The 123,801-nt window shown below is 36.6% G+C and overlaps 2 protein-coding genes across 5 annotated transcripts; one reads left to right on the top strand and one right to left on the bottom strand.

Moving 5' to 3' along the window:
* Positions 1-3,041: 3,041 nt before the first annotated feature.
* LOC144453418 (thyrostimulin alpha-2 subunit-like) lies at positions 3,042-27,925 on the bottom strand. 4 transcript variants are annotated; one of them, XM_078144705.1, is made up of 5 exons: positions 27,853-27,925; positions 27,416-27,667; positions 6,992-7,169; positions 4,810-4,988; positions 3,042-4,450 (listed from the first exon to the last, which is right to left on the bottom strand). In XM_078144705.1, the coding sequence occupies exons 3-5, from the start codon at positions 7,110-7,112 to the stop codon at positions 4,355-4,357; spliced, it is 396 nt and encodes a 131-aa protein (XP_078000831.1). In that variant the 5' UTR covers positions 7,113-7,169; positions 27,416-27,667; positions 27,853-27,925; the 3' UTR covers positions 3,042-4,354. The 4 variants fall into 4 exon arrangements, with proteins under 4 accessions (XP_078000831.1, XP_078000833.1, XP_078000835.1 ...); XM_078144707.1 differs by having other exon boundaries at positions 6,992-7,166; XM_078144709.1 differs by lacking the exons at positions 27,416-27,667; positions 27,853-27,925 and adding an exon at positions 8,040-8,140.
* Positions 27,926-36,251: 8,326 nt separating this feature from the next.
* LOC144449359 (serine/threonine-protein phosphatase 4 regulatory subunit 4-like) lies at positions 36,252-94,317 on the top strand. Its single transcript, XM_078139889.1, has 27 exons — positions 36,252-36,508; positions 36,635-36,708; positions 59,152-59,254; positions 60,455-60,606; positions 62,679-62,710; positions 63,799-63,872; positions 64,917-65,023; positions 65,646-65,753; positions 66,582-66,703; positions 68,974-69,096; positions 70,246-70,346; positions 72,845-72,922; positions 73,787-73,906; positions 74,586-74,663; positions 75,303-75,386; positions 75,852-75,893; positions 79,412-79,594; positions 80,453-80,558; positions 81,343-81,635; positions 82,037-82,078; positions 82,423-82,606; positions 83,040-83,147; positions 84,306-84,405; positions 85,597-85,656; positions 91,095-91,180; positions 91,502-91,592; positions 92,029-94,317. Exons 1-27 carry the CDS (start codon positions 36,425-36,427, stop codon positions 92,048-92,050), a joined length of 2,757 nt encoding a protein of 918 aa, XP_077996015.1. The 5' UTR covers positions 36,252-36,424; the 3' UTR covers positions 92,051-94,317.
* The last annotated feature ends 29,484 nt before the right edge of the window (positions 94,318-123,801 follow it).

Below are 123,801 nucleotides of genomic sequence, written 5' to 3'. Positions count from 1 at the left end.
TTGATTTTATAACTCACGTAAGCGTGTATATGAATACTACCCTGGGATAACGTTTCGTAAGTTCAATATAAGTCATTCATTTTACAACTCTCATTGGGCAAAGACTAATTTCTCCGACGATTTCGAACTTTCCTTGACCTTTTACCTCAACCCAATTTTCTTGTATAAAATTGTAAAGAAATAGAGCACGATTGTAAACAATGTTTGACTATAAAACAAGTCGTCGTAAAAACCACAGCCTCTTTTACGGCACCATCCAAGACGCGCCGCCAGAGTTATTTCGCAGTGTCGCGGAAGAAATAAGAGCTCTTTTGTCTTTTCTGGTTTGAGGGAATGATAAAACCAGTATCTTATTCAGTCAAGGTTCACTTTCTAACAAAGTTCTCTGGATGTGCGGTGTACGCAGACATATTCATAATGTATAGGGTAAAATTAACACTGATGAAATGTCACGAGGCTAAAATAAAAGTGGTTCGGGAAGCTGAGTTTTAATTTTTTTTTACTCGGATCGAAGTAGTTTCAAGAACTGTCCATTAAACTATCCCGGTATAGTGTCAATGTTGATACCAATCTGATTAAAATCTGATGTGGTGAAAGCGGCTCTAGATGTCTTCATTTATCTCTATTTCCATGTGGAAATGCGGCGATCATCCGGAACAAAACAAATGACACAAAACGATGGAAATAGAGGTAAATAAAGGCATCTAGCCGCTTTCACCACATCAGATTTTAATCAGATTGTGTTGATGCTCGCTGTCATATCATTTAACCTCGTCTTCTGGCGTTATAACCACGATATATAGAATGCGTAGACTTTCGCAATTGTACCATCGAGTCGTTTGCGTTATGCCTGAATAAAGTAATGGAGTGGTGGGAGTTCTGTCATTTGCAAATGACGGCTAGGCACGCTTCAGTAAACTAGATCATAGACTGTCTATGTAACTTTTACTACGCAGCAAAATTAAGCATTACCCCCTCCCCTGTATAAAGTCAGCTTACGTCCCTTGAAATAAATAATCAATATATCATAAGCTGATTCTTTAATCCCCGGCGTATTCAAATATTCATATAAATCTTTCATTTTTTTTCAAATACTGTGTCTCAGTCTTTACAAGTTGAAACTTTTAAATGTTTAAGTCGTCAGCAGACCTTGAGGTGCACAGTGAAAAATTTATGGCTCTTGCAGCGAAGTCTAAAAGTGTAAAGTTTATGCTGCAGCCATTATTGAAAAAAAGTACCTATATGAATGATAAATAACATTCGTAGAGTGCTTTGTACATCATAGCATATATACTTCACTTCGTCTAATTTGTTTCACTTGTCCCAGCCGTGCTACTTACGAAAGTGATTCCTCCTGAAGCCAGATACGAAGCCTAACGAAGATAAAAGAAAGATTCCGTGTTTCTATGCATCAAAAAGGCACGCCGTACTAGTAGCAGGTATGTCGATACCTTGAGAATGACGTCATAACCTGATGCGTGATGTAACTGAGGTAAATTAGATTACCAGCATTGTGTGTCTACACCGTTTTGACCAATAGACCCAAATCCAATTTACATGCGAGCTGATGAGTCGGCTGGGTGCTCTCTCCATTGATTGAACGCCCCCAACATGTATCGAGTAACTGTCAATTAGGGGTAAATTTTCATCACGCACTTTCTAAACACGCTTTAGACCTCAGAACATTCCATCATTTGACATTTTGAACCTATTTGTTTGATTAAATGTATATTCCAGGACCCTGTAATTTATGACAAACTTATTTAGAAATACTAAATGACATGGCGGCGAGCATTTAGACCTTTAACGTATTTTCAAATATACAGTCGTTTTCTGAGTGACTATGTATACATATGTATCCCGGATGTGCTTGTCTGTGTTTTTTGTTTGTTTGTTTGTTTGTTTGTTTGTTTGTTTGTTTGTTTGTTTGTGTTTGTGTTTGTGTCGGTGTGTTGTGTCCGTATGTTTGTGTGTCCGTGTATTTGACGTGTGTCCGTGTATTTGTGTGCGTGTCAGTCTCTGTGTTTTGAGCAGTCAATATTATGAAACTGATTCCTCGCATCAGTCAGTTTGTAATTCCTCTTAGCTAGCTAACCGTTTCAATACGTTCTTCTTTTGTCCAAAAGCGAATACTCCATTACCGCCACACACACTTCTTTACTATTATATACGTATTTACACACTCCCTCAATCATCGATCGAAGTCGTTGAACGAATACACCCCCAAGTATGCATTTGTATAAACAACCAATTATTAGTAGCTTATTGCTGTTATAGACAATACCTTAAGGATATTTTGGCCTTATCTGTTTATCTGTTTCCATAATCATAATGGAAAATGATATAGAAAATTGACACCCCAATTTCAAATCAAGAATACAATGTACTATGATTCATTCATTCATTTTGATATTGGTCTTGAATCATGCACAGCAGGTCAAAAGTCAAATATGAATATAAGGTCAATGCCCAGCGGTAAACGAAACAGTCATCATTTTCTTTACATTGAATCCATTAGGAGCCATCGTGAGAGCAGTATCAGGTTTGGATGCGACTTTCTTTCTGTTTGTAATACATGTGCAATACCAACGGTACTCATGTGAATAATATGCCCTAGAGACCGATATCCATAAAAGTCAAAAAGACGTCGAGGCCCTTGTGACATGATATAATTGAGATCAAATTATATGTCCAAACCAATGGGTTTTAGTATATAATTTCCATATCACATCACTATATCAATAAAGATCACTCCCACTTTGGCAGAAAACATAAATGGATTTTTAGATAGTTGTGTTGTCTAGAAACATTTCACAGAGAATTGTTTTTGTTGTAAAGACGTTGTTTTTTTTATTTATCAACACAAATCCTAAGGGCCTTTCATTGGGAGTTATACAGTTGAAAATATATGCTCTTCATACCGACACTTCATCGCATTGCCAAAAAAGAACTCATAAACGACAAAACTGAAGTCGTGACCACATGTTTTATGAGAGAAACACTTTATTACAATAATGTACAATGTAACAGTGGGGATGTGACATGAACTAGGAGCACATATAAATAACTCTATTATCTATCTGACTAAAAAAATGACGACTTATAAGATTAGCTTAATCTATCACGATGTTATTGGAATTTGTATGAAAAAATGTGAGCGTGGTTGTATTTACTGAAAGTGGCTACTGCTTGACTGAGCACATATACAGCATATCACTGAATTGATGATTACAAAAAAAATAGGACGACACTACAATATGGGCCGTAAACGTCAAGAAAATAAGTAAAATATTATTCACCACTATTTTTCTCAGTTCGGCCAAGGAAAATATGAGTGGCCTAAGGGGCCTTGTCAATACGAGTCGCTAGACGAATAGTGACAAACCATTACGTCACGAGTATCTTCTGGCTGGATGAAAAAAAAATTGGGGAATAATATATTTAGACCTCCTCAAAGCACAATGTAAGAAACATCCGGTAAAATAATGGTCATATTTCCAGCACCGCAGAACCAGTGACGTAGACACGGGTTGTTGTGACGTAGAACGACCAGGGTGTATCCATACTTGCTGGATGATAACTAGGCTTGTGTACATCGTATAATAATTCGTCATATTTGATTCATGATCGTTTACACTGTTTTCATTCGGTTAGTGACACTCCAAGGGAGGTTTCCTATCTATCGAATGTTGGAAATTAATCATTTTTTTCTACTTCAGGAGGGGCCTGTGAACATGGGGATATTGCAAGGACATGATGCCGAGGGAAACATAGTTTTGAAAAGTATATTTAAAATATATACCCGTGGGCATATATATATATATAGAGAGAGAGAGAGAGAGAACATAAGATGTGCTTAATAAATAAGATAATAAGTAAGAAAGGACATTCTGCAATGAGTTTGCAGACTTGTCTCATTACTTTAGCATAGCTACTCTACTATAGTTGTCATTTTAAAAATGTCAGCTTTCTACTTGTCGGGTTTTTTTGTGTTTTTTTAAATCTCTAAACGAGGAATCGAATTAAACTATAAATTGAAAGAATTATATGGTGTGGTAGTTGCAATATTGGAAAAAAGACTAGAGCACCCAGATCGAAGTCTGTATATCATTAAATAACATAGAGTTGTGATTGTGAAGAGCGATGAATATAGTATATATATATACAGTCTTAAGAAAGCTTTTTATCAAATCTGCTGGGCGACGTCCACCTCTTGAATTCAGTGCTATCCGATGGGACTGTGTGATAGATCTGAGTGCTCTGTCTAAAGCCCGTGCTGACTACAATATGTACAAGACTTTCCCTATTCAACAAAATCAACGCATTCAGTTTAAAGCATACTTTACAAATACATTTAATCTCTATCACAAAGTCCACAAGCACAGGTCTTGGCCGACTTATAGACATCCTCATATTCTAGTCCATTTTCACATTCCAATGTAACTTGGATCTTGAGAAGAGGGAAAAAGAAGAAAGAGAAGAAAAAAATACATTAGAACGGGAATATCCTGATTGAAATGTGTGACGTAGTTTCAGGTGATTTACTTAAGTATACTAAAACGGGGACTCTTTTAGAAACGCCGGTCGAGGTGACTATCAAATAGTCGTATCTTTGTCGGAAGAGACCGCCAAATCTGTTGACGCCACACAGGGAAGTCCAATTTATATGTTAACAATTAGGATGAAAAATTCCTTACAAGGATAGTCAAATGAAATGGAAACCTGTGCAGGAGTTGACAATATCAGAGCCTCCGCGTTGAAAGCACAATATAACTTAACAAGGTCCCATTAGTTTAGAAGGCAACTTACATCGTGGGTTTTCTCTATACTACAGCACGATCCCTTGGATGTAAACACATGAGTTCCTCCGGAGGCTTCAAGAGTAGCTGGAGCTGATAAGTATGAATACGACCTACAATAACCCCGACAGGCATTCATTCGTACTTCTTGTTCACGGCATCCCGGTATTTTCATTTTTTTTATATAGCCTGCAAATCAAGAACATGACAGTGAAGTGCCATTACCATTGACATGTTTCAACAAAGGCTGCTTAGTAGAAAAAACTCTTTACTCTCGGTCAAAGGCATGTAAAGAGTCAATAGGCACAGGGTCAGTGACTCGTAGAAATAACCTAACCTTCTGCTCGAAGTATATACTTTGTGTTGTAAGCGTCAACCTGTTCTCTGTGAATTTTCTGCACTGCGACATCCCATGTCACTGTTTACCATTACACCCTAATCATCAAACTTTCCAATAAACCAACTTTTCTTGCTAGTGTGAGTTTTTTTTTGCAATTGTAGAATAATGTATTTTCTATACACAGGGAATTTTGTTTATCCTAGCACTAAGATCTGCACACCGTGGTGCTAGGATGTGGTCGCATCCTGGTGCTATAAAGAGGAGCACGGCCATGTACCAACTATGTGCCTCACAGCCACGTTACGGGTATATTTTTTCTACAACCCTGCTACCTAACTGTGAACAGTATGCCTTTTACATAGATGTGCATGTCACCTCTGTGCCTTGACTGTTCTGTGCATTCCCTGTACCATAGATCTGCTCAGCACACCTAGTACATAATTTTGCATATCCATGTACCAACTATATTGAAACCATACACTGTAGCAACCATTTTGTTCACATTTCATCAACATTGCTCACATGGGTGTTGCTTGTACGTGGCTGTGGGAAATACCTCTGTTACAGTATTGCTCACATGACTAGCGGTACATGGCTCATGGTTTTTTGAGGAAAAAGCTGTAAGACTTGTACATATTATTCAGGGTTGTTGTAAAAACCTATGCTACATTTATATTTCTCACATACATCTCACATGGATGTTGGCATATACCAGTTGCACACCTGTCACATCTAGCTGTGTGCTGGCCAGAGCTGTTACCTGGATATTTGACACATAGTTGGTATAGCCCCCGTGGCTCTATAGAACTTGTACAGCTATGTGCACAACCCTTCACCCGATATGTGGTTGTTACAGACATGTGGGAGTTTCCCTGGGTATGTTACCCGCCACATTGAAATACAACCATATAACCATTGTTGAATATAATTGGTTGTGATCGCAATGTCGTTTTATCAGTGGTGGACAAGTACTGAAAACTGGCTTTGAAGGTGCCGGAGAATCTCCTCCGCATCACATATGAATTCTCTTACATGTACATTTAAATGATCAATGCACACAGCAGGATGCAATCCATAATTAAAAATAAGAAGTTCTTCAAGCCATCAGTATGAGTGAGTTGTGTCCTGCTTGTGTTGGCCATGGATATTTCAGTTTCAGTCGCGAACATGTAATGACAATATTGCCCTATGTCGTTGCAGTAGGTCCGTATAGCAAATGATTTGGCAGCATTGCTTTTTGTACCAAATGGGACATATCTACAGCGTTTTCCTATAACCAGTTCATCCACCCTCAGTGAAAGTAGTATAACGTAATGACCATTTAGAAACTTAACGGGCGTTGATAACTTAAATTACTTCTTGCCTCTTAATGGAGATAATATCCGGCTAATTAAACTATAAAGGTACACACACCCAGTCATCTTGTATTCATACTTGCATACTGAAGCACTAAAACTACGTTTTTTTATGTCCAATGTTTAGTATTTTCATGAACTCATCAAGTCGTTTTTTTGTTGCGTCGTGTCGAAAATGAGAAGTCCTCGCTACTTGCACAAAGTATAGAAGCGCATTCCCCCATTATCAAACTATATATATAAACAGACTGGAAGCATTGAAACTATCAATCGCCTTGAGATTTGTGATAATGGCTGTATGTAGTGTACTAATGCACGTGTATTAACACTTCAATTATACCCCGGGTCAACATTGTCCACTTAACCATAATTGCCACTTTTATTGTCAACTGATTTGTTCAGTGAAATGTCTGTTTTTATCAGATACTTAAACACGAGATAGAAAGTTAGACTCACAGCTATTACCGTGTCTTATTTTTTGTGCAATGCTAACTCACCTACTATATGGCATCCAGGTTGTTGCCAGTAAGGTTCATTTCGCGTTCGGCCTTCTATCCTCCAAATTAGTACAGATAAAACAACGATTATCGCTAAACCAACGATTTCTTGAAATTTCATTCTAGTAAGATCTACCTAAGTTAAGACACCAGTCGTCGCCACCTTTTGTCCTCTCTTCTGAAAAAATATCATTAAAAAAAATAGGTTAGCATTAACTTAAAATATACGAAAATAAAGATTTGAACACACGTGCACACACACACACACACACACACACACACATACATACACATAAATACATACACACACAAATATATATATATATATATATTAATACATACTTTACCAAGTTGAAACGATTTTGGTAAATGTTGAATTCGTCGTCAGAGTGCAATTTTCTCTCTGAAGATAGTATTTGAAGTTTCTACCTATTCTTTCTCAGTGAAACAAATGCGTCGAGTGGCCAACTATATCTCAACTATATCGTGATTTTACGAATTCATTTTGAATTTTCCTTGATTAAAATGGACTGTTCAAAGGAACTTGTGGTAGCCCCATGGAAACGTCTGTGTTTTTTTGTAATTAGAGAGGAAAAATTGTATGCTTGCAACTCTGTGTAAAGCCTTAGACGTGAATGTCAGAGGTGCCTTTCTTTTTCTCGCTGCAATTGTACCTAGCAAGGTATGACGTACAACCATGAAATACCATGAGAAGAGAAATAACAACCAATTGATGCCAATGTTCAGCATTGTTTCGAAATACGTACAGATCATTTCATCATCATCATCATCATCATCACCATCATCGTGTATCGGTAGGACCATGGACCCTTTCGTGTAGAACTACAAGTTTTGCTGATGCAATAATCACGTGAATGGGTTTAGATGGATATTACATGACGTCAGTAACCATGTGACGCAAAAAAAGAATGTAGAATGATGCAATGTATAGCTACATGGTTTCCACGGGTATCCCTTAAAGAAATGAATCAATTGGTATACATCTTTGACACATCGAACCTATTGTAACCACGACCAACAAACTTACGTGCTCTGGATAAATCTGTCCTCCGGTCTTGGTTCATTCACTAATGCCTCTCGTCAAAAATACTCGCACCAGATGCTATGTGGATATGTAATATATTAACACGAACCCACCTACGCAATCCTGAGAATATCTGCATTTAAGACAAAACCAACACAGTTCCTTTTTCCACATGCGTCACTCTTGAATGACAGCGTAGATACATAAATCTACCCGATCACTTCGCAGAGAAATATGGCCAGAGAGAGACAATGTGGCGGAGTGGGCCAATTTGTACCTTTACCAACTACCATTGCTATCCATCATCCCCAACTTCCTACAATCAACTTCCTACAATATATTTTACTCTCTTTTTTATCTTGGTGATCCTTAGAATTTGCTAAAATACAATTTAAATAACTCTGCATACAAACACACAAAGTCCCTTGCTACTATTTGCAGGATGTTATATATTCCTCGTCTGACCAAAGTTCATGAAAAATTCAGACCCAATTCCATGGAAAGTATCAACCAGATCATATGTCGGACTAAATTTTATGGAAAAGGAACATCTCAATATGTTTTCCCTAAATTGACTTCTCAGAGATAATCTGTAAATCGAACAATGATCGATCAAATCTATGGTATCACGTGCTACACCCACGATCTTTGCAATGCTTTTGTCCGACGAAATTGAAATGGAAAACGAAGATTTAGTATTTGAAAATTAGCTTTGATTCAATAACCACCAGTGTAGTGTTGTCTATAGTGATGATAGCGTGATGATCAGGAGAGACAAAGCTTTGTGTAACGATATTAGAGGTTTTACGTCGTACTTGAAACACTACTGGCGGGTTAAGCTTGTTAGATTCAGCTAGGGAGTTCTTTTATATTGCCATCATTGAGACAGGCCAAATGTCAAAGGCTGGCGTGATTCGATCTGTTCTATCACTAATCATTGTGAAATATGGCATTAAAATAAGCCTATACAATTTAGATAACTCTGCAAATTTAAATCTCGGATTACTGTTGATTGACTCAAATGCAAAGAAAAAAAATGAATGCAAATTCTATCGTCATCCTTCAAACACACTCGCGTGAGACGCGCAAGACCACCATCTCAACGTAATGTGTCGTGAACAATAAGCCGAAAGCATTGGCATTTACTGCAGCTTGGATATTTTTACCAAGTAATTTTAGATGTTTTTTTTAAGTCAAACTGACTGTTCGGTGGAAAATTACTTCTTAGCGAACAGTTTGTTTGAAATTGGCAGATACTTAAATAAGTGAAAGGGTTGGCATTCATTTTGAGTAGGTACCACTGCATTATTCCCTAAATGTCAAATGTAGTGTTGTGATACATATAACTGCCTAGACTGTCTACAACCATGCTTTGTATTGTTTTTAATTACGAAGAGACAGCTGGTAATAACGTACACATGCTGAGGACATACGACTGTACAAGACTACTGTATCATCAGAGGCGTGCGCATGTTATAAAGAGACATTGATAGCAACCACTGAACCACAATCTCAATCCCCTACTCGCCTGGCAGTGTCAATGAAAACTCTGACAAAGATAACAGTCTCCGTGTGTTTTAATACCCATTCACTACAATTGCCCGAGGCGCTCATGCTGTCAACATTTCCACATCAATCAGTACTTTCACGCCTTCCAAGACCATTATAATGAATTACACTTCCTTACAAGCAAGAGATTAAGCTGCCAGGGCGTCTGTCGACAGACATTAAAGCAATCAACCAATTCTACGGTGTGTTTAACATGTGCTTGAAAAGTTTATAAGATAAACAGTCGTATATAGTGAAAAGTTGTCTGTAAGCATTCAAGTTAGAACACGGGGATTTGGCCATTTTACACGATTTACGAGTCTGAAAAATATTGATGAAGCCGACGTGATATTCAAACAGTTGTTCAGAGTGGCTTGCGCCATCGAAAAGAAGTTTGTTGAATATTGTAGTGGGTTGTTGTAGTTGTAGATATTATTATTATTGTTGTTGTTGTTGTTGTTGTTGTTGTTGTTGTTGTTGTTGTTGTTGTGCATGTGATGTTGTTTTCTTATCTTGTTCTGATATATGATTGGTCACATATATAACAAAGTAGTTGTTGTTATCATCGATATCAACCACCTGTTACTATGGGGATCTACCTTGTCACTCTCACATGTATTAATTAAGAGTTTCAAATGCTACAAGCTATTGAGAGAGAGAGGGAGAGTGAGAGAGTGAGAGAGAGAGCGCGCGCGTATGTGTGTGTGTGTGTGTGTGTGTGTGTGTGTGTGTGTGTGTGTGTGTGTGTGTGTGTGTGTGTGTGTGTGTGAGGGATATTAAGTAGGCATTTGAAATGTCTAGCTTCAATAATATCATTATCCGTGTGAACGTTTGAACTACTTTTAAGCGTGAAATACGTCCTGGGTAAGGAGAATGAGATGACATTTTGTGAAAGCCTACATTGAAGAAAAGTGTTTTACTTGCGGGAAGGATTTGTATATGAAAATTTCAGCTTTATTGGTATCAATAAAATACATTCGACAAGAATTAAGTTCGATATTATCAGCATAAGTATTAGTGTGCATGTGGTGCACGTGACATAACGTGCCATCTTGCAAGATAGTGTACTATATTACACATGATTTCTGCACGTGGTACATGTCTCGTGACATGACATACTATCTTGCACGATAGTACTTAATTACAAATACATGTGTGTGGTGCGTGTGACTTGCATACTGGTACTGGTATATTTATATTTCTGATGCCGTCAACTAGTAAAGTAATTATGACCAATATCTGTGGAACTTTGAAATCGACTCCTCCCAACATTCTCCCTACGTTTAACATTTGTCTGTATTGTAAACCCTCGTGCATTGTTATTGATTCTAAATGCTCAGATAAGCATTCAGATCTAAAAAAATACCAATGTATTCCACACTACGTGTACATTCTTCGGTCATCATAGTCTTCGACAGTGTTGAAAACGTTTCCTCACAGCGATGTGTCCCTCCCTGTGCTGTGAACGTTTCCTCACAGAGATCTACTCTATCTATTGCTGTGAACGTTTCCTTACAGCTGATATATCGATATCCCCTTCGTCTAAAACGACACTAAGGAATACCCGAGGAGGTTAGAGGAAAGACTTGCTGACGTCATCATTTTTATGACTTGGTACAGACACATACACAGCTATATATTACCCGGTGTTCACATCTTATGCTCGTTAATGGTGTTGTATAAATCTTAAAACACACAAGCGAGCACTTTAAAGCAATTACGTACACATCATTTTAAGTGCCTATTTTAGTAACGTTTTTTCCCTTCAAGACAACTTTCCCAAATGTTCAATAACAGCTACTTCAGTTTTACGGCTTTTTAAGGGTTGAACGGCTTCTACTTCAAACCGACGCCGTCTTTAGTTATCATTTATGACCGTAAGAATCCCTGCATCTTACAGAGGTCTAGCCACACACAAAAAACAACAACCTAATCCAGTTTCATCATTCGAACTAAACACAAATAATACATTAATGTACATTGTACATATATTAAATTGTTTTGATTATTGATTGACCAATTGAATGATTATGTCTAAGTTTTTCCCCCATCGACCATATCTCTATAACCGATAACTCAACAAATATATAAACACATCATTCTGTGTAATCGTAACCTCAGCTGACAAGCATGGCCTGGAAGTGCCGACTACTCCGTGTTAATGGACAACCGGTATCATCTAGGGTTTCTTTTCACGTACAATAGCCGACTGTCGCCGTTTAAAGATAATATTCAAGATCCAAAATGACATATGATATTCAGTAAATCCTTTAAAAGCGTACTTTCGTTGGAAAAGTTGGTGACAAATATATTTTTTATTACAATTTATGAGCCTTACTTTGATCAGTTATATTCTTAGCCCTTTTCGCTACTAATTCAATTGAGTCATATTCATTCCGCCATAATATAAAGAGACTTGCAGTAAATAGCATCCGTACTATCACGTACTGGGGTCTACATTGCGTCCTACATATCATGGGAAGAATCTGAGTTGAGAGTTCTAGCATATAGACATTATATCGAACACTGAATTCTAGAATCGCAGGAAATTCTAGAATATTTATGATCTGTCATGAGGGAGGAGGTCAATAAGCTATCCTGCCATCACGTGACTATCTATCTATCAATGCTATATATTAGACAGGTCTAGAATCTTTCCTTTCTTTTTGTTGGGGGGGGGGGGGGTTTGCAGGATATAATTTCCTTATCAGATTGAAAGTTCTATAATATGTAATTTTATCAAGCGAATAGAGTACATATTCTGAAAGGTATAGGGTTCTAGAATCAAGAATCAATACATTTCATAATATACAGATTTCCTGCTATTAAACACTTTCCTGTCATGTGGAGAATTCTAGAATATGTCTATTCACTCGGTTTTACAGTAGGGGTTCTAAAATGTACGCCATCATGCCATTAGTTGTTAATTATCGAGTCGTCCCCGGCTCCCTGGAGAGTACACATGCCTTTAAGCGTGGAGGGTGAAATCAACCAGATAACACTCTCGTCCTATCAGGTCCCCATTTTTTATGATTACGTAAACCGAAACACAAAAGTCTTTGAACCCTTAAACCGTGGACTTGGGTCAATGGCTGAGGTGAGTATTTAATCAGTAATGTGGAATGTGTTGATTACGAGCAAGCTATCCGAAAAAACTCGACCACCCCAACCTTAATATTAACTGTATCAAACACCTCACAGTTGGGATTCTTTTTGTGTCGAATTGTTTCCTAAGTAATTACATGTACTCTGACACATTGCGTTTAATCTCCCAACGAATGATTTCCTGACGATCAAATCCCTCCCCGTGTCTTCTCCGTGCTAGAGCTCGACCTCATAACTCACCATCGGTGGTCTCAATACAATATAACGGTTATTATTAGATAACCAGTGAACATTAAAATTGATCAAATTACATTTCAATGTTGTGTGTATATATATACATACATGACAACAATTGATTTCCATGGCTTGAAATATTAATGTTTATTTTTATCTGGGTTTTTTTTTACATGTACCTGCTCAATGGGTCAATTGGCATGCATACGATGTAAGATAATTTATCAAGTCCAATAAACGTTTCCTTAGGGATCTACATTATATCTCTATTTCAAAGAAGGTTAACCTTGTTGTTGACAGCTTTGTGATAACAAATTGGATGAGAGAAGTGTGTTGGATATCCTTTATAATGGCTTGCTCTCACTATAGCTGGTTTTTAACGTTGTTATAGGACTCTAACATGATTTTCCCCAACTACATCTTCATTGCTGTGTGACATTTAATTTCTGTGCTAATTCTTAGCCGTTGGTCTGGTGATGTTTTAGCAAACAGCTTAATTGTGCCTGAAGGGAATGCACCAGGGTGACAATCTTGATATAAGTTAGTAATAAGGTCACTGACAAGATAGTAAGCAAATATATCATCCAACAAAGCACAGAACACCTATCAGTGACATTGTTAATTAATGAATGGTCGATTCAATCTATTACGGTAGGGTTACTTTTTAACCTTTCCTTGCAGCTATTTCCTGGCTTTCACGGCTAATTCTCTTCTTGGTTGCAAATTGTCGACGAGAAGAGAGGGTTTCGTTAATATTCTGAAGACTTACTGTTAAAGCTCGAAGCGAAAAAACTTTTGGCAATGTTGTCGGGCAAAGTTCCCTTTAATACATGGCGAGGTCAGTTATTTCACAAAGCTGGATATTGTAGACGAAGTATATATTTCAGTCACATATGCAAATCTGCAGCTGAAAATCGCATTCATAATCCTCGCATCGTATCATGTATCACCAAAGAAACGTCGAACTGGAATCTGTGCGTTAACAGAGAAGCTTGCAATGCTTGAACACAATTGTAGATTATGGATAGCAGAACTAATTGATATGAGCTGTTATCAATCAATGGTCTGTAAAGACGTGATTTCATCAAATTTTTAACACTACGAGATACATCATATAGAGGCTTAATAAGATTGCATGGGACTTAGATATCTAATTTGACCAATTTCATGAAATTGTCAATATCTCCTCCACTAACTGTCATATGCATCTAATACCACAAAGATATTAAGATATATTCCAATTTTCATATTCAAAAGCATGCACAATTATATTGTCAATCATCATTAAACAAGGTATGCAACAGAATAATTAGAACCTTGAGAATTATTAATTTCTTTTGCAACTTATTTTTAAAATATCAAAATGGTTGTCAAATTAGATCATATATATTGTACGAGGATTATTGCAATACTTTTCGAAATTTTTGCACCCGATCAGGCATCTTTCTGAAAACTGTCAGATTTTGTAACGGTAGTTCAGTACTGAAAGGGACGTCGGCGTCTATAGTATTACATACATAGTTATCTCGCCAAAGGATGCACACTTATTTGCAATACACAGTATAGTAGTCAAATTATCTAAAGTTTGTGAACATTTAGAAATATGCATTGACAAAAGTTTCGAATTGGTGGTAGATGCTAAATTTGAAATCTTCCAATCGCCAAATTTGTGACATCAATGAAGAACATAGTATGTATGCATTCACAAGTGCAAAACATCGCAGTGGCAGAGAATATGATAGATACTGCGTAACTTTGCTGATCACGGAATATTTCGATTGTTTTCTTTAACTGAGAAAGTCCAATACTACATCAGTGCATTCAGTGTCAGTTCATTTTCAACGTCATTTTGGTATGATGCATAGCTATTCTGGCTTATGTCTTGTTTTCACGTGTTTACTCAGATGCCAAATGTAAACCCTGTTATTACATTCCTTAGATAATGTGGTATCATAACTCCTTCAAATTTCTATCTCACGTGCCGCACTGCGTCTTAAGTTGAAACAATTGCCACTGGAGCTTCGACGGACACCCACAGTCAATGCCTTCAGAAAGAACCTTAAAACATACTTATTCGCGAAAGTTTTCAATATATTAGTGTACAGCGTCTCTGAACTTTACCTCGTATTGGATACAGGCGCTCTATACATGTTCTGATTGATTGATTGATTGATTGATTGATTGATTGATTGATTGATTGATTGATTGATTGATTGATTGATTGATTGATTGATTGATTGATTGATTGATTGATTGATTGATTGATTGATTGATTGATTGATTGATTGATTGATTGATTGATTGATTGAAATGACACCACATGATACTGTCCACATGACCCTGAGGTCTTCCTTGCTTCTTCTTGTTTCATATTGAAAGTTAGTTTATTGTTTTTTACCTTACCCAAGCAGAGTGAAAAGCTCACAGTCCCCTTTAGACGAATTGTACAACACTGAAAATCAACAACCTCATATTCTTCTGAATTGCAAATAAACCGTGTGTCATTATGTATAACAACGATCGCAAATACCTACCACTGCCACAATTAACCGTGACTCTATAGACTCGCTACATAGAAGACAGAATGCAGACTACAAATTCAGAATACAAAACAAAACATCCGAGGAAGAAAGTTTCCACTGAACAACACATCAACACCCACATTGTCAAACTGTCTGTGCGTCGATTCTGGAGATTGTCACTTTGACTGTAATATCAGTATATATTAAGCACGTTATAGCGATTACATAAAGATAGTATTTAGACAAGAACACATATGTGGCCTACAAACTAATAAAAAAAATTTAATGAAGCTTTGAAGATAATAATTTAATAACATCACAACTCGTATTTTATCACAGACTTCAAGGCTCGTGCGTGGCTTTTTTCCTTAATGACTTAACATTTAATAAAACCATCGTAACATGTACATAAAGACGTTTATAATCTTGACGGTTACTAATAAGTAAACGCGTGAACGACGATGTATTGTGTGTCATTGCTTCGTAGGGAGGGCCGTTATCAACGCCCACTGAGAACAGCAGGGCTCGACAAATGGTTTCGCATGTCCTCTCAACTGCTCCATGTGATTTCTCAGACCGCCAACTTTTTTTTCATTTCGATTAATTTCGTAAAATTCGAAGCCTGGTAATTGCATTACTCTTTTGTTGCCGTCTAAATGCACTTAAAAGATCGCCAAGGAAATGGAACGTGACTGCGTAAGATAAAGAGGATCGAGTGGCAAGTAATGAAAGGTTAATACCAAAAATATGACTCTCTTACCGGATTGTAATATTTTCCTTATCATTATCAACTAATTTTTTTTTAACCTTGCAAAGATGAACGGAGGCGTGTTGAGTTAGATTTCTGTTATTAGATACCGTAGATCCACAATATCGATGCTTAACTACTTCAAACTGATCCTATTTGACAAGCGAATGATGCTAAGTTCGGTTGCCAGATAATATCATACAGCTAAAGGCCAGTTGGATATAAATGACTATTTATTGACTACAAGCCCATTTAGACACCTGCTCTGTTTTGAGGCTAGTCAAAAGCATTGTATGTTCGCTAGATTAATCGAAATCAAATATTCCATAAAGTAGCTTCTTTGGAAATCATTAAACACCCGTACATTGTCAAAGTTTATCAACCGGGATACATTTATCATCTTCGAATTAAAATGGATGATCCTCATTGTGTAAGTTCATAAAAAATTGAATATGATGGAATGACTACTTGCAAAAAGTAGTGAAGGAAGATTTTCATTGCATATTCCCGTGTGACTTTATTTCCGTTTTCTTGGAGTTTTTTTTTTTTACAAAGGTTGCGATAAAGCTTTGATTTCTGTGTATAACAAACATAATTAATGAGTATGGACTCAATGTGAAAGTCATTTCTATTAATAACTTTAAATTGCTATGAATAATGACTTTTTTTCTCTTCCGTTGATGGTTTTGAAACACTTACACTGTGATCATAAATTAGAGGTAATATATGCACCATTTTCACATAGTCTCTTTGTACCACTGTCTTAATAATATTTCTATAACAAAAATTGCAACGTGATTTCTAATACCCCGATGCGTTGCCAAGACAATTGTGTTTTATTTTAGTGTAAATGAAAAGAATGAAGAAACGTAATGTAACACTAGAAAGACGTGGCATGTACGCCTTCCTGTATTCTTGATCCTGCCCAGCATACAATAGCAATCGATCTCATACACATTGAAATGGTTCAATTGGATACGTTTTAAGGTCATTTTTAAAACAAACAAATTTAAGGGTTTTTTTGATGGAGTCTTCGATTAGAATTCCCCTGACATTTAAACATAATAGCTCATAAGGTCGCTGTCTCCCTAATAATTATTAATGCAAATGTTTACGATGTTTAAGACAGCGAATAAACTACTCACAATCTTCGATTTTGTAAGAATACGGAATCACATGCTTCGTATATGATTGCCTATTCAGTCAATTGCCTTCTTAAAAGTTGTTTTTATAGTTTACGTAGTAGCAAACCAATTCTGCGGGGAAGAGAATACGTGTAGGCAAATAGGACCATTGTGTGAAACATAATTCTAAACAAGCCTCATCTTGGGACCCGTATTAGACAGTAATCACACTTCATTTGGATCTTCCATTGGACGATGATAAACCTCACTGGGGTCTTGTATGGAACTGTTATAAACCTCACCAGGGTCTAGTATGGGACGATAATAAACCTCACTGGAGTCTTGTATGGAACTGTTATAAACCTCACCAGGGTCTAGTATGGGACGATGATAAACCTCAATTGGGTCCTGTATGGGACAGTGATAAACCTCAATTGGGTCCTGTATGAGGCAATGATAAACCTCGATTGGGTCCTGTATGGGAACATGATAAACCTCAATTGGGTCCTGTATGGGGCAATGATAGACCTCAATTGGGTCCTGTATGGGAAAATGATAAACCTCAATTGGGTCCTGTATGGGAAAATGATAAACCTCAATTGGGTCCTGTATGGGAAAATGATAAACCTCAATTGGGTCCTGTATGGGAAAATGATAAACCTCAATTGGGTCCTGTATGGGACAGTGATAAACCTCAATTGGGTCCTGTATGAGGCAATGATAAACCTCAATTGGGTCCTGTATGGGAACATGATAAACCTCTATTGGGTCCTGTATGGGGCAATGATAGACCTCAATTGGGTCCTGTATGGGAAAATGATAAACCTCAATTGGGTCCTGTATGGGAAAATGATAAACCTCAATTGGGTCCTGTATGGGAAAATGATAAACCTCAATTGGGTCCTGTATGGGAACATGATAAACCTCAATTGGGTCCTGTATGGGGCAATGATAGACCTCAATTGGGTCCTGTATGGGAAAATGATAAACCTCAATTGGGTCCTGTATGGAACAGTGATAAACCTCAATTGGGTCCTGTATGAGACAGTGATAAACCTCAATTGGGTCCTGTATGAGGCAATGATAAACCTCAATTGGGTCCTGTATGGGAACATGATAAACCTCAATTGGGTCCTGTATGGGAAAATGATAAACCTCAATTGGGTCCTGTATGGGAACATGATAAACCTCAATTGGGTCCTGTATGGGGCAATGATAGACCTCAATTGGGTCCTGTATGGGAAAATGATAAACCTCAATTGGGTCCTGTATGGAACAGTGATAAACCTCAATTGGGTCCTGTATGAGACAGTGATAAACCTCAATTGGGTCCTGTATGAGGCAATGATAAACCTCAATTGGGTCCTGTATGGGAACATGATAAACCTCAATTGGGTCCTGTATGGGGCAATGATAGACCTCAATTGGGTCCTGTATGGGAAAATGATAAACCTCAATTGGGTCCTGTATGGGACAGTGATAAACCTCAATTGGGTCCTGTATGGAACAGTCATAAACCTCAATTGGGTCCTGCATGGAACAGTGATAAACCTCAATTGGGTCCTGTATGGGACAGTGATAAACCTCGATTGGGTCCTGTATGGGACAGTGATAAACCTCGATTGGGTCCTGTATGGGACAGTGATAAACCTCAATTGGGTCCTGTATGGGACAGTGATAAACCTCAATTGGGTCCTGTATGGGACAGTGATAAACCTCAATTGGGTCCTGTATGGGACAGTGATAAACCTCAATTGGGTCCTGTATGGGACAGTGATAAACCTCAAATGGGTCCTGTATGGAACAGTGATAAACCTCAATTGGGTCCTGTATGGGACAGTGATAAAACCTCAATTGGATCCTGCCCGGACCCATGATAAACCTCAACTTGGTCATGTATGGATAAATAGTAAACCTCAGTTTGGTCGTGTATGGGAGCCAGGGAATATCTCTACAAAACTATACTATTAAAATCTATCCTGAGTCTTATATGGGTTATACACTTCGCCCGAGGAGAGGATTTTCTATTTTATTTTATTTTTTGAATTATTAATATGGAGATAAGAATATCCGTCAATTCAGGAAGTCACTTACGGCACTCTCCGTTCACCAAACCTAGTTACCGTCAATGGCTGACATTATTAATGTAAATCCCCATAGACTACGCTGTCCGGTCTGTAGTCTGTGAAACTGACATCTGTAGTATATGCATTTAGTATGACGTAATCATCTGGACACATATATTCATTTGTTAGTGTGTTGAGACTAGTATTTGATTAGATATGTTATCAAATAAAGAAGATTTCAAATCTTGGTTACACCACAGAATAGCTCCCAAAACAAACGTGTGGTCTTATTACTATCGTGGTTTGAATAGCTAGAGAGGGTATAAGACCACAACAATGTTGGGGTTAACCACTGAAGCAGCAGGTGTCGTTCCCAGCAGCCGAACCCGTTCTCTATTTTACCTTCTTCCATCTCTGGTCAACTCTGGATATGTTGGGAGTTAGCATTTGAGAACCATTCTGAACGTATTTCAACGGATTTGCATATACTGACCATGATCAGTTCATTTTATTTTATTTTGTGAAACCTCAGACATCAGAACTCTCAGTCCTCGTTGTCCTAGATGAACTATATCAAATATAACTCCGGGACTTTTTTCGATAAAGGTGACCTTACTGGCGTCCTACTTCGCATTGGTTCACAACTAGGTTTTGACGACCATAAGGGTTCAATTTCACTACTACCACATTATCCTTCTTTTTTTCTGTCTTTTTTCTTTTGCACACTTACTAGTGGGATTTACAGCAAGGGTCCTTAAAACGCAATGTAATTGAACATTTCTCCCTACATTGTGCATTTAACCAGAAAAGATGTGATGTTTTTTGTGCCTGGTTTAGGAGTCTTATTTTCTCATAAGATTCACTAATAGTGATGATGAGTACACACTAGTGTAAGCTGGAGAGTAGTTTTAGAGCCATCCTCTCGGCAATCCATGAATTTACACAACGATAAGTACGCCATATTATATTAGACTTTTCTTGGAAGGATATGTAAACATCTTGGTTTGTCAAATGTCAAAGCGCCATAAGTATTAGCTGTTTTCTCATTTACTTCTTAAAAAGACCGGCGGACTATTAACAGACTACATGGATGAGTGCTCGACATTTTCTCTTGGCAAGCGATCTGGTTGCTGATATTAATAATAATGCACATCCAATGTGTGTGCAAGGTGTTGATTATATTGATCTAGTTTCATCATGACAGTGTAAAGATTGACTTAAATACAATGCAGATTTGGTAGATATTTGCATTTACTGCAAGATGATACTGCCAAGACATGCATGTGGGCGCATCATGAATTTAAATTTTTTGTAATGATGATATGTGACATCAGATCTAAACTAGGCACTCGGGTCCAATTTCGTATGAACTTGTATCAGGTCGTCTCCGCAATAATTTAGCCTAGAGACTTGACAATTATGTTCACGATAATCCAGCGTGTCGAATCAGACACCCAAGTATTATTTCAGCCGTAATTTGACGTCCCCTTTAGAATTAATAGTCTCCTTTCCTTTCTAACACCAGAAAGAGTTGAAGCGACTTGGGATAGACACTTCCAGGAACGTTCACAAACAGTTTGATGCCCTGTGAATGAATTTTCCTTCTAGATTGATGATGACATAACAGTTCAAATTAAGGTTACATGTACTTCGAAACTCTTAACAAACCAAGACAATTTGTGTTTTAATGAAACTTACAGTAAGTCCAACTTTAGTTAATCCGTTAAAATGAATATCAATGACTACATGCGTAGACGAGATGAACCCTCTTATCGTTCAGACCGTCAATGTCTTTCTACAAGCACTAACTAATCCTTCTACAATGAAGCGGAAATGACGAGGGAGTGGTATTACAGAGAGGGACAGGAGAGAGTCTGTATGATGACTTGCAAGAACAGGTACAATAGAAACCATCGACTTTGATTGACATGATAGGAAATGTTTTATCTGTTTAAAACTGTCATACATTGGACAGTGAATGACTATTTGAACTTTGAACTTTATAGATAACCATCGAGACTACCTTAACAGGTGGGTGGTGATATCTTGCCTCGGTTTGTAAGAGGAAATTGTTTTATTGATCCCCCAATTTGGGCGGACTCTTGACGTAACAGCACACTTAATCATCGGGCATTTTATGCTTTATACACTGAGATTTGAAATATTACATGTCATGCTGAAATGGATGAAACCAATTGATGTATTTACCGTGTGTGTGATCGCGTTTAGTAAAGAACTCTCACACTCAGAGAATGTCGAATTTCATTGATGGAGTGTTGTGTCAATTTCACCGACCTAGTGGAATCAACAAGGGTTGATTTATATATATATATATATATATATATATATATATATATATATATATATATATATATATATATATATATATATATATATATATACATGCGATTATAGGCTCCCTCAAACAAAAGGAAAACGAAAGAGTAACAGTTCAGTCAAATGATGTGCTCTTAAAGTAGAGAGTGTACATCCTTTGGTAATTGTAAAAGTGTTGCGCCTATCTGGGCATCATCCTAATACAACACCTATTCAGTGGACTAGTATGTAATGATAGCCCTCGCTCCTCCTTCGGCTGGCTTTAAATCTGTGCTTTAAGAAATATGTCCTGAAAGATAGCTTTTTGTCAGAAACAACGATCACCAAGAGGTCGTACATGACGTAGGTTATCTTGTATGAATCAAACCTTCCCATGATATCCTAATTTCAAGATAGAGTTTATCTCCCGAGTTGTCTAACATGTCCAAAAAATAATTAGTTTTTAAAAAAAAAAGAATTTAGTTGGATTTCTTGTTTAATCCGGGGCTTAAAGTGAGCTGCTCTTGCTGATAGTAGTAAATGATATCAGCTACGCAATAGTTTAGATTATATAGATTTCTAGAAACTGAATACACGTGTGTAACTTTCTGACTTTTAATGAGGGCAGTCACATGACTCCGCGGTCGCTTTATATCTTTACACATTTTCCCTTTTAAATACTTGTGGTTAGGATTACAAGGCGGTCTGAACAGGTTTTCAAAAAGAGAATAAGTTTTGCAGATAAATCAATGGACAAAAAGGTCAAAAGATTGAAATTCCCAGTGACATTACCTTTCATGTTATTTTCGAGGTGTATGGTATTAAAGTTTAATCGATTCCCTGATCTAATTTCAGCTATTCAGGCATTGACTTTTATTCGCCAAGCGCCAGGTGTATTCCATCTCTGCACCGTGTACATCAATATTGAACGTAGGTGCGTTTCAATCTCCCTCACATAAACACTGAAATTAGCCTTCCATTGTTTGGTCGATATCCCCAAATATTCAACGATAACGAGATGGCAACGAGGGAAATCAAGCAGTCCACTGCAGTCAAGTGTTCATAAGTTATTACCAAACAAAATGGTAAATGGAAAATAATGATAGCAGATGTAAAGACGGTTTGTGTGCGTGGGCGATCATTTCACATCACATTTATTCACAATATGCAGGTTGCAATAAATTTTGTCCGACGTAGACGCAAAAACTCCTGATTAAAATAATGCAGGAAGGTGATTTGTTTGGCATAAAATGGTCTCGTTTACATCACCATTACAATTCATAGTTTCAATTAGTTTAGACTGTCGGTACGATGCCATGGGATGTGAACTCTGCTAAAATTAACTCGAAATAAATGAATGGTTGCCCGCCGGGTGGCGGAGTACACTGTGGCGTTTCCCCGGTGTATTTCATATTTGTGTGCATATCTTTCGTCATAAAAACATATTAGCCTTATTCTAGTCGTGATACAAGAAGGGAGTTCGGCCTCGGGGTAAAAAACGCACGTCTCTTAGTATCTCCTACTTTGACAATGGTTGCTGGCGGATTACCACTACACTAGCATCTTGAGAGGCCGATATATAAAGACACATAATGAAGAGCGTGTACAGTCTTACCTGACTGGTAATCCTATGTATAGATAAAAGCATTACTCATACAGTCCCTCGGCCTTCATTTTTAATGATCTATACCAAAGGCTTCTTGTTTACTGAAGGTAAATCTTAGTGTTGGTTATAGGGTCACTTACGATATATCTTTTGGGGGGTGTCATAAAAAATTCAAAAGTGAAAAAAAAACTAGAAACATCGTCGAGTTGATTTAATTTGATATTCTCTGCTATAATTATATTAGGGTCCCATCGTGTATTGTTATCGAGAGTATTATACTTTGAAAGATTTATGGTGATGGCCTTGGAGACTACGTGATACCGAGGAAAAATGATAGATGGATATAATTGTTCCATATGACTAGTATATCGCTAAAGAATGGCAGTAATCTGTTGAATAGATGTTATAATATCTACGTCATATCAGAAGTGATTTCACTTCATAGGACCACTGCACTGCAAATGCAGTCTTCCCAGAAAGTCAATTAGCATATCATTAACATGCAATGATTGACAGGTGCAATTACACAGGCCGTACTCAAACAGTATGTCTTCCAACACACTATGTCAATGGTTTAGTCTAAGTTTATTCATAATTATCGATCATGGAATAATGTATTTAATCTAAAATTTTAATGGGAACAGCGACATTGGGTTAAACATATTTGCAATTTACACGTCGATTTCTGGAGGTCAATTTCAAGTAATAACGCCTGTTTCAGTTGTAATGAACAAACCAAAAAACTGTTAATAAATCCACCATTAATAGGGAAATCACTTAGAAGCAAATTAAGTTGTGTCACATTTCATCATGGTGATCAATACGATTTTTACCACGTTTATCATCAATTTACAAGTAATTACACGTGACATGCTATTTTTCATATATCCCAAATTTATTATATGAAATATATATATATTAGACCGAACAAGATAACCCCCAGTTAGTAAACTAATTGAAAAGCTTCTATCAGCTAATTGCTGGACCAGGTATAAATCATAATTGGTTAGACGGAGGTGATTTATTTCAATATACCAGTGTTGTTCCCTTTTTCCAACTCTCTTTTCTGTATTAAAGTTTGTCAATGGCACAAATGCAGTGTGTTTCCGGTATCCCAATAGCCCAGACAGTTGGCAATCTTGCTCGAAAATGGCGTTCGCCAGAATACCGTTGAGCCAGATAGCCAATTCTCTGGGATAGTTTCAGAGTAATCCGTGACTCAGGTGTTCGAATAATAAGTGTGTAACCTGTACTTTCAACCATCAGGCGATATTTTGATGCCAACATTAGCCGTATTGTTGTCACTTTGACATGACAAATCTTTTATAAAAATGTCTAGAATCCCACACACTTTTAGAACTGTCTTGCTTTTCAAATTCAACCTATTAACCTTTCCCCCAGTAGCGATGATATTACATTTTGGGTGTATGCCCCTTAGTCATGGTTACATATCTTTAGGTTTACACTGACAGCTTTTGTAAGCTCACTGTCGTTTCATAGTAGTGTACAGTGCCAGTAGAATATTTGATAAAACCCCGCCGTGCCATTAAATACGGACCTAAGGGGTTTTATTCGAAAAGCGTACATTGATTCCTTCCTAATAGTACACTGGTTTTAATGTAATATGACACGGCTAAGGGGGGGGGGGGTATTACCCCCCCCCCCACACACACACACACACACACGCACCTTAAACGATACATTCACTAATACGATGGTGCTAAGGAGACAATATTCACGATATTCCGGAAAACTACATGGATTACTCTCCATCTCGGCTTAGTCTGAGCAGGAAGTTACCTTCGGCGCTCATAACATGATAACACGATTATGTCATATCTTTTTATTTCCTGATCTCATTCTCAGATCCTACGCATATTTCAAATCCGATTTCCCCATATGCACAAAGGTGATTTCTATGGTGATAACTTTTAAGTTTGACAAATGGTCTCACTCAGCCAGTGGTCTGAATGACGAACCTGTGACGTGCAACGAACACGTGTAATTGATGTGACTGAGACAAATCCCGTATTACTACGTGTCGACAACATCGACTTATCGTGTCTAAGTAAGTTTGGAGATGAACTGTGTAATTTAACACTATCTATCGACAGCGATCATACATAGACTTTAAATCCAGACATGCATGGCAAAACACTAATCATCCTCTCTCATTTCTTACCCGAATAAATTATGTAAGAATACACTTTACACAACATGTATAGAAGTAGACGGGGTCTTCCATCCATTAGTGGGAGATTCATGTGCATGTGTGTATTGGTCACTGAATAAAACATAACGTTATACGTCTGTCGAATTTAGCCTCAAACTGATCTTGGCGCATGTCACAGTATATTCATCTGCATTATCCACGAGAGAGTTCAGTGTCATCAGTTCATGAAATTATACTTTTATTGGTAAAAGTAAAGCATTATTTTGCACAGTCTGATGATAGCCAACTCATCCGCTTTTCCCTTTCCAGATTCGCTACTAAATTGGTAACCATAGCAACCATGGCAGCGATACCAAACAAATGAAGTGAATAAAACATGCACGTGATTTTGGTATCTCAGTTTGATGCGTGTCATACGATGCAACCAGGAAATACATGTATAGTGATCCGTGTGATCCGAGATGTTGGGGTGCCTACTAATCTGGTCAGCATAACGTGATCTGCAGCTTTGAGAAGACTGCAAAAGCTAATATTACTCAGCCAAGGACCGTGACTATTATCATTTGATATAGTTCACATCTTTTGAGAGTGCTTGGTCGCAGAGACACAGATCGTTAAATGAATCACAGAGAGAGGAAGCGTTGAATGAACATTGCAAATACTGCGTTAATTGCCAATGTCTGTTACTCTGACGTGCATTATCTACAATTTTAGAATTCGTAATGGAAACGATCCAAACTACATTGTCTGCATCCATATCCAGACGCAAACTATACAAAACTTCTTTCGAGTGTCTCACCTTTACAAAGTCACAATGCAATAGAAATACACTTGCAACTGTTTACATTATGGCCTATACAGTTGGATATTGCGATGTAAGTACGCAAATGTTACATGACATTCGCAATAGTGTGCACTTGGGTACAGGCACGGACGGACACACACACACACAGACAGACAGACAGACAGACAGACAGACAGACAGACAGACAGACAGACAGACAGACAGACAGACAGACAGACAAGAGCACCCTACCTATCTACCTACCTCCACCAACACATACATACATACATACATACATACATACATACATACATACATACATACATACATACATACATACATACATACATACATACATACATACAATTAGCTAATTAATTCTAGTAAGTGTGATTTCAATTGAGAATTCAATAAGATACGGCGCGTTATCATACTTTATAAAGACAGTAAGGAGAATAGGGAGGGACAAACTGACACATTTGCGTGCGTGTTTGTGCAGTGTGTCATGGCAAAGAAAAAAGGTCATTGCAAAAAAATGCATCTGTAAATATGAACAAAATCCATTTAGACTTAAATTAGCAAACAAGCATGATGATGACGACAATAACTTGTGTGTTCACGTCACAATTAAGTAGTCGAGAACGTAGCGTGTCAACTCGATAAGATCGACACTGAGACAACGCTAAATCCCTACTATGAAGTGTACAAAATGAAAAACTCAACGGAGAATATTAAAAACCTCACCCGTTGTCAACTACAGAATGAATGAGTATTTGTAGATAGGGCAGAATGAAGTGTGTAAGTGAACACATTTGTCGTACCGTGTAATTGGGCTAACAACGTACTACAGTACGTACAAACATTGCACTGTTATATACCGCACTCTAAAATGCCACCTTAGCATGCAAGGCAGATAAAGGTGTTGACCGTGGTAAATGTTTCTTTCTGAAATATACCCTATTTATGTATGTTGTCATCAAGTGATTGATTCGTGTGAGAGAGAGAAACTCAAGTCGCCTAGTTACTGTCCTATCTGCTAAATGTCTACAAGTAAAAAAGGCTCGAGGTTGCATGTGTACGGCGTATTAGTGATGTATAATGAATGTCTCCAACAATATAAATAATGCAAACCGTAGCGGGAATAAAAGCTTACCTGTTTTTATTACACTTCTTCGTCTACTTTGCCTTGCTCCTGATCTGTCAACCAAGTTTTCTCCAGTTACGAATGGTCGTGATTTCGGTAAACTACACGGTTTCAGTTACTCTTTCCTTAACTCCCACCGTAACAGGAAGCTCGTCTGGGGCACGGAAACGAACGGCTTTTGCATGAAAGGGGTAACCGAATCCCGCTCGGACGTCACTGACTGATTAATAGGTGAAGGCAACGTCACACTCACCACCTCACCTATCAGCACGTGAAGACAACAAAAGTCCTGTGTCAATATTAGTCTTACATATTAACCAAAGTCTCAACCGTAAAGTTAAAAAGTGGCCGATTAAGTGCCACACCTTGGAAAGACAAAAAAAAGAAAAAAAATACAGAGAACAATTATAGTAAAATACTAAATATTTGTAAGTGTGTCAGCTCACCTGTTGTTTAGATAGAATATAAAGAAATACACGTTAGGATACCCTACGCTATGGTTTCTTTCATACTTCACCACATGACCACATTACAGTTTAAATGCAGAAAAGTATTATTTTGTAATTTCTTCCCTGTTTAACATTTTTTGAGTAATATTGAAATCAATGTTCATACCCAGGCAAGACTGAGCTGTGTCAAGTGACGGTCGTCAGGTGGCGCACTACTTGATTTACGGTACAGGTTCTCTCCAGTGTCATGTTTTATGCCATACATAGCCACTGACTGTGATTTAATGATTTTGAGGTTGTGTCTTTTTATATGCCAGCTACTACATCAATTTGGTATGCCTCTCACTAGAAATTCGAAACAGATTTATAAATAATATCCAATGACACAATTATTTGATTTAAAAAAAAAAAATCTTTTTAAAAAATTACTATAGATTCGGCCACCGTCTTTGTGAATTTACCACTTACCTCTTTCACGCTGTGTCGACTCTGATTTGGTTATTGATAAATATACGGCATATAACTTAAGTGGGTTTTTTGCACTCTGACTTAGCCTATAAAGAGACAGTTACACGTTTCCCATGCTTCCTAAGTCAGTAAAGATAGTAAATGTGCACCAGTTCTACTGCAGTACAACAATAAAGTCTCGATGACGTCACAGGCATAGAAATAAGAATTTAAGAAAGTATGAAAAATGTGGACATCAAAGGTCGGATTGTCTTACAATTCACTCCCTACATGAATGCCCACCACGTAATATCATAATACGTTCTCACTGTAGCATTGTATACGAGCATTGGCGATAATTAGATGTTATTCCCCAATATTTTTCTTCGTTCAGCCTGCAAAGGAAATACGAGTGACCTAAGGGGTCTTTGTCACCACGGGTCGCTAGACGAGTTAGTGACAACCATTAGGTCACGAGTGAATGAAGATTTTTTTTTGGAGAATAACATAATTATACCAGCGCCAGTAATATCAAAGAAGAATCGGGGAAAGTAATGACAATTCTGAACGGTTTGACTCATATTGCAAGTACAGCAGAAACCAGTGACGTATACACTCGTTGTCGTGATATAGACGTGATGACGTAAAACGAGTAGGGTTTATATTCCATAATCTGTGTTGAACCTGGCTCGTGCATGGTATATATAGGACGCCCTAAAGCATAACTAAATATGAACCCCCTCTAAATCTAGCACGAAATGTAACAAATTATCACAAATTCCCACACTGAAATTGATATATCTTGCTGTCCTTCTAATGTTTAATATTATAATTATACCGACTTAGCATTAGGAGTACTACTACCATGGTAAATTAGTCAGTCTAGTTTTCAGCTGTTAGCTTAAATACGCTTTTGAACTACATATAACCAGATTATATTACAGCTTTTCAAGCAAATCTGACTAAATTACATCCTTTTTTCGATTATCTCTTTCCTTTCTGAGTATGCTAAGACGTGTTGGCGACTTAAGTTTGTTTTGCAGATTTCCAGCTGACGGTATTAAAGCTATTAACATTCATTTGATACAGTGTAACTTACATCTCACAGAAACATGAGAGAGGGAGGGAGAGAGAGAGAGAGAGAGAGAGAGAGAGAGAGAGAGAGAGAGAGAGAGAGAGAGAGAGAGAGAGAGAGAGAGAGAGAGAGAGAGACAGACAGACAGACAGACAGACAGACAGACAGACAGACAGACAGACAGACAGACAGACAGACAGACAGACAGACAGACAGACAGACAGACAGACAGACAAAGGTAGGCAGAGAGAGAGAGAGAGAGAGAGATAAATTAATCCTGAGACTCTCGGTCTTCGTTAGTGGTCTGAGCAGCTACATAGAGACGGAAAGAGGTACTCGGCCAGGAGATGAATAGACAAATAGACTAAAATAGTGGGATATAGAATGGAAAAAGAAAGGAAGCCTGGAGATGGTGAAAAATATATAGACGAGTAGTAATGTGACAGTGAAATATGTCTAAGCCAGAGGTAGTATGACATACAAACGGAGATGGGGACAAAAAGAAACAGATTAAGACAGAGTCCAAAGAATATACAATGACTGGCAAGATTGTGACGTCATATACATCACAGTACAGACCAGCCCATATGATCAGTGAACTTCACAAATAAAACAGAGCCATGCCATCAAGGGCGCCCTCATGACAACTTTGTTCTGAAAATCGTGTTACCTTACAAACAATGCCATTGTGTTCCTAAAACTGCATTGGCCATAATCGCCGCCATAACATAACGGCTTTTGCACTTTGGAAAGTCGAAAATCAACAGGTGGCATGAAGAGATAATCTTACGTGACGGTTATTAAAATACCGGTCTTGAATGTTTTCTTCTCCGTAGTATTATTCAAAATCGACCTAAATGTCTTCAAGTTACTATCTAATACCCCAGCTTTTAATATATTAATTCCTCAGTTCATTTATTTCGTTATTTGAATACACATAGACGGAAACAGGGGTAAGCTTTAAAGCACATGATTAAAAAAATAGTATTTTGATAAAAGGGACCACAAAATTGACAATTCTGCTCAGTTCGAAATTTTGATGAAATCGTTACACCATTTTAAAGTTTTCCCTAAATAGTAATAGACTGGGTTCACAGTTATACGATGTTTGAACCCTGACCCCAACAACAGCATAGTAGAAGAGGTCAAGGTCAATATTCGAGTACGTTTATACGATTGTACTTGACGCTTTATCCAAGAATAGATATTTATACTAGATGCTTGAACAAAATTTCTGCTATTTTCCGCAGGTTCTGTAATACTCGCTAGAACTACCATGAGTTTGAAAGTCAACTTGCATAAGTAAGGTCAAGGAACGGTCAAATTGAATTATGCTTGATTTACAACACCAAGATTGCCCATTTGGGATCAATAATCCAACTTATATGTCGGATCTTCTCACTGTCGTCAGGCCAGAAAGATTAACACGTTCTGCAGTCGTGACAGAACTTTTTTGAACCACGCTATGTCCAGGAGCATTATGGCAAACACTTTTTCAGTCGCTGCTCCCAGGCTGTGGAACTCTCTGGATTCGTCTATTCGCAATGCAGCTTCTCTGTCTTCTTTCAAAGCACAAGTTAAAACACACCTCTTTCGAAAAGCATATTTCTCCAGCATGGCTCAATGAAAGTATTTTATTCATGGTTGACACAATGTGTCAGTTTTATTAAACCGTTTTTATAGTTTATTTATTTTTTTATTCTCCGATCATATAATGCGTATTTTTATCATGTGAAGCGCATTGAGATTTTTATGCAATTATGTAATAATGCGCTATATAAGAAATAAATAGTATTATTATTATCAATAAAGTTATTGAATTGAATTGAATTGGTTGCATAGATGCGATACTTGCATTGGGTTTCTATATACAATTCTTGAGACTCAGTATTGACTGACATAATGGTTTCTAACAATAAATGAACAAACGATCACAACACAGGTACACACCACTCATCATAAAAAAATGAAACTGGCTGATGCACTTGAGGTCTTTTTGTCGTGTAGGGATAGCAATATTTGTGATGGAAGTGCAAAATTCAAATATAGGCTAGGTCAATGCGAATCAGTCTGAGATCATATTAAACCTTTGCATGCAACTTTAGGATTTCGTCTAAGCGTTGGGGATCGAGCATTTTTAACTGTGCGTCAGATCACAATACTTTTAACACATTTTTGGAAGTCAGGAGATCAAATCATATAACTTTACACACATCTTTGGGACGTCTTTGGAAGTCAGAGGGTCAAATGACAGGACTTTACACACATCTTTGGAAGTCAGGGGGTCAAATCACAGAAATTTTATCTTTGAGACGTCGTGATTATTAGCGGGTCAAATCATAGACGAATATTGGAGCCGTTTTTGCACACATTTAAAGCTGATAAATCACAAGACTTTGCACGCTATCTTTTGGACGTCTTAGAAGATCGGGGTTCAAATCCTAAAACTTTGCAAACATTTTTTGGACGCCTTGGAAGCCTGGACAAATATAAAAACTTTACTCGCTTCTTGAAGAAGTCTAGTCTTGGAAGTTGAATAAAGATTCAAATCATAAAAAATTTGCTCCCACTTTTGCTGAGACGTCTAGAGCGTAGGGATTCACACGATACACATGTGAAACTTTCCAAGCATAGTATAGTATGTTGGATGCATTTAGTGCTTTGGGTCAAATCACGGGATTTCTAGGGACGTCTTAGAAGTTGAACAGGGGAAGAAACTTTACAAGCAGCTTCGGATGTCTTGAGGGTCAAGTAGGTAAATGAACTTGCATGTATTTTGTGGCATTTTGAGTGTCTAGAGGTAAATCATATACCTGTACAATGTCGTTGGGGCATTTTAGAGTCGAAGTTAGGTGTCGTGTCAGTCACAGCACTTAAATTTACAATTTACACGCATGTTTAGGACGTTTTACTAGAAAGTTAAGGGTCAATCATATCACTATGCATCCATCTTTAGCACTTTTTGTAGTTTACGAAAATAAAGAGGTGTTCTTCTTTCGGACCCTCAATGTGGGCTGTCTTATTGATAGCTGTTCCTTATCGTTTTGCGATATGACTTCCTTACTATCTCTTTCTTACCGACAGCAAGGCTTTCTGCGACCCCGAGTGTATACCTGATATCATGCAATTTATATGTCTTCCTCAGTAGGATTGTGTAGGGCATGCAAGTTCACTCTTTCGCCTGTAGAACATGAGAGTGTGGATGCCAGTATACCTGAATGGTTTGATCGCATTCTCAGCTTTATGACTTTTTAACTATGAACAGGTCGTCGACCTACAACATACATATAAGATGATGATGATGATGATGATGATGATGATGATGACGATGACATCTTAGTATCTCTAAAGCCTTCAACTCTTACAGTGATATCAAACAAGCATCTCAGATCGTAATACTAAACTACGTAATATTGTAATAGTTTCTTACGTATGTTGTAGTCTGATCAGATCTTCTTCACTTTGGTGATTTCGTCTTTTACTATCAAACCAGAAAGGCTATAGAGTTTCAATTAGGCGGCACGGTGTTTTTTACATCTCACACGAGGTTTTGTTACGAATTTACACCAACAAAATACAGGCACTGATAGCGCGACACGCCTAAGAAATGATAAATTTATCACACTGCGAAGACAAATAAACTGATCTGTGTTTGAATCTTCCTTTTTTCATATGACATTGATGTTTATTTGTGTTCACAATGAGATAAAATGTGTCATTTCATGTGCATGCACCAATCAGTGTCTGTATTTAAAAAAATGTAATTCGTAACAAAAAACTTGTGGAAAAAACATCATGCCACCTAATAATTGAAACTCTATAGTCTCTCTGGCTTGGTAGTAGTTTCGTGAGTATACCTAATTAGTCATCATAGCTCTGATAAAGCGGAAACTAAGTACGATGTTGAATGGAAGAATTCTTTGCGTGGGATAGGGAGATTTCCCGTAACTCTTGAACTTGACTCCCCCGACCTAGTTTTTACCTCTCGTAAGGGAATGTTATGTTATACTGTCTGTCTGTCTGTCTGTCTGTCTGTCTGTCTGTCTGTCTGTCTGTCTGTCTATCTGTCTGTCTGTCTGTCTGTCTGTCTGTCTGTCTGTCTGTCTGTCTGTCTGTCTGGCTGGCTGTCTGGCTGTCTGTCTGGCTGGCTGTCTGTCTGTGGACACGGTATTTCAAAACCACTGCATCGATTCTAATGGAACTTGCTACTTCCATATGGTAATGACAAGAACTGATTAGATTTTGGTAAACATCCGATGAATATCAATTAGTCATTTGCATAATTTATGGGTTTTTTTTAGTAATTAGGCTATATCTTAAGAATACTTTAAATTCAATATAATTTAGTACATATGTTAACCATAACAAAGGGCATATGTCCCATAGTTATGTAGATTAATGGTTAATGATCTTCAGTAGGTAAGCTATGTCTAAAGAATTCATGCTTCAAATTCAATATAATTACCATAACAAAGCACACATATCATATATATATATATATATATATATATATATATATATATATATATATATATATATATATATATATATATATATATATTGGCACAGTTTTTAGTTTTAATGGGTACTTTGCATAATTAATGATTGTAATTAGGGTATATCTTAAGAATGCAAGCTTCAATTTCATATAATTTGGCACATACATCAACTATAACAAATCACACATATCCTATAAAGCCTATTGGCACAATTTTTAGTTTTAATGAGTAATTTGCATAATAAAGGATTGTCGGTAATTAGGCTATATCTTAAGAATGCAAGCTTCAATTTCAATATAATTTGGCACATATATCAACCATAATAAAACGAACATGTCCTGCGAAGTTTGTTTACATAGCTTTTAAGTTTAATAAATCCTTTGCATAAATTAATTATATGCGGCAATTAGGCTGTGTCTTAAGAATGTAAGCTTCAAATCTCATATCATTTGGTGTATTCTTTGATAATAACAAAGTGCACATTTGTTATAGGTTTTGATAGAAATAAGTAATTTGCATAATTAATGACATGTGACAATTAGACCATATCTTAGAATACAAGCTTCATATTTCATATATTTTGTTATAATATACCTAGTGATAATGCTGTGCCATGATTCGCTAGAATCAGTCACGTGATAGGAAAATAGAATGACTACTTCCCTTGGGGAAATAGTCCCATCAATTTTTACATGGTCACGTGACCACCGCGCGTTCACAGCAGGTCAAAATGGGAGCTTCTGACGATGTCGTCTGCCACCGCGAGTTCACAGCATGAGGTATATTATAAAACACATATTGCCTGGCCTATATTCGGGCTATAGCACCCGTTCATTACCCCCTCGTGACTGTGAGTTACCAGAATCACATGCTATTTCCCTCGGCCTTTGGCCTCGGGAAATAGCATGTGATTCTGGTAACTCACAGTCCCTCGGGTGTAATAAACGGGTGCTATAGCCCTCATGGCCAGGCAATATGTGTTCAGTACATCATACGTGAAACATGATATAGCTTTTCGTGTTAATGATAAATTTGCATAATTAACGATTTTCGGTAATTAGGCTACATCTTAAAAATGCTTCATTTGAAATCGTCAAAGTTCATATCATTGTTATACATATATCAACAAAGCACGTGTTTGATGTAGTTTTTTAAATGTAATTTGCATAAATAAGGCAATATCTTTAGAATTCAAGCTTTAAATTTCAGATAGTTTAGTATATGCATTGATGGTTGAAGCTTGTTGATGTAGCTTATAATCTTAATGGTTAATTTGCATAATCAATGATTTTTCGATAATTAGGCAATATGTTAACTATGCAAGCTTCAAATGCCATGTAGTTTCATTTATTATTATTTTTTTTCAGTTAAGGGGTACATCATGTATAAAAGCTGTATCTCAGAATTTTGCATTCCAAGAATGTGTGTAATAACAAACATCTCATTTATAGCACTAGACTCCCGAGGTGGCGTCCCCTTGTGAGTGGTATTATGTGTGTGGATGGGATGGAGTGTAGGTAGCAACTTTTTAAACTTGAAAGCCGCCATGCATTTTTGCTGATATTTTATTTTTTGAAAAATTTACATGTGGCGATGTGCAATAGCTGTTTTATTTATCCAGACGTTACTTATGCAGGATTAAGTCCACTCACGTCGTTTTCTAAAAATAGACACTATAAAAGCATATTATACAGTAAAGAGAAATATTGGGAATAAATTCAAGGGAATCTCTTCGACTTGAGTAAGTCTACTCGCTACCGCATTAAATTTATATTCTGTCAACATGGAATATATATTGTATGGTCGTAGTTCGTTTCATACTTTAACACCACATAAATATTGCAATGTCTGGCCCTAATGTAAAGCCTGGCTGCAGATGGCCACAGTTTGAGATTTTGCTATTATAGTGAAAATGCCCTAGCAAATACCCTAGACAAACCTGTGATGAGTATGCCGTAAACCTTTCAAATATTTATATAAACATGGTAAACGTAATTTGACACGTTTGTGATCTTTTCTCGATAAATTTATGACTTCTTAGCATGTATTGATCTTGTTACTACTAGGCTGAAAAATTTCCCGAGGTCGATACAACTGGTACGAGGGTCGGTTCGGTTGCCGAGTGAATATAAACACTCAACACGGTAGGGCCTCGGTATGTTTCTCTTGGTAACATCTCTCTAATAAAATAAAATGCTCGATGGTCAAGGATGTTGTCAATATAGTACACTTCACCTGTACCGTGCTTGGTAACTCGTCCCACGCGTGACCTCGCCCAACTACAGCAAGCCTCGTCTATCTTGCCTGTCGTGATGTCGCGGTGCACGATGGTAGTTCCCGTGACGTAACATATAGCAGGAATGGCGGCGTGTTGTTTGTGTACTGCTGCGTACTATTGAAATCGGAAAATGTAACCATTACCTGTAAATGCCGTTCGTTTACCATGACACCGCCGATTGCATAGTTTCTCCTCTTATTTCAAATTTACATTTTTTATTGATAAACAACATATCACGTATATGGGACGAGTGGGAGAATAGAATGCACGATGGACTGGTCGGAAGGAGCTGACAAACTTACGGAGAGTTTTGCAGAGCTGAGTTTGGAAAGAACCATAACGAAAGGGCTCAAGGTTTGTACCGTTACCGTTAAACTTTACGACAATCAGAACCATGTTCTGGATCAAAATTAAACTGTGAGATTTGACTAGTTCGTGAATGTTAACGGCGATCTGAGATGTCTTATAATTTTATTGCAGTCTGCAGAGGAAATCGATAGATTAACTGTTGACGAGAAGCTCACGGACATTGAACGCGCGGTCTACCTGCTCAGGTAAGCCTATACACTATGGAGATCGCCATTGCGATGCCCTAAATACATGTTTTCTTTTCTTTTGCAACCACTTGGGGTAAAAAAAATCGGGTGGAGCTTGTTCTTAAATTCGCGTCATGGATTATTAAAGCATTTTTTGAGAACCAGTTATTCAGTGATATAATTATAAGTTCGCATTCCATCCCCTCCAAAAAAAAATTGATCAATATGATTATTTAGTTGTTAAGTAAATGTTATCGTATCATCCAAAGTTTTGTTGGTGACGACACTCGACTCGTCGACCACGTCAGTGATTTATCATATATATCTGTAGGTTACGTAGTCGAAGCTCAACGACTTACAAGAAAATTGAAATGTCAGTACATGTATGTAAAAATTGTGTCAACCAGCAAAAGTAGAGAGTTATGGCATAACAGTGACAACAATAAATATCAACTGAATATTAAATTAATATTCATGACGGTTTATATTTTTCTAATCAACATCACAATGCTTGTATTATTGTTTAGCTCATTAACAAAGTACTTCACTGACAAATTTGGTCTGGCCATAAAAATTAAAAAAATAATTTGGGTGTTATCATGTGTAGTTGGTGTACAGAACTCAAGTTTCAAAATCATGGTGGGAGGAGGGGTCAGTTTACTTAGATTTAATTCTGATGGCACCTATGCTGGAAAGGAAAGGCTTTTTATAATACCAGCTGTACACCTGATGTTTCATCAAGTTCAACATCACGATAAAATGTGTTAAGATAGGAATCGGGTGATTGAACTTGAGTAAAATTAAATTGCTAACATCTTTAAGAATTCTGTACCATCTGTTTTAGAATGTACAGAAGCTGAACACACCAGAGTTTGCTCTGTAATGATGGTAGTTAGTCTTATTAATAGTATCCTTATTATTTTAATGTATTTGTAAAATTGATAATAACTAGTATTTATATTCAGACTACCACTCTACTCCTACTAAGATAACACTGCATTGCATTTAGATACATTCACAAATACCATGTGCAGAGAATGTATTTGTAAACTAGATTAAGTATATTACCAGTCTAAGATTCCAAATTCTTTGAAATTTACAAATACTGACAAAATGTTGCCCAGCCAGCCAGCAAGGCAGAGTTCTGTTAAATAGATTACTATAGTATTTGACTTCTATGAAGTCTTTCAAGGACAGTTCACTGAAAGTTTATGTGTAACCATATCACGATGTGTACATGATTGATGAGTTGGTCACTCTGTCAGTGTTGAAAATGGATATGTTTGCCTTCTCAGGTAGTGTTGTCATGGATTTGGACCTATGGTGCATGTGCAGTGTACTATGAGTATAAGAAGGGATGAGCTTAGATTTTGAAAAGCTAAAATCATTGTAAAGAAATCATTGCATCGTTACATTTGCTAATGTCAGTGAAATATAGAATAATCAAGATATTGCAGCAATGCTATTTTCATATTTTTCAAAATATTCAAGTATCATGTAGTGTATGAGATTTTTCCCAAAGTAGTGTGTATGTCCTGGAGACATGTTTTATTATGTTTTTGCGTGTCCTTCCATTCATGATTATTTGATCAGAGGTGTTTTGACTAACAACTTCGATGATTACTCAGGTCATGTTCACTAAAACAGATATCTGGCTTCTTCAGAAATTTGGATTGGTTTGCTTGTCTGTGGTTGCATTGTCAAAGATATCAAAATTATAGTCCCTGGTGCCTGGTGATAGCTATCAAATGTGAAATACATGATATGTATGACGCTGTAGCCTTTGTGTGAGATTTGTATGCCTAGAAAAGAGGGAAGCCATATTGTGACCATTGCTTAATACACTGTACTGTTGAAATGTCAAAAGTAGCTATAAGCTCTGTGTTTCATATTTATTGACTTTATCGAGGGAATTTAGTGGCATGTTGGAGGTACATGTAGTTTTTGTGACACTGACAGTGTGAATGTACTATTGGTGACGTGTTGACAGATATGACTTGCTAATACTTAGGAGACTGTGCTTGCTATAAAGCATTATACAATACAGTCCACTATACAGCAGTACAGAGTGAATGAATCCAGTATGTCCAGTATCAAAGTCCACATATGTCATTTTATTTGCACTCTGTTTGCAGCATAGCTACATTGTCATAACACTTTTAAAATGGTTGTGACAGACATTCATGTAAAATCTAGGTCAAATGGACACTGGTGAAATGTAAGAGGTTTATTTTGTGTATTGCCTCGACTACAATGGTTAAGGTTTCAACAAATATCTTCTGTTGACTGTAACAATATCCTGTTTGGCCAGGACTGAAGGTCCTGTGATAATTCATCCTGACTGTTTATAATGGGTGATTTATTGCTGATTATTGCGTATGGGTTGTGTAATAGTTTACATGTTCACCAGGTGTGATTAGGATTTTTAAGAAGTTCTGTGTTTTGGCTAGAACTATGATAGGATAGTGGTTGTAAGTATGTGCTAAACTGTCTTGGAAACATAGTGTCATTTACATAACGATTATAACAGTTTTATGCAAATATACAAAGGTCAGGCCAGCATCACAACCCCCCCCCCCCCCTTCCCTTTACCACCATGTGTCACAGTATATGTATGTATTATTTATAAACTTTTTGATATCACAGTTTTACTACATATGAAATGTGAATTTTTTAATTCAAATTTGATTGTTGGAAGTGCGACTGATTTAATAATACAATATTTATGTGCAGTACATGTGTCTTAATATAGAATTTGACAGAACTTGTAGCAACTTAAAGACCTAAGATGTAATTCCAGGTTCTTACATTTGTATTAATCTTATCTTATCAGTAGAGCCATAAGGATTACATAGGATAATTCTTTTGTGTAGGACCAACATATATAGTCCTGTGAGACAACTGCATATCTCACTCAGTTTTAATTCCTTTCTGATCTAGGCTGTTAAATTCACATTGTGACCATGAGTAAGTATTCCCCTCACTACAGAGAAAATATGGTGCTAACACTGCCCTTGCCACCCACCCAGACTGTCATGCTTGGTAGGTTTCTGCCATTCTTCAAAAGTGTTCTATCTATTAACCATCCTTGAGCTTTAGTAAAAGTTTGAATGACAATATTATAATAATAACATGAAGAGAAATAGCTGATCCCAAAGTGCATGCATACATGTGTGTTACATTATAAACATGTCAGAGTATGCTTCAATGTTGACGACATGCATATCATATGCTAATCATTATGCATAATATTAGTATGCAAATTACCATATTATTGGTATGTAAACAGTTATGCAAATTAGTTGCCATCCTCGCAATCCAGAACACTGTCAGTAGCACGGATTGATAGAATGACAGTTCAAATAGGTAACTACAAATTAAACTATAAGATAGCAAATACACCACTATACTAAGTAGATTGTACTTGTATGGGTTTCCAAAATGATTGCCGTTATCAATTGGTTACAGCTTAGAGTAGCAGATAGTAACTGTAACCAGTTACGTGGAAATAGACACGATTTCCAACTCACCATGTTTGGATAAGGTTATCGATATCGTAATTTAGTCGCCATGAAGACCAGTGCTGTCATCAATCAAACTGGTTATCTATAAATTATTGCTTGCTGTAACACAGACTGTCATATGCTTGGTTATTGATAATATTTTCTGTATATTTGTGTTGATTTCTTAGGCTTGTCAGTAATCCTGGTAAAATGTGTACAAAAGCAGTGCATAGTCTAGAGTTAGAGGCATATGATGTGTAACCCTACTTGATTGATGTACAAAGACCACATCTCGGTCAGTGTCACAGTGTCATGTAAGACATTGAAATGACAACATGCTAAATATTGGTGTCATCAAATATGGGAGTTTGAGGCATATAATTTGTTATCAAAAAACCTTTTTCCAGAAAATGTAAATGGTAATTTCCCACATGTGTTAGATTGCGATGCCTAGATAATATTGTAAATTCACTTTAATTGTGACCCTCAGATACATACATGTATGCATATGTATTGACATGGTCATGCTAGGGATACATCATGGGTCTGTTTCCATGTTGGACTGTGTGCATCACTCCACAGTCTGTTTTCCAAGGGCAGACGAGTGTTGGGATAATTTACAGGCCCAAAGGAATTTGACATGTGATGTTGCCTGAATATTAGGCATGTGGTGTGCAACACATGAATTGGGCAATCCATTGCGTGACAGCTGATTTATTTTTAAAGTCAGATTTCAGACTTCTCCATGTTAAGATTAGGTGTGTAGACTGGACAAAGTTCTGTAAACGTTGGATTTTGTCACCATTTGCAGTGACACTGATAGATAGATAAAAAAGAACTAAAGCACAAAGTCCTACATGCATGGTCACTGTGTATGTATGTATAAATCTAGTGTAGCTTGTTGATCACTCTCTGCTGTGACAGACAAAATTGGAGCACAAGGCTCTAGGTTTACTGTTAGTACTGTGATTTGGTAAACCAGGCATGGCGGCAATCCACTTGTTTCAAGTAAAGTACTGCATTTTGTCATTGTGTATTATACTCATTTCATCAGTGTATTTGCAGCTTACATGTAGATAAAGTAGAAACCTGGCTGTGATGTTATGCATCCTATCAAGACTCCTACCATTGGCTGTCTGATCCTGCAGTGATGACTTGCAAAATACTTTCCTGGTCTCCTTCCAATGCCATAGACACCAACTCCATACATACATATATGTACGTACGTACGTACGTACGTACGTACGTACGTACTTACGTACGTATGTATGTACGAATGTGCATGTGTGCGTGCATGCATGCATGCATACCTACACACACATACATGCATACATACATACATATACATACATATACATACATACATACATACATACATACATACATACATACATTGTACATACATACATACATACATACATACATACATACATACACATACATATACACACAAACACACACACATACATACATACATACATACATACATACATACATACATACATACATACATACACACGTATGATGTACGTACGTACGTACATACATACATGTACATACATACATACATACATACATACACACAGACACACACACACACATACCAAAGTGACCCACATTTGAACCATACGACATAGCAAATAACATTGTTATGAACTAATAAATATTATAGTTATAAATTTAACATTTTTAGAATTATAAACATATTGACTAAAATACATATATGTATATTACATTTGATATACAAAGTGGTCCCAAGGCAGATTTGTAATCAAAAAATCTACACTAGCAAGACATGTCTTAAAACTGCTAAATTGATGTTCCAACTGTACATGACCCTATACATGGCACATGACCAAAGTGCACACAATATAGTCATTCAATAGTGTTAAAATATTCAATTGAAAAAAAAGGGCCATTTGACCTTTCATTGGTGTTACTGTAGAGCATTATGAAGGTTGTGAGTCAAGCTAAGTAGGAGAGAGGCTGTGATGTATGTGTAGGGGTGGGGGCTGTCTAATAGGGTTCCTGATGTGTAAAGTATGTTGTTAAAGAACTGAAAGGGTTGTTTAGTGTTTTAATAAAATGAATTATTGCTTTTTTAAGAAAAGAGTTGTGATATTGTATGGCAACATATCAAGAATGCTGTTTAAATACATGTAGTTTGAACTATTCAAGTTAGAGTCATTTCTTAGCAACAGTATGTTGACCTTGTAAGATACACACATGTGTAGCACAGACAAAACCATTCGGTAGTGATGATAAAAAACATGATATATGTAGTCTGGCAATGACTAAAGTTATTTCTAGCTTGGTAAATTGTCTTGACCTGAAAATACTTTATAGATAACCCAAATCATTCATGACATAGTTGAGATGTTTTCTGTTTAAAATTGTATATAGTTGAGATGTTTTCTGTTTAAAATTGTATTATGTTTCCATCTTGATACTGTTTCTAGGCTGGAAGCATGACCTTTGACCTTAGTGGTTGAGTAATTATGTAATATGCCTAAACCATGCAGCCATCGTTACATGTATCATCAGTACTGTACAGTTATATTTTATGGATTGGAAATACTGATGAATGGCATTCAACAACAATGCTCACCAGTCTCTCCTGTTTTTTTTAACAATTACATGTAATAGAAAGGTTTAGATCAGTTTACTGTGGCTCACAGCATTGCTTGAAACTGACTATTTCCCTTTGTTTTGTGTCTTGTAAGATAATGTACATTGTCTACTGGCATACAACACATTGTTCTTAGTATGCATTACAGGGTACTTGAATGTCATCACACATGAAGAGAACAGTTGTCCTACTATCTTCTGGGCAGCCTTGGGATATATTCAAATATGTGTGGTCATGACAAGCCATTTGTTTGGGTTCGTAATTCTTTTAAGTTTGCACCCCAGATAATAGTTAAAATGCTAACCATGGTGTAAAGAGAGATATTGAGATCTCATACCACAGATAGTACTGAGACTTACCCTTGTAATGACTATTAATGTATAAAATACATTAAATTACACAACTCCATGTTACAGTGTATTTCACTGCACCTTGTATCAGAGCATAGTGAGAATATTATTTCAATCATGACAGACAAAACTTACTAAAATTTAAATTTGGTGTGTCACTCCTACATTGACTACACAGGGTTTTGTATTAGGCATTATCGGGACATAGCAAAAATATGTTTGTTAGGACTCGGAGTAAGCAATATGTTTGATGGGTATGACAGTGCATTAATTTATGAATTATCTGCCATTCATGTCAAGTCAGCTTATTTATAGTTTGTTTTCCTAAGTTGTCACTGTAGTCAAAGTGTTCCAATAAAGATCATATGGAGAAAACATGTAAAGGAGACAATGTCTGTAACTTCAATGATAAAATTTGATTACTTTGTCTGGAAATTTTGGAAGCAAATTTATTTGAAGGAATAGGTATTATCTGGACAGTGTACGTTGAAAGTATTGTGTCACCAAAAATGATAATACATAAAGACACATATACAGGTAGTGTGGAGTAGTGGGAATAAGGTGTATCCCCAGCCATGCACCTGTCATATGTTAACTTTTCTGTATGTGTGAAAATATAATGTACCCTTCATACATTACTGATTGTTCTAAATTGAAACAGAATATAATGATCATAATGGAGACAAAAGAAGCAGGTAGGTAGGTAGTGCATATTCAATGTTTGGAATTCAAAATTGAGGAATGAATATTTGGATACTGGTGATATGTTGATGGTATAAATTGTCCTACCATATGACAAAGTGAGATAGGAAATATGTACATGTATAGGGGAATACATATTTTAGATTTGGGAATACTGTACAGCCTCCGTAGGGACGATCGCGCAATGTTACACAGCTCAATAAACGAACTTAGTTCATTTAGGGGGGAGGGGGTCTGGCTTCGATGCGATTGCTGAACTTCATTTTCTCACTTCTGACCAAATTTTGACGGAAAACTTTCACTCCTTCAATGATAACAGCCTTTGTATTTACAACAGAGATGTCGATAAGTTGATAGATTTACTTATAATGTGAGATATGGTGCTGGTTTTCTGGTAGTATTTTAATGTGTTTACAATCATGTTTTTACATTACATCAATCATAGTGGTGTGACTACTACAGTTTTGATCAGTTTACATCATATAAAAATGTTTGGTGTTGTCCTTGTGAGTGTTCGTTTAGGGGGAGGGGGTTTTGACTTTGTGCTACTTTGTGCAATCTGTCCCTTAATAGATGTTTAGGTTCAAGGGTTGTTTGTTTGACCTATCTAGGTGTTTTTTTAGCCAGGAATTCATGCGGATGAGGGTTTTGAATTCGAGATGTTGAAATCAAAATTGAAAATACCCAATCGCTTGGATTCTAGGCGAAATGTTTTAAAAACAAGGTAACCGGGAATACAAAAAAGAATGAGTGTGTATTTACAGGGACAAATGTCAGTGATCACATACATAGGGAACAATTGTTATAGAGTGGGCCAGTTACAGTTGTTATAGGCACTGTTTGTGTTCTGACTTCACATAACTGTTATGAAAAGACTAGACTTGGCCAGACTCAACAGTTCTCTGTTCTGGGTCAGTAGGCATCTATTTAACCAATGTTGATCTTTTTAAAGCAACGATTCTGATTGTCACTCCAACTAGACATCGCTATTGTGTGCGAAAGCACTGTAAATCGTTTCCCCTTTTGAAGGAACCAATTGATCAGTTTTGATACTGCCTTTGTGTGTATTCTCATACGTTGTTGTTTATGATTTGAGAAACCCCCCCCCCCCCTATTTTGTGAGTGTTGGGGGATTGACATAAATATAGTCATAGATTCAGTGCATGTAATGACGTCAGTGTAAACCCACCAAGGTTGCTTACATGGACAAAGTCCAAATCCTGACAAGTGACAACTAGAATTATCCATAATGATATATTTGACAATAAGAATCAACTCTGGCTTGTATTTCACTTATGATTAAATCAATTCTAATAGTAAAACTATTTTGTGTTTTGTGCTCGCCTCAGGAAAAATCACTTTTTGTATAGTTTATTAAATTTATATATCATATGTGTGGATTGGCACACAATAGACACTATCCAATATGCAGGCTTTGCTTAAACATTTTTGGTTTTTAACAAAATGCTGTCTCAACCAGTGATTATTGCTGTATGTATTATTGAGTAGGTAAATTCAATATTGGTGATTTGTTTGACTGTGATATTAATAACCACCATTGTGGTAGCAAGAAGGAACAAGGAAATTAGATCAAATACTCACAGTAATCTCATGTGTCTGAGTGGTATAGAATTAAAATTTTAGTATTTTTGTTCAAAAGTAGTAACATATCCCCCTGGCTTTCCATGACATTGTACTTATTTTACTGGTTATCCATAACGGTACACAGGACTATGTAAATTGTAACATTTTGTCTCTACTGTTTCCGGATTCTATGAACCATAGTAAAAAAAAAAACCCACTAAAATTGCATATATTAGTTTGCTATTTGTGGTTTTGGATTGATCCAAAGTAAATTGGTTCAGAACTGATGTAAAAAGCAAAATTGAATTCATTGAAATCCGATTGCTCAGTTTTCTTGTGGGGACAGAAACCGGTTTGAACCAGTCTAACTGAATCTATAGGTAGGGGGTCGGGTTTGAATTGATTCAAGTGGGGACAAGGCTGTAGACTTGGGGAGAGAAAAAAGTGTTTGGACATTGATATGATATTTGACAGTGTATTAGTTACTGGTCTGCAGTGTCATTAGTCTGGATGCCAACGTGATATCAAATCATCTCTAACCTAACCTAAAGAGACATCTTAAGATTCAATGAAGGCTAGCTCTACACTATAGTGCCATGGGGCTCGCTATTGATATCAAAACACTGTGTGCAAGTCTCGCTAACCAAACCATTTCAAAATAACAAAAAAGCATAACGAAAGAGTAATAATTAGGTTCTGAATAGAATGATGAATAGCAAGGTGAACAAGTTCAACCAGGGTATGTCTTGTAGATAGATCTAAACATTGATGTCACAGTGGCACTTAGTCAAAAAGAAAGTACTCCACCCATTTCGACAATAGTGTGTTGAAATATTTTAACCATTTTAAGTGGATATTCAGGATCACATTGTGATGTGTAGTAACAATGTTTCTCTGGCATTTTGTCGGGATAGTGACAAACTCGCAGATTCCATATACTCCATCCCTATTTCTACCATGGATACCTTTAGTATGATGTGTGTGTGACCAAAGGTGTTAACATTCTCTTTCCGTGAGAAAATTGCATTGCAAAAAAGTATAGATGATGAATCCATATTCAGTGTTTCTGTTGATATAAGTAGATACAGAAGTTGGAATATGCTATTTGAGATCTTTTCAGGATATGTAGGGAAGTACATGTTTACAATGACATGGTGTTTACCAAAGGTTCATTTGATGGTCAGAAAATGAATTATTTTCCAAGCTTTTGGCAAAAGACCAGATACAAAGGGGTTACACAAGTGTTTATAGTTATCACCACAAAGACTAGGGTGTTTCCCCTCTAACTATTAGAGGAAGGCAGAATGTGATTTTTAGTAAAGCAATTAATAGCTCAGCTTTTGGGAATCGATCAGTCCAGGTGTAATAAATGACATTGCAATGTCACATGGATACTAAGGGTGATAGCATTGCAGCGCCAAATATGTGAACATCACCACCACCCCAAATTGCTGCAAAATCATTAACTAAAATTAACAAGTAATTAATTATTGAAACATTCACACAAGGTAGATGTATTCATGACCCTTTGAAGGCATTGATGAGTGTTAGGGTAAGATAACAATTGAGGAGATTGATCTACTCCTGTGAAACAATAGATGTGAAATACCTCTTCAGTGCATTCATTGTCAAGTACTATCTGTTTGTTGATCACAGGGAAATTCTGTGTCTGATTACAGTTCATTCCGTAGAATGGGATCTTTTATGTTAAAAGAGTCTCACGTTTTGACTGACATCCCCTTTATGTATTACTACATGTATAGCTATTATGGCTACAGTTAATGGAAATCTACTTTGTGATGTGCCACAAGCATCCTAAATGACATCCATCCATTCAGTGGTTGGTACCCAAATCTAAAAACAAAAACAAAAACAATTCACATTAGCATTGTTAAAGGTGAAAGGTTATTTACCGTTTCTCTTAGTCATTTCACCCTGAATCATCTACTGTGTACTACCAGGGTTGATGGTTGACCTGGTTTTTTGAAGTTCATGCCAAGATTTTTTTTGACATCGCAGTTGTTTCATCGGTCTTTGCTATTCAGATAAAAAAAAATATCTGAAATAGACAAGTGTGCATTATAGTTTAATACCAGCATCTGTCATACAGATAATGAATGTATCAAGTAGTAAATAGATGTAGTCATAGTAACAGAAGGAGATTGCTGAATATTTCTGTTGGCTAATTACTAACATATGAAAACAGATTTTACTAGTAGAATAAGAAAATTGTAAAAATCCAAATGTTCTTTTTCACATATTTATAAGAGGGTAAGTTTGCAGTGTTCTCCTGAGGCATTTCCCTTCAACAGGAGGGCTAATTTCCCCCTCCTATAGAATACAAATTTACATAATAACATACTGTATTGTTTTGTAAATTAGCTTGGATGGTTTTCACCACAAAATTATGGCATCATATTGACTGCCATACTGAAATGGTCCTGTGGAGCACACTATTGATTATGTTCACGAAAGTATATATGTGACACCATTGTTAAAAGGAGTTCAAACTCAAATCGAAAACATTGTCACTGTACACTTCAGGCTTCATAGTCTGGACTTGTCTTTGTTTAACAAAAACTTATCTTGACTTGAGTAAGCTGCAGCTGTACACTGCTTGTATAGTTTATTTACAATGAAAACTTCTAGTATTGCATAGGCATTGTAAGACTTAGTGGTAGCATTCAGTCTTTTTGGATAGCCATAGCAAACATTCTTACTAGGATTGGCTGACTGACCTTTGATTGTGACTAACTTTACAATAATCCAAAGCAATTCGCAAACAAAGAAACCATGCAAGTCATACGGCACCCATCTGTATGCTTCAACATGTCGTAATCCATGAAAACTATTAACCATACAAATGTACCTTATTTGTGTGTGCTTATTCAACCATTTACAGGCATAAGAAGACATTTGCCACAGTTTTGTGTTTCAGAAGCACAAGTCATGTGTCCCCTGGAATCCAAGGTTGGTTAGCCATGCATTCTGAAAATCAAGTGTATACCCAAGAATGCAATGGTGTTCAACCATAGTTTGTTTGAATCATGTGCCTAAGACCGTAGGGTTGGCCAACTTATGTCTACTGGTACTAGAACCCACTGTAGCACATGTTGGTCAACCATGTCTACTGGTACTAGAACCCACTATAGCAAAGGTTGGCCAACCATGTATGCTGGTACTAGAACCCACTGTAGCACATGTTGGCCAACCATGTCTACTGGTACTAGAACCCACTGTAGCAAAGGTTGGCCAACCATGTATGCTGGTACTAGAACCCACTATAGCAAAGGTTGGTCAACCATGTCTACTGGTACTAAAACCTACTACAAATGTATAGCAAAGGTTGGCCAACCATGTATACTGTTGACTTAATATAGCAAAGGTTGGTCAGCCATCTGTTGTATAAAAAACTATAACACAATAAAGCAAAGTTTGGTCAACCATCATTCTATAAACCCAGTATAGTAAAGTTTGGCCAACCATCTGTACTAGAATTTAGAAACCAAGGTTAGTAAATGTTGGCCAACCGTATATTCTATGACTTAGTATAGCAAAGGTTGGCAACCATGTCGTGATGTGTTCTATAAACCCAGTACAGAGCAGCTTTCCAACCATCATTCTGACAAGCCAGTGTATCAAAGGTTGGCCAACCATCATTCTGTAAACCACTATTGCTATGGTTGGCCAACCATCAATTCTGTAAACCCAGTATAACAAAAGTTTTCCAGCCATCTATCCTGTAAATCTGGTGTGGCCAAGGTTGGCCAATTATCAGTTATATAAACCCAGTATAGCAAAGGTTGGCCAATTGTTATTCTGTAAACCGAACACAGCAAAGGTTGGCCTGGCCAATCATGTATGATATAAAGTCAGTGAAGCCTAGGTTGGCCAACCATCTGCTCTATAAACCCAGTATAGTGAAGGTGAGATCAGGTGATCTGATGTAGTTATGGTTTTGTCAGGTGTTGTACATCCGTAAGTAGTAGTACTGTGGTCAGTGTTTTTGTTTAGGTTTGGAATCCCCAGTAACAGAGGATTTGAAATCAGGTAAAGGTTGCATAAAGGATACCTTGTTTAATGTTACCATAATTTTGATGGGGAACCGTGGCAATATACACCTGATGAGGAATGCAGAGTAGATCATAATAAAAATACCGTCTTCTGGTTATCTCACAGAATGGTGGTTTCATAAGATGATTTCATCAGACACTAACTTGTAGTGCATTTCTACAACATACATACATGTATAGAATTCATTCAGGTGTTATACTAGTGTGTGGGCCATCTGTGGCTTTCAATTCTTCTGTATGTATTTGGTAAAAAAAAAAATCAGCAAGTGCTATTTAATACATCTTAGGCACATATTTGCAGAGATTGGAGGGACACTGTAAGTATGAAAACAACAACGAAGATGTTATAAACCACTGAACCATACAATGAATGTAGAAAATGGCACTAGATGTATTTTCACTAGAGTTGGTACAAGGAGATACATGTCACAGCGCTGGCCATAAAGCTGTTAGATGTGTAGAGTGTAGGCACTGTAAATCATTCTCTTGTATGTACACTTCGACATGTGTGACCGCTTGTTGACCCCCTGAATATAGTAACTGAACTCAACTAGCATCAATAGGAGTATGTGTTGGCATTCTGACATCCACCCTGTGTTTGCTGCCGTTGAAAAACTACCTTTTGTCGTGACTGATCAACATTCTTGAATGGTTTGCGCAAAGCCTAGTAATATGTACACTGTATTCTGTATACGTGGTGCATACTGACGTTATCCCCGTTTTAATCTGCCTTCGATCTAATCACAGTTTCTATGCTATCATAATTCAATTAATTTAGTTACATGCAAGCAAAACAGAATTAGTAATGACATTAATTTGTATTCACTCCGAGATTTCATATTTTGAACATCCATTTAAAAAGTCCATATTATAGCCATGAATAAAATGTATCCATGGAAATTAATTAGGCAGTCGAACATTGTGGCGTAAACAGGGTATTTTGCCATATTATAAATGGTTTTGGAAATAGTCTCCAGCATGCGATATAAGAAGATTATTTGTGAATATTGTCTTCTTGAATCTTTTTTGAATTAAGAGTTGTACACAACACATGTATGTTGTGTGAATTCTTTATTATTGAAAACAACTCATCAAACACAGAAAAATCTCCAATAACACAAAATGTTTGAAGAAAATGGCAATAAAACTGTGATCAGTGATGTGTTTTATTAGTCTACATGACCTCACCTCAGCATGATTTCCTGTTTAGAACTGTTTGTCTTGAAAAAATATGGGCCAGATGAAACAAATATTGTTGATTTCTTTCTCAATTATTTCTCAAAAGTAAGATGGGTCGGTGTTTTAATTCGTGGTAGTCTAGTTCCTATACAGGTATCGTTACCATCCACATATCTCCACTCACACGTTGATATCCAGACTAAATTTGTAGGGGTTGCGACCTCTCTTTCTCAAGTTAGATATTTGATTTTCACTCTGCTTTTCATGATGTTTTTGTCAAACTAAAATGTTATGAGTCAGCAGGGGATAAACAAAGTAGGATACTAGAGTACTTGGATCTGTTCCATTTTTAATTAGCCTTATTAGTGCTGTTGACAGTTGAGATTTCATCTCCAATCTGTATCTGTGGACTAAAGTGAAAGGAAGCAGTAATCCAGTGTATTGTCAACAATCTTTTTAATTACAAATATATATTTAGACAAGCTGGATTTTTCACAGACACTTTTCATTTCTTGCTTCTTCTTTTTTAAGTTGATAAACAAGATGTGGTTTTTGTTTGAGTATTATTGTCTTTGTGTGAAAACTTTGTGGTGAAATTGTGGCATCATATTAATTGGCTTCCTGTCTGTAAATACAATTGCCTGTAGCTTGACCACATCTGTTGTCATAATAAAGCCAAGCAAATAACAATGATTGAGAACTACTGCTTTTGTTTGAGTAACAGCTTTCACCTTGTAAGAAGAGTTGACCATTGGGGATTTTAGACTTCTCATTTCAAATTCATCACAGGTACTCAAAACTACAGAGGAATGTAGTCTGATGTCATTAATCAATTGGGGCTCCTAAAACAGTCTTCAAACTGTCACTAAAATTTCAGTAAACACGACATGTTGAAATGGTATAACAAAGGTTCTTGTTTTAATCCTAAAACCTGATTGGGGGAAAAATATGGACAGTGGAGGGGAAACTGTCTATGGAAAAAAGTAACACAATAACAAGTAAGGGACACAGTGTCACACAAGCTCAATATACACACTTTGTTTGTTTAAGCCAAACCTCCCCTCCCCTCCCCCTCCTTCTGAATGAACTTTCACACAAGTGCAACATCAACACGTTAAACTTCATATATGATGTCACCATGATGAAAATTGTAGCAATCATATCACTATGATCGATGCAATGTATAAGTATAGTAAATACTCCAATGTTAGCAGAAACCCAGCATAGTACATCACATTAGCAGTAAATTTTAATTAATACAAATAATAATTCTTGATAATATATTAGTAACTGTTATCATTGACGGTGTGAACGTTTTTCTAAATTTGGGTAGAAGTGCGAAAAAGAAGTTCAGGAATTGCATATGCTGCCGGACCCCCACCCCCAAATGATGAAGTTTGTTTATTGAGCTTGTATGACACCATGTGATGTCCCTAAAGTAAAGGTGTCATTATTTGTATTATTATGCAGTCATCTGAGAAGTAGATTATGGTATTACCTAACTTTTGACATCTTTCTGTGAAATGCCGTGAAGAGCATGAACCCTTGTGATCGCTGTTAAACTCTGGTATTTGAAAATATGCTGATGATATGACATGAAGAATTTGTTTATCTACATCGGTGTTTCCTGTATTGAAAGACTAAAGTCTTTGTTTGTTCTCAAAATGTTGTAAACTAGGTTGTCCTGCATATCACTACATAGTAAGACATAGGTGAAGTTTGGAAACACCACATTTTGGTTCTTTGCAATGAATCGATGAGCATCAGTGACATGTCAAATTGGCTTAGAGTGCATATTGTGTACATTTATGTAATATCAATAGAAAACCCCTATATTCAGCCGTTTATGTGTCTACTTTGCCCTTCTACAGACTACCCTCAAAGATTATAGGATATCACACACTTGAAAATTTCTTGAGAATGATAACGACAAATTACAGATGATGTGGCCAAGACACATGTATACCTAGATACGTTGTGACGTTCCACCGTCACCGGCCTCCTCTCACCTGGGAGGGGTTGGCCGATGTGTGAGGGCACCCCGTCACGACGTACCTTACAGACTAATGTATACCTAGTAATTGGGAGAAGCTTAGGCTACATGATTTTACCAGATGTCTTTTCCAGTGATACCAGTTCTGTAGTCTTACCGAAAAATATACTGCATTTCATGCTTGAAAATGCTCCGTGATACCAGGCTCTCCAGCTGTAGCAAAAATATTGGATCACGCATTTCAAAGTACTCAGAATTACCAGCTTCTCCAGCTGTTGCCGAAAAAAGAAAGAAAAAAGGGATCACGCACTTGTCTTGAAAATTTCATGAGAATGATAAATGAAAGATGTTGTGGCCAAGATATAGTAGTTGGGGAAAAGGAGAACTAACATAGATACATCTAGCAATTGTTACCTTTGATCTTTATGTAGGATTTACATTGACACTGTTCTTTATAAATTGATGCTTCGTGCAGTTTCATTCTCAGTTGTCACCCAACTGTCTATCTATCAGTGCAGAGAGATGTCACTGTAAACAAGTCTAAATCATGTCGGAGATAACAAACTGGGTAGTTTTACCATGGTAAAGTGATCCTGGTGTTATTGTAGATCCGTTTAGAGATGGTGTAAAGTGTTTATGATTGCACAGCAGTGGAGAGATAACTTGAATTTATCTCATAACTTGTTGAACACATAGCTGTTACATGAGTCCTGCCTGCAGGCCTGTGTATAAATGGTCACTTGGTGTTCAATTATGTTTGGCTTGTGAAATCATATATCACTAATAATCAAGGTAATGAGTAATTAGTTCTGTCAACTAAGTATTACATTTCCAACTGAGTGAGTAGTTAGGCATGCAGAGCCAGCTACATGTGTGTTCATGTTTTTTTGTTTTTTTGTACAATCCCGCAGGATGCGGCAATTGTTCCAGCTTGATGATATACCCTACAGCCATTTTGAATCACTAGTCTAGTATTAAAATGAGTAACGATTACATAAACAAATGTCAGAACTATAAACGACTTGTTGATCTGTGATATATAATAATATGAAAAAAATACTTACAAATGTCAATTTTAAAATTGTCATGACATTAATAAAACAGCCCCTGGCCCTTAAGAGCTCATTGTCAATGAATAAAGTAAACAACATTTACAAATGTTACCAGGGTTTTAGTAAATGCTAGTCTAAAATTAGCATTGACGTTGGCAGTGAAGTGGTATGATGAATTGATAGGCAAAATAATGCTTGATAACTGTAAGGTCACTGTATATCAGTTAGAATGGATTTTTTAATACCAATCACAGCAATCATCCTATGATCTGCACATCTGAAGGGATTAAACACTACAACAGCAGTCATTTAATTAACTAGTTTAGAAAATCCAAGATTGTGAATTACCAAACAGTATTAAATTATCAGTACTGGCGTAGACTGGATAGTGTGATTGTCAGTTGTTAGTTACCAAGGCCCCCCTCAAGTAGTGACTGTCATCTCATGTGATAAACCTGTCTCTGTACTGTAATAAGCCTGACTGTGTTGTTCATGCTAACTTCCCCTCAGTTGCTATTGGTAGCACCCAAGAGAGTCCAGAAAAATATTCAGTTCTTTCTTTGTCACTCATATCGAGAATTTTATAAAAGGGTGCCCTGGGTTTGAGCATATTATTTTTAAGGTGTTCTATTGAATTTAAATATGTCGATATCAAGATTAAGTAAATTTTTCTGACAAATCTAGATAATATTTTCCTTTCCGGTGAAAAGTTCTTGTTTATATATAAATATATTGACCTGTGCATTCATCTTCCTGAAGCCATTTGTAGCATGTTATATTTAAAGAACAGCATAATACTATTACATACAATGGAGATGTGGTTACCATGCCAACAGTGCATTTGCTGAGATATCTTTCATCTGTGCATCTGTACCACATCATTTCTCACATATGCAATATCTGATTTCTGCAAACCTGGCACAAAGGTGACATAATGGATGTATGTACATCACTTTGCTTTGTGACATAATGATATGCAAATTTGACCGAATGGCAGCAAAATTTGCAATTTAAAATCAATATTTACTTCATAATTTCAAAAACTATAATACACAGAGATTCCACTAGGCAACTTCCATTTCAATGACAATGTTATTAAACAGAACTAATGATAACAATAACTATAACTGTAGAACTACTAGAAGCTGTTGACATTTATAGAAGTTGCCACTTATATGTCACTTTTGCCTAAGTTCAGATCAGTGTCAAGTCCATACTGAAACCGATGTATTTTATCACATTTAACTTTCAAGTTTTTATTAAACAATGTGAAATCACAAGATATCCATCCTCTTTGAGACTGCTGTAACATATTGGGAAACCAGACAATATAAGGCCAGATCAATAAGTACAGTGAACGTATAAAGAGGGGGTGTATCAAAGTAGAAGTGATGATTCTGTCACGCATCTGTGCTTGGCAGTGGTTATAGTTAATACATCATGTACCTTGTTGAAATGATGGCAAGTAGTAAAGTAACCTTCTAGTTGATAAAGTCTAACGAAGGAAATCACCCAGTACGTCTTGTCAACAGACACGTTTACTACAATAAACATTGAAGTCCGAATGTAATTGCATTAATAGATCAGTCCCAGTTGATTTGGTGGAGAGAGGCGCTTCCACGGCTGACCTTTGCTGACCCTCTCTGGAGACTTTGGTCATTCATTACTGTCGGCATTGTAAATTGCCAACAATGGAGCATACAGAGGAAGGCAGCAATTTAATTTGTGTGCGCAGCATCAGTGTAAATCATATTATGGAAATATAAAGAGTCTCTTTTCAGAGTAGCTGGGTGTGTCCTATTTTTAGACATCTCAGGATTGTGGTTTGAAAGAAAAAGCGACCTAAATCAGTGAATGCTATTCAAAGATTTCTCAAATATAGTAACATTGGGAGACGGATCATAGCAATGCTGTCAGATGCTAAAAATAAACCTTCTCTTCGCTCACTCCAAAATGTGCTTCAAATCAGTTGATTCACCTATCTCTGCTTTCAAATGAATTGCATCTTGTCGTGCGCAACACAATGTAGTAGCTTGTATGCATTTTTTTTATGTACAGAAAAAGATATGTCTTTTTACAGCTTTACATGCATATGTCTGACTATGAGAAGAAGCCATTTGAAAAAAAAATTCACTTTGTGCTAAATAAAATGCTATCATGGTCTTGAGCAGCAACCATTCAGCAACTCGAACACAACATACATGTAGCCTAGAGACTTGGCTATCCAACTTGATATAGTGCCGAACAGACCAAGTCTCTGGTTGAAATGCAACAATACCAAAGTGTCTGTACCTACACTATCCTTAATATTCAAATTGATATTGATCTTACTAATACAATAACAATGAGCCTTGTTTTCATCTGAATCAGTTCTGAACCGACTCAAAACTGAACGAATTCAGTTTCTGAAACGATTCAAACTGAGTTTCAGAGCCAATTTCAACTGAACCAATTCAGTTTCGGAACTGATTCAAACTGACACAATTCAGTTCATCCGGTTCAAAATTGTATTAAATTATAACATTAAAATATACTTAGATTTTGTTTTCTTCTTATAGCCAAGAAAAATATAAATGACATAAGGGTTCTTGTTACTACGATATGAAGACGACTACTGACAAACCCATATATCATGAGAATTTTCCAGCTGAATGAAGAAAAATCTATGAAAATAATATGATTCTATTTGCACAAACTTCATTTTCGTAAAAATTGGAAAATATTTTGAATCTGACTGTTTTGAATTGATATTTTGAGCACATGTATATATATATTAATCGTGTATTTTCTCGTCAAACTTGTATAATTGGGATTCCATGTGTTATAAGAAGAATACATTCCAGTTATTGCCATATTAAGCACATTGTAATACATAACTTTGAATAGGTATATTTGAATGCTTTTCATCATCAATATCAAATATGACAAGTGACAAGTGTCAATCATATGACTTAGACATTTTAATCATATGACTTAGTAATTTGATGACTTCGAAATCTAATCAATTACAGAAATTTAATCTGACTTAGAAATCCGATATGAGTTAGAAATCTAATCAATCCCAGCAATTTAACCATACGACTTTGAAATTTGATGACTTAGAAATCTAATCAATGACTTAGAAATTTAATCAGATGACGTAGAAATTTGATATGACATACATTTGATCATACAACGTAGAAATTTAATCGTGATATGACTTAGAAATCCAGTTTGTATGTACAGTACATAACAGTCAGTGTAATTGCCTATTAAATTAGGATGTGATGTGATATATAGACTGGGGAATCATTCAGTGAAGAATACAACACTTCATATGTGTGACGGTAATGATTACCATTCTTTATCCACAAGGCCGTTAGTTGGCCCAAACCTTTTATACCCCTCACTACCCAATGTGAAATCGTGAATTGACCCGATAGCCCCCTTTTGTAGGCATGTTTAAAAGAACCAATGTCAGGCATTTTAGCTTGTAGTACTCAGTGCGGCATTGTTAGCAGGGTGTGTCATGTTCCTGAACATTAATCTAACAAATTCTGAGAAACTTTCAAAAAAAAATTCTTAACTGTTGTTCTTATATCATGAGAGTGAAGTTTTAATTAAGCCATTTAACACATTATGTCAATGTCAGTGTCATAGTCAATCATCAAATAATTTAGTTATTATCAAATTCAACAACTGCAATATTTAGTTTCAAAACATGTATATTTATTACAAGTAGTACTAAAGTGTCTGTGCTGCCAGGTTTCGGTGTATCTTTTTTTGATCTGCTCATTTTCAATAAATGACACCCATGTGAAAATGAAAAACCATCAGAAGTAGACGTTTAATATATGATTGAGGTCAGTGTGCTTACCAAGGTTTTAGAACCCAGGTAACAAAGAAGGGGGATCTATTAGTATTAGAAGTAGAATTTAGTTGCTCTAACCCAGGTGGAAAGCTATTTTTGATAGGTACACGACATGTAGGTGTACCGGTACATGGTAGCTTTGGAGGTGAACCCTTCACGGCGTGTATGGACTATGTAGAACTCTGGTAGCTTGTACATGGACCAACTCATCATTCTCAATTGAAAAGTTTTTTGAAAGTGTGTTGTTAAATATAACAACTTACACAATGTTTTTGCTAAGGTTGGGGAACCCTGGTAACAGAAAGGGAGAAAGGGGTAAAAATGGCAGTGTTTCCCCATTTTGAGTCTATGGTAATTTTGTTTGGGAACCCAGGTAAAAATGACATGGTAGATTTTACCTGCTTATCACCCTTAGCAAAAACACTGTTATTTACCAAGATGGCAAGGACATGCTTTCTCTAAAGTGAGAGGGAGAACACTGAACTATAAAACTTCAGTAGAAGTTATCATTATGAACATAAGGACTGACATGACTTGCGTTTAGCCATGAATGGTTACTCTAATGATGAAATAAGTTGTAGGTAAATGGCAAACCGACTGAGTAATGATTAGATTTCACTAAATTGACTGAACATTATTTCTTCATAAGTCAAGTCACCCCCAAGTGTCCTATGCAATTTTCATATTGATTTCCCAACAGACAGTTGTTACAATAAGGATAATTTGACAGTAAAATTATGTTGACGATAATTTTCAAATTTGAAAGTGATGGATAATGACATAGTACTAGCAGTAATATCGAGTACCTAATTACGGGGGTTATGAAAAGAATAGAGCCATCACTTAAGTCTTTCGCCACAACAGTAATGAAATACAATATAATAATACCAATACATGTCCTTGGCATATGTGTACACAGCAACAGTTGTTATGGTTCAGGTGCCAGGACTCTGTTGCCCGTGACCGAGCCATGCACTTTAAATTAAGTAGAGGCACCGGCTTTAGTGATAAAAAGATTTGTTAATAATTATGATCACATCATACTTGTGTAGGGTCAACACAGCCCTACAGTGTACTCTGTGTTCCTGGCACTGTTCTATGAAATATAAGTCGGTGTGAAGAATGTGCAAACATTCATGAAAATTAAACAGATCAACTAATATGAACATAGAGCTGCAGCAAAAGGGGCATTTATATATTGCTTGTCGTAGGGTACATAGCTGCATTGTACCAATTATGGTGACGGCCAATGAATTCTTGTTATTTTGTTAATTGAAACTAGTAAGACTTTTTGGAGTTGGTGGACCATAGTTCATACAGTCTTGTCATTTGCCTAATTGAAACTAGCAGGAGTTATCGTAAAGGATGGCCCATGATTTCTTGTCATTTGCTTAATTGAAACTAGCAGTATTTATTGCTGCTGATGGCCCCATGAATTCTTGTTATTTGCTAATTGAAGCTAACAGGAGTTAGGAGAGAGTGTAGACAAAATGGCAGGTATTGATAGCAGTATATGTGATTGTTTTTCTTGGTTGTCGTTACACAGCTCTGGCCAAGAAGTACAGAGAATAAGTGTGATCAAGAGTCTTCCACAGCTACTTAGAGATCATAGTGCAGATTGCATGAAAAGAGTTGTTCCCAAAGTCAAGGTAAGTCACGTTTTTTTTTATTAAGTGAACATTGTTGTGAGTGTATTTTGCGATTTGTCAGTCTTCAGTCTTCAGCTAGTTCTCAAAGACTAATTTTCACTAATTACGAGACTTGTATTGTGTTCATGTACAAGAAAGTATTTTTAGTCACTACATGCGTTTTTAGTTTCCCAGCGAAATAATCGGAAATAAGTTTTTAGTGAAAATTTTCAAAGTTTACAATAATCAGTCTGCCTATAGTGCCAAAGTACAGCAAGCTCATCTAGTTCCTTCTTGCTAACATTCACAAATGGGGATAGTTGGAAAGGAAGTATGTAGAACTTGAACTCACATGACAAGATTTAAATGATATTGTCAACAAAGCAATGACATCATCAGGTATGTAAATGATGACTAATGTCATTCATTCCGGTCTTGGTGGGTGGTAAAGAGATGACATCGTAAACAAGGAAGTGTGCAAAAAAGTAGGCTGGCAAGACTTGATGTAAAAACAAATCATGAGTTTGATTATGGAATTGACATTCAAATGAACTGATGCCGTAAGCAAGAAATAAATCACTGCAAGTAACCTATATAAGAAACATCAAGATGTTTTTCTGAAATTGCAAGTATTAGCTTATGTAAAATCATGAAACGACTCTCCAGAACCCAGAGTTTATGAAAATGACTTTATTTCCTGGAGTGGTGTTCTGCTTTGAGTACTAATTGGTGACAAATATATGTTTATGAATTCAGTAATGTTCAACTTGTGTCATTTTTTTCAATTAAATAAATAGTTTTCTACTGTGGAAATGCAACATTTATTGAAAATGAATAGTATCTTTATAGAAGTCCCATTGCTTACAACATTTCACAATACAGTGTACCAAGAATTTGTTTTGTTTATAACATACAAAAAAAACAAACAAAGAAACAAACCAAACCAAACAAACAAAGAGAGACAATTCATATATACAAGAAATGAAAATAAATACCAAAAGAATGCATACTAATTAAATATGCTTCTCTGATATATCAAGTGTGTGTATGACTAGTGATGGTGTCTGGAAGGTAGCTTTTGTAAAGGTAATAGCTCTCCAGCTGCCATGTAATGATATATATCATAGATATGCTTTGAATGAAATATTACATGTTTTATATTTGTAGACTGACGTATGGCATCTGTAACACTGTCTGTATGTCATGTTTTTTGTACCATAGGAAGTACTACATGTAGCAAGTACAGATGTTCAGATTGCAGCAACACAAGCTTTCCTCAACATACTAGAAAATCAAATTGTAAGCCACCAAATCTTTGCCCAGACATTTCTGCTAAGTATGCTGCAGAGTATAGACAATCGCGATCCAGGTATGTGGTTTCTTCTGGTTGTTGATTTGTTGTGTTTTCAGTGTCAGAGCTAGTCAAGGGGCTTGGTTTGAATCTGATGGGTAGAGAGATCTTGAGATTCCAACCCAATTACAGGTAAAACAGGCAGTGTTTGTTAGAATAACATACATGTACACTTAGGGATGATCGCACAGCTCAACAAACGAACATCGTTCATTTAGGTCAAAAACCCCTCCCCCTAAAACGAATGTTCACATGTGCAACATCTAACGTTTATATATGATGTAAACTATGATGAAAACTGTAGCGGTCACATTAGTACAATTGCTGTAATGTAAAAACATGATTGTAAACACTTTTAAAATACTACCAGAAAGCCAGCACCATATCTCACATTAGAGGTCATTTTTATCAACTTATCAACATCTCAGTAGTAAATACAAAAGCTGTTATCATTGAAGGAGTGAAAGCTTTCTGTCATAATTTGGTTAGAAGTGCGAAAATGAAGTTCAGCAATCACATTGACGAAAGAGCCCCTCCACCCCTAAACGAATGAAGTTTGCTTATTGAGCTTGTGTGACATTGTGTGATCGTCCCTTAGTTGAATTACATTCAAAGTCAAACATTTTGCAAGTTCAGGTTGTTGTTTTACTTGATAGATAACTCTTTTACTACTGAACACAGCATGGTTGTTATTGAAGAAAGTTTAATAAGCTGAATGAACATAAACAAAACTCTCTCTTCAATCGCAATCGTGCTGTGTTCAGTAATAAATGTGCTCTTGTCTAGTGAGTAAAACAGTAACCTAATCTTTCCAATTGATCAACTTTGATCAATAAATGTATATCTTATATACAGTCTTCTGGCGAACACTCCCAGTTTTAGCTGTAGATAGCAGTGTATGTCTAAGGATTGTGAATGAAATGACCAATATGTCAATGTAATTCCAAAATAGGATATCCCATGGATAGCAAAATTTATGATACCGATATTTCTGTTACATCCGAATTTGTACAGTTTGGGTTTGGTTCTGGTAACCCTACCCAACCTAGTTTTTCAATGCCAACCCTAAACATTTTTCAAGGTAATTAAAAAAAAATTTGAAGATGTCATCGCCTCATGTGATCAAAACAACGTGGTGGAATACAGAATACCCCATGATGTTGTCTATGTATCATACAGAAAGTGCAGCCACTTCAATGATTTAAAAAAAAAAAAACCTACCAACCCTATTTTGAAATTGGGTGCTATTGGAACAACCAAATTTTTTTATTTGGCCGTGGCTGTTTTCGTAAAGTATTAAGTTCAAAATTTGATTTGAAATACAGGTAGCTTTGAATACATCCCTAGAATCCTTAGAAAGACTTTGTTTTAACTGTACAGGTAACTTTACAAATTGGTCAATTTATTGAATAATTCCAGTCAACTGTGCATCAATAGTAAATAATTAAAATCTTTATACTTTAGAAATCAATTTTTTGTAAGAGAAGAGTAGCTGTTTAACGTAAACGGAAGCAGTGAACTGTTGTGTAAAATGTTGATGTTATAGAACAGGAAATGATCCATTTTGATGGTTTATATTATGAAAATATTAAAGTTCATGTACAGTACAGTTATACATGATAAAGTTCAAATAATCTGTAAACGTAATTAAGGTAACATCCTGTGGTCTATTTTAAGACATTTTCTCTTTTGAGCAAATATTTTTCGGTCTCTTAAGATTATTCTTCACCATATCCTGTATGTTGATGAAGGAAACTCATATTGAAAACTGAAAAACATCGTCAAACAATACCTGTATTGAGAAGCGCAAAGTACTCTTTTCAGTAACACCTGGTATTAACGTAGAAATGTTTACAGTGAAACACATGCACGTCAAAATTTTGTGATTGTAATGGTAGAATTTCCTGCGTTATTATTGCATGTAGATAGAAGTAGGAGACATCTGTCAAAAACTGTTCAAATCTGTCATTATAATGGTCCCTATATTCTGCAAATGTTTCCGTATTATTTGGTCAGATGAATTGGCGAGTGTATTGTGTAATTCAAGTGAAATCAATTGATGATGATTCTAGCTCCCTTTTCTTGAACAGTTAGACCTATTAAAGCAAAAGAGAAAGAACTGGAAGGTGGGACACCATGTCATTTGTGTGTGTGTGTGATAAAACCATTTCAGGATGACAACCCCCAGGTGTTCCGATTTTGATGTCATTCCAGCATGTATTACTAAACCATTACTACAACCTTTGTACATGCGAATGATTTACATGTCTCCATGCATGTCTGAGTGCTTTGAGAATGTTATATCAGGACCGATACATTCCATAGCATGATCAAAGTGTTTTCTTGTTATGATTGGTGGTTTTTGGACTTGTGAATTTATGGATGTTGTATGATATGTGATATTGTTGTAAAACACACAACTACAAGTGCATGAATTGGTTACGCATTGAGACAGGTCCTATGTCATACAGTTATTACCATATGATTGCTTACTTACAATACTTTACAACATTTACTGTTTACTAGTAAAGTTATTTAGAGACACAATTGTATATTTGTAAACCACTCAGATAGGGAGCAAACCTATATCTATTAATTCATCCATCCACCCATCCGTCTGTCCATCTGTTCGTCCATCCATCCATCCATCCAGCCATCCATCCAACCTTGCCTCCACCCACACCCATCATGCCACCTACTCATCCATCCATCTGTCCATTGTTCCATCCATCCATCCATCCATTCATCCTTCTATCCATTCATCCATCCATCCATCCATCCAACCAATCGTCCACCCAAACCCACTGTCCCACCTACCGGTCCATTTCATGAGTCCATCCGGTCTGTCTGTCCCTCCGTCCATCCATCCATTCATTCATTCATCCATCCATCCATCCATCTATCCATCCATCTGTCCATCCATTCATCCATCCATCCATCCATCCATCCATCCAATCCACCCATTCATCCATGCATCCATCCATCCACCCATCTATCCATCTATCCATCAAAACTCATTGTCCCACCTACCCTCCCTCCCTCCCCTTCCTAGCTCCCTAGCAAGATTTACAAATGAGAAACATAGGGTGTTCATTTGAGATGAATGTTCAATCAACTGTCTGGTGTACTTTAAGTACTTGTACATGTAATGTGAAGATATTACAGCATGTATATTTGTCATCACATTAATGTAATGTTATTTTCTGACTTACAGTAATTGCACACTCATGGCTGGAGACTTTACTGCATGTCATAACCCTCCTACCCAAGGAAATCCTTAAAAAAGATGTAAGTATAGAATTTGAATATTTATGTCATTTCAACATACAATTACCAGGAGAGGGTATTACATGTACATTAGCCACTAGAAACTTTGCTGTGGCAAATATGGTTAGTACAAGTTTGAGCTATTAGCTACCGGTAACTTAACTCTGGTGAATATGGCCTCTTCAAGTCGGAGGTGGTCACCACTGAAAACTTCAGTATAGCAAATATGGCCTGTATATGTAAGTGATATCAGCCTCTGGAACTTCAGTATGGCAAATATGGCCATAGTCTGTAAGATAAGATATTCATGCCGCACTATCAGCCAGCACTCACAATATATGCCTGATAGGGCTGAACAACACAACATGTTTCACAGTCTAATATGGCAAGTACAAGTTAGTGATAGTAGCCTCTGGAACTCCCCTAGGCTATGGCAAATATTGCTAGCGCAAGTTGGAGATTTTAGGCTCAAAGACTTTACCATATGCCATTAGCTACTGGAAACTTTACTGTGACAAATGTGGCCAAAGAAAGTTAAGAGATATTCGGCACTGAAAACTTCACTATGGCAAGCATAGTCATTGCAAGTAGTGATGTTATATACCAGAAGTTTCATTTTGGCAAATATGGCCAGTAGTGTTGTTAGACACTGAAAACTTTATAACTATGACAAAGATGTCCAGTTCAGTTTGAGGTGTTAGCCACTGGAAACTTAACTGCACTGTTGAAGGTAACAATATAAGTATAGAGAACAGAAACTCTCGATGGTGTATGGTGGTGGTTGATACTATAAGCTACTAAATGCAACAAGCGATGACAGAGATAAATAGTTATAAGTTACAGTTTGACGTTTTGTAAAAGAAAGTACTGTTAACCAAACAGACACTGCCAGGCAAATGAAGTCTGTATCAACTATGTCTTACCTTGGATACTTAGATATGCTGTACATGTATATGTCATACCTGTTGTTGTTATAACATACAAACATCGACTTTTTGTGATCTCCCCAGTATCATTTCATTTAGACTGTTTTATACATGGTGTTGCTTTAATTTTTTGTTGCAGCTACTCACGATAGCTACTAGTAAAGGACAATTGTCGCAGTCCGTCCACTCCAGGCTTGCCAGCTGTAAAATACTGGGCAAAATTGCCACAAAGTTTGATTCCTTTATGTGAGTACTATACCACAGTTTGACCTTTGACCTTAGTTTTGTCTAGACATGTAGTAACTTTATAGCCTGCAATGAAAGGATTTATTGTGAGCTGCATTGAAAAAATACAGCAGTGGTGGGATTGACAGAAAATAAAACCTTTTGTATCCGAGATGCGTTATGCTACAAAAATGTACTCCGTATGGAATAATAATTGTGGTTGGGAAATTAGATCTGCAGTAAGAGAATTTTATATTTGAAAGTGAAGATGATTTAGATGATGGCAAATCTTGTAAAGAAATTACAAACATGAGAGATGAAGCGATGTATTGTACACAATGGACATGATTGATTTTTGTCGGCAGAGATAAGCTAATGGAGAAATGAGTTGAAATTCCCATGATGTCATCAATTTACTATGTAACTATGGCGACATACTGAAATGTGGAACGAAAACATTAAGTCATCAATATTGTTATTTTAACAATGTAAATGCTCTGGGACGTAACTAAAACCGAGGTCGATTTCTGACTCGTATACCAAAATATTGATGTAATAAAAAACTATTTGAACTATTTGGGATTGAGAGGCTAACAAGAGATTTTATCAGTAAATCTGACTGTCTTTGTTGTTGATATCTTAGGATCAAGAAGGAAATCTTGCCTCTAGTAACATCTCTGTGTCAAGATGTAGATTATGAGGTCAGAGGTTGTATGTGTCGACAACTAGATGCAGTAGCCAGAGGACTAGGGTAAGTGTTAGTTGTGGGGTGTCTAGAAAACTTTGCAGACCATACACAAAACTTACAGCAGAGTCATTGGTCACTAGAGTATACTATCTGACAATGTTATATCAATTACAATTGTAAACCAGTTTATGAACAAATTGTGATAACTACACAAAGGACCAGAGAGATGCTTAGAATTCAAAAAGGATAACTAGTTCAGTCAACCACACTGAACTTAGATGTGAACATAAAAGACCACTTTTCATAATCCCTTGCATGACCCCCCCAAATCTTACACCTGTGTGTTGTCATTGTGCAAGGGATATCAGAATAAGAATTAATAGCTTAGCCTTAGACCACAAAACAATTGATGGTCTGAGGCTTAGCTTGACTTGACAACTAATACAAATGTAGTTCTTTGGTCTTGGAAGAGATACAGGACTTTGGAGTTGAATAAAGTGGAGGTTTCAAACTTACAAATATTACTAATTTGCAAGATAGTCATACGGGAGCTAGCACACCTGAAGAAACACTTGACCTAGTCTTCAAGTGATTATAATTTTGACACCAACCAAAGCCCACTGATAAACATTCTATCAACTTCATTTCTGTATTATTTCCTGAGGCAAGTATTGTGTCATAAATCAGAAGATACTTGAACACTGAGGGCGCTACATTTCATATCACTATCTAGTTCTTGATCAAAATAAAATGTTATAACATCCAAGCATATTTCAAATGCCTACATGGGTTGGCTATACCGTTATGTTGTGTATCTTTGGAAGGAGTCCTGTAGCTTGCTAGTGCTTTCAGTATTATCACTAATAATCTGTTCTTTTTCCTGTTTTACAGTCTTGAGTCGACTAAAAGTGCAATATTACCTGAACTAGTTGAACTTAGCAATGATGAGGAAAGCTATGTGCGACTAGCGGCGCTGGAAACTGTGGTCAGCTTACTTAGTTTATTAGATGATGGTGAGTACAAGTATACACAGTTGCTATGGTGACAGCAAACATGTGTCTGGGGCTGTGTTTCAGATCTCTATGTCAACAAAAATGAAGAAATAAGTAATTAAAATAGTCGGCATTAGTATTACATATGTGATTGTAAACACATACTCATTTCACCAGGTGTTCATGTCATTAGCCTACTTGTGAACATCTGTGTTTACTGTAGGTGTCAATGATTTATACCTGTTATTAGAATAACAAGGAAATGATTTAAATTTACTGTACATAGAATGTCATGGTATCAACATTCCATATCATGACCACCAGATCAGAAACAGGGCCCACCAGACAGAACACAACCAGATTATCATAAATGTTATCAACATTTGAGCCAAATTACAACTGCTGTGACAACAGACTGTGGACAAACTGAAGCTGTTACAAACAGGGAAAGTAAACAAATGCATTGGATTATTAACACTTTGCACAGCCTGTTGGAACAGCAGATGCTTGTATTACATTCGTCATTTGATAAGAACAGTTTTATGGCCACTTTAGGTAATAGTTCACAGGTCATAAACAAATTTCAGTTTTATGGCCTTTTACATGTACATCAATTGCCAGGGGAACTGGAAATTTGTTTGTCACCCTGGTGAACTATTATGTAAAGTGGCCATAAAAACTGTCCTTACCAAATGATGGAATGTAATACAAGTCTCTGCGCTTCCAAAATGCTGTGTCAAGTGTTATTAATCAAATGCATTTGTTTAGTTTCCCTGTTTGTAACAGATTCTGTTCCACGGTCTGATGTCAGCAGTTGTATTTGTAAAGCTTTGAATGAAACTTTACCCATGCTTGAATTCTTGTTTTCATTCAAATACAAAAATGGATATCCATCAGCTTTGATCTTTGTGTAAACTTTCATGTGCAAAGTTGATTAATTTTTAGCACAACTGAACTGAGGTTCAGTAGTGCTATAGGGATCGCCCGGCATCTGTCTGTCTGTCTGTCTGTGTGTGTGTGGATGTGTGTGTGTGTGTAAACAACTTAAAGTCAAAAACCGCTGAACCAATTGCCACGATATTTGGTGGGTCCATTACCTTGGGTGTCTAGTTGGGAAATTGTTCAAATCAAAATGATCGCATCACAGGTGTGTGATTTGGGTCAAAAAATGTGATTTTTGGTCAAAAAACTTAAACTCAGAAACTACTGGGCAGATTGGTGCGAAATTTGGTGGGAACATTCTTAAGGGGGTGTAAAGTAAGATTTGTTCATGACGAGATGATTCCATCAGTGATATGCAAATTATGGCTAAAAATGTGTCTTTTTGGTTAAAAATCTATAATTCCAAAACTACTGAGCAGATTGGGCTGAAATTTAATGGGAATGTATCTAGGGATGTATGGACAAAGAAATATTAAGCATACCATGATTCCATGAGTGATATGCAAATTAGGTGTAAAAATGTTCATTTTTGGTCAAAGACTTATATCTCAAAAAGTACTTGGTCACTGAGTCTGAAACTTGGTGAGAGGTTTCTGAGTGTTATTCTTCAAAACATTTTGACAAAATTGGCCCTAGCGACCATGACCATGCCCTTAGCAACAACCAAATGGCAGTATATTTTGGTCAAATAACAACATCATATGGTAGGCAAATCAGTAAACATTCAAAAAATGTATGCAAATACCATAGCAACCATGACCACGCCCATAGCAACAGCCAAACGGTCGTATATTTCACAAAGATAACGACAGGGATTAATAGACAATTGAATAAACGTTCAAAAAATGTATGTAAATTTGCCTAGCAACAAGACCACGCCCATAGCAACAGCCAAATAATCACATATATTGCAAAGATAACAAAAGGAATAGAAGACAAATGAATAAACATTCAAAAAATGTGTGTAAGTGTGCCTAGCAACAAGACCACGCCCATAGCAACAGCCAAATGATCACATATATTGCGAAGATAACAATGGGGATTAATAGACAATTGCATAAACATTCAAAAAATGTACGTAAATATGCCTAGCAACAAGACCACGTCCATAGCAACAGCCAAATGATAGCATATATCGTAAAGATAGCAACATGGTTGGATAGGCAACTAGATAGTCATTCACCAAATGAACACCTATTGTTAGCATGTTAGCATTTTTAAAAACTGTACAGTTGTGCTACAACGCCATTGGCGTTTTTTTTTAATTATTTAATATTTACAGCAATCAGTCCAGAGATACTGCCATGAAAGAATAAAAATAAACTGAATATATTGTTTCACTTTTTCAGAAACTTGTGTGAACACCATTATCCCATTAATGTGTAGGTTTTGTGAGAATGCCTTACAAAATGAAGATTCAACACTTCCCAGTGTGGCATTCCAGTTTGGAAAGTTATGTCATGGATTATCAGGTAAGACTCTCGGATTGTGTCATCTAGAAAAATTGAGTGTGTACGTATGTGTGTGTGTGTGGGGGGGGGGGGGTGTTCAAATATATGGGATATAAATGAGTGCGTAATGATAGAATAGGTACATGGTATAGCAGCTGGACGAAACTACCCGGTACTCTTTGTGTATGTGTTACTATGTCTGCAATCCACGCGAATTGAGATTTTGAATTTTGATTGTTATGGGGGAAATAACAAAATCATTTACCCAGGGACAGGTTGTTATGGGGGAAATAACAAAATCAAAACCCCTATTTGCATGGATTCCAGACTATGTGTTACTTACTATCCTATAGTGAACATAAGTTGAAGAAGTGAAGGGAAGCCATTACAGTTAAATATATGTTAAAAATGAAAACTAATTAATTACTAATATGTGTAAGGTGAAAACTGATTGAATTAAAAATTAAGTTTTTATAATACTTTCAACTTTGAGAATGTTGTATTTACCATATAACCAAGTATTTCTCAAGACTTACGATTTCATGGGATTGTAATCATAGTTATACTAGTGTCATACACAAGCCAAGTTATTGTCTTTGAACAAAAAATATGGATTATACACCCTAGTTGATCTACGTCACGACAACCTGTGTCTACATCACTGGTTTTATGGTACTCGATATATGGGTCAAATATTCCATTACTTTTCCTCATTTTTCATAAACTTTGCATGAGGAGGTATATCTATATTATTCCCCAATGGTTTACTTCATTCAGCCTGAAAATAGTCATAACCTAGGGTAGTTTGTCACTTCGAATCACTAGACGAGTAGTGACACGGCGGCCATCTTTAGGTCGTCTTGGCTGAATGAAGACAAATATTGGAAAATAAAGTCTAATTGTTGTAGTCTTTGAAAGCAGTTTGACAAATGGTCATTAGTTTCTTTTAAAACAAAGATTGTGATAAAAGTCTGAAGATCCACTTGGGAGATCAAAAAAAATTGTAGATACAGATAAATACACATTTATTTTAATGATGATACATCAAATACAAATATATATAATACATGGACTATTTACCTCTTGTCTCTAGTGTGTCATTACTTCCATCCCTGTAACCATAGAAACCAGCCATATAATCACCATATCCATCATTTTGTTCTCTTTCAGTTAATCTCAATGAGGATCAAAAACTTTGGTTTTTAAGTTTTTATAGGAAGATGTGTGTTTTAGGTTTAAATGATAGTAAATCAAGAAGTACTGAAAGAATGGTAAGTTTAGTAGGTGTTTTTGTTTTTTTAATCTCACAGTGGCTTGATTATGTGAGTCTTATTCAATGCACTCACACATAGCCATTTGATGTTGTTAGGTATCTTTAAGATGTAATTGTGACCTGATTCTATCTATGTCAATAGCTTTCTCGTAAGTGCAAAGTCAGCCAACTGTGAGTGTCACTTATCTCACAGTACATAAACCATTTAGCTGTGGATGGATGGATGGATGGATGGATTCCTTGATGCTGTTTGAAGAGCCCAGCTTTCTTGCCAGGGTATCTGTAGTGTAATAATTTAAGTGTTGATGGGTAACATATACACACGACAACAGGCAGGGACAAATGAACAGACTGGTACATTTCAAAAGGGACAGACAGACTGCTACATTTATCCAGGGACTGACAGGTAGACTGCTCCATTTGCCCATGGACAGATAGACAGACTGACTGACTGACTGACTGACTGACTGACTGCTACATTTACCCAGAGACTGACAGACAGATTGCTACATTTACCCAGGGACAGATAGACATACTACATTTACCCAGGGACAGACAGACAGACAGACTGCTACATTTACCCAGGGACAGCTAGACAGACTATATTTACCAAGGGACTGACAGACAGACTACTACATTTACCCAGGGACAGACAGACAGACTGCTACATTTACCCAGGGACCGACAGACTGCTACATTTACCAAGAGACAGACAGACAGACTACTACATTTACCCAGGGACAGCTAGACAGACTATATTTACCAAGGGACTGACAGACAGACTACTACATTTACCCAGGGACAGACAGACAGACTGCTACATTTACCCAGGAACAGATAGACAGACTACTACATTTACCCAGGGACAGCTAGACAGACTATATTTACCAAGGGACTGACAGACAGACTACTACATTTACCCAGGGACAGACAGACAGACTGCTACATTTACCCAGGGACTGACAGACTGCTACATTTACCTAGAGACAGACAGACAGACTGCTACATTTACCCAGGGACTGACAGACAGACTACTACATTTACCCAGGGATAGACAGACAGACTGCTACATTTACCCAAGGACTGACAGACAGACTACTACATTTACCCAGGGATAGACAGACAGACTGCTACATTTACCCAGGGACTGACAGACAGACTACTACATTTACCAAGGGACTGACAGACAGACTGCTACATTTACCCAGGGACTGACAGACAGACTACTACATTTACCAAGGGACTGACAGACAGACTGCTACATTTACCCAGGGACTGACAGACAGACTACTACATTTACCCAGGGATAGACAGACAGACTGCTACATTTACCAAGGGACTGACAGACAGACTGCTACATTTACCCAGGGACTGACAGACAGACTGCTACATTTACCCAGAGACTGACAGACAGACTACTACATTTACCAAGGGACTGACAGACAGACTACTACATTTAGCAAGGGACTGACAGACAGACTGCTACATTTACCCAGGGATAGACAGACAGACTACTACATTTACCCAGGGACTGACAGACAGACTACTACATTTACCAAGGGACTGACAGACAGACTGCTACATTTACCCAGGGATAGACAGACAGACTACTACATTTACCCAGGGACTGACAGACAGACTACTACATTTACCAAGGGACTGACAGACAGACTGCTACATTTACCCAGGGACTGACAGACAGACTACTACATTTACCCAGGGATAGACAGACAGACTGCTACATTTACCCAGAGACTGACAGACAGACTGCTACATTTACCCAGAGACTGACAGACAGACTGCTACATTTACCCAGGGACAGACAGACAGACAGACTGCTACATTTACCCAGGGACAGATAGACAGACTACTACATTTACCCAGGGACTGACAGACAGACTGCTACATTTACCCAGAGACTGACAGACAGACTGCTACATTTACCCAGGGACAGACAGACAGGCTGCTACATTTACCCAGGGACAGATAGACAGGCTGCTACATTTACCCAGGGATAGATACACAGACTACTACATTTACCCAGGGATAGATAGACAGACTACTACATTTACCCAGGGACAGATAGACAGACTGCTACATTTACCCAGGGATAGATAGACAGGCTACTACATTTACCCAGGGATAGACAAAGGCTGGAAATCCAACTAGATAAGTAGTGACTTGGATGTGACTCTTCTCATTCATCTTTCTGTGCCATGATATCTACTGACAGTCCATTCATTTTGACTATCATTAAGTCAAATCATCAAGTATATATAAGCTATAAATACCAAAGATCTTTCTTATCAGTGAATTCCAGACATATCTCTAGTGTTAATAAAATATAATATTACGCTTCTATATGAATGGATTGCACTCTACAGTTAAGTGATATAATATCTTGTGCTTCCTATAGACACGTAAAACATGTAATATATACAATTAGCAGGTGAACAGACCATGTTCTGTATTTGATGGTTTCTTCTTCTCTTGCAGACACCTAATGTACTTAATATATTTGAGGAGGATGACAGCTATGCTGAGTGTAGACAATGTGCTGCCTACAACTTTCCAGTAAGTGTACATCTCATGCATCATCTTATCTGTTGGATGTATGCTGTAATGACAGCTGTTAAGATTGAGTAGGGATTTCCATTACCCACTAGTACAATATTGTTACATTATCTCATTTATTACAGTGTACAGTATATATCATGTAGGGGGGGGGGGGGGCAGAGTGTCTGCAAACATAGAGGTCACAGTATATAGATGGCATTATAGTAAACCTGTGTTGATAGTTTTCATGCCCTTTTTTCAAGGTTTTAGTGAATTCTGTTCTTACAACGCAACATATGGCCAGCTGGCATGTTGACAAGACTGTTCATCTGATCTACAACCAGTTACAAACTGAATGTGTTACAAACAGGGAGAGTCAATAAATAACACTTGCCACATGCATTTTACACAGCATGTTGGAGCCACAGAGACTTGTATTACATTCCATCATTTGATGACTCATGTTCACAAACAAATTTCAAGTTCCCCTGGCATTTAATGTACCCGTGAAGAAGCCATAAAACTGTTCATATCAAAACATGAAATGTAACACCAGTCTCTGTAGTTCCTATGTGCTAATTCGTTTATATTTACTTTCCCTGTTTGTAACAAGATCTGCTTGTAAGTGCTTGCCTGTCACTGGTTGTTCCACTCGTTGTGCTTATGTTGTTTGTTCCATGGTAACGTAACATCCACTTACATGACTTTGAAGTATGTGCACATATCCAGCCATTCAAACATCGCTGTATGTAGTAGTATGCCGACTCCCTACATGGATTTCAGATTTTGTGACATTTGACTCTTAGTTATTGCACAGGTTAGATTCTCTGCGATTCATCTTTTGAAAGGATAAACTCCATTTCTCTTTTCTTTACCCAACAGTGTATGGTGTTATTTGCTGGTCCTCGTAACTTCAAAACTGAACTTTATAGTACATTTTCTAGTTTATGTGACGATCCACATAAACTTGTACGAAGAACAGTTTCTTGTGGATTTCATGAGGTAAATAGCAGTCAATTTTTTTTTTTTTTTTTTTTTTTTTTTTTTTTTTTTTTTTTTACAAATTTGTTAAAACCAGTTACAAAGATAATAAGAGAACCATAAAACTGAATTTTATTGAATTTACAATAAGAACAATGTAATCAGTCAAACTCACATAAACCATTACTTGTAGGCCATGTGTCAGATTTGATTATTACTCTGGCAATTCAACCTTTTGTTTTCTAAGATAGACACAAACTAAAAGTATTGTGGCAATATTTTGATACAACAGTGATAAGATATTGAATGGACGTTGGTTTAATTATAGTCTCAGTAGAGAGGCGTCCACAGACTGAAACAACGTAGAACGTGTCATTGTTTGTAACTCAGTACATTGCAAACAGCTAAAACATGTATAATAAGTTTGTTATTGTACGTACAATAACAAACATTTTACATACACTTATCAGTCTTTTGCCATTTATTGAGTTACAAACAAGGACTTGGCATGTTGATTTTTCAAGTATGAGGCCATGATAAAATTGTTTTATAAGTTAAATTCCAAAATAAATATCCCATCCTCATCCATATGACCACTTTAATGCTATCAGTCTTCGCTAAATTGTCTGAAGTTACTTATCTGATATTGTGATTGTTTTACAAAGATGGTGACTTAATTGTATTGGTTTTTGTCACACAGGTTGCCAAGATGTTAGGTTCCAGTGTTGTCATTTTACAACAGGAATTGATTTGTTTACTTAAAGATGATGCACCAGAAGTAAGTCAGACAGACATCGAGACTGCCATAACGATGTATAAATATCGTGATCAGTTAGAATATGTGATTTGTATCATGACACAGAATAGAAATCAGATATCTTGCAATGATATTCCTGATAATACCATCAGAGCTGTTTTTGTTTCACTTTTGAACCCTTTTCCCCAAATTTTTAGCATGGTAGTTGATGATGTATGGTTTGTGAGTAGAACTTACTGTATCTGTCATTTCATTTGTAGTGACATGAGTTTGGGAATAAGTTGCATTATTATTTGGGAGGAAATATTTTGGCTGTGAGTGAGTGAGTGAGTGAGTGAGTGAGTGAGCGAGCGAGAGACTGAGTATGTGTGTTGTGTTTTTGAGCACATGTTTGTGTGTGCACATGCATGCATGTGTTTGTAAATGTGTGTGTGTGTGTGTGTGTGCATCATTGATACTATATAAGACCATCCATCCATTTATACAAGTTTTATTAATCTGTAGGCCTGACACGATAGCCTATACTAGTATTTGATATCATTGACAAAACTGATGCTAGTAGTAATAGTAGTGCACAGTTGTTTTGACAGCCAACATTTGTTGTCTGTACATGCTACCTATGTGATTGTGTTTTTCTTCATGTCCTCTACTCTATTCCAGGTCCTAGAAGGTGTCATACCTCATTTACCAGATACCCTACAGATGTTTGCCAAAGGAGGTGGTAATGTGGTAACTGAATCTAAGGTACTTGTAACTCAATCCTTTCTATGTTTTATCTCAACACTACTTGTAAACATCTGAAACACAAGTACAATAAATAGGAAAAGTAGGACGATAGTATAAAAACAAAAGAATGTACAGAAAAGCATATAGAGGGCACTGTTGTCAGGCAATGAAAGCAAGATGGGTTTACTGTAATATGTTGCATGCAGTGTTGTAGCAATTAAGTACAATAACAGTGCATAATTTGTAAAGTTTAAGAGTTCATAGAATGTGTGTAGATTTATTATTCACAAAACTGACAGTGGTAGAGCTTGGGTACAGAGAGGACTTATGATTTGTGTTCACCCCTTCCTTCATCCGTACACATTTTAGCCCGGATTAGGACTAAACATAAATTACAGATAGGTGCTAGCTAGTTCTGCTTGTTCTTAATTTCTCTCCTCCCCTCTCCCATTTCACCTGTTTTATTTTCTATCCCCAACTCAGATCAGTGGATTTGGTTTTGACAATCTGATACTATGTAAAAGGGTAAGCAGTCCAACATAACGACCCCCCAATCCTTATTGACAATGCACATTTAGTATAATAATATGCTCCTTCTTCTTGTCCTGTGGAAAAAAACAGCTGTCTTGCACCTCTTATATACTGAAAAAGTTTTGCCGCTGCTTCAATTACACATGCAACTTAGTTGTTCCCAAGAAACTCTACTAAACTCACTAGACTAAACTCCTAGAAATTAACACCATGTATGTACAACAACATACTTCATGTAGACCTAAATGGATAAGTCTCATCATTTACTAAAAAAATTTTTGCATGTACGATATTCGGGAATTATATTATCAGTTTTCCAAAGATTTAGTTAGTCATTGGTAGAATAATTTTAATCTCTTTTAAGGTGTAGATTATCTTCATCTGGCATGAAGCATGATTTGTAGTTAGTAACTTACCGTCTCCCCAATCTCTGCGTACCCCCTGTGATGTCATCACTGGAGTCAAGGTCAAGGTCAGCAAGTGATGTCAGAAGTTAAAACATACTGTCTATGAAAACAGTACAAAAAAGTTTCAGTTTTAAGTCAGTATTTTGTTAACTGTTAGTAGTGTATGATAACATAGATATTCAATCATATTGACTTCATCTGATATCTGAATACTAATCATATAGTATACTAGTATTCATTTCCACCCACATGCACTGTATTACATTACTTCAGTTTTAGAACCATTAGCATGTTTAGTACCTTGAGTATTACCTGTAGTACATAGATAATTTTTTTTTTACTTCAATGACTTTCGAGATGCAAAGTTGGATGAAGTCTTTGTGAGTGAGAGACATGGCCTAAAAGTTGGATGAGTTCTGACTATTAATACATGTGTGTAAACATTGAGTACAATTTATATAGCCTTAAAGGGGCACATAACAAGCTGAATGTATACATATATGTCTTGGCAAAGTTTTTGCTGTATATTTGATAGGTATTCACAGTATTCTACTTATTGATGCATACATAACCACAACTTGCATCTGACTGAACTCAAACCTGGTATTAAGATATAACTCATAAACAATCCGATGACATAATTTATGATACGTATCAAAAAATGTTCTGGATATCTGTAGTACAGTCAACTGTTCTAACCATGTCAAGACAGTTGTAATGTCATAGAAGACATGCACTGACATTAACAATATACAGGATAGTGGTTGGGTTTAAGTATTTTCACTTTTGTAATATGCCTACAATGGTCAGCACTTTATGGAAACGAATCAAACTCGTGCAAAAGATTCATACAACTTTCAGAAAAAATGATTTGTAATACATCCACTTTGATTTTGAAATGTTTATTAAGTTTAATTCCAAAGAGAAATAGATTAAAATATCTACTTTACTGGAAAGTCAAAATAGTGAACACATTATTGGTTCAATTTGTTTCATTATCATTTCATTTGCCAAACTTTAAAAAAAAAGACCCATCAATTGTCATCGTTTTCAAATTCATTAAAGAGAATTTTCAAGGCGATCTATTTTGTCCTCCAAGTGGTATTAATTTTAGAAAATGGAATTGGCAGCGTAACAGATTCATATGTCAGTAATTTGTATTCCAAAGTCTTGTCTTTGCCCACATGTTATTAAGTTTTAAAAGATACTAGACTGCAAACGGATTATTGACCACCCACACAGTCTAGTTGTGATTCAAGATACTCTACAAATCAGGAAATAACGAAGTGTGTTGAGTGAAACTTGTCAGGGAGAGTCACTAAAGAATCTCTCTTGAAGTTAAAAAGCATGAAGCGGAAAAGATAAAGTTCAAAGTTTGTATGACTCGTGTTGTACAGTTGATCTGATTTCAAATTCATTTAGACAGGTTGAGAAAAAAAAACTGCTTTAGTATTTAGTGTACCAAAGAGTGAGTGAATGAAAAACAGACATCATGACAGCTAACCAGAATGTACATGTGTTTGGTTTTCCTGTCCTCCAACCATGTGTCTGTTTTTGAAGTGGTCTGTTCCACATCTGAACAGTTCATTCACATTTCCCTCCCTATTAAACTGCTGTGCAGTATAACAGTGCGATAAGAGAATGAGCTATGTTAGGGGTTTTGGTTGGATGGTGTACAAATTGTTAGCAAAGTCAGCTGTGATTTATACTGTACAGTAAATAAGCAAAGCATGAAGCATTGCCAATTTTTTGAGCAAAAATTATTTTTTTTAAATTCTTTTCCTGAGGTGGCGCGGCTTTAAAAGTTTTCTTGAACTGCATGTATATGGGTTATTAATATTGCAAATACTATTTTGGGATTTGTTCTCAAATATGCAATTATTATTGTTTGGTTTGATGTATAAATAAATGATTGGCAGTTTAAATAAATGGGAACACCACTCCAGGAAAGGAAAGCATTTTCATAAACTATGGGTTCTGGGGAGTCATTTCATGATTTTACATCATCTACAATTACTTGCAATTACAGAGAAACATCAAGTTGATCATGTGCCTTTATAGGGGGTCTTTGCTGTGGGACATTGCATCATGGGAGTCAGCAGAAATGATATACCATATTCATGGTTGTACAATGAATATTCATGAGATGTTTTACACAGAAGGAATAGGCACTCGAGAGTCATGAATATTCACTGTGCAACCATGAATAGATTATTTCTGCTGACTCCCATGTGCAGTCACCCACAGCAAGCAAAGATACCAAACTAGGACACAAGATCAGCTTCATGTTTCTCTGAAATTGCAAGTAATTGTAGGTGGTGTGAAGTCGTGAAATGGCTCCAGAACTCATAGTTTATGAAAATGTCTATTTCCTGGAGCGGGCGTTCCCTGTATAAGAGCTAGAGAGTGTCTCACATTTGCTGAATATTAGTAACCTTTTTTTCCAGTGCTATACTATAAATTATTACAGTAATTCAGTGTATATCTACAGTGGTGGTGGTTATACTGTCTATAGCTACCAATGTCTATAATTCTATCAACTATAGAGTTGTATCAACTACTTTAGTGGTAGACTGACTGTAACTATTATATTAGCTACCAATGTCTATAATTCTGTCTACTGTAGAGTTGTATCAACTACTTTAGTGGTAGACTGACCATAACTATATTAGCTACCAATGTCTATAATTCTATCTACAGTAGCATTGTATCAACTACTTTAGTGGTAGAGTACCATAACTGTATTAGCTACCAATGTCTATAATTCTATCAACTGTAGAGTTTTATCAACTACTTTAGTGGTAGACTGACACTAAATATATTAGCTACCAATGTCTATAATTCTGTCTACTGTCCACTTTAGTGGTAGAGTACCATAGACTATCAAATCAACTACTACAATCTATCACACAAGTACTTGATTAGGTATCACTTGGTGAAAAGGGTTGTGATACATATTTCAAGGGGATATGCATGCAATGAAATATCAGAAAGTCGGTTTTTGTGATGTCTACAGTGTCTACGTACTGCTGTGACATCCAAAGTAATTTCCAAAATGTTGCATTCTATGACTTACCCTGTTACGGTATGATTTTGTCATTACAGCTGACTGGCCTTTCTGACTTAGTACCAGCACTGTTGGCCTCAGAATCTCTGGCAGCTTGTACCAGACAATGGAGACTACACGCCGAAATTTTAAGTCAGTTTGCTTGTCTTCCAAAATGTTTGACCAGTGATCAAATCTACTACAAGTTCGTACCAGTTATGTTTAAACACTTGACTGCAAATGTAAGTATGATACTTCCAGTCTTTAACGTTAGACTTCAATCAAGTAAACACCTGGTTTGCCGTCCTTTCACCTACCCGGCAGACAGGGGGAAAAAACCAAACACAGAAAAAAACCCACAATGCTAGCATGTCATGTAAAATTCACTTTTCTGTTGATTCAATTTTGGTTTGTACCTAAATCTATTACACTGGTGAAATATAAATGTCAAAAGTCCAACGTTTGATTGACTCAAACAACTAACAACTATTTAGATATAAGTGTAGTTATTCTGGTGGTATTTGAAATGTCTTTCCATTTACAGTAATATGAAATACGGCCTTGAATGGAAGTATCGAGCAAAGCGAAATGTGTTTGTTTTTTCTAAATCTACTCACAAACCTACTCACAAACAGAAGGCAAACAAAGAATTTAAAGTGATGACACCTTATGTTAAAAGACACAAAATCATGTTAAAAAATTACTTCTATAAGAAACACATTTTGTGATAAATTGATAGTGGTATGCATAGAAGGGGCAAATTAAAATATAGTTCAATGTAATAAGTTTTATACTCTTATGCTGTCATTTTAGTAAACAAATATTTTGACCAATATATATAATAATAATTTTGGTTCTATATAGTGCTTTTCCACCCAGTCTGGGTGCTCAAAGCACTTTACAATTTTTACCCCTGGCTTGGATCTATAACGGCACAACGGCCCTAAGAACATTGGTAGAAATCTAGTAAAAATTGCATTGTTTTTTCCGTACATTCAACTATATGTTTGGTTGATAACGTCAGGCGCAGCTAAATTTCATCTGTTTACCACTTTGACCACCTGAGTTTAATTTTTTGAATTTCTCTGTTCGTATTACAGAGGGTACTTCCTGTAAAGCGAGCTGCAGCTAGAACGATATGTGTCTTTGTAAGACATAATAGAAAACTAGAACAGAGGCAGGAATTGTGCTGTCGGCTTATAGAAGGTAATGTACATATACATTTGACAATTTATTTTATTTTATTTTATTTCATTTATTTATTTATTTATAAACAAATTGCAATGCATCTCTGCAATTGTAAAATAAAACGAATATATGTGATAGATACAAAAAGCGATGTGTTGGAGCCAGATTGAAAGGTAGTTGATGTAGAATGGTGAGTAGAAGTGGACAGCAGACGCTGCCTTGAGGTACAACAGTTTTAACAGGAATGTGATTTGATGTGTGAGAGCCACGTTTAATACATTGAGTGCGATCGATCAGACAGATAATCTTTAAGCCATGATATGGTAATGGGGGTGGATGTTATAATATTGAAGTATTTGAAGAATACCATGATCCACCGAGTCAAATGCACTTTGATAAATCCAGAATGAGGAGACACAAAATTTTCTTTGCATACATGTTTTCAAGACTGTCATCAGTTATTTGTTGCAGTAGAGTTGCTAATTTTGACAATAGTAGAAACCAAGGAACATGTGGCAGCATTGTGTTAAAAAGTTTAGTTCTTTTATCCGAACAGCACCCCCAGTGGCAAATTTGGAAAATCTTTCTTTTTTCCAGGTACCGGAATATGATGTATTGTTGTACTTCCTAAAGGTGTACATTGTAGCCATAGTGTGAAATCAAGCATCATAGTAACAATGCCTTTAACAATAAACCACCCACTATTGATATTTTTGGTAGCAGTTTAATCACACCTGTTTGTAACTCGTACACTTGCATAGTCTTTCATAACCTCACTTTGTGCTCCCATTTTCCCATCTAGATTGTTGCCATGGTAACAGTTCATGGAAGCGAATCCTGTTCATAGACGTTTGCGAGATGATCATGGAGTTATTTTCACGAGTGTTTTTCAAGGACTATTTCTATGAATTTGTACTTGAGTTAGCCCAAGACCCTGTTGCCAATGTGCGTTTGAAGTTCTGTCACATGTTGCCAGCGTTGAAGTCATTAATTAAACTCCCTGTAGATAGGACCCTGCTACAACAATTAGAACACGTCGTTAGAAAACTGATGGCGCACGAAAAGGATAAAGATGTGTCGGAGTGTATTAGAAATGTAAGTTGACTTCATGTGTCAAGTTATCTGAAGATTGTGGAGAGGAGTTTCACAGTGTGCAGACTCAGTTCTTATGCCTTTCACTTGTTTCTAGATTGTAAGATACCGTTGTGTGAGGGCGCCCTGTCACAACGTACCTTGTAGACTAACTTGTTTCAAACTACACAGAAATGGATCTCTGGCTCATACATAATAGGTCACTAAGTATTTAGACCAAGGCCTTTATACATAATCTGGTACATGTTGTTAGTTTACAGACAAAGTCCACACATTGGATGACAATAAATGTGGCAAGTTTGAGTATAGATGTGTAGTTTGTGACCGAGTGTAGCATGAATTCATGTAAGTCTCAATGTATGTAACAACTGTTCAACTTTTTATTTTGTTCTTGACCATTACAGGCTGTGCTAGAATTGGACAAAATACAAATTGGAATGGAAACAGTAAGTATTTCATATTGTGTGTGTGTGTGTGTGTGTGTGTGTGTGTGTGTGTGTGTGTGCATGTGTGTGCACACAAGTTTGTGTGCACATGTGTATGTGCATGTGTGCAGTTTACATCATTACATGTGTGTATGGGTGGGTGTGTTTGCATATGTATGTTTGTATGTATGTATGTATGTATGTATGTATGTATGTATGTATGTATGTATGTATGTATGTATGTATGTATGTATGTATGTATGTACCATTGTGTGTGTGTGTGTGTGTGCGTGTGTGCATGTCCCTGTGTGTATGTCTGTCTGTGTATGTTGTCCAGATAATCTGACTAGTTATCTGTGACTTAGATTACCAACAAGATATACATGGATGAAGATTTAGCTGATCAGAAGAAAGAAGAAGAAGAAAGACTTTTAATTGAACTTGAAGAGAAGGAAAAAGAAGAAGCTGAGAAATCAACTAGAGACCGATCTTCTGCGAAAGTTGGTGGGCGTAAAAAATCGTCAGAGGAAGCCAAGGTTACCAAGAAGGGTATGTCATGATGTCCAGATAGTAAACGCTTTCATCTTTTACCACTACATTGATGCAGGGAAGGGGACATGCTAGAAAGTCTCACTGCTGGTGGCTGTGTGGGTTTTTTTTTCGCTAAGATAATATATTAATGTTAATCACCCTTGATGTCACAACAAATATGCCATATGTTATAGATGCTGTTATCTCCTCTTAGTAGCATACCATTGACATGCTTCTTAAAAATTCTCTGCCCTTATCAAAGCTCTCTGTGTATATATATATATCACCAACATCATAGAGGTAGAAGCAGATCATGTAGTTGACTGTAGTTTGGGCATCACCTACAATTGTAGTCTACCAAATTAATCTTTAAAAAAAAAAAACCTAGCATTTCAGCGTGTGACATATCTTCAATCCTTAATGCTCTATCTCACTTGTGTGTATTGCAAAGGTTCTAAAACACCCAAGAGTTCAAATGTGAGTGGTAAGAAGGCAAGCCTATCCAATAGCAACTCATCTCTCTTGCCCGGACCACCACCACACATATCCAGTAATAAAGGTCAGTTCCATTTCCTACAAGTTGTACTGTCTCTGTGTGTCTGTGTGTCTGTGTGTGTGTGTGTGTGTGTGTGTGTGTGTGTGTCTGTGTGTGTGTCTCTGTGTGTCTCTGTGTCTGTGTGTGTGTGTGTGCCTGTGTGTGTGTGTGCTTGTTTGTTTGTTTGTCTTTAAAGCAGCTGGCAACTGACCACTCCCCCAACTGTAAGTTATCCCTGTACCTCACACACCATCACTTGCCCTCTTGAAGTCACACCCCCTGTAAGTCGCACACCCCCTGTAAGTCCCATGACTCATCCCGAACCTAATGTCCTCTAACACCACCATAGTGTTTCTATGGTAACCGATCATTACCAAGCTGCTAGTATAAAGTGATTTCAAAGCGTTGCACCAATATTTGTGTAAAATAGTGTGTCACTTGTGTGAATACATTGTTGGTGACAGTGTTGTGAAGAATCATAGATATTGATATAAAAGTTTATTACATTTCAATTTGACACTAAATAAAAGGTGTGTACAGTGTGGTAAAGTTTGATATCACCTGAGTAGTTTTGAAATTGTGAAATCTCTGCACACGACCAACATGTAAGTTTTGCAGCCTGTGTTAGGCCACACTTTGAAATTATGAAATCTCTACACATGACCAACGTATAAGTTTTGCAGTGTTAGGCCATACATAGAAATTATGAAATCTCTATACACGACCAACGTATAAGTTTTGCAGTGTTAGGCCATATTTTTCAACGTTTTATGGTAATAAAGTGCATGATTTGATGTGTGTGTGTGTTTTTATGGTTGTGTTTGTTTTGACAGTACAACTTGAATCTGATAACGTCACACCCATACACCCCAGTTGCACCTCATTTAGCATTTACATTTGCATGTTTTCTGTCGTAGTGTCTTTGCATACAATGTATATCCATAGTGTGGCAACCTTTTAACACCAACTGTAAACATAATCCTTGCAAGTAAAGCAGGCACGTAATAATGATAAGGTGTGGTGGTACTCTCACATTCTTTGCACTCTGACTGGAATCGTTATCTGTAACGCTGCCGTAATACGACTCAACTCACACTTCGTTAAGATGATGTAATCAAACGTGTACAAAGGTTATGTATATTGACACAAAAAGTCATCAATATCACGTTATGTACATTACAGGTAACAAGACAACCAAGTCATTCAGTTCAGCAAAATCTAAGACCGGTAAAAGTTCACCAATTGGAGACTTGTCTTCATCCTCCTCATCGTCATCAATCAGGTAAAAGTTAACAACTTGTTATCATCAATTCAGACTGATACAATGTACACAATGATATATACACACGGGTACTGGCTTAAAGGCCAGGGATTCAAAGGCCAGGGATTCAATCCTTATATCATTGCTATTTTGTATGCTTGTACAGACTTAAAGGCCCATGATTCAATCCTAGGTTCTTGCATTCGTGTTATCTAATCAGTTGCGCCGTAAGGATTGCATAAAATCAATCTTTTGTTCCAGACTAACTTTTTTTCAGAGTTTTTGACAAACAACCCTTTTTTCACATCAAAATTTTTTATCCCTAGTGGGCCTTTAGAGCTTCAATAATAGAGGGTAGATGTGAAATTGGATCTTGTGTATGAATGCACTGAAGGGAGAGGACATGACTTGTTGATAATCAAGAAATAATATTTATGGCTTTGTACAACTTATAACTTCAAAGTGAACTGTCTCTCTATAAGGCCAAAAAAAAGATGAAAAGAATTGTTTCTAATCAGGACAGTTTGTCTAAAATAGTGTGAATTTTTTTTTTTAATTCTCAACAAACGGGTCACTCAGTCTACTTTTTGTGGCAATTACTGTTCTTTTTATTTAGTACTTTACAGAAAGTGTGTATGTGGGGCAGATGTCATTGGCTTGTTCAGAATTGGCTCTGCAGTTGTCTTCACTGAAGTAGGGAGGGGGTTACATTTTTGTGCTTCCCTGCAGACTGCATGGGCTGGACAAACACACACACACACAAAAAAAGACCATATTTAAGTGATGCACGCGCTGACCAGAAACAATTCTTTTTTTCTTTTTTTTTTGCCTAATGTTATGTAGTTTTGTGTTCCGTTATGTCGGAGTATGTCATGTTACATTGTTATGTTATTTCAATTTACACTGTTATGTCTACTGTTCTTAATCTATACAAGCGTGGTTGTTGATGTCTGTTGGCAATACATTGCAATGTTACAGCTAACACACCAAAAATCCTAACCTAACTTATTAAAACAGTCACCATGTTTTAACAAGTTATTTTGTCATTTCTTCTACAGCAAAATTTTGTGTTATTATTATCACAAATATGATTTTTTCTCCTCGTTCTATGTATGATTTTAGGTTTTGTAGTATATGATGTTATTGATGTTCTTGTTTTGTCTTCTTTGTCACTTCACCCATGGCGTGTTCTCATTCATTACTGCTCTACAGACCAAGATCTCGAGGAGGCTCTGATGGTAACATAATTGGGTTGAAGAGCGCCCCCACAAGGTCCAAGTCTCATCTCTCTCAATTTTGATCAGTTTCTCCCATTCATTCATTCATTCCATACCACTACCTCTATTCACCAAAGCCTCACACACACACCCAGGCATTGCTTCTATCATTTTGCCGCTGCGTCCATTCATAGAATTTTCATTCAATTTATCATAAAGGACATTACTCACTGTGGTTTGTTGAAGTGGTTAAAAAAAACACTAATTCCAAAAGTGTGAAAAACGCAGCGCTAAGGGTACAAGCACAGAATTGAAGTAGTGAATAAAAGTTTTCAACACCATCACCCACAGTAGCTAGCTGGATTTAGTCTGAAAGTGTTCGAGTGATCACAGACATTGAGTTGTCTACTGCACTTAGTTGTAACATTATCAATAAAGAGATAAATAAAGCCAGTGATGACTAACAATTGTAGATATAAACCAGTATGTAGTCATAAATTACCGTACACCTTTTTTAGTCCAATTGTATATAGTGTATGTGCACATAAAGTGTTAACTGTTTATTTGATGGATGGTTTAAAAGGAAAAACGAAATCCAACTGATATCTAAAGAATGTAGTGGTTTGAACCAATAATCAGAATGCGATAAAAGTTTATTTAAACGTAAGGTACAGAAGTTGAGATTATGATAAATTTATGACATGTACCTGCTCACTTGTTACTTCGTTAGTTAGTATGGTTCTTCTAACTGGAATTTCATTCATTAGATTGGTTTGTTTTGTGCAAGTCAATATCACTATATTATTAGCTCCGCTGTCAGCGAAAGCTGAAAGCGTAGCTTTAGGTATAGGTTGTATAGAGTATAGAGAGTAGAGTGAATCATAGGTGTCCGTCAAACTTTTATATTTTCATTATTTTCTGCGGAAGTGACAGTCAGTATTCTTAGATATTTGGTGTGCATGTTCCCTGGGGGGAGGCTATTCAGATTTGTTCATGCCAAGTTGATCTGTGCCATTTTCAATTTTTTATGATTTTTTTTCATAAAATGTCATTTTCATCATCTCCGTGAAAACTTATTGTCAGATTGCTTTGATATCTGGTGTGTTGATGCGCAGGGGGTAGCTTACTCAGGTTTGTTAATTTCAAGTCAGCACATCTTCATTTTTATTTTTTATGATTTTTTTTTTGTAATTTGAAAAAAAAATGAATATGTTAATGAGGATAATGACCGATGCCATATTGGAAATCATTCGACGAGACTTTAAGTAAACTGCCACTTTTCAAAAGACACTATTGACGTCAAACAAGCAATGTAATATGTGCTATAGTCATAATTCTACGCATTGGGCGCCCAAATGCATGAAGTGACAAGCGTTTATTTGAAACAGGGTTGTAAACTTCAAATCCAAATTCTGCACCCTTCTACATAATCAGCCAGTCCGCAACGTCCTTATTTGCATACTCTATCCTGATTCGACCAGAAGCTGAAGCTGACCTCATGTGACCGGGCGATTTTCCACAGCAAGCAACAACACAAGACGTTCTTGGTACTCACTAAAATCTCACTTCAGACCCACTATAAAAATGTGATGTTTTCAGATAACATGTAACTTGTGATTAATTCTATATCGTCGTGCAATTTGGAGTGACAGTGAACCAGAATTAAGACAACTTGCGTAAGGAAGGCATGCGGTTGAAGTTATGCAAGAGCAGTCTAACTGCGGACTGTGAATCAACCAAATTTTGTTTATTGGCCGACAGTTCACATGTAAAGTTAAACGACATGAACGTGTCTTGCCATTTCCAAAATGCAAATATTTGGCAAGTAAAAATAATTAAAATAATCACAACTTTAATTTGGCTTCAGACTTTGCATTATGTTTTGCGTATCTTTCCCCGTTTTACATGTAAATCCGAAAAAGTTCTCTCGTCATGTCATCAGTGATCATACCGCGAGGGCCGAGGGGCTGCTTTGAGTACGAGCGAAGTGAGGCATGTTGAGGTATTTTGTTGAGAATTATAAATATTGCGAAATGTCAAGTACAAGGTTTAAATACAATGGAATGATGAAAAAAATGGCCGAGTCTGCTGACAGGCGCCGCGCCGGTCACAAGAAACACTGTGTAAATTCCATCTTTCTTAGTTTCCGTACGGCGACAACCCCAGGTACCCGGATGCACGAGGGACTAACCCGGAAGCAAGTCGTTGTCAGCCATACGTTACAGTGGTAACATCGTCCGAGAAATCGCTGCGTTCAGAGTGTCATTATTCACAGAATTGTTGTTTTCGAGTGAAAACGCGTCTTGAATTGTATAAATCTAACAAATGAAGACATGTCAAGTTATATTTTGAAAGTTGTATCGCTAGTTTGAGACGATTTTCTCACGTACTATCGAGGCTTACTTGGACTTGGACCTTACTCCTGTTCATCGGGAAGTTTAGCCAGTCCGATAATTCTTTGTGGTTTAGTTTACAACACTTTTGATCACGCAGATTTTGTTGTTGTGATGAAAAGAAATTTAAAAAAAAAGATCACTTCAACCATTTAGTTGTGTTTTCTTTATGAAAGGTAATAGAACATGAACGAGTGTTACCACTGTAACGTATGGCTGCCAGAATGACTCTCTTTCTGGTACCTGGCGGGGATTGTCGCCGTCCGGAAACTAAGATGGCGATTAATACATTTCTTCCCTATAATATATATCTACTCAACTTGTACAAGTTGAATGTTGTTGACTTGGTAAATTTGTTAGAAAATTGAAATTCAAATTGCCTCAAAATTATTTTAGATCCCTAGTTTATTTCATTCATCATTAAAATTTCCCAGGGTTAAAGCTGTAAGACAATGGAATTATTTATAGCCAACCTCAAAATCATCTCTTTTTTTCTTTTTCTTGTGTGCATTTCCCAGTCATTTTGTGCAATTTTTCATAACAGTAGATTTTTGTTATAAAATGGTGACTATGGTATAAAAGTACAATACATTACCAACTTCTGTGTAAAATGTGTTTTACAGTGAGACATCATATGAACCACTAACCACTTTATTGCATCGCTAAAACAAAACTGCATAGTGAAGAGCTGAAGAACTGAACCACTTCTACGTGTCACCAAAATAAAAAATAAAATTAAAAAAAAACAGCGGAGCTATTCTGACCGATAGGTCGCTTGTATATCATACTTTTAGGACAGGATAGAATTAGTACAATCTGAGGTAATGAACTTGGCGCGATTTCTTTATTTACCTCTGTTTCCTGCTTTTATTGTTATTTGTTCGTTTTTGCTCTCTGAGTGCCTTGTACTTTCATCTGACTTAACACCATAGGAGTTCACGTTCAAATCGCGTACTTACCAGAATCTATCTGACAATATAATGCTTGACATTTGAAATTAAAACAAAGAGAAACGCCAAACAATAACAAAGTTGTTGTCTGCACTCTACCTTTTTTTTAAACAGAGCATTCTGCGGTACTGTTCCCATAAGTTTTGGTGCAAGATGCGTTCTAATTGGTTTAGTAAATCCATTCAGTTCTCGAGATTTGTACGTGGACTCCTATGATATTGTGTCCAATGTAGGTATAAGGTGCTAACAACAACAAAAAAAGAACAAATGACAATAAGAGTAAGGGGTAAATAAAGAAATCGCACCAAGTTCCCTACATCAGATTTTAATCAGTTTGGGATCAGCAGTGAGTGTTGTATAATTTCCAGAATCCAAAGTTCATAGTTAGTATTAAATGTTCTAATATGATAGCCTGTAAGTTTTCAGTAGATCACAGTCTGTATAGTGTGTCTCAAAACGAGTAACCTCCGTGGCAAAAAAAAAAACTCACAGAAATTGTATTTATGGATGGACAGTAGAAAACTGTGAATAGTGATAGAGTTTGAGATTTCCATTCTTCATTCATACAAGTCATACATTTAGCCTTTCGACATAGAGCCCACGATGGTGATAATTTTGGGAGCCTTGCAGCACATCATAACCCACAAACTATGCCATACTGTAGGCCTTGCAGAACACCATAGTCCACAAACTATATCCAGAGCTTTGCAGCACACTGTAATTGACATGACATACTGTAGGCCTTGCAGAACACCATCGTTCACATACCATGCCATAAAGGTGAACTTTGCAGTACACTGTAATTGACATGATATCAGCGTTGCAGCACATCATTATTCACATGGCGCACCACAAGCTTTGGAGCACACTGTAATTGACATGACATTAGCCTTGCAGTATACCGTAGACCTCACAGTATACTGTACATAATGTAGTTAACGTTGCAAACTGCAGTTGGCCTCATGCATTGTAGGCCATGTAACAATCTATAGTTGACATACTCTATGCCTTGCAGCACGCCACTGCTCACATGACTTACTCTATGCCCTGGAGCATACTTCATTGATATGACATACTGTAGGCCTTGGAACACAGTAATTGATATAACATACTATAAGCCTGACAGCATACTGCATTGATATGACATACTGTAGGCCTTGGAACACAGTAATTGAGATAACATACTATAAGCCTGACAGCATACTGCATTGATATGACATACTGTAGGCCTTGGAACACAGTAATTGATATAACATACTATAAGCCTGACAGCATACTGTAGTTGACATGACATACTGTAGGCCTTGCAACACAGTAATTGAGATAACATACTATAAGCCTGACAGCACACTGCAGTTGACATGACATACTGTAGGCCTTGCAGCACACTGATGTTTCACGATAGAGCCCACCAGGCATACATGATGTGGCCCTGGTGTCTCACTTTGTTGTAGAATTCTCCAGACTGTGTAGATGTCTCTTGATGAAGCCAGGCTGACTGATAAACTGCTGCCCATATTGTGGCACACTGTAGTTGACATACACATACTGGTGACACGACGTACTCCCGACATTACATATTGTGGACTGTGCAGGGATACTGTAGTCAGTATGATATGCAGTGGGCTGTGAAGCACCTGGCATATTGATAGGATACAAAGCTGAGAGTAGAATTCACCAGACTGACGTGGTGGGAATCTGGTATCTGCATCTATGCTTCATTGACTGTTGCACGCGCCTAACGTTATACCACTACAGGGTCTGGTTTAATGGTATACAAAGGTTATCATAACATTTCACAGAAACTGACATTAACCACACAATGTCAATTATTTCACCTGTCTTCATGTTGCATGCACAAGGAGTAACCCCCCAAAAATTTTTTTTTAAAAATTGAAAAAATAAATAAATATACAGGTATACACATTTCAATGATACCCTGATACCTGAACTAACATGTGCAATTGATTTGTTCTCCATTTGTCAGAAGTCTTCATACATTGTAATATGAAAACAGGAGAGATCTTTGATTTATTTGGGGTATACATTAAATTTGGTATAAGTTACACATAGGTGGCTAAGTTGCTAAGATATCTGTACTGTGTTGAACTCAAAAGGAAACGTTATCTTTAATCTTGTTGATTTTACAGACCTAGGAAGGGATCTGATGGTAGTGCATCTCAGGCAACAGCTCAAAACGTGAATAAAAGATTATATAATGAGAGTTCCACCTCAGGTAAGTTGTCACTAGACACGTCAACATTGATGATGATGTCCTGGTTTTTAGCATTTTACCACATAGCATTTGAGATGAAAAGAACACATACAAATTTTATTTGATTACATCATAGACCGTACACAAAATGTTGGTGGAGAGTCTATGATTACATCTGTATTGCAATTTGTGATCCGGTGTCTTAAGTGGTGAATCAAAACACCCAAATTGATTTACCAGTGCTGGTTTAATGAGTGCTGTTTGTTATTGATGTTATACACAAATATACCTAAACACAATGTCCGTTTCTATTTTTATTTATTTATTTTTTTTTTTTGACAGGTTATTCAGTTAAAAGTAGTTCGAGCAGAAAAAGTAGTGCCTCCAGTACTTCATCCACCTCAACCTCAAGTAGTACTGATAGCAAACCAAGGTATGGTGTCATTATTTATAGTCTACTAGGTTGTATAGTCTTTGGGACTACATTCACTGATAGTGAAATTCAAGAAAGAAAAGCCTACATAATCTACATACATGTATTACCAGTAGTTGTGAAATCAGTTGAGATGTGTGAAGTTATAATGTGAAGCAAAGCAATGCCATCATTAGGCTGCTCTCTCATGTTGCTAAAGGCCCATGATTCAGTCTGAGGTTCTCATACTAGTGCTATCTTCATCAGTGGAGATAGAAAGATTAGATGGAATCATTATTTTTTGTTAATGGATCAACTTTTTCTATAGTTGTGATAAAAAGTAATTTGCCGTAGTCGGAATGGGAAAGAGGGAGATTCCAGGGAAAGTGTTGGAAGTATGACTTAGTGAAGAAGTGTTTACAATGTAATCTTTTTTTTCTTCTTTTTTCTTCTGCAGGAGAAAGATTTCCAAGTCGTAGTGACAGTCAGTCAAAGCATTACAATTTGAAATTTGATTCAGAAAGGATGTCCGAGATTTGACCTCCGACCTTTGAACTGATATAACAATAACAATGCATAGTTGTAATTATGTACTCTTTTTTGTTGATTGTATTATAATGATAAGTTGTTAATGGAATTAAGATTTACTTGCACACATTTCACACAAAAAAGAGACATTTCAGAATTTGTGTGCCTTTGTTGTGGCAAATTTAGCTGTCTTTTTTTCATGTTTTTAAGGGTTTGTCATTGAGCTGGTTGTAGGAAACAGCTCAAGAAATTAGGTATGACTGATAAAAAAAGAAGAAGAAGCAACTGCGGCAGTGATTGTGACTCACTTGGTGGATAAGAATATTGAACATCGTACGTCGTGATCGCTTTTTTGTACATTTTTTTGTTTTGTTCAACTCTGTATGGGGTGACTGTTTACGGTTATGAATATGTGGTGTAAAAATGTATTCACAGACTTCAAATCTAGCATATGATGCTAGAAACCCTTTGGACATTTGAAAGTGTGAGTTTCACTAGTGATGTAAAGTAAAAAACCCTTGTCGTTGGGGTTAGAAAAAAAACTACACCCTTGTGTGTGTGTGTGTTTTGATGGTAAAACAGGAGAGCTCTACGTTTCCAAATTGTAGAAAGTTGTCGATTGATAAATAATTTCTAACTACTTCTAATCTCTCCTCTACAGTATTTAATGTCGTATGAATCTGTATGCCATAGAGGCTTCTTTTTTTTTGCAGTCACCCCAGAACGAGTTACATAAAGTATGAGATGTAAACAGACCTTCAATGTAGAAGTTACAAGTTTCTACATCTTTGGGAAATGAAACATTTTGAAATACCAAAAAGACTTGGTACTCAGTGTCTGCCATGCAACATTACTAATACAGTACATCACTACTGTGTTATGTCTCCTAGTACCGTGGTATAGTCATGTTCTGTACATACTGTCAAACTCAACTTTTTTTTTTGCACCAGTAATTGTAGTCTTAAATCAGTGACATGCAAACATTTTGTGTGTGCCTTTTTTTTTCAACCAGTCTACTACAAAGATGAAAGACATATTAATGTATATGTAACCAGGGTAAAAGAAGATGTATTGCCAATATTTGGTGACATTGCAGTGTTCTGATTGGTACGTTTTGTTTTGTTTATATTTTGAGATGTAGCATGAATATTGTATGGACCAAAACATGACAAACATTTTAGCATTCTGATAAATTGATTTTAAAAAGCTGTTGATTATAGATGTAAGCAGGGTGTCATGAAAACAAGTGTCGTCAAGTGTCTTGTAAATGCTTTCATGATGAAGGATATTATTTGACGTAAAAAAGCTAGGTCCGAAAATCGAGTATTGTAAGCATACAGTCATACAGGAGCAACTGTTCTAAATTTAGTCACCACCGTTAACCATCCACCTGAAGAAAAAACAAACTAACCTCCTTATGTAAGTTTTATTCAAAGTTATGAAAGTATCTGCTGCTGTAAAAAAGGTCATGTTTTTTTTTTTTAGTTCATGTTAATGTACATGGTCTTCAAAGAAATGATCACTAGGACATAATGAATTGTACATGTCATAAGGCCAGTCTATCATGTAAATGGTATCGTAACCATGGGTTATACTACTGTCTACTTGCACTCTCAACTGATATACCTTTTTAACAGTATTTTGTGGACCAATTTCAAAAAGCTGTCATATTGTAATTGGTATATCAAGTCGCTTTTGATCTGTTATGTTAGAACTGATTCACTCGTTGCTTGAGAAACTAAATGTTTTTGTTTTTGTTGTTGTTGTTGTGACTGTCTAGTGTTGATAGCACACGTGGTTGTACTGTAGTCTGTTTGTGTTGAACCAGAGATAGCAACTGTAACTTTACTGCAGTTTACTGGAACGAACGTTGTTAGATTGTTGTGTCAACTCACAAACCCAAATTCATTTGTTAGGGGAAGGATTTTAGTACTTACTCGATGACTGAAATTGAATTCCGATATGATTATTTTAAAAGATCATACCAAGCCCTTACACACGTTGCATGTACATTGGGTGATATATTAAATGGGAATTTGCTCTGTGAGCCTATACAGCAATCAAGGCATGCTGTCAGGATTATGTAAAGTCAGATGAATTTGTATATAAATGAAGTAATTTGCATGTCGTCATGGCTACCCCATAGCCGACAGCAAACTATAGCAACTGTCACACCCTATGAGGACTATAATCACACTGCTGTGATGACTAAATGGGCCAGGACCTTGCATGTGAATAGATGTGCTATTGTATTTCATTAGCTCACACACACACACACACACACACACACACACACACACACACACACACACACACACACACACACGCGCGCACGCACGCAACAAAGTACTGCAGTGACACAGCATGTACAACACTACAAGATAACAGCAATATATGGTGTCGATGTGGGAACAGCACAGATACAGTCTCTTCACTTTGTCATTTGAATGAATATTTGCAGCATTAGAATATCCAAAGAAGCAGCTCCTCAAAGAAGTGTGTGATTTCTTACTCACCTGAAGACATAAAAAGACAGTGTAGCTGGTAGACATTGCTGTAGATGAGTTAGATGAGTTTGTTAAACCCGATAAAAATACAGAGAGCCAATTTATGGTGTGATTTCTATGGTATGAATATATTTAGTGCCACAATGAAATGTATGTTTATCCATTCAGTTGTCATTTTGCAAGAATGAGAAAACCGTACACATATTCAACACAACACAGCACGATAATTTATATTTCACTGATTTTTGCCTGTATCATGTTAAAAATAGCCAACTTGTCTTCAAAAACGTACTTTTAAAGAAGCCAAATATACATACCAAAAGAACAGATGTCATATTTATTAGGTTGTAGTCAGTAAAACAAACGTGTGTACACACAAAACATTACAGCATACTAGGTTTTAATGTTCATAGCAACATTTTTGTCGTGACTTTTTAATTAAAGGACATTTTCTCACCAAATACCAATGAAGTGACTCTTTTGAACTGAAATGGAGATTAATGAAACTATTTCAAAGTTCAATCAACATGTTTATTAAAGAGAGAGCTAAGAGAAGTTTAATGACAGCAAAATGTTTTGTGTAGATCACAAACTTTAAAGCAAACGACGCAGTATTTTAGATTTAACGTATAGCGGCCTCAAAGCCAAGTGGCGTCTACTTCATCAAAATATAAAATAGTTGAAATATAGTGCCATATTGTCTGGGTTCTGAACTTGATGTTGTATACTTACAATGTCTGACGTCTTGGGCTTATAGGGTGTGTAAGGTACATTTGTAAGAAACGATGTCATTGATGGCACAGACGTGATTAAACTCCGTCTACGAGTCCAAGTACGGTTGAGAGGAATACATACTTGTATTCTATTCAACGTGTCATACAGACAAACTGTCAAGTTGATATTGTTTTTGGGAAAAAGTTACATCTATACTTGAACTTGAGTTGTGCAAAACATGATAGGTTGTCACAATTGTCATTTGGATTTGTACACACTGATACAAATTTGTATTTGACCAAAGACATTGCCACATTAGCCAGTACCCCCCCAAACTACAGTGATGGCTGGCTTTACTTCCTTTTGTCCAATTACATAGCTGGACTCTTTAGAGTAAGTAGGGACACTGTCCAATCACTAAGCTAAACACTTGTAGTAAGTAGGGGCAATATCCAATTACTGAACTGGACACTTAAATAAGTAGGCACACCGTCCAATCACAAAGCTTGAACATGAAAGAAGTAGAGGCAAGTAAAGTAAAGTAAGAATTCTAACTTTCCATATTCCTATTATAAGACGAAGAGACCTCATGTCATTCCTAGTGCATCATATGGCCAAATAACTAAATTTTAGGTCAATTTACATTCTGTAGATCAACTTTACGTAAAATAAAATAAGTATAAGTATGGCCAACAATGTAAGAGGGTTTTTCCCCCCCCCCCCTCAACCCTTGAAGCTTAAGACCTAGACAAATAGTGCCTTGTTTTTGTACTTTTTGTTACCAGTAATGTTTCAAAATGAGTTGCGTAATTTTCATGAAGGTGCACATGTAAATTATTTTGTAATCGAGTTCTAAAATCGGTGTTAACACTGTAATTTGTGATAGTATATGTAGCGTGACTGTAGCAAGCCCTGGTGCAGCTTTTTCAGTGTGACTTTGAAGTAAAAAAAAAAAGGTTATCATTGGCTGGCAGAAGTATTAAAAAGATTAAAAAGAGGGGGTGATTGTTGCCAGATTGAAAAGTTCAAACAGTTGTAGTTGTATGGTTATTTTTTATATGTGGAGAGAATTTGTTCACTATTTTATGTGACAGTATTTGAGTATGATGATGATGATAATAATAATAATGATACCAATACACCTTTTTTTTGTAAATAATCTGCATTGGTCTGTAATAAACCCACATGTTCTTTTTAATTCTGTGTATGGTATGTGTCTTTATTTTCACGATATTATCAAGGAACTTTAAATGGAACTTTCATGTTTTTCTCTTGGTTACATGTTAAGCAAGTTGATACAATCTGCTTCACCAGGCGAGATTACCAATCGTTCATGTTTGAAGCGAGGGTGCTTGACAGAGAAAGTGGGTGCTGTGTTACAAGTCGAAATTCATTTCCATTCAGGATATTTGGTAATTTTCATTATACACTTTGAAGCGAAGTGAAGGTTCGTTGTAAAACTACTTTGTAGTTCTAGAACTAGGATTCTTCCCTCGTTTTGAACTTCCAGTTCACATTGATATTTTATATGAGCACCTGACATTGCAGTTTTAATAGTAAAGGGTATTTGAAAAACAGGCATTGAACACAGCTGAACTGAGGTTGTGTACTGCTAGATACATGGTATCTGTGTGTGTGCCAGGGAGTGGGGGTGGGAGGTACTCCTCCTTGTTGGATATATGTATATGTGCCGCCCTTTGGGATGTTTTTTTTTGCCCATTTGGTCTAAAATTGGTAGTATTTTTAGCACAACTGAACTAGGCTCAGTATTGCTATAGGCATGGAGAAGTGTGTGTGTGTAAATGACTTAAAGTAAAAAAAATCCAGACCAATCACCTTGGTATTTGCTGGGGACATTACTTAATAATAATAATAATGTTGGTTTCTTATATAGCGCTTTCCCACTCCGTGCTCAAAGCGCTTTACAATTATTACCCCTGGCTCGGATCAGAATGGCACAACGGCCCTTTAGTCTTCCTCAACTCCCCAGGGAGCATACAATCCATTGCAGCCATTTAAGCGCATAGGATTAAAGCCTTCACATTGCAACCTACATCCTACCAGGTCCCCAGTTATACAGCTGGGTTGACTGAGGCACAGTCGTGGTTCAAATCTTGCCCAAGGACTTTAGCCACTCAGAAACAAACAGCAGGCAGCGACGGGACTCGAACCTGCAACCTGTAGATTACAAGCCGGTCACGCTAGCCATTCACCCATCATGACTCCTTAGGATGTGTAGATGGGAAATTGTTCACATGAAAATGATCACATCAGAGATGTGCATTTTGGGTCAAAAAACATCATTTGTGGTGTTAAAAAATGCTTTGCCTCAGCCTAGAAATGAAAGGTTATTGTTATTGCTAATTCGCTGGTTGATAGTTTCATATCGGTGATTATGTATTTTGCACGTGCATTCGACACTCCTAAAGGCATGGAGGTATAAGGGGAGATCACAATAAAGGTAAATATATGTGGTGAGCCGCATTACATCAGCTTGTAATAAGATCAGTGGTTACTTGGCAAACGCATTTCGTGGTATGTATGGGCCATTCGTCAAGATCGAACTCTCATCGCAGAAAGTAGTTGTACTTACAGAGTGTTACTGTTGCCATGGATGTGTCCATGCTGTTACTGACATAGTCACTTTGTGTTTGTTTACAAATATTGCATGTACTATACTTGTCTTCCCCTTATACCTCCATAGTTCAGGTGAGTTTGCTTGACGGCACTAGTAATCATTAGGACTTAATCTAAGAATTATCCCTCTGGTCCTTCTCCTCTGTGTAAGTGTCATTATTGTTCTTAAAAATGCACTAGCTGCAACTGAGACATTAAAAAAGATATCTTTTGTAAGTTACAATAGTCTTCAATAACTTACTCATACATATCCTACATCGGGAACAGTGTATCACCTGTGGATAAACATATTTTTGTAGAAATAGTTACACCAAATCAAATCAACTTGGTTTTGGGGTCTGCAGCGAAAACAGCGCCCTCAACGGTAATCGTGATTTTATCCTGTTTCAGTCACTGCTGGTGGATATAATATTAACCACTGATAAACTTGTGTAATGTGTAATTTATTGGCATTAATTGTAACTATTTTCAGTGAATATATTGTGGTTATCTGATCAAAAAATAATACTCCAGTTACCAAGTTTAGTGACAGCGCTGCGTGGCTGGGAGTACGAACATGTAACTGGGTGCAGCATGCACACTCGCTTACTTACATACTCCAAGTATAGACAATCGTAATAAAAAATAGATCATTTTTTTCCTAGAATTCGTGGAGTCAACACTGTTCCAGGTTGGAAAAATATTTATATTTGTCTGTCATAGTTTTGGATGGTAGTTTTGGATGAGACTTTCACAAAATTCCCCAAATATCCGTCTTGTTCTGTATTGATTCACACGGGACTTCTTAGGTTGATCAAATTTACTAAACATAAATTGTACGTTTGTACCCAGACCACTATGTATGAACAATGTACGTGCAAACATGCAGTACTATCCTTTTCCTTTCCCACACTGTTACGACTATCCTCTGGCTTTACGTCGTTGAGATTAGTCTAGTCATGAAGGTATAGACCTCTCTCTCTCTCTCTCTCTCTCTCTCTCTCTCTCTCTCTCTCTCTCTCTCTCTCTCTCTCTCTCTCTCTCTCTCTCTCTCTCTCTCTCTCTCTCTCTCTCTCTCTCTCTCTCTCTCTCTCTCTCTCTCTCTCTCTCTCTCTCTCGGCTGTTTAACAATCAATACTTCACACTTATATTGCACTTTGGGGCAAAAGTGAACTTGAAGGTTTCGTAATTGTAATCTTCATTGATAGTTTATAAAAGAAGTTAATCTAAATTGTTCTACTCGTCAGTATGAACTTGTCAGAAGAGATTAATACACTTTCTATTTTGGACACTACATGTTATTGACACTACAAATCACCACATCTCATCAGATTCCAGTTTCTATTATACACCATGTATGGCCACCTAAAGTTCTCTAACTTACCAGTGACTTTACTATACATGCAATATTAATGCCTCTATAGCAATGTCACGGGCCCATTTTTATGTGACATGGGAAACTTGTTTAAAACTTACATTTACGTTAGCTTTTCAAAGCTTGGAAATATTACGTCAAAGGCTATGAATAACCTACACGTTGCCTTAATAGAAGCAAAAAACTTCAAATATGCCAAGGGGGAAACCCCAAGGACTCCATCTACCCCAGAGGTCACTCATGCATTCAACCAACAATCAGATGCACCAACATTCCTTTCACTGTCCTAATGGTATTAAACTTTTCTTAGATACTTTCAACCTGTTCTAATTTGAGATGATGTTACCTTTTACATGTAAAGATGTCGTGGTTGCTCACATCCAGTCAATCAGTCATATCCATCTATTGATACTGAGATCTCCGTTTACTCTCGGCACTAAATCATGTATGCATCATCAGAGCCAAGCAAACCACTGTATAAGATATCAAAGTAGTCGCTGAAAAGATGTCACATTCAAAGTAAAAAACAACTTTTAAATAAAAACAGAATTGGATGGTGCTTTCTCAAATAAGTACCACAACAAAATAATCCATTTTTTACCCAACTCCCAAAACTGTTATGGCCCTCCTTTATGTCGGAACCCAAGGTGAACTCAGTGCATTCTCCTTGTCATTATCATTATAATGGAAATTGAAGTTTAGATTTTGATGTCGAAGGTACAGTCTGTTTACAAATGCAGGGCCATTCTTTCACACTGTCGCTTCAAAGTGAATTGCGGAATAACGCTAGTGTCAGTGTGCAATGAGATAATTATATAAAACAACATTTCAACCAAAGACAACGTCGAACAAAAAGTGGACCTTCAAAGAGTGGATCTTAAATTGCGTGTTTTACCTAGTTTAATAGTTTTTCAGGGCCACCAAATGTTCCGGAAAGAGATCTGCCGTTTTATCAGTAATATAAGAAACAAGATGTAAATGAGATCGAGCGCATCTTCGGAGTCACTGTATGCAGCAGGCGACCTCACGTTGAATGACTTTTTCCGTCCTTTTTTTGTTTGAGTTTCACTCTCTAACATTATTGCGACTTTCTATCTTCAAATGGAGACTTTCAAGGTTACTGTTACTCGCGGAAAATGCAGAGTGCATGTACGCACTTCTTTCGTACTTTTCCGCACAAAGAATTTTTAATTTGATACACTGCAAAAAGCTAAAAATTTTAACTGGATACATTTTTATTCAAAGATAAGCCAGCGTACAATAGAGATATAAGATACACATTAGCGAGATACATATTAACATCGCTATTTATTCAAAAAGTTTCTTTTTTTCTCCCCCCCCCCCCACTAAAAATATCGGGGGGGGGCAGCTGCCCCCACAGGCTACGGTACTGTCAACACTGTCACAGTCAAGGTGTGAACGTTGATATCAAACAGTTTTGCTTTTCTCTGGCTTTGTTTCATTAGGGAGATGCTAGATGATCACTAATTATTCAGGGATTAGACTGAGTCGGCGTGCATGTTTCCCATGGACCCCCACGAACCGTGTGGCATTCAAATCTTCCGGTTTAACCCAGAACGAGGCCCGCGGGAAATTTGGCGTGGTCGGGTGACGTGAGCTGAGGTGGGCTCGTTTACCATTTTTGAAATATGTATTTTTTGCATTGTTTTTACCTGCCAATTCTCAAGAACCTTATTTAACACTACGTACTTCTCGAATGCCATGTATCAAATTGCAACATTTGTACGTAACTAGTTGTTGGACTTGGAGAGTCTCAATCAACTGGCTAGCAACTGTCTGTGAAGTTGTTTCCAAATACACTGTGTTTTTGTTACACATGGTACATGTGATGTGACTGTATGTGAGATTTACTAGAGAAGGCAGAATGTGTCTACGCTTTTACTTTTTGCATACAGGGCTGGAAACTAACGTTTTTGTTTAGTAGTCATATTGACTACACCTGTTGAAAATGTAGTCAACAGGGAATACTTAGGCCAAATAAAAATATAGTACATATTTCTGATATGATAACCGTTCCCCATCCACATCCTAAATTTTTTATTTGCATGTAAAATGGTGAAAATTTACTTCTGTTTCCATGTTCACCTTCATGCAGTCACTTTTTGAAAAAAACCGAAATCGTATACCAGAGAGGAACCAGGTCTTTTTAGACTATAGCAGTACAGTCAACACTGGAGTCTGCATAACTGAGGTGTTTGTCTATTGTCAGTTTGTCTCGAACACCTCATTTTTGCAAACTTTGGTCATAAATGCTAATGGGGTTTTATGCAACAATTTACTCAATGTCAGCACACATCAAAATATGTATCAATGTGAAATGTTTTTTGCTGTGCACATGTCATCACAGGAAACCATGCAAGCAAAATCAAATTGTTAATTTTGATGTACATGATTGTATCATGCCCAGTAAAAATGATCAGAGCCAACAAATTTGTTGGCGCAAGTTGTATGCTATTTGTTGACTGAACTAGACAACACTGAACAGCATTAGAAACTTTACAGAAACACAAATAATACATGTTGTAGATAACAGTATAGTTTTGTTTTACTGTGGTGAGGCATAGTTTAATATTTTGAGCATTTTTTACACTGTACTGATAAATGGAAAGGCTAAGAACCAAGAATGCCCACATGACTGGATTCCCTAGGCTAAGTCTGTAGTATTGAGTCAAACCATAGACCCTACTGCTACATGCAGGGTCTATGGCCAAAGTAAGTAACAAGTAAAATGTTGTTAATTTTTACAAGTTCAGTTGACATTCTTCAATTTAGTTTCTGGTGAGCTGGGTTATTTTGTATTGTATAACTGCTGACCCCAGACCGTCGAACGGAACCTTTTGCAAACAGGCAAAGTAAACAGCAGTCTGCACCATAACACTTTCGAGAAATGGATGCGTTCAATCTGGAATGGCCCATACGCATTCAAAACATAATATTTTCATTTGTAAACGATTCTGAAAATCATTCCTACTAGGGAGCGATCAGTTTTTATGGCCGGGGGTGGGCCGGTGACTTCTTGTTCGTGTTGTACTTAAAAATAGTGACCCTCCTGTGGTTCATCCACAAAACAATCCAAAGTTGAAACCCCCTCTGACAAATAAAAAAACACTCCCCCCCCCCCGACATCTGTTGACAAGAGACATTCTTCTTGTTCTTGCAAAAGACACTCTAGATTCTCAAAGCACAATACAGCACACTGCATGGTTAATTTTACTTGTTACATTTACAGTAAGTTTAAGTGTATCTGGTAAATTGCTATCCCAAATCCATTGCTTCACATGTATAAAGCTCTTTAGACAGGAACCCTATGAGAAGTATGATTGTCTGTTCACAGACATGCAAAATATTCATGGTTTAGTAACCAAACTTGAAGTTCTAGGATATCTCTTAGATTGAGTGAACTATTACCATTACAATCATATTAATTCAGCTAATTATAAAGTACAATATTAGAATTGGAGTTAATATAATTGTAAACCTAGGGGTTTCAGTAAGTTTTAAAGTAGGGGGAGAGAACTGGAAAAAGTATGGGGAGAAGTGCATGCTACGCGTGTCCGCACCTGCTATACATGCGCGGGGAAGGGTTTGGGAGTGGTGTCCCCCTCCCATGGAAAGAGCTTTTTGAAAAATGAACACCTTTTGGAGGCCATTTAGAGCACCATTCAGAAGTAAAACACAACTTTGTTATATCATAAAAGTATCACTAATTTTATGGTTTCAAAAGTTTAAATAATTTCAAGTCATATTGACCTAAATAATAAATAAAGATCAAGTGGAAAGTGAGAAAATTTGGCGAAAACATGCACGGTGGAGGTCAGTTACCATTTAGAGATACAAATTCATTAAATTATTTGAAAGTGTTTCCAAGTTGTTTCAGAGATGAGTTGGTCCACAGTCATCTCTGTTACAGTAATAGTTAGTCTTATGTAATCATTGTAAGTACATAATAATAAAGTTAGTGCTATGGTAACTAACTAATCATTTAAAAAAATAGCCATCACTGGGGGGGGGGGGGGGGGGGGGGGTAAATACACAAACTTGTGTGTGCAATTTGCCCAGCACATAGAATAGTACAGTGTATGTACTGTGACTGGCAGTAGCATGTGACCTGCGCAATAAGTTACCACAGTGGCCAGCAAACAAGTTTCTTGGGTGAATAAATTAACATTTAATGGAAAAATAATAGTGACTCGCAGCCTACACAATAGTTACACTCCAGGCCCACAGCCTTCTGCAGTAGGCCTGCAGCCTGCACAAAGCGACCCACAGCAGCCCGCAACCCACACTATAATTTGCACTTTGAAAGTTGTACACAAAGATGGTGGCCATCTTGGCTGTGCTGAACATTTGCATAATTAATGGTATTTGGTAATTATGCTTCAACTTTCATTATAACAATTGTGACATATCCTACAAAGCCTATTGGTATAGTTTTTAGTTTTAAGAAGTAATTTGCAAAATTTATCATTTTTGGTAATTAGGCTATTACAAATGCAAACTTCAAATTTCAGTTAACTTGGACCATACACCAACCATTACAAATCACACATGTTTGAAGTAATATTTTAGCATAACTGAACTGATAAGGTTCAGTAGTGCTATAGGTATGGTGTGGTGTCTGGCTGTTGGTGTGTATGTATATGTATGGATGACTTAAACTCAAAACTGATTGCTTTGGTATTTGTGGGCACATCACTTGTGGTGTCTTGTTGGAAAATTGTTCAAAGAAAAATGATCGCATTACAGGTGTGTGATTTGGGTAAAAAAATGTCATTTTTGGTCATAATTTTGGTTGGAACATTCTTAGTGGTATGTCGTTTAATAATAATAATGTTGGGTTCTTATATAGCGCTTTCCCACTCCGTGCTCAAAGCGCTTTCCAATTATTACCCCTGGCTCAGATCAGAACGGCACAACGGCCCTTTAGTCTTCCTCAACTCCCCGGGGAGCATACAATACATTGCAGCCATTTAAGCACATAGGATTTAAAGCCTTCATATTTTTTGCAACCTACATCCTACCAGGTCCCCAGTTATACAGCTGGGTTGACTGAGGCACAGTCATGGTTCAAATCTTGCCCAAGGACTTTAGCCACTCAGAAACAAACAGCAGGCAGCGACGGGGCTCGAACCTGCAACCTGTAGATTCCAAGCCGGTGACGCTAACCATTCACCCATCATGACTCCACGTTTAAGATTTATACATGACTTTGATCCCATCAGTAATAAGCAAATTAGCTCTAAAATTGTGTAGTTTGGGTCAAAAATCTTCAAATCCAAAACTACTGAGCAGATAGGAGATACATTTGAGGATGTATAGATGACAAACTATTAGACATGTAATGATCTCAGGCAATTGATTAAAAATTTTAAAATTGGATCTAACTATCCCTAGCAACAAGGCCATGCCCATAGCAACAGCCAAACGATGGTGTGTCACAAAGATAACCACTTGGATTCATAGCAATTGAACAAACATTCAAACAGTGTATGCAAATATGCCTAGCAACAATAGCACACCCATAGCAACAGCTAGGTAACTGGATAAACATTCACTAATTGAACTCCTATACCTAGCATGGATCAGCATGTGGATAAATATTTCAAAATGTGTAAAGTTTTGCTACAACACCACTGGTGCTACTTTTAATTTGGCAATTTCTAGCTTTTTCTAGCTTGTTATGTTATGTGGTGACCCCCTGTTTTATTTTTAGATATGAATTCATTGCTGTATATTCTATGCACCTGCAAAGTTCTGTTTGGAATCTCTGGTTAACATGAAACTAACGAACCTCCTTAATATTTGCAAAAACAGTTTACTAGGCTCATATACTATTAATTTTGATTGTGGAATAACTGGATTGTTGGCTTTGTATAAAAAAATTGTCAACATTTTGTTAATTTGTGATTGACATGTCTCCATCCTAAGGTAAAATAACCCCACTTTTTGGAGCCTATGGAACAGTTACTCCACTTGTACCTTTAAAGCTTGGCAGAACTGACATTTATTTGTTTCATTCTTTCAGATCATTGATACAGGTGCACCAACACAGTTTTCAATTTCATCCCAATGATAACTGTCCCTGAAAGATGACAAAGACTTTGAATTTACAAGCTAACTAGAGGCAGAAGAGCAAAACAAACACTTGATAAGTTAGGAGATGTCAAGTATATAAGTGTTACACTGTCAAGATAAAGAAGTTTCATCCCAAAAGACACAACAAGAACATCAAAAACATACACCTGATACCTACTTGTGGTATGGAAGTGTCACTGCAATGGGATGAACAGAGGGATGCTAGCTTTAGTGGCCACTACAAATGTGGAATCCTAAACATCCTAATAGGAAGGGTCTTCTCTGTGATGCCTATGGAGATCAACAAACCTCAATTCCTTTTGAGGTCGATGGAATACAGTACTTGTGATACCAAAAAAACCAAAACCCTAATGCAATGGCTGCAAGGAAAAGAACCAGGAGACTTGGGAACCTCAACTCAGTGGATGGAACATGTGCTTCTGGAATTCTCAGATGATAATTATGACAACAAAGTTTTCAATACATAATGTGTAGGAAAAAGTGGCTATTTGTATATGAAGGAATATACAGAAAGCCAAATAATTACAAACTACTCATTATGAATAAAAAGGTCACCTATGTGAAACACACACATTGGAGATAAAAAATATGACGACCCAGTGTGAAACTGACACTGGAGAGGTAAACAACATAAAAAAAATATGATGAGCCCAGTGAGAAACAGACACTGGAGAGGTAAACAACATAAAAAGATTTGGTGAGCCCAGTGTGAAACAGACACTGGAGACAGCAGAGGTAAACAACATAAAAAATATGATGAGCCCAGTGAGAAACAGACACTGGAGAGGTAAACAAAATAAAAAGATTTGGTGAGCCCAGTGTGAAACAGACACTGGAGACAGGAGAGGTAAACAACATAAAAAATATGATGAGCCCAGTGTGAAACAGACACTGGAGAGGTAAACAACTTAAAAAATATATAATGAGCCCAGTGTGAAACAGACACTGGAGAGGTAAACAACATAAAAAAATATGATGACCCAGTGTGAAACAGACACTGGAGAGGTAAACAACATAAAAAAATATGATGACCCAGTGTGAAACAGACACTGGAGAGGTAAACAACATAAAAAAATATGATGAGCCCAGTGTGAAACAGACACTGGAGAGGTAAAGAACATAAAAAATATGATGAGCCCAGTGTGAAACAGACACTGGAGAGGTAAAGAACAAAAAAAATATGATGAGCCCAGTGTGAAACAGACACTGGAGAGGTAAACAACATAAAAAATATGACGAGCCCAGTGTGAAACAGACACTGGACAGGTAAACAACATAAAAAATGTGGTGAGCACAGTGTGAAACAGACACTGGAGAGGTAAACAACATAAAAAATATGACAACCCAGTGTTAAACTGACACTGGAGAAGTAAAGAGCATAAAAAATATGATGAGTCCAGTGTGAAACATACACTGGAGAAAGGGGAGGTAAACAACATAAAAAATATGATGAGCCCAGTGTGAAACAGACACTGGAGAGGTAAACAACATAAATAAATATTATGAGTCCAGGTCGAAACAGACACTGGAGACAGGGGAGGTAAACAACAAAAAATATGATGAGCCCAGTGTGAAACAGACACTGGAGAGGTAAACAACATAAAAAATATGACAACCCAGTGTTAAACTGACACTGGAGAGGTAAAGAGCATAAGAAATATGATGAGTCCAGTGTGAAACATACACTGGAGAAAGGGGAGGTAAACAACATAAAAAATATGATGAGCCCAGTGTGAAACAGACACTGGAGAGGTAAACAACATAAATAAATATTATGAGTCCAGGTCGAAACAGACACTGGAGACAGGGGAGGTAAACAACAAAAAATATGATGAGCCCAGTGTGAAACAGACACTGGAGAGGTAAACAACATAAAAAATATGATGAGCCCAGTGTGAAACAGACACTGGAGAGGTAAACAACATAAAAAATATGATGAGCCCAGTGTGAAACAGACACTGGAGAGGTAAACAACATAAAAAATATGATGAGCCCAGTGTGAAACAGACACTGGAGAGGTAAACAACATAAAAAATATGATGAGCACAGTGTGAAACAGACACTGGAGAGGTAAACAACATAAATAAATATCATGAGCCCAGTGTGAAACAGACACTGGAGACAGGGGAGGTAAACAACAAAAAATACGATGAGCCCAGTGTGAAACAGACACTGGAGAGGTAAACAACATAAAAAATATGATGAGCCCAGTGTGAAACAGACACTGGAGAGGTAAACAACATAAAAAAATATGATGAGCCCAGTGTGAAACAGACACTGGAGAGGTAAACAACATAAAAAATATGATTAGCCCAGTGAGAAACAGACACTGGAGAGGTAAACAACATAAACAAATATTATGAGCCCAGTGTGAAACAGACACTGGAGACAGAGGAGGTAAACAATATAAAAAATATGACGAGCCCAGTGTGAAACAGACACTGGAGAGGTAAACAACATAAAAAAATATGGTGAGCCCAGTGAGAAACAGACACTGGAGAGGTAAAGGACATAAAAAAATAAGAGGACCCCAGTGTGAAACAGACATTGGAGAGGTAACGGACATAAAAATATGAGAACCCCAGTATGAAACAGACACTGGAGAGGTAACAGACATAAAAAATATGAGGACCCCAGTGTGAAACAGACACTGGAGAGGTAACAGACACAAAACATGTGAGGCCTCGGTGTGAAATAAACACTTGAGAGGTAATGGACATGAAAGGAAAGAGGTAACCACTGTGTAAAACAGATACTGGAGATGTAACGGACATGAAACATATGAGGCCCCAGTGTGAAACAGACACTGGAGAGGTAAAGGACATCAAAAGTATGAGGACCCCAGTGTGGAACAGACACTGGAGAGGTAACGGACATAAAAAATATGAGGACCCCAGTGTGAAACAGACACTGGAGAGGTAACAGACATGAACGATGTGAACAGACACTGGAGAGGAAAATATGAGGTTACCAGTGTGAAACAGATCTAGACCTCAGGAGGTAAAGGACACAAAAAATATGACAACCCCAGTATGAAACAGACACTGGAGAGGTAAAGGACATAAAAAGTATGATGACTCCAATGTGAAAAAGACATTGGAGAGGTAAATGAACAGAAAAATATGACGGACCCAGTGTGAAACTGACAATGGAGAGGTAAAGTCGTAAAAAGTATGATGACCCCAGTGTGAAACAGACACTGGAAAGGTAACGGACACTCAAGAAAAGTATGAGGCCCTTAGTGTGAAACAGACACTGGAGAGGTAACGGACACTCTGAAAAATACTAAGCTGCCAGTGTTAAACAGATGCTGGAGAAGTAAAGGACATAAACAATATGAAGCCCCCAGTGTGAAACCGAAACTTGAGAGGTAACAGACATAAAACAAAGGCCCCTAGTGTCAAACAGACTCTGCAGAGGTAAAGGACGCAGAAAATATGATGCTCCAAGTGCGAAACAGACACTGGAGAGGTAAAGGACATGAACAATATGATGATGCCAGTGTGAAACAGACATTGGAGAGTTTGCAGTTGCCCTTAAAGAATGACTCAATAAAAAATAGATCAGTACGGCAGTGTGAAAGAGGCACTTGTGTTACCATTGGATTGTATGTTATGAGAATATCCCCTAGTCGACAACAAAGGATGCCACTACTCTGATGATGTTATTAATCTGTGACAATAAAGCACTTCACATGTACCAGACTGTACATGTACATAACTACAGAAGACATTCTCTCGGTATTGAAGTTCACAAAGTCAGTTGTAATTCACTGGCTAGAAGAGGAATACTGGACTGAAGATTGGAAATCCATAAAGTCGTGATAGTCGGATGGTCATTAGCCAAGAAATGAATACAGGCTTGGTCATTGGCTGCCAAGTAATCTCATCAGCTATTAGTTATCAAAGCTAAAATACTGATCATTTACATCTGTGCTGCTCTGGTGTTAATTGGTTGCAAACTGTTAAAACCAACCTACTTGTTGGTTCACAGAAGTCTTCAGTGACTTAATCTTTATCTGTTCTAAATATGCCTTGCTATATAGTTGTCAGTTGTAAACTGCCTGGTTCTTGCAAACATAATGCAAGCCACTATGCAAGCTATTTGCCATCAGTCACATGACTGTTATGGACTCCCTTAGCGGTGGACATGCAGATGCATGAGCGCAGCGAATCTGGTAAACTGAAGACTTGTAATGAAGATTATAAGTTTGGTTTGTGTACAGGAATAGCTTCACTAATACCCATAGAAATGTGTTTTTCTCTTTTCCCCCAACTCAGGTAACACAGTGGACTCCAAGTTTAAAGAAATAAAAGCAAGTACCTAATATTTTTCATCAGTTTATTTGATAGTTGTTGCCTCTCTGCTACTTATGTATTTGACAGCTAGTTTATGTTTTCAAAGGACCAAACATTGTTGTAGGTCCGAGCCCTTCTATATACTTATATGAATCACTTATTACAATCACAAACAAAGCCCCAGAAGCAACTTGTCATTTTCAACTTGGAGATGTCCAACTGATTAAACGTTTTTGCAATTTAAAACTTGTGATCACAGAACATCACCATCTCATTACAAGGTATAGACTGAGGAATACCAGATGAGATGTTAGGCATGAAACTCACACTTTACATTACACTGTGAATATAACAAAACACGTTAAAATTCCAGTTCAAAGTTTGCATTTGTAAATTGTATTATATTATTTGTAACTAGGATTTGCATTTATTAAATTCTGTTCAGTTCACTAAGAATGTTTTTCCCTGTTTTCAGATTATACCTATGAGGAACTTGTACCACAGGGAATTGAAGAAGGAAGGTGAAGAAGACAGTTATTAGAAGATAAGATAAGTAAGTTTCAAATCTTGGAGTCTTCAAATTTTGTGTTTTTGTCAGTCGTGGTGATGAAATGTTTTTGAAATGGATGTTTTATTAAGGTTTGTGTAGAGGGTAGATAAGGTTAAGGGACCCAAAGTATGTTATATATTTATGTAAAAACATCCGTATTGGATCACCATACATGTAAGTAAATCCTTTGTTATAAATCTATATTTCTTTTCTCTACTCAGGTAACACAAGTGACTCAAAACTGAAGAAGATGATACTGAAGAAACTTTAATTATTAAAGAAAAAGAATATGAGAGGTATGTATATCTCTATATTTCTATTCAGTTTATTTGATAATGTGTTTTCCTTATTTTCAGATCATATCCAGGAATGTGTATTCCAAGAATTGATGAACAAAGCTGATAAAGAATGTTGTTAAAAAAAGAGAAGTAAGTTTCTTATTTTGCAATCTTGTTGTTTTTAATCAGTCGTAAAGATATGTTTTATCATTGGTTAGTTACCCAGGTTTGTCTGTCGGGAAATGTAGATTAGTTTCCCAAAATGCTCTCTATGTAAATGCAACATTCTTTGACCACCTGTATTTTAGCTAAAAACAAAGGAATTAAGGTTTATATTGCTGGATTTTGGATGCATCAGTCAAAAAAATTACAAAAGTTGTTGCCTATCTGATCATTATGTATTTGACAGTTTGTGTTTTCAAAGGACCAAACATTGTTGTAGGTCCGAGCCCTTCTCTATACTTATATGAATCACTTATTACAATCACAAACAAAGCCCCAGAAGTAACTTGTCATTCACAACTTGGAGATGTCCAACTGATTAAACGTTTTTGCAATTTAAAACTTGTGATCACACAGAACATCACCATCTCATTACAAGGTATAGACTGAGGAATACCAGGTGAGATGTTAGGCATGAAACTCACACTTTACGTTACACTGTGAATATAACAAAACACGTTAAAATTCCAGTTCAGACTTTGCACTTGTAACTTATGTATTATTTGTAACTAGGATTTGCATTTATTAAATTCTGTTCAGTTCACTAAGAATGTTTTTCCCGGTTTTCAGCTTATACCTATGAGGAACTTGTACTGCAGGGAATTGAAGAAGGAAGCTGAAGAAGACAGTTATTAGAAGATAAGATAAGTAAGTTTCAAATCTTGGAGTCTTCAAATTTTATGTTTTTGTCAGTCGTGATGAAATGTTTACGAAATGGATGTTTTATTAAGGTTTATGTAGAGGGTAGATAAGGTTAAGGGACCCACAATATATGCTACATATCGGTGTAAAAACACCCTTATTGGATCACCATACATGTAAGTAAATCCTTTGTTATAAATTTATATTTCTTATCTCTACTCAGGTAACACAATTGACTCAAAACTGAAGAAGACGATACTGAAGAAACTTTATTAAAGAAAAAGATTATGAGAGGTATGTATATCTATACATTTCTATTCAGTTTATTTGATAATCCTTTTTCCTTATTTCCAGATCATATCCAGGAATGTGTATTCCAAGAATTGATGAAGAAAGCTGATAAAGAATGTTAAAAAAAGAGAAGTAAGTTTCTTATTTTGCAATCTTGTTGTTTTTAATCAGTCGTAAAGATATGTTTTATCATTGGTTAGTTACCCAGGTTTGTCTGTAGGGAAATGTAGATTAGTTTCCCAAAATGAAATGCTCTCTTTGTACTAAATGCAACATTCTTTGACCACCTGTATTTTAGCTAAAAACAAAGGAATTGAGGTTTATACTGCTGTATGTTGCATGCATCAGGCAGAAAAATTACAAAAGTTGTTGCCTCTCTGATTCTTATGTATTTGACAGTTTGAGTTTTCAAAGGACCAAACGTGTTAGGTAAGCCCTTCTATATACTTCTATGAATCACATTCACTTATTACAATCACAAACAAAGCCTCAGAAGCAACTTGCCATTCACAACTTGGTGATGACCAACTGACTAAATTTTTTTTTTGCAATTTAAAACTGTGATCACAGAGAACATCACCATCTCATTACAAGGTATAGACTAAGGAATACCAGATGAGATGCTAGGCAGGAAACTCACACTTTACATTACACTGTGAATATAACAAAACACGTTAAAATTCCAGTTCAGACTTTGCATTTGTAAATTGTATTATAATATTATTTGTAACTAGGATTTGTGTTTATGAAATTTTGTTCAGTTCACTAAGAATGTTTCTCCTTGTTTTCAGATTAATACCTTTGAGGAACTTGTATCACAGTGAGTTGAAGAAGGAAGCTGAAGAAGACAGTTATTAGAAGATAAGAAGATAAGTAAGTTTCAAATCTTGGAGTCTCTTCAAATTTTATGTTTTTGTCATTAGTGATGAAATGGTTACGAAATGGATGTTTTATTCAGGGTTGTGTAGAGGGTAGATAAGGTTAAGGGACCCACAATATATGTTACATATCGGTGTAAAAACACCCTTATTGGATCACCATACATGTAAGTAAATCCTTTGTTATAAATCTATATTTCTTATCTCTACTCAGGTAACACAAGTGACTCAAAACTGAAGAAGATGATACTGAAGACATTTTATTGAAGTAAAAGAATATGAGAGGTATGTATATCTCTATATTTCTATTCAGTTTATTTGATAATGTGTTTTCCTTATTTCCAGATCATATCCAGGAATGTGTATTCCAAGAATTGATGAAGAAAGCTGATAAAGAATGTTGTTAAAAAAAGAGAGAAGTAAGTTTATTTTGCAATCTTGTTGTTTTTAATCAGTCGTAAAGATATGTTTTATCATTGGTTAGTTACCCAGGTTTGTCTGTAGGGAAATGTAGATTAGTTTCCCAAAATGCTCTCTATGTAAATGCAACATTCTTTGACCACCTGTATTTTAGCTAAAAACAAAGGAATTGAGGTTTATATACATGTAGCTGGATTTTGGATGCACCAGGCAGGAAAATTACAAAAGTTGTTGCCTCTCTGATTCTTATGCATTTGACACTGTGGGTTTCCAAATATTGTGTTAGGGAACTTAAGCCATTCTATATACTTGTTACAATCACAAAGCCTCAGAAGTAACTTGTCATTTGCAACTTGGAGATGTCCAACTGATTAAAAGTTTTTTGCAAATTGAAACTTGTGACACAGAGAACATGACCATCTCATTACAAGGTATAGACTGAGGAATACCAGATGAGATGTTAGGCATGAAACTCACACTTTACATTACACTGTGAATATAACAAAACACATTAAAATTCCAGTTCAAACTTTGCACTTGTAACTTATGTATTATTTGTAACTAGGATTTGTGTTTATGAAATTCAGTTCAGTGTTCACTAAGAATGTTTCTCCTTGTTTTCAGATTATACCTTTGAGGAACTTGTATCACAGTGAGTTGAAGAAGGAAGCTGAAGAAGACAGTTATTAGAAGATAAGAAGATAAGTAAGTTTCAAATCTTGGAGTCTCTTCAAATTTTATGTTTTAGATTAGTTTCCAAGATGCTCTCTATACTCGCGTGAATGTGCCATTTTTTGGATCACTATACACATGAATAAATCAATACTGGTATTAGGTATTGTTTATTCAGTTGTAATTAGTCCCTCGTAGGTGGACTATACCTGGTTCAATCCATCCATCCATCCATGCATGTGTGCATCTGTCTGCCGGTCTCTCTGTAATACATCATTTCTAAGACATGCAATATCTGATTTCTTTCAAATCTGGCATAAAGGTGCCATGTCAAATTGGACATATACATGTCACTTTATTTTGTGACATATGCAAAGTTGACAGAACAGCCTCAACTTGTCAATTATCGAAATTCAACCATTTCCTGCATATCACAGACACTTTTTAGTATTTTTTTATTGTCACTCACTGATTTATTTTAAATCATGTCATATTCAGTCACATGGAAGTACAAATGTAATGTTTAGGGGGTACTGTGTCTGCTATCAAGATTCTCTTGGTGTTAGCCTGAACAGCCAGGCAGAACAGTTTGAAAATGGTGACCACACTACTTCGTCTGCAAAACCTCATTGGTAGTAAATTCTGTTCTTGTCAAGTGTGTCAGTGATTGTCATTTATTTGTAAATGGGATTTTTGTTTGGTATTTACTTCATTAATACTGTTATCCTTGTTTTCAGATCTGACCCATGAAGAACTCATCTGACCAGAATTGAAGAGGAATGCTAAAGAAGAAAATTATCAAACAAGAACTTGAGAAGATGCAAGTGGAACTTACTGATTTTTGCAATATCTTCAAAGTTTGTTTTTAGCAACCCAGATCCTTGGATCTTTAGCTCTGTTTCAAGTCAAATAGCCAAATGTTCAATGTGTGGATGTACACTTCTGACATCCATGCAACACTTGCAACCCAAGTCCTTCTATATACTTATGAATCACTTATTACAATCACAAAGCCTCAGAAGCAATTTATGACGCACAACTTGGAGATGTCCAACTGACTAATAGTTTTTTGCAATTTAAAACTGTGATCGCACAGAACATGACCACCTCATTACAAGTTTACTGAAGAATATGTTGTGAGATGTTAAGCATGAAACTGGCGCACTGTGAATATAACAAAACACGTTAAAATTCCAGTTCAGACTTTGCATTTGTAAATTGTATTTAAACATTATTTGTAACTAGGATTTGTGTTTATGAAATTCTGTTCAGTTCACTAAGAATGTTTTTCCTTGTTTTCAGATTATACCTTTGAGGAACTTGTATCACAGTGAGTTGAAGAAGGAAGCTGAAGAAGACAGTTATTAGAAGATAAGAAGATAAGTAAGTTTCAAATCTTGGAGTCTCTTCAAATTTTATGTTTTAGATTAGTTTTCCAAGATCGCGTGAATGCGTCATTTTTTTATTACTATACAAATGAATAAATAAATAAATACTGGTATTATTAAGTATTGTTCATTCAGTTGTAATTAGTCCCTCGTAGGTGGACAATACCTGATTCAATCCATCCATCCATGCATGTGTGCATCTGTCTGCCGGTCTCTCTGTAATACATCATTTCTCAGACATGCAATATCTGATTTCTTTCAAATCTGGCATAAAGGTGCCATGTCAAATTGGACATATACATGTCACTTTATTTTGTGACATATGCAAAGTTGACAAAACTGCCTCAACTGGTCGATTATCAAAATTCAACCATTTCCTGCATATCACAGACACTAAATTTTTAGTATTTTTTTATTGTCATTGATTTATTTAAAATCATGTCATATTCAGTCACATGGAAGTAATGTATTTAGGAGTACTGTAGCTTGTATCAAGACGCTCTTGGCTGTAGCCTGAGCAGGCAGGCCAAAGGGTTTGCAACTGGTGACAACGACTTCCACCTGTGAAGCCTCATTGGTAGTAAATTCTGTCCTTGTCAAATGTGTCAGTGATTGTCACTTATTTGTAAATGGGATTTATTTTGGTATTCACTTCATTAATAATGTTATTGTTTTCAGATCTTACCTAGGAATAACTCATATGACCAGAATTGAAGAGGAATGCTGAAGAAGAAAATTATCAAACAAGAAGAAGACGCAAGTAAGTTACTAATTTTTGCAATATCTTCAAAGTTTGTTTTAACAACCCAGTTCCTTGATCTTTATCGCTATGTTTCAAGTCAAATAGTCAAAATGTTCAAAGAGTGGATGCTCACGTCTGATATCCATGGGCCACTTTCAACTAAACTTTACACAAATGTTGCATACAGTAGTCCACATATGCATGCAACTACGTTTCATATTCTTTGTGATATGTGCTGGGTGGCAGCCAATGTTTTGTTGTTGAAATCAGAATATGAATAAATAATTTGACGTGATAGGGGGATGTTAAGTATTTAGACCATGCCCATGCCACCAAGAATATGTAATAACCAGAATTTATGACTTCGAAGCTGTCAATCTGACTCCTTTTCACAGTGTGTACAACTCTTATTATGGACTTTCATGTAGTTTGTAAAGATTTCATAAGCTTTACTGTGAATAAATATAAAATTGTGTGAATAATTTTTCAATTGCAGGAATTAACACATCCCATGAGTTCTTCGAAGTGATCTGCACTTAATGAACTTTACCAAAGATTGTGCTCAAGTTGTGGACTTATTCGACATCTGATGCAGCACCAAGAAAACATGTTGCTGTTGACCACAGAGTTAATGATGTATAGGAGGAGGAAGAAGTCTACCACATAGTTCAAGGTTGGTGTAATGAAGTCAGTGGTGCAGAGAAGAGTGAACATTATCTCCAAGTCCTGCGGAAGATTTGTGAAACAATAATTTTTAATTGAGAACTTTTGATTACAAGTATTTCACTCTGAAATCACAAGACTTAAAATTGGTTTATTACATTGGGTTGTGGTAATACTTTGGTGTAAATGATAAATCTATATTCACTACAAAATGATCAGATACCTGGTATTTAAAGTCATTGGAAAATTGACATTTTTTGATTGAATTGTTACAAGGACTTTACAACCAGCTGATTAGGATGGGAAGAGGGTGGGAAACCATTTACATTTACAAAACTTAATGTGTGAAATTTAAGTAATGCAATACAAATCATTGTATTGGAAATGATAGACTTAGTTGCTGCTGTCTTAATTTGTGCAAGCTTTAATCACCCCTATGTTCCCAGGCTAACACCCCTATACCTTCTAAACCTCAACTCTATACTGTAATCTTAACTTAACCTATAACCCTAACAATAACACTAACACTAACACTAACACTAACATTAATCCCAACTAATATTTAACAACTGCAACTCTAACTATCTTTAGGTGATTCTTTAAGTTTGCACAAATAAACAAGGCAACCAATCTACCATTTGTAATATAAATGATTTGGGGATTTATTTGTATATCAACAACAATTTAGGGAGTCGCACAGGTTGTATGTTTGTTTATTCATCATATCACAACTGTGTTCATTTCACACAGGTTGTGGGTTTGTTTCGTTTCATTCAACTCTACAATGTCCTTTGTATTACCACTCCTTTTCCTCATATAGGTTATTTGAAAAGTATGTCCATCCCCAAAATGAAAGGTTTTCACTCCCCTAAATAAGGGATGGATGTACTTTTCATTTAGGGGATTGACATACTTTTTATTCAAAGGAGAGAAATATTTTTCTTTACTTTGACGTTTTCATTCCAGAGATGGATATATTTAGGGGTTATGTTGTTTTCATTGAGGGGGATGGACATAATTTTTTATTAAGGGGAGAGAAATACTTACTACTGTCTATTGAGGGAATGGATTTAGTTTCATTAAGGGAGGGACATACTTTTCATTGAGAGGGTGGATGTACTTTTTATTTAGGGGAGGGACATACTTTTCATTGAGAGGGTGGATGTACTTTTTATTTAGGGGAGGGACATACTTTTCATTGAGAGGGTGGATGTACTTTTTATTTAGGGGAGGGACATACTTTTCATTGAGAGGGTGGATGTACTTTTTATTTAGGGGAGAGAAATACTTTTCTTTGTGGGGATGGATGTACTTTTTATTAAGGGGAGAGAAATACTTTTCATTGAGGGGATGGGTGCACTTTTTATTAAGGGGAGAGAAATACTTTTCATTTAGGGGAAGGGTGCACTTTTTATTAAAGGGAGAGAAATACTTTTTATCAGGGGGATGGACGTACTTTTTATTTAGGGGAGAGAAATACTTTTCATTGAGGGGATGGGTGCACTTTTTATTTAGGGGAGAGAAAGACTTTTTATAAGGGGGATAGGAATACTTTTCATTGAGGGGATGGGTGCACTTTTTATTTAGGGGAGAGAAAGACTTTTTATAAGGGGGATGGATGTACTTTTTATTTAGGGGAGAGGAATACTTTTCATTAAGGGGATGGGTGCACTTTTTATTTAGGGGAGAGAAATACTTTTTATAATGGGGATGGATGTACTTTTTATTTAGGGGAGAGAAATACTTTTCATTGAGGGGATGGATGTACTTTTTATTTAGGGGAGAGGAGTACTTTTTATTAAGGGGATGGATGTACCTTTTATTAAGGGGAGAGAAATACTTTTCATTGAGGGGATGGGTGCACTTTTTATTTAGGGGAGAGAAATACATTTCATTGAGGGGATGGATGTACTTTTTATTTAGGGGAGAGAAATACTTTTCATTAAGGGGATGGATGTACTTTTTATTTAGGGGAGAGAAATATTTTTCATTTAGGGGATGGGTGCACTTTTTATTAAGGGGGAGAAATACTTTTCATTGAGGGGATGGGTGTACTTTTTATTAAGGGTAGAGAAATACTTTTCATTGAGGGGATGGGTGTACTTTTTATTAAGGGGAGAGAAATACTTTTCATTGAGGGGATGGGTGCACTTTTTATTTAGGGGAGAGAAATACTTTTCATTTAGGGGATGGGTGCACTTTTTATTAAGGGGAGAGAAATACTTTTCATTGAGGGGATGGGTGCACTTTTTATTTATGGGAGAGGAGTACTTTTTATTAAGGGGATGGATGTACTTTTTATTTAGGGGAGAGAAATACTTTTCATTGAGGGGATGGGTGCACTTTTTATTTATGGGAGAGGAGTACTTTTTATTAAGGGGATGGATGTACTTTTTATTTAGGGGAGAGAAATACTTTTCATTGAGGGGATGGGTGCACTTTTTATTTAGAGGAGCGAAATACTTTTCATTGAGGGGATTGGTGCACTTTTTATTCAGGGGAGAGAACTACTTTTCATGAAGGGGATGGGTGTACTTTTTATTTAGGGGAGAGAAATACTTTGTTTTGAGGGGATGGACATACATTTTATTGAGGGGGGGGGGAGAAATACTTTTAATTAGGGGATGTACTTTTAATTTAGGGGAGATAAATACTTTTATAGAGTAATTTTTATTTGGGGACAGAAATGCTTTTTCATTGAGGGGATGGGTGTACTTGTTATTTAGGGGAGAGAAATACTTTACATTTAGGGGATTGATGTACTTTTAATTTAGGGGAGAAAAATACTTTCAATTAAAGGGCTGGGTGTACTTTTTATTTAGGGGAGAGAAATACTTTTCATTGAGGGGATGGGTGTACTTTTATTTGGAGAGAGAAATACTTTACATTGAGGGGAAGAATGTACTTTTTATTTAGGGGGAGGGAGGAATACTGTTTATAGAGGGACTGGACATACTTTTAATTTGGGGGAGAGAAATACTTTTCATTGAGGGGATGGGTGAACTTTTAAATTTAGGGGAGAGAAATACTTTTCATTGAAGACTGCTAACTGCTTCAGTCACCTGATTGATTAAGTCAGTACTCACGTGACAGAATCTTGAAATCATGCTCAAATCAGGTGAAACAAAATGTGCAGGAAGGGGTGGATGTACTTTTTATTTAGAGAGGGGGGGGGGGATACTTTTCACAGAGGGAATGGACATACTTTTCATTGAGGGGATGGGTGTACTTTTTATTTAGGGGAGAGAAATACTGTGACTCTAACACTGTTAGACATCATTTGCATTGTAGTCTGTATTTGATACTGATTAATACATAAATAAAATGAATAGCTAAGCCACTACTACTTGTATGCGCCTATGCTTTTCCAGAGTTTTTTAATTTTATTTTTTATCTCTGGTTTTTAGTGCGGGGCCAAGTATGAGCTATCAATGCCTTAATAACCCCAGTTCTGATAGAAATGGTAATGTAATCACTTTTCTATGGATTATTTGTATAGTTTTTACAAATTGACTATTTTGAGAGTCTGTTTGATATTAAAACATGGTTGCAATATGACCAAGTAAAAGGAAATAGCTTGTCTGTGGTGTATGCTTGTGTGTGAAGCCCATAAGTGTAAAAGGAATGGATGTTACTCTATCTCTGGTGAGATCACTTTTGACAAGTTTAGAAAGAAAGGAACTAAAACTATTATTGTATATATTGTGACGCGTCATCAGTGTCCATAGCTTAACTTGATCTAGTCAATCTACATTGATATGATTACATATATATACACACAATGCAGTGTATAGGTAAATCACATACAGCTTTTGATTCGATGTGAACTGTAAGTGTGCATGGTAAGGATTGCCAGTTTTCACACTATTTTCATTACAATGTGGTTATATTATAGTATAAGTTATGTTTCCTTGATGTTTCATTTATATAACATGTTTTATACACATTGGGACAACTTCAAAATTCAAAAGAAACAATTGTGCTATGCACAGTGGGGATGTAGAAGTATGGACAAGTTTACCATATTGGTTATCATTGCAGTCATTAAAATTATCAAGTCAAAGTGGAATTTTTTGAGCAGAAGCCTAGCTTTACTGCACTGTAAACAAATTAACAGTTACACCTCATCACTTTTTAAGGTGATTGGGTGCAGGATCATTCTATGTGTTTTGGGTCTGTTATTGTTAGCCTAGAGTTGTTATGTGTCTATCTTTGTAAAAAAAACAACCATCATTTCTACTCTTATCATTACAAAGAAGACACTCACCCATGTATATATATGTACCTGACTGTAATATACTGCCTACAGCCATGGTAACATCTTAACCAACCCCCCCCCCCCACGGGCACCACCTGGAAAGGAGTTGGACTACTTGCTACAATGGGCTTTATATGTGCATCTGTCAATGCATTCACCCTCATATCTCTGGCATGCATCAACAGATTTGAACTAAACCTGGCACAAAGGTATTATACCATATGTGTCGCGTGCACATCACTTTGTTTTACAACTGTTAAAATATGGCTGAATGGTGGCAATATATGTTGTAAAAAGATTTCAAGTGCCTACACCGCGGCATATTATCTAAAATATGACCCTTCACCTGTTCAAATATATTGCTGTTAGACATAGAAAAGGACACACGTCCCAGACTCGGTGACAAAGACTGCTGCCACCACATTGATAGTTTTAAGGGCATGGTTATTTCCCCACCACTATCATCACAGAAAATGTGTGATGACAGTGGAGTACCCGTGTTTGGGTCTTAATTCTTGACTGAGCTAATGCAAGGAGTCCCCAAGATTGGATGAGCACATTCCCTACATTGTAGTGTAATGTGTAGTGTTGTGTGTGGTGTACTATAATGTACTGTAGTGTAGTACTGTGATGTGGTGTAGTGTTGTGGTGTGGTGTAGTATCAAGTTATCAAGTCTTTCTCCATTCCAATAACATACCCCCAGTTATCCCCTGAGGAGGGCCGGGTTACAGAAACACATAAGAATGACCAAAGGAGGTCATGACCAAAATGCACAAACCAGCTGAGAAATAAATATAGACTACAATGCAAGACAAAAAGAAAATCAAATACACTCCCTGATCCTGAAACATTCTATCATGAATTTTGCAGTCATCATAATAGTTTTATCTATGCTTGACATAATTACGCTGAACTTAGTCTCGTCATCCTTATCCATAAAATCAGAGTAAATGGTGGATACCGTTTGAAAGAAATTTGTCTTTGTTGTCAGTACCTAGAGCACTTGATCAAAAAATGAACTTCAGATTCCACTTTATTGGCGTCACACACACAGCATATTCTGTCTTCTACCGGTATATTCACGTATCTACCCATTTCGATCATTACCTTATGGCAGGAGCATCTAACTTGTTCCATTGTGGGAAAGTTTGTTGGTATTTCAGTGCACAGGAAATCTACAGTATGTGCGGACCACTTATCACTTGTTTCTCATCTTAAAAATAAAGAGCATAGTACAAATGATACATACGCCCCAAGGATTCATAAACGGCGAAATGTGTGGCCAGGTCGACTGGTTTACACGAATGGTCCGTACTTCGAATTCACATCTCAACAGAAATGGCAACAAATACGTACAGAGATTCAACAAGTTGTATCTTGTTTTCCGCGATTGAAAGCAACAAATATTAAATATTTCAGATAATGTCATTTTCTGAAAGCAAAAGCTACCAAGGAGATCATTTTCAAAAGCAAAGGAAAAATTCGTGGGACCCGATATAACATTTTCGTTCATTTTCTAAAATCTAACAAAATTATATCGAGATCATTTCCATTTTCCTGAATCAAAAACATGATAAAAACAAAAAGATAACAAAGGCTCAAACCATTTATTTATAATTTCTAAAATACTAGTTCACATGTTGTATTTCGAGTAAAAATTAGCATTTATTCACTTTCGTCGCAAACAATACCACAATGTCGCCCTGTTGTCAGTTTAAAAACATCGAAAACCATAACAATCAGAGTCATGGAAGAACAAGAATCTGCTGTCGCAGTATTTTTTTAGCGTTTTTGATTGGGAGCTTACATATAGTTGACCGGTCAGTTCAAAACACAGGTACAGGCCAGGTCAGGTAAAGCCTGAAATTTTTTTTTGATTCACATTCACATTCGGATCCAAAGAACCATCATCTGTTTTTATTTGCAATATATAATATCACCTCAACAATGTCAGTACTCAAATATGTTCACATTCTGTTGAAAGCATCTATGATCAAAACTCTGAACTGCCCAAACGATACCTCTGTTGACAACCATTAATTACCAATTTTAATTACCTCTCACATGGAGCATGCACATTTAGATGTAGAAATCAAAGCCTATTTGTTACACTGCATACAAAAGAAGTTAGTATAAATGGTAGATGTACACAATGGTAGAAATCCACAATTATAAAGCACAGGATGTACCATCACCTAACCTGATTTTTTGTGCCGACTTTCATTGACCTTTTATGCAACGTACACTGTATTATTAGTCTTGGCTATACCCAGACTAGAATCTTGTCGTTGAGGGCTCCACCCATACTGGTCAGTGTCGCATAGCAACACCCAAGTCATGATTACAATATCATCACTTGAAATGTTTGACTCGGAAAACAATGATGATAACCAAAATTTGGCTATTTGACCTTGAAAACAACTTTCAAGGTCAAGGTCTTAAAAAAGAAAGCTCATATTTAATAATATGGGTTTAGGCATTTGAATGGAGTCACGACGTCTCACACTTCAAAAGTTGTGATGCAAATTGTGAAAGTTTAAAATAAATATGGCTGCAATTCGCACACATGCACAGACAGATGGATGGAACCCAACGTAATAGCCCCCTCTAGGCAATGCCCATTGGGGGCTAAAAGCTTAGCCATACACAGTATGTCTCCTTGCCAGCATTATGGACTTGACTGGAAATGTTAGGGTAAAAAATCAGTTACTTTATCCGAGTTGAAAATAACAAGACATCTAACGAAGTAAACTGGCTTGGCACCTTACAAAAACTATCGGTGATTTAAAAATTGCTTATATATAACCCTCCTGCAAACAACCAGAGGTTAACTTGTAATATGAAGTCTGTAAATAAAACCCATATACAGTCATTGTCTGTAATGTATGCCGTGATGGGGGCGCCCTCACACATTTCAAATATAAGGAGTGAGGGCAAAGTGACGTAACGCATCTTATAGTCTACCATATACAAGACAGAGACCAGACGACAATTCACTACTGTGAGGGCAAAGTGACGTAACGCATCTTATAGTCTACCATATACAAGACAGAGACCAGACGACAATTCA

Source organism: Glandiceps talaboti, chromosome 2 (genome assembly GCF_964340395.1).
Source record: "Glandiceps talaboti chromosome 2, keGlaTala1.1, whole genome shotgun sequence".
Lineage (NCBI taxonomy): Eukaryota > Metazoa > Hemichordata > Enteropneusta > Spengelidae > Glandiceps > Glandiceps talaboti.
The sequence above is the reverse complement of the archived record's forward strand: the minus strand, read 5'-3'. Positions and strand labels throughout refer to the sequence as shown.

Coding starts and splice junctions, on each gene's coding strand:
- LOC144453418 (XM_078144705.1), bottom strand. CDS start 7,112: ATGAAATTTCAAGAAATCGTTGGTTTAGCGATAATCGTTGTTTTATCT. Junction 4,989..6,991: donor ACCTGGATGCCATATAGTAG/GTGAGTTAGCAT, acceptor CTTGATTTGCAG/GCTATATAAAAAAAATGAAA. Junction 4,451..4,809: donor GTATAGAGAAAACCCACGAT/GTAAGTTGCCTT, acceptor CCTCTTCTCAAG/ATCCAAGTTACATTGGAATG.
- LOC144449359 (XM_078139889.1), top strand. CDS start 36,425: ATGGACTGGTCGGAAGGAGCTGACAAACTTACGGAGAGTTTTGCAGAG. Junction 36,709..59,151: donor CGCGCGGTCTACCTGCTCAG/GTAAGCCTATAC, acceptor GTCGTTACACAG/CTCTGGCCAAGAAGTACAGA. Junction 63,873..64,916: donor AGGAAATCCTTAAAAAAGAT/GTAAGTATAGAA, acceptor TTTTTGTTGCAG/CTACTCACGATAGCTACTAG.